Raw genomic sequence first — 144,179 nt, 5'->3', positions numbered from 1 at the left:
TTCAGAGAGAAAAAGGGCAGCCCGGGGAAAGGCCTTTGGGCTCTGACTGGTGTGATAATGCCGCCTTCATGGCAGGGCTGGGCGCCGGCTGCCTCTCTCTCTACCAGTTCTTTCTGCCGAGGGGGCGGCTGGCAGGGGACCAGGGCCACACTCCCAGCTGGCCTGGGCAGAGCGGGCTGCCCAGCCTCGTGGCCACTGACCAGCCGGGAGTACCTGGAGCCTGGACCGGAGCCGTCCTATCTGCCCAGCGCTCTGGTGACTGCCCCTCACCCCTGCTCTGTGAAGACCACAGGGATTATTTGCGGGGGGGTGGGGGGAAGGGGGAGGGCAGGGAAATGACTTGTCAAGGTCTGGCAGCCCCTGAGCAGCAGATCCAGAATCCAGGTGTTTGACCGCTGGCTCTGAGCTCAGGTGACCGCCGCCGACCCTGTGGCCAAGGGCACTTCTGGTACCAACCTGGGCTTGATGGGAAGTCCTTGCAAAAGCCTCCTAGACAGGGTCCATCCTCAGTCAAGGCGCTTTGGGGAGGGGATGAGTAGCGGAAATCCACTAAAATGCACTCAGGCCATAGGGGATGGAGGGGCATTTACCGGACCCTAGGCAGGAAATGGGGGACTCGACCCCTGTTTCCACCTGCCTGGGTGTCGGGGCTCTGCCTCCTGCTTTCTTCTCCCGAGGCTGCCTCTGCTGCTCCTGCCCCTGGAGGAGGACGGCCACCCACACACCAGCAGGTGTGATGACAAGCAGGGCTGAGGTCTTGGCGGGGTCACACCCCACATTGCTGGCCCACCCGTCACCTGCTCGCCCGGACCCTGGGGTATTTCTGGGAGTGTCTGGGGTCCCACAAGGGGTGAGCGCAGGCAGCAGAGGTCGGTGTCTCAGTGGGTGTCACAGTGTTGGGGACAGCGCAGGGGAGGATGTGGGAGGGTGTGGGGGTGTGGCAGCCCAGCCCTCCCTCCTGGCCTGCTGGGTCCCGCCCTGTCACACTGGCGATCCTCAGGCTTCTGGCCCCTCTGCCGGCTCTGGAGGCCGCGTGGCTGCGAGGTAGGGCGAGGGGAGGACTCGGGCGGGAGGCGGCGGGGACACAGCCACCCCCAGCTGCGCTGCAGCAGCCCCACAAGCCAGAGGATGTCTGGGCAGTGGTGGGTGGGCACAGCCTGTGAGGGGGGAGACCGGGTCTGGTGTGGCACCACCCAGGGGGCCCAGGCGGGCCCGGGGAGGGACAGGCGCCCCCTCCGCAATGAGAGCGAATGCAGCAGGAGTCCCCAGAGGTCCTTCCGACCTGTGGGCTCCCTGCAGCCGGTGTCTGTGGGGAGCAGGCTTCAGCCCCCCCGGGGGACTGATGGAGACAGGCTGAGGCTGCCCCTCGGAGAGCAAGGCAGCATCTCGAAGCCAGAAAGGCAGGGGCAGGGGCTGGACAGGCCAAACTTTCCAACCAGGTTGGGGGCGGTGATGAGGGTCTTTCCTGCTGGGGCTGATGGGGGCAGGTGGGGGGAGGGGAGATGGGCAGGAAGCCAGGGGGCTGACAAGGAGGCCTCTGCCTTTGACAAGTGTGAAACCCCAGCCTTGCGCCTCTCTGTCTGCCTGGGGCCCTGAAGTGCCTTGAGGGCTTTGGCCACGGCTACTGACCAGGGATGTGGCGGCTGGGACTTTTGCAGAGCGTCAGAGTAACAGGAACGGAAGCCTGATTTCTTGCCGGGGTGCAGGGCCTCTCTCTAGTCATGGGGGGGGCCTTGGTGTGGGGCCGCCTGACTGTGACTACCTGGCCAGGCAGGTGCCTGTCGCCGGGAGTGGCAGCCCCTCGGGGGAGGAGGTGCCTGCACAGGGACCTGCCCTTCCTCAGTCTTCGGAGGAAGAAGAGGCAAGCAGAGGGGGAGGGCGCCCCAGAGGCAGGGGAAGCCGGCTGGGCTGGGGATTCTGGCGGGGTATTGACAGCAGCAGGGCAGAAACGCCATTGCTTTTTAGGGAGGTGACGTCCCACCCTCTGTTCCCCGTTAGAATGTCTCTGCTTCTGGAACACCCTCAGCTTGCTAAGAGTTGGGGTTCCAGCGTGAGGCATGGCTTTGAGACCAGGCCCCACCACCTACCAGCTGTGTAACTGTGGCCACGCCAGTTAATGTCCCTGAGCCTCAGTTTCCCCGTCTGAAACATGGGGACCATGGTGCACCTGCAGCCCCACAAGGTCATGAGGCTTGAATGATTCGGGCAGAGCATCAGGCCGCAAGCAGGCATTGATGTGTGTCAGCAGCTGTCATGGCATCATGATCAGGTTGGTGCAAAAGTAATTGCAGTTTCGGACCGTGAATTTTAAATCATTATAACTAGGCTCAAGCACATCTTTATTAATCCAAATAGGAACCATTAGAATCGACACACGTTTTTGCCAACAAGAAATAAGTTTGTTTATTCCTGTAATGTAAACATCTGTGCTTTGGGATTCCAAGGACTCCTGGAAAGCATTTTCTGCATCCTGCTGGGTGTGGAAGCGTTTTCCCGACAAAAAGTTGTCGAGATGCTTGAAGAAGCGGCAGTCGGTCGGCGAGAGGTCAGGTGATACAGGGGATGAGGCAAAACTTCGTAGCCCAATTCGTTCAACTTTCGAAGTGTTGGTTGTGCAATGTGCGGTCGGGCGTTGTCATGGAAAAGAATCGGGCCCTTTCTGTTGACCGATGCCGGCTGCAGGCGCTGCAGTTGTCGGTGCATCTCATTGATTTGCTGAGCATAATTCTCAGATACGATGGTTTCACTGGGATTCAGAAAGCTGTAGTGGGTCAGACCACCCAACAGTTGCCATGACCTTTTTTTGGTGCAAGTTTGGCTTTGGAAAGTTCTTTGGAGCTGCTTCTCGGTCCAACCACTGAGCTGGTCGTCCCTGGTTGTCGAATGCCATCCACTTTCTGTTGCACGTCACAATCCGATCGAGAAACGGTTTGTTGTTGTGTCGTACAAGAGAAGATGACACTTCAAAATGATGATTTTTTTGATTTTCGGTTAGCTCATGAGGCACCAATTTATTGAATTTTTTCACTGTTCCAATTTGTTTCAAATGCCGAATGACTGTAGAACGGTTGATGTTGAGTTCTTCAGCAACTTCTTGTGTAGTTCTAAGAGGATCAGCTTCGATGATGGCTCTCAATTAGTCATTGTCAACTTCCGATGGCTGGCCTCTGCGCTCCTCATCTTCAAGGATCTCGTCTCTTTTGCAAAACTTCTTGAGCCGGGCGTGGTGACTCTGGGAGGCCGAGGTGGGAGGATCACTTGAGCTCAGGAGTTTGAGACCAGCCTGAGCAAGAACGAGACCCTGTCTCTACTAAAAATAGAAAGAAATTAGCTGGACAACTAAAAATATATATAGAAAAAATTAGCCGGGCATGGTGGCGCATGCCTGTAGTCCCAGCTACTCGGGAGGCTGAGGCAGGAGGATCGCTTGAGCCCAGGAGTTTGAGGTTGCTGTGAGCTAGGCTGACGCCACGGCACTCTAGCCCAGGCAGCAGAGTGAGACTCTGTCTCAAAAAAAACCCAAAACAAAACAAAAAAACTTCTTGAACCACCACTGCACTGCGTGTTCGTGAGCAGTTCCTGGGCCAGATATGTTGTTGATGTTGCGAGTTGTCTCCTCTGCTTTACGACCCATTTTGAACTCCAAGAAGAAAATTGCTCAAATTTGCTTTTTGTTTAACATCATTTCCATAGTCTAAAATAAATATAAAATAAGCAGCAAGTAATAAGTCATTAGCAAAAAACCAAAGTGAGAAATGCGCATTAAAATGTTGTATACCATAACCACATTTATTTAAGAATATATTCCAATATCAAATGGCAAATGTCAACAATGCTAAAACCTCAATTCCTTTTGCACCAACCTAATAGCAGGTAGGGGGATAGACCCTGGTGGGGCCCAGAGGACAGCAAGGAGCCCCCATTTGGAGGTGTCCCTGCTGGAGCCCTCACTGCTGCCCTCACCGAGGTGGACAGGTTGGCACAGGCACTAATGTCAGCCCCCTTCCCACGGCACCCCTCCCTGGCCCCCGCTGCTGCCAAGGACACATGTCAGCCTCTGCCCACCCCCAGCTTCTGCGTGAACGTGGTCTTGTGCAGAAATGACTGGCAGGACGGAAGCACTCGGGCAGCTGACGGTGGGGCGGGGATTTCCCTTAGTGACTCAGGAAGACGGATGTGGCCACACGCGGCTTCTTGAGAGGAAATGCTGTCCAGGCAGATATCCATGTCCCAAACCCCAGGGAGCCAGACTTGCGTGGAGGGACAGGGACTCATGCACCCTGTGCCCAGCCCAGAGCCTGCCAAGGCGTCCCCCAGCCTGCGCTGGGAGGTGGCTGTTTTGGGGCCTTGCCTCTCCTGTCCCGTTGACCCTCCACGCACTGGGCGTCTTGGGTTGGCGGGGCCCTGGTGGGCGCCGTGGTGGGGTGCGGGTGCTGTTTCTCTGGCTCTGGTTCCCACGTGGATGCCCGAGCACACATGTGCCCACCGCTGTGCCTGTGACGGGCACACAGCTGCCCCGGGGAGGAGGATGCAGAGAGGAAACAGCCGTTCTCAAAGTGTGTTCCGGGGACGCTCCAGACCTCTATAGGGGACCCGTGAAGTCAAAACTGTTTTCACAATACTGAGCTATGATCCGCCCTTTCTTCTCTTTCTCTCATGAGTATGTGTTTCTCAGTGTCCAGCTGAGGCACAGTAAATATGGGTAGATATAACACACATACACAGAAGCTCTTTGGGTCCTCGGTAGTTTTTATTTTTATTTTTTTTTGTAAGAGAGTTTCACTCTGTTGCCTGGGCTAGAGTGAGTGCCGTGGCGTCAGCCTAGCTCACAGCAACCTCAGACTCCTGGGCTCAAGCGATCCTCCTGCCTCAGCCTCCCTAGTAGCTGGGACTACAGGCATGCGCCACCATGCCCGGCTAATTTTTCTATATATATTTTTAGCTGTCCATATAATTTCTTTCTATTTTTAGTAGAGACAGGGTCTCGCTCTTGCTCAGGCTGGTCTCGAACTCCTGAGCTCAAACGATCCACCCGCCTCGGCCTCCCAGAGTGTTAGGATTACAGGCGTGAGCCACCGCGCCCGGCTGGTAGTTTTTAAGTGTGTGCAGAGGCCCCAAGACCAAAATACGGAGAAAGCGGGACCCAGCTGGCTTCCTTTGGACACGTGGAATGAGTGTCTCTGCCGCTCCGGCTGACCTGGGTGTGTCCTCGCGGCTTCCTCCCTGCACACCCTCTGGTCCTCTCTGAATGACTGAGATGAGCCTGAGGTTTATTTATTTGTTTTATATTTGGAGGACAGAGTCTCACTCTGTCGCCCTGGGTAGAGTGCTGTGGCGTCAGCCTAGCTCACTGCAACCTCAAACTCCTGGGCTCAAGCGATACTCCTGCCTCAGCCTCCCGAGTAGCTGGGACTACAGGCATGCGCCACCAGGCTCAGCTAATTTTTTCTATATATACTTAGTTGTCCAGCTAATTTCTTTCTATTTTTAGTAGAGACGGGGTCTCTTGCTAAGGCTGGTCTTGAACTCCTGAGCTCAGGTGAGCCTCCCGCCTCAGCCTCCTGGAGGGCGAGGATTACAGGCGTGAGCCGCGGAGCCTGAGGTTTACTCACACCTGGGACAAATGGGGCAGGGCCCGTGAACTTTTGGTTAAAAGCAGGTGTTTCTCCCCTCCTGAGGCTTTGCGTGGGGTGTGGGAGCTTTGCTGGAAGCGAAGCCCCTGACCAGGGTCTTCGGGTGGTGTAAGGGGGGTGGTGCTGGCCCAAAAGCCCCTACGCAGGTGGGTCTGCAAATGAGGACCAGAATGAGGGGCGTTGGACTGGGAGTCAGGATCCTAGCGAGCTGTGCAAACCCTGGGCAAGTGGCTTTCCCTCTCTGAGGCTCAGTTTCCTCGGCTGTAAGGTGGGTGTGACTACTGATCACTACATCTCAGGGTCGTCGGGGAGGTCAACTGGGGTATTGGATCAAAAAGTGATCTTGGGAGCTTTAGGGGTGGCCGATGTAAGGATAGATGGCGGGTGGTCAGGGCCAGGTCAGGATACCCTGGAATGTTGGTGCCTGTCCCATTTTCACGTCCTCTGGACGGCTGTGACACAGACCCTCCTGGGCTGCTCCATGCTCAATGACAAAAAGGGAATAACGTGGAGGTGACTGAGCGGTGAGGCCTCTTGCTGGGTGACGAGTTTGTGAGCGGAAGGTCTCGGGGGGGGAGACGACACTGTGAGCAGCCCGTGTGACCAGCATCCAGAACAGAAATAGGCTGGTGAGACACACGTGGTGGCTCCACATGCCAGCTGAGCTCCTCCACCTCCTGCCTGGGCCAACCGTGCTCCGGGCCAGGAAGGCAGGTGGTGTCACGCCCCTTTCATCTGGGAGGAAACTGAGGCCCAGGAGGTTAAAGGTCAGAATGCCAAGTTCATGCTAGAGCCCCAGCTGGCGCTGAGGGCTTTCAGGCTGCAAGGGTTTCCTGGGTGCCTCTTCTGTGCCCAGCCCTGGGGGGCCCTGGTGGCCAGGGGCTTGCAGCCCACTGACCGCTCTGAAAGCTTGTGGGGGGGGGGTTCCCACCTCCACACCCTGATGCCTGGGCCACCCCGGGAGCAGCTGGGCTTCCTGGAGACCTGCTTGCAGCCTCCGCACCTCCCTGCCCGCCCCCCGCTGGAAGCAGCGGTTCTCCACCTTGCTCCGAGCGGGGCCTCCCGAGTCCTGCACCCCCACCCTTTCCCCCTCCCTCATGCCGGCCACACTGGCCTCCTCGTCATCCCCGGAGCCCACCGACATGTCTGCCTCCGGTCTGTGCTCGCCTTCCCTCTGCCTGGGCCGCTGGGGCCCTCCCCTGCCTTCCTCCCACCCTGAGTCTCTGCTTAGCTCTCACCTCCCCACGGAGCCCTCTCTGATCCCCTCCTGCAACTGGCAACGCCAGACCCCCAGCCCACTCTGCCCGGGTGATGGGGGGGGTCCTAGGGGCTGGGGGGGCTGGGTGATGGGGGTCCTGGGCGATGGGCCAGGTGATGGGGGGGTCCCAGTGCTAGGGGCCTGGGTGAGGATGTGCGCTCTGACCACAAAGGAGAGGGGCCGCCTCTGGCATTGCAGGGACCCAGCACAAAGTGGGGGGTCTCTCAAATGCCCCCTCTTTCTGAGACTCGAGACAGAGCGGGGTGGGTGAATGGGGGAGAGGACATCGGGGTCCCTGCCCTCTGTGGGTGTCCCATGGAACCATCCTGCTGAGGGGAGAACACTCCCCCACGCTCAGTTCTGGATGAAGAACCCAGCCTGCTAGAGGAGGAGGAAACACAATAGTGTAACCCTGAGCCCACTGGGTGGCAGTGCCCGTCCTGGGGGTGGACCAGGTGCCCTCTCACGCACCGTCCTGTGTGGCTTCTCCGGGATGCGCAGTGACACCCATGCGAGGTCCCAGAGGAAACCGCCCTTCCTCTCTCGCATGAGACAATGGCCCGTGTGTGCCCAGCAGTGAGAGGGCATCTCTGTATGTCCCCTGCAGGGTCCTGGCGGGCCTGGAGGTGTCCATGCCTCCCCTTGCTGTCGCTGAGGAGGTGCAGTGCCAGGCAGAGCTGGGCCACACGGGCCCTTGGCCGGGTGCCCCAGGCAGCCACTCTGATCAGCCCGAGGGAACGTTCTGGAAGAGATTGGGACCGTCCCCCGGGTGGTCCATGGGCAGCAGCAGGGGCTCCCAGGAGTGGCCAGAGCCTGCCCGCCCACCATGCTGCAGTGCAGACCGGCCCAGGAGTTCAGCTTTGGCCCCCGGGCCCTGAAGGACGCCCTGGTCTCCACGGACCCGGCCCTGCAGCGGCTCTACGTCTCCGCCTTCTCCCCCGCCGAGAGGCTCTTCCTGTCCGAGGCCTACAACCCCCAGAGGACCCTGTTCAGCACGCTGCTCATCCACACGGCCTTCGACTGGCTCCTGAGCCACCCCGAGGCCCCCGAGGACTTCCAGACCTTCCACGCCTCCCTGCAGCTCAGGAAGCAGAGCCTGGCTCGGAAGCACATTTACCTGCAGCCGATTGGTATGGGGGGGGCGGGGCCATAGGGACCCTCCTGGAGAGACCAGGCCCGTAGGTAGTACAAGGGGGTCTCTGTATTTAGGGGGTGCTCTGTGCAAGGGCCTCCAGGCAGGGAAGAGGGCGCTGGACGTGTTCAGGACTCGGGGCTGGAGCTGGGAGGCCGTGGGACCGTTCCGCATGCAGGTGCTGCCCTGTCCAGATGTGTGTGGCCCCGGCCACATCTGCGGAAACCAGTGCTGTGTCGGGCACTGTGGCGTGTGCTTACAAGCTCACTTCCCCTTTGGGGGCTGAGAGTAGGATCAGCCTGTTGTGTAGGTGAGGACACTGAGGCTGGGAGAGGTCACTGGTAGAGGCAGCACTGGGTGCAGGCCTGTGTGACCCTGAGGCTGTGCTGGGAGATGCTGGGCTGGGCACGGTGGGGACCCGAGGGCCCCAGTATTGTCACCGTCCTCCAGAACTCTTTGTCTGGCAGAGACTGGGGGATGCAGGGTGGGCCGAGGGCTGAGGCCCCGCAGGGAAGGGCTCCGCCAGGTGCAGGGAGCAGGAGTGGCTGGGCCGGCCACTGTGCCTCTCAGCGTGCCAAGGGCAGGGTGGCAGTGAGTGGTCCAGCAGAAAGGGCACGCAGGACATGTGGCACTCGGCTGGAGAGGAGGAAAGGGCTGGTATTAAGCTTGAGACACCGGCGCACCACACCACTCCCCTGGGGCCACGTCTCACAGCGAGCAAGAGGAGGGCAGGACCTTGGCCTCGCCCCCCAAAGGCTTGTCGCCAGCCTCGAGGGCCACTCAGCCCCCTTCCTGCCCCTTGGGACAGAGTCCCGCAGGTATCCGTTGGTCTCACTCTCCGTCACCCTGCAGCCCATCTGCCGTCTCTGCCTGTAGATTCTGCCTCCTAAATTGCTCTGGAACTGTCCACTTCCCTCCGCCTCCCTGCTGACAGCTCGGAGCTGCGCAGACACGTGGCATCTTGTTGAAACGCAGGTCTGGGCTCCGAGGCCCGACTGTGTGCCTAAGCAGCTCCCGGCGAGGCCAGCGCTGCTGCAACCACTTCCACCCGTCTCCTGGCCCCCACCCTTGGTCTGTGTCCATCTGTCCTCCCAGCACGTGCTCTGGCGGGTCCCTCCTTCGGTGGCTCCTCCCAGCCCTGAGAGGCTACGCCAGCTGCACCTGCATCCCGTGTCCTCTCTGCTCCAGCCGGGCTGGTGTTGGCAGACACTGACTGACCTGCCCGCTCTGCCAGCCGTGCTCACCTGGGCTGGAGTCCCTGCCTCGGGATCATCCGGCCCTGCCCTGGGCCCCTCCGCCCACTCCCTCCCTGAGCGCATGGGCCATTGCGACTAATGTCCTTTCACCTGGGCATTGGCCTTTCTTCCTTTTTTGCCCTTCTGGAAAAGCCATGCTTGCTGTCTCTCTGCCCGGGAGGGCAGGTCTGCGTTGGTGTCCTTCAGCCCCTGGCCATGCCGGCAGGGGTCCCTGGGGGTGGGCCCCGGGAGTGTGGGGGCCCAGTGGGGCTGACGGTGCTGCTCTGCCCCCAGATCTGAGCGAGGGGCTGGTGGGGGGCTCCCTGCTGGACAGCCTGCGCAGCTGCACAGAGGCCTTCTTCCTGGGCCTGCGGGTCAAGTGCCTGCCCTCGGTGGCAGCCGCGTCCATCCACTGCTCCTCGCGCCCCAGCCGGGACTCTGACAGGCTCCAGCTCCACACGGGTGAGTAGGATGGGGCACAGCTCAGGCCAAGGGAGGCCGGGCCCCCACCACTAAGGCCCTTTCCAGAGCCTGGGGAGGAAAGGAAACTTTTTTGGGGGGGTGGGAAACATCTACTTCCTGATCTTTTGGAAAGGAGGACTGGAACAAGGAGTTCCTTTCCCACCCAGAATAGTGTCTGGGACTTGACTAGCATCCACTGGAAAATTCCAGAGCATTCAGGGCAGGTGAAGCAAGCCCTTCTATGGCCACTCAGTGTCTCTCCTGCCTTTTGTCTCTGTAAACCAATTTACGTGTGTCTAGAAGGCCTCTACCCCCAAACTCCTGCCCCTTCCCTGCGGGTTACTGGCAGCTAGAGAGGGTAAGGCTGGGCTAAGAGGTGTCGATGGATTGAAGGTTCTCAGACGGAAAGGAGACGCAGGCTCAAGTTTAGGGTGGTCCCGAAGAAGGGGCCGGGGCTCTGCCTTTGTTTGGCTGACATCGGATAGGGAGTGACTGGATGGACATCTTTCATCAGGTCTGGGGCATTCTCAGCCATTGCCTCTTTCGTTCAAATATCACCTCTGCCCCATTGTCTTTCTCCTCTCCTGGGACTCCGATTGGATGTATATTAATCCATCTTTCTTTTCTGTACCTTTTTTCCCCTCTGTATTTCTTTTTTGCATATTCATGTTTTAGTCTTAGTTTATTCTCATCCTCTAGTTTACTAATTCTCTCTGTAGCTGTATCTACGGTGCCCTTGAGTTCCTATCTCAGTTGTCATGTTTTTAAGTCCTACAGTTTCTAGTGGACTCTTTTTCAAATTAGCAGTGTCACTTTTTTTATAGTTCCCAGTTCCTTGCTAAATTTTTTTTAAGTTCAGCATTGAGGTCCGCAAACATAGTTGCTTAACAGTTTGTGTCCGATGACTCCTCTATTTGGAGTGCCCATGTGGCTGTATTTGTTGTTTCTGCTCATTCTGCCTGTTATCTTGCCTCATTGTGTGCCTTGTTATTTTTTATTGTTAGCTGCACGTCCTATTTGAAAAATTAGGGTTCAACTTGTAGAAGAATTTGTGGCCTGGGTGATAATTTTGTTTAGAAGGTATTTTCTTTTCCCTCTGCCAGGCACCTGAGGGCTGACTATCTGGGACAAAGACATGAAACTTTCATGCCATTCTGATGACCCTCAGGAGTACATCCCTGCATCCCTCCCAGGGTGTGACACTTTGGGGAGGCAGCCAGAGTCGGAGGCATGTCATTAGGGTCACCCAGACCACTCCCCCATCTCAGAAACAGCACAGCGTAATCTCTTTGAGCTCTAATCTCATTAGGTCTCTGATTTACTTAAAGTCATGTTTATTGAAGTATAATTTAGACAGTAAAATTCTTCCCTTTAGTGTATAGTTCTTGAGTCTTGACCAATGCATTGGCCACAGAGCCATTGCCATTGTCACATATAGGGCAGCTCACCACCCCCACCCAGCTTGTTGGGTTATCCTTTAGTGGAGGGTTGGTTTAAATTCCCTAGTGTACCGTTATGGGGAGCAGCTGGTGTTAAGTTTTCAGGGTTGACAGTGACCCCCCTGGCTGGGTTTGGCTGCCATCCCATGGTGGCACATTCCGTTTCTATGTCCCAGTCTTCAGGTTTGGTCACTCTGAGAACCAGCGGCTCGCTGGGCCACAGCCGACACTTCTGCGGGCTTCCCCAACCCCTGAGGGTCTGGCTGGGGCCCCGGGAGCATGACCTGCCTTGGCCATAGCCCCAAAACAGCCTGGGACCCCCTGCCTTACCGAGGGCTAGGCCCCGCTGCCTCAGCCCGCCTCACCCCCTCCCTGCTGTAGGCGGTGCTGTCGTAGGTAGTATCGCTTCTCCCTGACCGGTTCTCCTGAGAGATGCAGGGACATCATGCCTCTGTCCCTTCCACGCTGAGGACTGTGGTACCTCAGAGACTCCCAGCACCGAGTCCCACAGGGATCTCTCCTGGGCTTTCCACCCCCACTGCTCAGCAAGTAACTGCTAAGCCCACGCTTCGGAGGCACGGTTTGGAAAGTTGGAGACCCTGAGAAGTGACCCATCCTGGCGGCCCAGGCCCATGGCCCTCCCTCCACCTGGCGCAGCTTTGAGTTCTTGGCCTCAGATCAGACCTTGCTGGCTCGAGACTGACTTGGGAAGGGGCTGGTCCCGATGGAGGAGGAAGATGACAGGGGTTGCCTGCTGGGAGCCAGGGCTGGAAGCTGGAGGTCCCCGGCTGCCTCCTGACTGTCCCCTGGCCCTTTCCCCTCAGACGGCATCCTGTCCTTCTTGAAGAACAACAAGCCGGGTGACGCGCTGTGCGTGCTGGGCCTCACCCTGTCCGACCTGTACCCCCGAGAGACCTGGAGCTACACCTTCGGCAAGTTCCTTCCAGGGCACGGTGAGCCTCCTGCCTGGGAGGGAAGCTGGCGCGGCTCCTCAGCCTCTGCGGCCCCCACGGGGCAGGGCACCCTCCCGGGGAAGGGTATGTGTGTGTCTGGACACAGCCGGGGGCCATGCCTCAGGCCTGCCCTCTGCCCCAGGCCTGCCCTCACGTGGACACGCTGGCAGGGCAGGGCCTCCTGGGCCTTGCGGGTCCTCAGGCTGTGGCCGGGTGGCAGGAGAGGAGGAGGTGGGTTTGGCGGTGGGCTCCCCAGAGCCAAGGCTGCCCCCTGAGCCCCCTTGTCTCTGCTTCTCCCCAGAAGTGGGCATCTGCAGCTTTGCCCGGTTCTCGGGGGGATTCCTGCAGTCGGGGCCCAGCGCCCCTGACCGGGCCCTGGTGGAGGCGGCAGCAGATGGCCCTGAGACCCCCCTGCAGGACAGGGGCTGGACCCTGTGCTTCAGTGCCCTGGGGATGGTCCAGTGCTGCAAGGTGGGCTTGGTGGCTGGGGGCTGAGGGCACTGCCCAGGGGCCCGGGAAGATGGCACGGGGGCAGGGGGAAGGGCGGGGAATACGGAGGACGTGCAGTCGAAGGATGAGTGTGGACGCTGGTTGAGCGTGCCTGTGTCTGGCCACGTGCACTGTCCAGTCCTCACTGTGAAGACGGAGATCCCCTAATGTGACAGAATGAGGAACCAGGGCTCAGAGATGCCATGTGTTTTGCCCATGGCCACATAGCTATGAAGTGACAGAGTTGGGATTAGAACCCGAGTCTGTCTGGCTTCCCCAGAGCCAACCATTCCAGTTCACCTTTTTCCCTGTGGCCCTACGTGGGCCCCTGGGTGAGGCTGGGCCAGAGCCGCCAGCGCGCCCCGCGCAGCCTGGGGCAGGGGCAGTGGGCAGTGGGGGGCTTGGACATCAGGGCGTCAGGCTCCTGGGGGTGCTTCTGAGGCTCCCCCGGGCTTGGACTGCAAGGCAAGGGTGGTGGTGACTTACCCCTCAGGTCACGTGCCATGAGCTCTGCCACCTCCTCGGCCTGGGGAACTGCCGCTGGCTCCGCTGCCTCATGCAGGGCGCGCTCAGCCTGGACGAGGTGCTGCGGCGGCCCCTGGACCTCTGCCCCATCTGCCTGCGGAAGCTGCAGCACGTCCTGGGCTTCAGGCTCCTGCAGAGGTACAAGGTGAGTGCGCCGTCCGCGGCGGCCCGACCACTGCAGCAGCTGCGAGCATAAGCCCGCCAGCGCCACCTGGAGACCACCAGGCAGAAGGACGGTCCCAGGGCAAGGGGCTTGTCCTCATTTCTGGGGGAAGATTTGTTTACAAACCCAGAAACTCTTGAGTTCAGAGTGCAAAGTCCAGTGGTTTTTCTTTAAACCTACCTTTGGATGAAAACAAGTTAGTTAAAAGTTTTCCTTGAATGAAGGCATGAGAGCTATCAATGAAATAGCTTCAGCTTAATTTTAAAACTGAAAGTTTTAAAGGAAGCTCATTGTATGCAGTTCATTGTATGCAATGCATCGTGTGTATTGAGGCTGGACTGCAGAGGGCTGGTTTCTGGGGTTAGACAGGGGTGTGGCTCCCAGGCCAGCCGGTCGGATGCCCTGGAGGGCTGGGCCCTACTTTCATTCCCGCCTCTGGGCCAGAGCGTCTGCACTTTGCACAGGCTCACAGGTCTGGCCCCCCAGCTGAGGACCCTGAAATGGAGGCCAGGGCATCTCCAGGTCACAGAACTGCCCCGTGTGGATCTTCCCTGAATGACCCTGGGGGTAAGGAGACTACCAGAGACGTACCATGGAGATGGCCCCCCGAGTTGGAAGGCCAGAGGCAGCCTGGGCTGGGGGGTGGAGCACGTGTCTCCGGGGCTCATCTGCCAGGCAGGGAGCGGGGCCTTCCTCACCCACAAAGGCCCCGCTGCCTGCCGTTACCCTTGTGCCCGGTCAAGGGCGGCTCTTGCTATCTGCACGAGGCTGTGTGGATGGCTTGGTCTGCAAAATGGGTTGAGATTTCTCACTTTTTGTCCTTCCCTTGGGGTCTTGTTCAACTGTCTGACATGAGCTGGTGTAACTTTCCTATGCCCCCTTGCACACCCCAGCCAGTACTGTGCCTTCCCCAGACTCCTAACCTGGTGACCAGTCCCTGGATCTGAGGGGGAGGCAGCTCCTCTTCCTCGAGCGCCACCTTACATGGCCACGGAGGGCTCTTTGGGGAGGAGAGCTGGGATGAGGCACCCCAGGGTGGCCAAGCCCGTCCGAAAGGAGGGGTCTGGAGACCCAAGAGCACCCTGGGCCTTCCTGGCTGTTGTGGGAGGTGCAGATGTGGGGTCACCTGCTGTCCCTGGCTGTTGGGGCAGCCCGAGGACTCTGGTAGGCACTGGACAACTGACAGAAAGCCTGGCCGGAAAAGGTCTCTGCTGCCGTTTACAGCAGTCAGTGACATGTCCTCTCAGAGAGCGAGTCCTGTCTGTGGTGTCCGCCCATTGCCGTGGTGTAAACCGCGTGTCACCAAGCACCCAGTTGGGAGGAGGTGTGCGGTGGCCATGGTCATGCAGCATGTCCACCACACAGATCCAGGAGATGAGAGTAACCTTAAAGCAGAGTAGAAGGTAGAAAATATCTAGGAAGTGAGGAGTTTTGAGCACCTTTGCTTTAAAAATTTTTAATTATGAGCTTTATACAATTTAAGTTTGAAGGGTGGTTAACAGCTAGCTTTTGAAGTTCCTGAAAGGTTAACAGGGGCCCTTGGGAGCGGGTACACCTGGCTCCGGCACAGTCCGCACCCCAGTCCCCAGGGGCTGCTGGCCGGAAGAGCCTTCACACCACTCCCCTGACCCGGGCTCCGGGGTGGCTGACAACCCAACCGTGGGTCCCCTTCGGGAAGGAGCCGGGTTTCCTGGCAGCTCCCTGACTAGACAAGTACCTCAGCCTGTGTTTCTTCCTCTTAGCGACTCCACGCCTGGACTCGGCTGGTGGCAGGGACGTGGCCCAGCCAGGAGGCGGGGGAGCCGTCTGTGTCGGAGGACACCCTGCCCGTCAGCGCCGACTCCGGCATGTGCTGCGAGAGCGACTCGGAGCCCGGCAGCAGCCTGTCGGAGCCCCTCACGCCCGACGCCTGGAGCCACGCCTGCTCCCTGGGGCCGGAGCTGGAGCCCGAGGATGGGCTGAGCTCCCTGGTGGCCTCCGAGGCTCCACCGCCGCTCGGGGGCCCTGCAGAAGTCATCAAGGAGCATGAAGGGTGGCTGGCCACGTGCATCCAGGCCCTGGAGAGGGAAGGGGCCGAGGAGGAGCTGGCGCGGGTGGACCAAGCCGTGGACGCCCTTGACCGGTGGGAGATGTTCACAGGGCGACTCCCAGCCACCAGGCAGGACCTGCCCCGGGGCCGAGACAGCGTGGGGCTGCGCAGGGTGCTGGGGGGCACGTTCTCCTCCCTGAGGAGGAGGCTGAGTGCTCGCAAACTCTCCAGGGCGGAGTCTTCCCCCGGTCGCCGGGAGGGAGAGGAGGACTAGCACAGCATGGGCAGTCCCGTGGCTGTCACTGTCCAGGGTCCGAGGGTGCTGCGGACACACCAGGGATTAATAGGAAAGGTCCTCTCCAGGAGCTGCAGCAGATCTGTCTTCAGCTGGCTCTTTCAGCCTGTGTCCCACCTGCAGCCCCCCGACAGCGCCTCTCATCGAGCACTTGGACGTGGCCGTGAGTGGACGGAGCCTCCTCGCCTGGCGCCGGGGCAGGAGTGAGCAGGGTGCTCCCTCCCTCCTTCCGGGGGGCGAGGCTGTCCCTGCTGCAGGCTGGGGGTGGCCTGGGGGCAGTGGGCTCTGCTACTGCCACCCCGGCTGCCAAGGCTGCTACGGGTTGGTCTCCACTCAAAGGGGATGCGACAGGGTTGTTTCTCTCTAAAGTGTCAAACAGACACGTACCCAGGGCCACTTGCTGTGGCACTAAGGGCTCTGGTCCATGTGTTCTCTGAGAAAGTTCTGGAGAATTTGCCCACTGGGCTTCGCCTTCTCTTCTGACAAACGCGGCAGGAAAGGCGGGTGTCGAACTCACAGCCTTGCGGTGTACGTGACACAGGGCCACCTTATTCCCAGGCTGCTGTTGTCACTGGCAGCGGCGAAGATAAACGGCAGGGTGTTCTTGGGACAGTTTCCGGACAAAGGCGGCTGGTAACAGTGCTGCTCAGACGATCCGTGTCTTACCGGCTTTGTCTCGTTCTGTCACCGGCTGAGAGAGGGGTGGTGAGATATCCGACCATGGCTGTGGAATTGTCTGTTTCCCTTTAATTCTGACCAACTTTGCTTCATGTATTTCAAAGCTCCTTCATGTCATACACAGTTGATGTGTTTCCTGGTGACTCGACCTGTTTATCATCGTGAAATGTCCCTGTCAGCCTGCAGTGCGAGAGTCCTAGGGAGAGAAACTTCCGGCTCTGACGGCAGAAGCCCTTCAGAGTCGGGGGGTGGGCCACCACGAGTCTTTCCCCCTCGGGGAAGAGGCAAGAACTGGGCAGTTGGTAGGTTTTGTGGGGGCGTAGCTTATACGGTTTTAGAGGCCTTCTGAGAAAAACAATCTAAAATACAAATTTAAAAGGGCACCAGTCCCAGAAAATGCAAAGGGATGAATACATGCTGGATTTTAAAAAAGGTCTTGCTTCGTCCCTCAGGCTGGCGGGCAGTGGTGCGATCACAGCCCACGGCAGCCTTGAACTCCTTGGCTCAAGCGAGTCTCCTGCCTCAGCCTCCCAAAGCGCTGGGATTACAGGCGTGAGCCACCGCGCCCGGCCCTTACTGAACTTAGAGAAGCAAAGATGCAGCTCAGAAATAGTACTGTACCTCTTCAGTGCCCCGTTCTCCTTCCTGGGACCGGGGTGGTGACTGTGATGGAAGGCGGAGGAGAGCCAGGCCTTTCCGAGAGTGACCGTGGAAGGTGCCAGCAGACTGCAATAGAGTAACAGAAAGACGAAGGCCAGTGCTGGTGTCTATTATTGCAAACGGGCTCCCCCCAAACTTGGTGGCTTAAAGCGACAACAATCTGTTTACAGCTTATGGATCTGTAATTTGGGCAAAGCCTGGTGGGGAAGGTCTGCCTCGATGATGGTTCGCTCTCGTGGCTGCTGGTGGAAGTTGACTAGGGGCTCAGCCAGGGCCTCAGGCCTCGGTTCCTGCCCACGCCAGCCCCTCCGTGGGGCCTGGGCTTCCTCACAATATGGTGGCTGCCGTCCCAATGCAGGCATCCCGAGCGTCAGACGGAAGCTCTGGGGCCTTTCATAACTAGGCCTCAGAGGTTGTAGAGCATCACTTCTGTCACGCTCTATCAAGGCCGTCACAAAAGGCCACCCAGGTTCATGGTGGGGAGGGACACAGAGATTCCATCTCAGAATGGGGATGTGGCAAGAACATGTTCGGGAAGACAATGAGGAAAATACTGTTGTGGCCATTTATGAAAAATCTGCCCCTGTGTTTGCTGCTTGGCTTTGGCTCCCACACCTGCTACATAAACTTACCTGTCTTCCAATTTCCTTCTGTCTTCTGCAGAAGGTTAATCACCGAATGCCGTAAGATTAAACAGATGTAACCACAACCCGAACAGCCTGGCTCGGCCTGAGGGTGGTGGCTCATCCGGGTCCCGCACCGGCCAGGGGGTTGTTACCAAGTCCTTAGCACCGTCTCGCTGTGCCCGTGGCCTCTGGCTCCCGACTGTGATGAATGCCCCCAAAAAGCATTTTGAAGTGAAAGGAAACAAACCACTAAAAATAGAACTTTTATCCACAGCCTCGACCAGTTGCAGATGGGGGGGGGAGTGAAATTTTTTAAGATAGCTGCTGGGAGGCACATTTTAAAAATAAAACTTTTAGGAACAGAGATCAAAGTTTCCTTTCTCTGCTCAGATCTTAGCCCCAGGTCCTATCCATGAGGAAGGGGAAGAGTAATGTGGGACAGTCACCTAGGGAGACGGCCACGGCGGGGGTGGGGGTGGATAACGAGTGCTACCTCTCCTAGTGACATCACGGTTCGGCGGTCTCTACACTCTGAGCTGAGACAGGGCGTAGCTGAACACTGTGAGAGTTGAACTGAGCTAGAGATAATGGTTTCCAAGAAACAAGGAGCCTTTTTTCTTTTTAATTTTAAGAAATGTGCAAAGTCAACTTACTTCTTATCTCCTTGTCTGTCAAAAGTCCGAGGTTCGGCCGGGTGCGGTGGCTCATGCCTGTAATCCTAGCACTCTGGGAGGCCGAGGCAGGCAGCTTGTTTGAGCTCAGGAGGTCGAGACCAGCCTGAGCAAAAGCGAGACCCCATCTCTACTAAAAAAAAAAAAAAAAAAATAGAAATTAGCTGGACAACTCAAAACATACAGAAAAAAATTAGCTGGGCATGGTGGCACATGCCTGTAGTCCCAGCTCTTCAGAAGGCTGAGGCAGGAGGATTGCTTGAGCCCAGGAGTTTGAGGTTGCTGTGAGCTGGCCTGACGCCATGGCACTGTAGCCAGGGTGACAGAGCGGGACTCTGCCTCAAAAAAAAAAAAAAAAAAAAACCCACAGAAGTCCGAGGGTCGTGAGGACAGGTCTAGCTGGACGATGGCCCCTCTTCTGAGAGCCTCACACATCTCAGTAGGTCAAGTCAGAGGAGCTCGAATGGAGCTAAAAATATTTTAGGGTCATGACGTGTATCATCTGTGTAACTGCTAGCGCATGAGATGGGGCTAGGGAAGATGCCACACTCGCCCGTCACAGCCGCAGTCTGAGGAGGGACTGAGAAGCGAGGCCCCCGCAGCCCTGACACCCCTCTCCTGGCCTCCCATTCATGCCCCTCCTCCTCCCTAAAGTGCAAAGCCATCAGACTCCCGCCGCAGTGTGAGCCGACAGGACAGGAAGGTGAGGCAGCTCTACCCCACCCGTTTCAGAAGGGAGAGATGTGGGCCTGTTAACGCCACCCCACGGGACATCTGAGTCAGACCCTCCCTGATGACACAACGCTCCAAAGGGCTTAAAAAAAATAAACATGCAACGGCTTAGTCAAGCAGCTAATGGTCAAGCTAAGAGTCCAAATTTAGATCCCACCAAGTTCAAAGGGGATGCTAGAACACTCCGGGGACACACCCACACATAGAAGTTCTACGTGTGGTGCCAAGAGGAGCCGCTGTCCAGACCCAATGGGCAGGGGCAGCCAGGCCTCAGAGGGAGGGACTGGCTGCTGTCCCCAAACCCGCTCGAGAAAGACAGGCAAAGCTTCCCTCACAAATAAACTGCACCTCCTAATGAGTCCCTCCTATGTACCGTCCACCATCCTCCACTGTCCAAATAGCCATGCAAGACAGATGTCATCGTGCCCCTGGTGTGGCTGCAGACGCTGAGACCCAGGCAGGTTTGGTCACATGCCCGAGCCTCGGTCAAGGTGGAGCTGAAATTCAGACATCATCTGCTCTCACTCGAGCCCTCTGTGTTCCTCCCTGGCTCTGTGACTTTCTCAGGGACGGTGCCAGGATCTTGAAGGCCTGCACCCCGACTCCCGGGCAGCCCCCACCTAGCGCCTGCCCCGCGGTGTCTGACGACCAGGAAGCGTTCTGGCCGCTGCAGCACTTTTGGGCTCTCCGAGGAGGGGCCTGGGTGGGTGGCCGGCGCTCTTGGGTGCAGATGCCAACTCAAACAAACCTGGCGTTGCTGGGGCTTCACTGGTTTGTTTGCGTAAGAAGGGTGAGTCCCCAACAGGAATATTTTTATCCTCATGAAGACGGGAGAACCAGGGCTTCAGGAGGAGGCTCGCAGACCTGCCCTGGGGCCTGCCTGTGCTGTGAGGGGACAAGGGCCATCCTTCTGTGCCCACTGGGGCGAGGGCCACACAGCTCCTGAAGCCCAGTGCCTTCCGGGGGAGGCCGGGGGGCAGCTCAGCCCGGATCCGGGCGCCTGGCACTCTCCCCGCGGCTGCGTGTCAGGCTGGTCGGTCTGATCCCTGTGGGGCCAACTACATGCAGAGGAGCCTGGTTTCAAAGAAACCCAAGGAAATCGCAAATTTATGGCCCTTAGAACAACAGGCTGCCAGAGATAAACACTGCCGAGTAACCGAGGAAGTATCTCCCGCTTTACTGTAAAGAACCGTGGCTTGTGAAAGCTGTTCCAATAAATGCAAATAACTGGTGGAAACGGCTAACACAGTCTTTCCTTTTCCAACATCATACAGCATCGCCTTGATTAATGAGAACCCGAAATAACTGAGGTTTATTTTTGAACTCAGCTTCTTGGGTAAAGAGGCAAAGGAAAACAGGCTCATGTCAGGGGTTTATTTTAAAACAGCAATTTCCAAGAAACGTCCTGGGGTCACCAGGCGTTCAGTCCAGCTCTCCCCCTGCAGTGCTCCCCGTGAAGAATGGGGGCCATCCGAGGTGTGCACCGTGTCACTGAACACAACCGCCCCGCTCCCTAGGGCCGCACGGGGACCACTCCCACCAGGTGCTGACTGACGGCAGCTCCTGTCCAATCTCGCACCCTGACACGACCCCACGTGCTCACAAAATTAACCAGAAACTAAATCAACCAGGTGCCACGAGCGAGGCCACTCCAAATGCCCACCACCGGGCACTGTCACAAACACACTTTTGTTGTGGAAACTGGGCCAGGCCCGGGGTCACTGGCTCCACCAAACTCCCGCATCCTGTCCCCGCCACACTGGCTACTGTGCTCCCCACTCCACTCCGGCCCTCTGCATCCGCCTCTCTCGGGGTGGGTGCTCCGCCCTCCACGGTTGCCTGCTGTTCTTTATGGCTTTTAGCACACGCACGTGTCTGTACGGGGCCTCCCGCATCAGTCTGTGGCCAGCGGGAAGGAACGAGGATGCCATGTTTTGTTCATCCCCGACTCACCTGTCACAACGACAAAGGTGACTGAGCACAGTGAAGGCTCCTAGGGCAGCGTCTGGTCAGGCTGAAGCCGACTCCCCTCCTCAGTCGGGCTTTCAGTGACAAAAGGCGATTTACTCCTCACTGTTGCTTCCGACACCTGTCTAAAGTCAGGGCTCAATTTCAAATGCAGCGGAACTGTCCGTCGTTAGTGGGCTGGCCTCTTTCACCCTGAGGGACTGTGCTAGCTGGCTGGGGACAGCTGGGCAGGCTGCGCAGGGCTGAGCTGCCACCCAGCTCCCGGGGGTCCCTCTCCCTGTGTTCTGCCCAGCCACGGCCACGCCCCAAGACAGCTTAGCCTCAGGGACAGGCCTGTCACCCTCCTTCCCTTAGAGACGGGCGGCACAGGAACCGGGGGACAGAGCTGCTTGGCCAGAGGCCCCGGGAAGGAGGCAAGGAGGTCTATGCAGAGAACGCACAGGGCAGGGCGCAGAGTGTCCAAGTAGGAAGTGGGAAGGGACGAACATGCAAAGGCGACTGGGCCGCCTTCCACCCTCGCCCCTTTGGATGGCCTGTGGGGGGTCCCAGGGGCGTCCCGTGAGGGTTAGTGAGGGCAGGGCCCCTTTCCTGGATGGGCAGGGCGGGGGCAGCAACTGTGCTGGGTGCCCCCCGCCGCCTCTGACGGGACAACGGAGGCCCAGCTGCCCCTCAACTCCTCCAATAGAGCCGAGGCCCGCGGGGCCCTGCGTGGGAGGCACCGACCCGGACATGGACCGTCTCCTCTCCATCCCTGCTGCTCTTCCAGCCTGTCTGTCACCTGGAAGCAGTTGTTTTACGTGGGGCTCTGGATGGCACAACCCAACACTTGTCCTGGACTACGAGCAGGAGCTATCCCTAAAAGAGACAACGGAGAGCCCCCCGGGCAGACCCCCTCCTCTGTCCTGGTGGCAGAGCCCAGAGCCCAGGTCCCCAAAGCGTTAGCCCCACAACAGGCCTCCCCTGAGGTTAATAACTCTGTCCTAATCAAGTGAGCTTTAATCATGTGATTGTACAGCATTGTTCTTATTTTTAAAAGTCCAGTCCAAGTGGAAATACACCTAAATGTAGGCGTCTCAGCCCTGAGGTTATAGATGACTTTGATACACAGAATAAATTCTGTGTTATTCAGATTTTCTATAATGCTTACCTATTACATTTTCATTCTTACAATTAATGCTATATAAACCCAAATTAAGGAAAAAATCTTTTTTTTTTTTTTTTTTGGAGACAGAGTCTCACTCCGTTGCCCGGGCTAGAGTGCCGTGGCATCAGCCTAGCTCACAGCAACCTCAAACTCCTGGGCTCAAGCAATCCTCCTGCCTCAGCCTCCCGAGTAGCTGGGACTACAGGCATGTGCCACTATGTCCGGCTAATTTTTTCTATATATTTTTAGTTGTCATGCTAATTTCTATTTTTTTTTTTTTTAATAGAAATGGGGTCTCACTCTTACTCAGGCTGGTCTCCTGACCTTGAGCTATCCTCCTGCCTCGGCCTCCCAGAGTGCTAAGATTACAGGTGTGAGCCACCACGCCCGGCCAGGAAAGTCTTAAACAGATGAAATTCTAGAAGTCTAAGTGAAAACAGGAGTATTTATCATTTGCATTTAATAAGCAACTCCTTCCTGATTAGCATCTGTACGACTGTCATTCGTTGTGTGACAGTTTTTCATGTGAGGAACAGCTTCTGGAGATGGACTGTTCTCCCCTCTGAGACTCTGCTGCAGTGGACAGGTGTCATTTATCCACAAGTATGTCACTCAGGGACACTCCCTGGACACCTCCTATGCTCCACTGCTCTACTGGAGGTCTCTACAAGCCTCGTCCATCAAACCGCACTACTTCCTAAATGTTCACTGCCCGTTCCACGTTTCCTAGGGTCGCGGCTGATGGTTTTGATGTGCAGCAGAACACAAAAAGGCAAGGCTAGCGCTTGCTTGTCTACAGGGTGTCATTATTTCTACTTACAGCATTTTTCTCCCTTTGCTCTGTGGGTGTAGCGTTGCCGCCGGCTGCTTGCGTGCGTCTCCCCTGTACCGACAGGCCCGTGCTTGTGTTGGTTCTTAGTTTAGAGAACCAACTGACTACAGCTGTATAAACGCTGGACAGCAGAGAGTCCCACCACGGGCGTGAAGAAGAACCCGGGAGGCCAACACCAGGAGTGCAAAGGCAGGGGAGGCAGAGCCGAGGGGACAGGAAAGGGTCTAAGGTTCATAGCAACGCACTGCAATGCCACTTACCTCGTGTTCCTGCCTGGTGGCCGAACCTGACCCGCATACTCCACACACAGCGGGGGAGGCCAGCGGGGAGCCCTCTGCTTCTGGAAAGGCGGCTGCCCTAAAGGTGTTATTTCACCCAGGAAGCCTGAGCGTGCGCCATGCAGGCCAGGATCCAGGGCTGACACTCTTCATCCAGAGGTGGCAGGTGGGTGGCCATGCTCAGAGGCTTCGACACACGCTGCGTGGGGGCTGGCACTTTGACAGGACACAACACACCGGGAGGAGGGATGTGATTGAAGGCAAATTTTAATAGATTTATAAAAATCATATATACAAAACATGTTAAACTAACCACCGTGGCTACAAAATACATCCTGTACACTTTTGTTGTGTATTTTAATCTAGTACACGGTATTCATAAACCGAGACCGATCACAGCACAACAGGCCCTGCCCCCGGTGGTTCCGGCGCGTGGCGACACTTCCGTGGGAGGTGTCTGTGCCAGAACTCCCCCTTCCTTTCCGTATTTCCGACCCTGGAGGAGTTGAGGCTGTTTCTGTCACGGATGCTCAGGTGCCACCTCAACCATGTCCCTGCGGCAGCGTCCCCCAAGTTGCCTCGGCAGCCTGGGCCCCTGCGCTACGTGGACGCCGAGTGAAAGTGCGGGAACGGTGAGTTCAGGACAGCGGTGATGGGCGCGGCCTGAGCGTGCAAACACTGAACTCCCTGGCTGCACTTACAGCAACAGACAGTACCTTGCCAATCGACTGTAGTTGGTTCGAATGGAGTTAAGGAAAAGGGCACTTTGAATATTTTAGATCAATTTGCATAACAGGTCCAAAACTAATTCTTCAAGATTCTAGAGACTGACAGACTCGATAGAGATCAATTTAAAATGTTTCACACATAGGCTTGTTAAACAATCTAACAGGGCCAGGCATGGTGGTTCACACCCGTAATCCTAGCGTTTGGGAGGCCGAAGCAGGAGGATTGCTTGAGTCTAGAAGTTCAAGACTAGCCTGGGCAACATAGCGAGACTTTATCTTTACAAAAATAAAATAAAAAAAAAAATTAGCTGGGCATGGTGGTGCGCGCCTGTAGTCCTACCTACTTGGGAGGCTGAGATGGGAGAACCGCTGGAGCCCAGGTGTTCCAGGTTACAATAAGCTACGATGATGCCACTGCACTCCAGCCTGGGTGACAGAGAGAGAGACCCCATCTCTTAAAAAAAAAAAAAAAAAAAAGAAAAGAAAAAAGACACTAACAGGTTGACTCACAGCAGGAAAGTGTGACGGAGCAATGGCCCGGGTGTCCCGGGCTGCGTGTGGGCTCTTCTGCAGACGCTATCAAGTGGGCAAGAGGGTCAGTCCACCCACGTGCAGGTGAATGTGGAAAACGTACCCAGGTTGTCCACACAGCTTGGGTGAGTAGGAGAGCTGCAAAGAAATGACTTTATTTGTTTCATTTTCAGACCCAAGTCTGGTTCGGTTTTCGACATCTGAGTTCCAAAGTCTCTTACGAGACTGAGTTTCCTATGCTCAAAGTTCGTACTGACCTTGTGAGGACACATGGGACAGACGCAGGTGCTGAAGCCCTCCTGCATCCCCCCCCAAGGCTTTGGAGGGCCCACTACAGGAGCCAGCTGTTGGATGGAAAAGGGGACCCCACGGTCTGGGTGGACTGGCACTGCCCACGGCGTGACATCCAGCAACCTGCATGCCATCTCGAAGCTCCCCCAGACTCTGGGGGATGGTTCAGATCAGCTTCAACCTCACTTCGGGGTAGAGACGCAAGTTTCAGACAGCGACAACGGGGCCCGCAGGCCGGGCACTGGGGCTGTTCCTAGCAACCCTGCTCTCAGCTCCTCCTCCCCGACTGGAGCTGGTACCAGAGAACACCGGAACCGGGTCTGGAGGACGTGTTTATGTCCCACCCAGAGAGGGTTGTGCTCTTGACGGCCTGCGAGTCTGGCCCTATGGAGAAAAACTTTTCCTTGTCTGGACTTCTGGTCACATTTAACAGGTGAGATTTGGGGTCCAAGCCGGCCCAGGCTGACAAAGCTGGGCAAGGCTGGACTCTGAAACCCATCAGGAAAATGTGGTTCCGCACGGAAACTCTACCTTGACTATGAATAGCTGGGGTCACGCTCACTTGGGGGAAATACATCAGCTTTTAGAAACACAAAATGAAGTGAATTCACTGTTAATAAAAGGGCGCCCACGTGACAGGCTGGAACGATAGCCCTTCATTGTCAAGGCAGGAGCAGGCTGGGGACGGGCAGCCCTTCTCCCACCCACCCTGCCCGCCCTGCTCACCCGAGGCCAGGCTGTCCCAGGCCGGTAAGAAACTCAGGCTCTCCAGGACCCCAGAGTGGCTGCTCTCGTGTTCCGCTTTGGTTTGCGTTACATACATGTAAAAAGAAAACCACCTGAAGAGAAAAACTACCTTGCACAGCCAGCTCAAGAACAGAGCACCTCATTTTCAGAGCACCTCACTTTACTGTGGAGTGAGCAACAGGGCCACTCTCCAGTGTGACTCCTAGAACACACCTGATCAACCAGATGCCAAGTCTGTGGGTCTCTCAAAGCAAGGGCCTCGCAACGATGGCATGTTCAGAGGAATGAGTTTCCAAAGGCCAGGGTTACAGACAAGAGCAATTGTCACCCTGTTCTTAGCCACACCATACCCCAGTCAGCCAGCGGAGAGACGCAGTGGCCCTAATGTGTAGTCGGCTTTGCCGGGTAGGAGCCGTGGTCTGAGTTGTCTCCCGCTTCCTACCCCCACTACACATGGACACCAATCCCCAGGAATATCCACCTTGCTAGGACATTTGAGCACTCACTTATTTCTAGTAACATCCCGCTTCTTGTTGTGTTGTGGGATTGCATCCTTTGAATAGGAAATTCAAATGCTGAGAAACGCTCAACTCTCCAAGGGACTGGTTCAGAGAGATGTGGGTTAAACGATGCCCCATGCACGCCAAGCACAGGTCTTCCTGCAGCCCTGAGCTCAGGGCCTGGAGGTGTGGTCACAACCTTCCGTCAGCGGACCTACCCATCACGGGAGTCCACTCGAGCATCAGACACAGCTGGAGAACGTGTCAGACAGACCCCGAAAAGTGGGACCCCAGAAGCAGGACTGGCACATCCGCACCCCATAGCCTTTGCTCCACATGAAGCTACTCGAACTTCAGACAGTACCTTTCTCTGCGCACAAGGGCAAACCAGCCTGTCATCTGCTGCTAAGGCCTGTTCGCGTGGCAGTTTTAGCTTCTGAACGGCGGAACTGAACCAAATGGGTCCTTTCTTGGGGAACCCAACACCTTCCTCTTCAAGGCCCAACATGATGCCTCACAAAAGGAGCACGAGAGTCAAAGGCCAAAGTCCCTACAACCATCCCCTTCCTGTCCATGTTGTGTGACTCTCCTCTGGTGCCATCTGTTCACGGGCATCCAGCCCTCCAAGCGGCAGACCCAGTGACGGCTCTCAGACCAGGGCCAGCTCCCCTAAATGCCAAGACATCAGGGACACACAAGGATCACATATTTAAGGACCATCTCTCCCTCGACCTGGCATGCAAATTAAATAAGCCTTAAAATAGTCTTTTTCTTCAAAGCTTCCTAAATTTCAGGGAATCACTTCAGGATGATCCTGCTAAGCACATCTGATGTACCTTACAGAGAAAATGGCACCAAAAGATGTGAAAGGGCTACATGCACACTGTGAAAGGCTTTTTAGCAAGGACTTCCTCTTAAGTAGCCAAAGAAAGCTACAGTCACTACATTTCCTCGAGGCAGGTGGCTGGTCACAGTGAGGGGGAGAGCTGGTGGCTCATTACATGGAAGGATAGATATAGTTCTCCCCGTGCTGAACACAGAACCCCTCCAAGCTGGCAGGCACCTCCAAGAATGTCTGCTTCAGTGGCTTGCAACCTGGGCTGTACATGGGAATCACCTGGGACATCAGGAGATCTGGGTGTATGCGGTTCATATCTGCTGGGTCCTGGGCAGCTCAGCACAGCACCTGGATAAAAGCCCCCCAGGTGATCTGTGTCCCCAGGGCTGAGAATCGCCATGCTGTCCAACTGTGACAAATGAAGAAACTGAAACTCAAAGAGCTCGGTCCACAGCCACGTGGACGGCTGAGACACAGTGTGCTCATGGCTGGCATTTTTCTGGAGAGGTTTCTGCCTTTCCTACCTGTGGGCAGTTCAAGCCCCCACCAGCCACACACAGGCAATGGCACTGAACAATATCCACACTCCTCTTTCTAGAAACCTGCTCATTTGGGAAAGAGAAGAGATGCCCAGTTGTGCAGAAGACCCAGTTACGGCGGAATCCTGAGCACGAGAAAGCTCTGACCACAGGCCATGCTGATGACTGGAAGGCGTTCATGCTTCGTGCGAGTGGTCTCCTCATGTTCTGGCTGGACCAATAATCCCCGGGGGTGGCAACGACAGAACTCCCCACCCCACCATTCCCCCGGGCTCCTCTGGTCTCTGGACCATGTCAAGTGTCAACAACCAGGTCCTTTCGCTCGGGGCTTCCCGGTTTGGGGCAGCAGGGCTTCTCACTCTCACACACACACACATACACACACACACGCGTGTCTTCATGTGTATGTGCTGCTATTACATGCTTTGAAGATGTGTTCCTGAAGCTTTCACTCACAACCCATTTATCCTGGTTCTCCTGATGCAGGCTTTGTTTGATATGTGGGAATAAAAACTGATTAACATTATAATGAACCACTTTCAAATAAAATTAGGATTAGAGTTATTTGCTCTGAATTTTTGGGAATGAAAAGTTAATTTAGTGTTGGTTTTGAATGCCTAGTGGTATTTTATATTAAGAAAAACTAAGGATTTATTTTAATAAACATAAAGAGACTGAAGGTGGTCACATCTTCAAAGCAGACCCCCCCAGTCCATGCTAACGCTGTGTGCAAAGGTCAGCCACGTGCAACTGACCCGGACAACTCTCGTTCTAACGGGAGGCTTTACCTTAAACGACACCGAGTCCATGCGTTGTCTGTTCCCAGGACCCCAAGTCAGTCATAACTCATAATCTTGTTTCAAGATTATTTTTTTGATCTTGGAGGTAAAATAGTTTCACTTTTCTTTTACCAAAGTAGAAAAACTACAAGAATAAGAACTCTAGAGATCTCTATAAATTACAGAGCTATGACTCAAAATCTTTGAAACAATTTCTCTACAAAGAAAAGAGTTAAAAATATATTTCAGTAAAAAACCTACATGTGTTCCTTATGTGTAAACAGTATAAGTAGGAGGAAAATATCTTATTTTGAGGAAGTTTATTGTTACATTTTTGCAATAATAGATGAGGCACAACTACCTCCTGCTTCTCCAACATCTCAATAAAAAAAAGACAACAATCAAGGATTAACAGTGAAATTAAAATAAAAAAATACAAAAGCCTAAGGTTTTGGAGAAAAAAATGACTATAATCTTCGTGTAGAAAAGTTGTAAATGATTTCGGTTTCGCCTTGCAAGTAGTTATGGTCTCCAATTACAACACAGTACCCAATTTACAGTGGGGTGTCGTTAAAGGCGTTCTGATTCGCCCTGGTCCCGGGGAAGGGGCGGCAGTCCAGGCTCAGCAAAGCCAAGTGTGCGACCAGGCGGGGGGGCAGGGGCTGAGCTGGTCCTGGGCCCCGGCCTCCGGGCCATCCCACCCCGCTTCCTGCTGACACAGAAGTCCCGGTGTCTCATTACTCTCATGCTTCTGGGTTTGCAAGTGACTAGAAAATATGCCCAACTGTTTAAGGGAGAAAAGCCCTGGCTGACAAGGCTGCCCTGCACTCTGGGAGAGTGTTTCAAATGATTCCCCCAGTTACGCCAGTCACGGCGGCAGTGATCTCCAACAGAACCACGAAGAGGATTTCCAAGTTGGTGGGGAACAGTGGCTGCCCTTCCTCTGGGCCAAGGAGCCTGACAAATATGATACAGAAAACTGACCGGGGCAAGCGAAGCCCACCTCACTGTGGACCAGGGGGCTCTCACTGTTGCAATCTGAAAATGTGATCTGAGACCAGCCTGGTGAACCCTGCCAAGAGCAAGCTTTTTCCTTCAAAACATGGTCATCGGCACTGATCCCGGTCACATCCTTTCAGTTTGTGAAGAGCCACAGGAAGCAGTACAAAAACAGCAACTTTTTTTTTCCAGCCAAAGAAAGAGCCCAAAGCCCAGCAAACACTGACACAAACCCCCAAGCACCAAAAGAGAAGGAGAATTCCATGTTGTCTCCTAATTAAAATGCTGTGATAACAAGGATGACTCAGAAGCAGGTTTTTGTCCTCCCTCTTCTGGTTCCGCATCTGCCCCAAGATTCATGTTTATCTGGCTTGCTGGAAACAAGCTAAGAGTGAGACAAAAGGGGCGCAGGGTCGGCACAGTGTGGCCTCAGGACAAGGCCCCGGGTGTGTTATTAAGCCACAGCAACACGTGGGTGCCGGTTAAGAGGAAGCTTTTCCTTCTCTTTTGAATGCTAGGAGAAGTCCCCAAACGTACTAGACAGGCTTTTCTAGTAGAGTAATGCACAGAGGGGACCAGTTTGGAATGCAATGTATTTTTAAACACAGCGAAAGACACCTGGCAGGTAACTGGACGAGTCAACTGAGCTTCAGATTGACCAGCTCACGCCAACATGCACAGCCCTCTGCGGGTTCCGCCCACGAGAGCTGTGTCTGGTAGTTTACTGTTCTGCGTGCACAGTAATAGAAGCAAGAGCCCTTGATAAAAATCAGACTTAAAGGGGAGCCGAGAACAGGGACTGGCTGTCCAAAGGCACTGGTGTAGTGGCAGTTTGGAGAAACTCAGATTTCTCCAGTTGGTGGGTTTCCAGAAAGGTCAGCTGTTAGGAACTCGCCAAGCAGCTGTGGCGTTAACAAAAGCTCTGCTAGTAGTCTTGCCAGCTTTTACAAGCCCCAGAAGAGAAGATGAAATTCTTGACTATTTCCAAAAGGAGGAAAAGCTACATGCTCTCAACTGTAGCGTCAGAAGATGACTTGCAAGTAAGACAGCAAAGGCATCTGCAAGGCTACTTGGTTTGTGTGTCTTTGCACTGGGTGGGGCGAGGGGAGGGGAGGTAAGAGGTGAAAAGCACCGCTGTGTGCACACAGATAGAGCCACATTCACTGCCAGCATCCCGCGTCCACTCCTCGCTGTGCTGCTGGGCAATCTGGCAGGGCAGGAGGAGCTGTGCGTGCTATCGGGGCATTAAAGCCAGTTCACACCTGCAAAGCTCCCAATCCCGTCCTCAAAGCTGGGAGGGGGATCCTTGGCACGGCTCCTCGGCTCAATCTGATAGGCTCGGATTAGGGTCTCTTAGGAAATTGGCACGAGAGTTTTAAAAGGCAACGTGTTCACTTTGGGAAGTGGCATTCGGACGCTGGGGCTGCAGGGCCAGGCCCGGGCACTCTGAGTTTAGCAGCATCGGCGTGCATTTGATCTCCACAAGCTACAATTAGGCAAAGCTTTCAGGTTAGTTTGTCTCAGCGAAAAAATGCAAGTTAGAGAGAAAAGCCATCTGCAAGGCTGGCTGGTTTCTGTGTTTCTGTCATTAAAGAGAGCATGTGCGTGCACATACACACACACACTCTTCAGTTAAATTGTGTCAGAAAGAATGACATTTCTGTAAAAAGAAAGAAAGCTGTGTTATTAGGTATTCCACATTAATACCAAAGTGAGCACTTGGATTTTCAGTAGTTTCACTCGTCCCCAGGATTCAGTAGCTAACATCAAAGTTTCCGTGTCTGTTTGCCTAGAGGTTGTCGGCCTGGCTGGTTTTACAGCATTCTCGAGCCAGGTGGCATGGATCCGAGAACCCACTCCAGAACCATGCAGGTAAGACACACCAAAGGGATCTGACCAACAGCCGTGGAGGCTGCTCAAGGACGGCGACAGAGGGCTTTCCCTTCACTGCAACATGATATCTTTCAGGTTCTCCTGCAAGATGGTGTCCTTCACAGCATGAAACACGAAGCGGATGTTCTCAGTGTCTATGGCGGTGGTGAAGTGATGGAACAGCGGCTTACTGCGATTCCGTCTCTTCCTGTCAAAACACTGGACCAAGTAGCGCTGGACGTCCTCCAGCCTGTGCGGGTCGCCTCTGAAATCTGGGAAGTGCTTCTGGATGCTGACGGTCTTCACCTTCTCCACCAGGAGGTCCGTCTTGTTGAGGAACAGGATTATGGAGACGTTGAAGAAGAGCTTGTTGTTGACTATTGTCTCAAAGATGTTCATCGACTCCACCAGCCGGTTGGTGCGCCTGTCCTCCATGAGGACCTGGTCGTACTCACTGGAGGACACCATGAATAGGATCGATGTGATCCCATCAAAGCACTGGAACCACTTTTGGCGCTGAGACCGCTGGCCACCCACATCCACCATCTTAAAAGGGATTTTTTTAATGACGAAGTCATGTTCCACAATTCCCTTGGTGGCTTTCCTTGCCAGCAGGATGTCTTGCTTACTAGGAAAGTAATTCTGTAAAATATAAGGTAAGGGAGAAAGAACACGAGAAAATAAGAACAAAAAGATGGTGAAAAGATAGGGTGGAGGGAAGGGGTTAGACTTTTGTAAGAAGTTGAACCAAACACCAAAAGCAAAGTTCATTTATAAAATTATAAATTTACCATGAAACAATACTTCATTTCAAAATGAATGGAGGCTCCCTTGTCTGAGGAAGAATGATCAGAATGGTCACTATCAGTCCCCAATGTAAAACCGCATCAATTTTTTTCTCCAGAGGAAATTTATCATCTTTTTGTTTTAATACCACAGACACATACCTTTTCATTTTTCTAGCTTCCAGAGCATATACATTTTAAAACCCTACTATGAACTAATTTAGGTTTTGCAATGGTATTTAAATTTAGTCTGCAATATATTTAATATGTTATTCTTGGAAAACTCTTAAAGTCTTTAGCAACACACAGGCAACTGCAGTAACTCCTATACCACTCTGATTTTGCACTATTACAAACCCCCAGCGACTAGTGCACACGGCCACTCAGGTGGCAATCTCACCGAGAACCAAGCAGGGATATGACCAGGCCTCAGTCTGCAGGGCTATCTACCAATACAGGGTGTGCTGGGTGTGTAGGGACATAGAAACATCTTCAGTAACACTGCAGGGGCAGAGTAGCAAAATCCAGACTGTAGGAAACCCCACAGGATACATGATTCAGTTACTCCAATAAATAAATTGAAAGAAAATACAAGATGGAGGGAGAAAGCTATAGCTTAAAAGAAATATGAGTGACACAGACCAATGCGATGTGTGGATCGTATTAGGACCTTACGTGGCTTCAAATGGCTAAAATGAACCAACATCAACAAGAAGACATTAATGAGACAATTGGGAAAAACCTCAAAACTAATTTGCTAATTTTTTAGGAGCGATATGGTGTCATGGTTATGATGTTTACAGTCTTATCTTTTAGAGATATACTCTACAATATTACTGATGAAATGACATGATGGCTTTGCTGCTGGAGGTGGGGGTAGGGTTGATGAAGCAAGATTGGTCATGAGTGATATGGTAACTGTTCATGAACTGGTCATGAGTGACAACTGTTGTACCTGGGGTTTCATTATACTATTTATTTTGTATACACTTGAATTTGCTATATGAAAAAGTTAAAGGAAACAAAACCCTGCTTTCACTAAAGAACTCCACTGTCTCCTCCGTGGTGATCTGGGCGAAGGCATTCCTATGGACCAATTTCTTCCCCCTCCACCCTAAGACAAAATCCAGGTCTAAGGAAGAGCACGCCATTACAACACTGTTCATGTTGATCTCAAATAAGGCCCTTAAGTACAGCCAAAGCCCTTACTACTTGGATTGCTTTGGTCTCAACACAAATGTTTTCTAACGCTGGAGCACAGATTCTCAGGGTGGAGGTCTTTACTCACCAGCTGACCAATCCGGTCCAAGTTATCCAGGAAGTACTTCACTGATTCACCCTGTCAGGAAGAAGAAATTGTCACAACTCAGTCTTGACTGAGGAAATAGAAGAATTTAACAGGGTAACAGGAGTGTTATTTTGCCTCTGTGTAAACAGGAAAGCTAAGTGAAAAGACTAAGAATGCACATGTATTTTTAAAATTAAAAACACAATTTAAAAAAATTTTAAAAATGCAATTTCTTTAGTTCCAACCCCAAGTTTCAAATTCAGGTGGTATTTTTCAAAGTTCCCCTGCTGGATTCTGGTGCTTGGCGGGACGCTACCCCCCCCCCCCCCCCCCCCCCCCCCGCAACACCCCTGGCAAGGCTAACCTCTTCCTGTCCAGAGATGGAGACTGGCCGGCCCACTTCCGGCCACGCCGCCAGGGAGGGACGGGACAAGAACTGGGATTTTAAATTTCAGTTCCTGTGCATAGTATTGCTTCTGACAAAGACAGTCTGATGGACCCAAGACATTATCTTTAAAGACAGTAAATCTTGCAGGGAAGGAGCATACAACATTTCAGTTTCTAGAAATACTCCATTATTACTTCACACATTCTTAGGACTTGATTTATGGTACAGAACGAAGGAGAATCTTTCATTTGGATGTCTGTGGTGCAATGACAAATGCTGCTTCTGGACTGAACGTCAATACAAACTGAGACGTGTCCTGTAGCTAGACGTGCACCTTTAGAATCACTCACGATCCTGCTTTAGGAAGTGTCAAATGCAATGGCACACACAGGACGCGAGAGGAGCTTCGAGGGCATTAAACATTAACTCAAATGAAGCAACACAGAGGAAGCAGTCAGTGAACAGGCACGCACAAGATTCCCTTAGAAAGCAGCATGTTGAAAATTAATTCTACCATGTATACACAAAGGATGTGGCTTTCTGAAAGATTTCACTGTGAACCTTGCTCTGGAAGACAGCTACCACCCAGGCCGTCCCAGGTTCACGTGCTGCCTCACATCAGGGTCTGTGGGAAGGGCTGTCTGGGCACAGCTCCCATGGCTTTCTACCTTCTCACACAAGTGTGCACTGTGCGAGGTCACACAGACACGTGGCAAGTTCACATTCTAGATTTTTAGGAGGAAAGACCACTGGAACGGCACTTGGTTACAGCTTGAGCTGTGACTTCACAAAAAAGGTTGAACAGTGACAGGGGCAGCCAGCTCCTGCGTAGGTCATCCTCCTCCCCACCTCTCCCCAGACAGGTCCAGGGAAGAAACCAAAGAGTAAATTTCCTTTAGTGAAGAATCAACTTTCCGGTTTTAGACTGAAGGACTTTTGGATAATTCAAGAGAGAGGATTTTGTTTAAGGGAGAGAAACACACATTTCCCCCATCGTACACAGCACCGATTCTAACTAGCAAGTACACTTCTCTCTCTCAGCACCAGCGCACCAGCGAGCACAGGCCGACTTCCCGACAGTCCGCTTTGCAGAGGCCGCAGGCGGCCGGGGCCTAGCTCTGGAGCAGGGAGACGCATCAGAGCTGTGAGATGAAAACCTCACTTCCGCAGCACCCCGAGCTCCCTGCACGACTGGCTGGCTATTGTGCCTCTCTCTCTCTCTTCCAGACAAATCTCTTGGCTGTGGGAAAGCCAGCGTCAGGACGGCGTGTGGCCACTGGCCCTTCTGCCAGCTGTGTTGGGAGCGCCTGCTCTGTCCGCATGTCCTGCCTCCTCCCACGCTGGGACAGGAAACAGCTGGGCAGGGGGAGAGCTGCTGGCGTGACAGCACCCTCACCTGATTTACGACGCGTTCTTTCCCTCTTCTCCCTCCTACGTGCTCCTCCTGCCTCTCACGCAGGGCTTGGGAGGTGCATTGTCCCTGTGTCGCCCCTGCCACGTCTGAACCACAGTGGCACCCCCCTTAGTCCTCCAAAGGCTGGGCAGTGGCGGCAGCTTGCAGCCACGGCCACTCTTGCCCATTTCTACTCGTGGTGGCCCCAGGCACAGAGAAGGCAGAATAAGCTCTCCTACTGGGGTTTTAACTTGGTTGGGCATAAAAAGTCATAGCAATGCCAATGCCACAGCCAATGTTCTTGTTGCCACAAGCCACTGAGATTTGGATTTACCCAAACAGTGCTGGCATGAAATGCAGAGTGCCTCAGAGGACAGCTAAACAGAAAGTACTTAAAAAGTAAGGAGATTTCCCCCCAGTTTGAATTTAAATCTCTCTTGAGTTTGAAATTAGGGTCATCCCAATTGTACTTTAAAACATAACAAATGCTAAGAATGTAAAAAGATCTTTATCATTTCTTTCTCTACCAGGATGGTTCATTTATCTCCACAGTTTGTTTCCCTGCATTGAATGTACTTAACTTATCTATGATTCTCAGTCATTTTGCATGGTTGGGGGCCTCCGCTGTCTAGCAAGGACCACAGAAAGGAGAAAAATCATAGCCAGTTTCACGCCAGGCTGGCCTCCTCTCACTAAAAGCCTCAGGGGCCCGTGTTAAAGCTGCCTCTGACCTGCACACAAAGCTCTCTACTGACAGCGTGGAGGAAAAGAGGGAAGTGGGGACACAGCAGCCTGTGCAAACCAGAAGCCATCACTGATGTTCGTGCTCTTGGCTATCCTACTAGGCTGGGCTGCAACTACAGTTCAGTGCACTGTGGCTTAGCTTCAGACACTGAACGACGCACCCCTTGATGTGGCATATAGCCTATGGGACAGTCATTTGCAACGGACTCCTCAATTCCCAAGGCATCAGCTCATTGAAAAGTGTAGGTTTACAATTGTAATATATTTTCAACACTAGGAGAATTCAGCCATTTCTTCAAAAAAATAGCATGTGGCAGAAACTGAGATGTCAACATGAAATTAGCTGCTTAGTAGAATTACAAAAACAGAGTATCATGATGCCAAAACAATCCTAGGGTCCTCTCTTGACAGCTGCTGAAGGAACATGGTCCAATAAAAAAGAGTAAATCCAAAATGGGCTTTTGATAACCTTCCTTGATTTGAAAAATCTAAATCACTTAAGATTAGTAAGAACATGGGCCAGGCATTACATGCCTGTAATCCTCGCACTCTGGGAGGCCAAGGCAGGAGGATCGCTCGAGGTCAGGAGTTCGAGACCAGCCTGAGCAAGAGTGAGACCCTCATCTCTATTAAAAAAAAATAGAAAGAGATTAGCTGGACAACTAAAAATATATGTATATAAAAAATTAGCTGGGCATGGTGGTGCATGCCTGTAGTCCCAGCTACTTGAGAGGTTGAGGCAGTAGGATCGCTTGAGCCCAGGAGTTTGAGATTGCTGTGAGCTAGTGATGTCACGGCATTGTTGCCCAGACAACAGCCTCTGTCTCCAAAAAAAAAAAAAAAAAAAAAAAAAAAAAAGATTAGTAAGAACATGGACTTGTGGATTAAACAAAACAAAGAGAATTCATTAGGGTGGGATGGGAGCCCACTGAGCACATGCCTGACTCGGGTCTGCTCCCTGCCTCGACGCTCCCAAGACAGCACTGTCCTCTTGTTTGGAGCAGAAGGGATGAGTCTGAGGCAGGGCTGATGGGTGGGGAAAAGGGGGTTGTTTGTTTCAAGAAACAGCAGCAGGTTAATTTGGGGGCCTGTGCAGCTGTGCTAGGCACAGACAGGTGGATGTGATGTTAAGAGAGTGGCAGGGCCTAGCCAACACAGACCAGTAAAGAGACCTGCATTTTGGCAAACCAGCCACATCCTTCACCAAATCTTCTTTGGAAGCACCTGCTACCCACAACTCCAGTGAGAGAATGACACACACTATGCTTGCTGCTGCCAGGGCTGCCCTGCTGCAGACCCATCCGTCCACGCTCTGACGTCTCTGCATTAGTGAGGCTGCCCCTTCACAGACATCTGCTGGCCTCAGGCAGCTCCTTCTGCTAATTTAGGACCACGAGGAAAGAGCCCCAAATCTTTCAATATGGTACAAGACCAGGCTCTTGACGTCAACATGCTAGGGGTTGGCTTGGTTCCACTGTGCTCTCTGCTAGTCTTCTGAGCCCTTGTACCCAAGTGGTTCCACTCAGGGTCCTCTGTCAATGTCACAGGCTGATGGGTTTGTGCAGTGGAGGGTGTGCATCAAAGAGAGCCCCTCTGCTTCAAGAACCACTGGTCTAGGTACCCCTGAGGGTGAGAAAGGACAAAGTGAGTGTGGTCTGGTCTAAGGCATCAGGCGAGGTGGGGTGAGATCAAGGACCACAGAATGGTCCTAAGGAAAACACACACTAACTTCCAGCTCTGGCCAGGTGGCCTTTCAGTTTCAAATCCTGTCTACCCATCATGAGCTGTCTTACAATTTCTGCACTTAGAGAGGTTAGCTCTAAAAAATTCTAAAACAGGGTCACTCGCACGCACTGTGACTGAGAACCAATGGTGAGCTGGAGGATGCTAAAATTTAGTTTGCTCGCTTCAACATAAATTACAAAGGCAGATTTTAAAAGTATCGTATACTAAAAATAACAAACTACTCCACACACACACACTCAGTATCTTGTGGTGACAAGAACATTGGCTATGGCATTTGTGTTGCTGGGACTTTATGCTCAATCAAGCTAACACCCCTGCAGGAGAGTTTATTCCGTTTTCGCTGACTGAATCATATCATCCCTGAACTGTGGTCACGGTGGTGTGTGGCGACAACGGACGTTCCAGGGGAAAGCCTACCATCTTTCTGGCCAGAAGAACAAGATGAAGGAGCTGCTGGAGGTGAGGAAGGAACCTAAAGGGAAGACAGACAAGGGACGGAAACCTCAAATTCTGTGTGTAAACTCCACCCAAGACTCTGGTTGGCCCCTTAATCACACAAGCGTGGGGCAAACCAAAAGCAGTTCAACTAAGATCTGAGCTCCCGCCAATGCAGGTGTGACCAAGTTGGTAGTGTTGGTCTTACCAAGTTAACTGTCTGCCAAAGCAAAATAATCAACATTAGCTGGATGAATATAATGGAATATGGAGTCCTAAAACAACATTTATAATGTCCAGGACTGAATCTAAAATTACTCAATATATGGGGAGCATTCATCCTCAGGGGAAAAAAATTAATAGTTACCAACTCAGATAACCCAGATACTGGAATTACTGGACAAAGACTTCAAAGCAGCTATTATAATTATACTCAATTAGGTTAAAAATGTTTATAATGAATAAAGACATAGAAAAGCTTAGCAGACAAGCATAAAATATAAAGAGAACCAAATGGAAATTATAGAGCTAAGACATACATTATCTGAAATAAAAAATTTAGTGGATGAACTTACTAACAGTCTTGGGATGACAGAGGAAAGAATTAGTGAACTTTGAAATCAGACTAACACAAATGATCTAATCTCGAAAAGAGAAAAAAGGTAAAAGGAATGAGAAGGAGACGCAGGCCTCTGTGGGGCGATTTCCCAAGGCCTAGCAGGTAAGCAGCTGGACTCCCACAGGAAAGAACATGGAGAATGGGGCAGAGAATTTTTTTAAAAAGCAGAAAGCTTTCCAAATTTGGTGACGGACCTAAATTTACAGATTTCATGAAGCTCCACAAACTCCAAACATCATAAATATGAAGAAAATCATGCCAAGGATATTAAACAACACACTTCTGAATAATCCACGGATCCAAGAAGAAATCACACTATTCTAGTCTGACATGTAAACAGCTTGGAAGTCATCACTCTCTTCCTTACAAGAAAAAAAAAAAAAAAAAAAAAAACAACCCTGAAAATCAAAAACTCTTCTTAGATCCATTGGAGAAATGCGGTCATAGGGCAAACTGCTGCCCCCAAACTGGAGAGACAGACAGGCAAATACAGACAGTCACAGCTTAGCAGGAACAGAAGATGCCGTTAGAGCCTGCAACTGACGTAATATGTCCCCCTTTTAAGAAAAATTACAGGAATCCTCCCTTATGGAGGGAGTACTTCTAAGACCCCCCAGTGGATGACTGAAACCTTGAACAATACCAAATCCTCTCTCTCTCTCTCTCTCTCTCTCTATACACATACACACACACACACACACACACACACACACTGTTTCCCTATTACACACACATCTATTTATAAATTAGGGATAGTAAGATATTAACAATAAAATAGAACAATTATAACAATATACTGTAATAAAAGTTATGTGAATGTGGTCTCTCTCTCTCTCGAAATATCTTACTGTACTGTACTCACCTATTTTTGGTTGGCAGTCAGCTGTGGGTAACTGAGACCACAGAAAATGAAACCACAGATAAGGGGGGACCACTGTACAGACATGTTAAAAGACCTAAAAACCACAGTCGGAAGAGACAAAGCAAGCATCATAACCAGAATCAGATATGGCAGAGGTTTTGGAAAGATCAGATTGGAAATTTAAAATAATTATGACTAATTTGCTAGGAGTGATAATGGAAAAAGTGGACAACATGCAAGAACAGATGGGTAATGCAAACAAGAAAGATGTAAATTCCAAGAGAGAATACTCAGAAATGCTAGAAATCAAGAAGAATTCATTCATAAAGTAAATTAGAAAATATTTTGGATTTAAAGATAATGAAAAGAAAAACATCAAAATTTGTGAGATGTGGCTACTACAATACTTATGGGAGAAATCTGTAGCTTTACATGCTTATATTAGAAAAGAAAAATGATCCAAAATCACTGGACAAAGTAAAACTCAAGATAAGTAGAAGTTAGAAAATAATAATAAGACCGGCTGTCAATCAAACAGAAAATTAACAAGCAATGGAAAAAGTTAACAAGGCCAAATGTTGGTTCTTCCAAAAGGTCAACAAAATCGATAACCTCTTTGTTGGAGGAATCAAGCAAGCAAAAGAACAACTGCGCAGTGTCAGGAATGAAAGAACTGTCCTACAGATCCTACAAACCTTAGAAGCGAACGCTATGAACTCTGTGCTAACAGACTGATATCTTCGATGAAATGGACAAATTGCTTTAAAAATTCAATTTACCATAAGTCACACAATATAAAACAGAAAATCAGAATAGACCTTTAAAAAATCAAATTTATTAAAAAATCTTCCCCGAAGGAAAACTCCAGTCTTGGATGGTTTCACTGGAAAATTCAATCAACCATTCAAAGAATAACACTAACCTTATGCAAACTTTTTCATAAAATCAAAGAGGAAGAAATAACTTGCAACTCCTTTTATGAGGCCAGCATAACCCTGATACCAAAACTGACAAGGACATTACCAAAAAATTACAGACCAATATTCCTCTTGAAAATAGACACAGTATCCTTAACAAAACCTTAGCAAATCAAACCCGACAACAACATATGAACGCTGAATACTTCTCACCCTAACATTTGGGATAAGGCAAGGATACCCACTTTTACCGCTTCTGGTCGACACTGTTGGAAGGCCTACCAGTTCAAGAAAGCAAACAAGTGCAAGGGATAGGGATTGTTAAGTAAGAAATACAACAGGATTTGCAGCTCACATAACTGTTCAAATGCAAAATCCTAAGGAAATCTTTAAAAAAGCTAACAATGGAATCAATAAGTGAGTTTAGCAAATTCATAAGATACAAGGTCAATGTACAAAAATCAAGTGTATTTTAAGTGTATTTTTATATACTAGTGTAAACAACTGGAATATAAACTTTTAAAAAAGCAATTCCATTACAATAGTACCAAGAAACAAAAATTTAGGAATAAATCTTTTTGCTATAAATTTTATATCTTGAAATACTTATAGATGAACAGGAAATTGCAAAGAGAGGTCTAGTGTACCTGTCACTTATCTTCCCAATAGTTGCATCTTACACACTTATAGAACAATATCAAAACTAGGGAGCTGACACTGGTACAATGTGTATGCGTAGTTCTGCGCCCTTTATCACTTGTGTAGATTCACGTAACCACCACTGCAATCGAGAGTCAGAGCTGTCCACCATCACAGAAGTCTCCGCCATGCTACCAATTTATAGTTACACCCACCTTCCTTCCTCCACCATCCCTAATTCCTGGCAACCACTAATCCGATTTCCATCTTAATAGTTTATAGTCACTGATCTGTTTTCTATCCCTATAAGTTTTTATAAGTTTTCCCTTTTCTATTAATAGTATGTATTTTGAATGGAATCATATATAGTACGTGGCCTTTTGAAATTGGCTTTTTTCCCCACACGGCATAATGCCCCTGAGATCCACCAAGTTGCTGCCTGTGTCAACAGTTCCTTCAATAGTTCCTTTTTACTGCTGAGTAGTATTTCATCAGAGTTTATTTAAGCATTCACTAATCTAGAGACATTTTGGTTATGTCCATATTTTAGCTATTACAAATAAAGCTGCAATCATCATTCCTGTATGGGTTTTGTGTGGATATAAGTTTTCATTTCTCTGGGATAAATGACCAGGAGTGTGACTGTCAGGTCACAAGGTAAGTGTATGTTCGGGTTTTTAAAAGAAACTGCCAAACTTTTCTAGAATGGTTGTACCATCTTACATTCCCATCAGTGATGTATCAGAGATCCAGTTTCTCAGAATCCTCACCAGCATTTAGTATTTTTACTATTCTCTATTTTATCTGTTCTAATAGGTATGCTGTGATATTGCACAATGGTCTAAATTTGCATTTCCCTTAATCTGCAATGACTCAATGGCGAGTGATGCTGAACATCTTTTCATGTGCTTATCTGCCATCTGTACATCCTCTTCATATCTTTTGCTTATTTTCTGCTTGTCTTATTTTAGTACTGTTGAGTACTGTTTTTGTACTATTTTGAGAGTTCTTTACATATTCTAGATGTGAGTCCTTTTTCAGATATGTGGTTAGCAAATACTTTCTCTCAATCTGTAGCTTGTCTTTTAAAACTCTTAAGAGAATCTTTTGTAGAGCAAAAGTTTCACATTTTGATGAAACTGGAATAACCTTTTTTTCAAAATTGATTTTTTTTTATGGGTCATACTTTAGGTGTCGTGTCTAAGAATTCTTCACCAAGTTCTAGGTCCTAGGGAAGTTTCTACTGTTATCTTCTCTAAGTTTTAGCATTCCGCATTTTGCATTTAAATCTGTAATTCCATTTGAATTAATTTTTGCATAAGGTGTGAGATTCATGTCAAGATTCAGTTTTTCTTTCCTATGGTTTATGAGGTTGCTCCAGCACCATTTGTTGAAAAGGTTATCTTTCCTTCATTGAATTGCTTTTGCCTTTTGTCAAAAATCAGTCAGGCATACTTGTGTAGAGCTATCTACGGGTCTGTTCCATTGACCTATGTGTCTATTCCTTCACCAACACCACACAGCTTGAACACTGTAGGTATATAATAAGTCTTGGAGCTAGATAAAGTGATTCCTTCTACTTTATTCTTCTTTTTCAAAAATGTTTGGCTATCCCAGTATCTTTCCAGATATATTTTAAAATGATATTTATATCTACAAAAGATCTTAATAACATTTTTCAAGAGGTGAGCCTTCACTATGTTGTTCAGGCTGGCTTCAAACTCTTGGGGTAAAGGGATTCTCCTACCTCAGCCTCTCTAGTAGCTGGAACTACAGGCATGTACCACCACATACAGCTTTGCTGAGATTTTGATAGGAATTGTGTTAAACCTATATTTCAATTTGGGGAGAAATGCTACCTTTATGATGTTGAGATTTCCAATGCATGAACATACTATGTTTCTCCATTTGTTTCCATCTTCTGATTTCTTTAATGAGTGTTTTATAGTTTTTGTCACACAAGTTCTATATATGTTTTGTTACACCAAATTATTTCATTTTTTTAGCAACTGTTAATGGTATTACATTTCAAATTTGTTTCCATGTGTTCATTATTAGTATAAAGAAATAAAATTTATTTTTTGTATATTAATCTTGTATACTGTAACCTTGCTAAAGAGATTTACTAGTCTATGACTTTTTGGGTGGATTTCTTGGGATTTTCTATGTCACCTGCCAACAGGAACAGTCTTATTTCTTCTTGTGTGATCTGTATGCTTTATATTTCCTTTTCTTACCTTATTGCATTGGCTAAAACAAAAATTTTTAATGTGAAAAACCTTTACACTGAAAACTGTAGAAGACTTGTGTAAAAAATCCAAAACCAAAGTAAGAAATATGTCATGTTCATGAATTGAAAGATTCAATATTGTTAAGATGTCTATTCTGCCCGAATTGATCTACTGACTCAATACAATCCCAATCAAAATCCCAGCAGGTATTTTTTGGGTAGAAATTAACAAGTTCATTTTAAAATTGATTTTTTTAAACAATACAGGATAACTTAAACAATTTTATAAAAGAAGAAAGTTTTTATAATGCAAGACTTGCTATAAAGTAATAGTAAAAGACTATGGTATTGGCAAAAGAAAAGACATATAGAGAAAATGAATAGAAATGAGCCCAGAAATATAAGGCCAATTCATTTTTGAAGAGTTGTCAAGGCAACTCAATGGGGAAAGAAAAGACTTTAAACAAATGGTGCTTGAAAAACTGGTATCTGTATGGATGGAAAAAAAAAAAAAAAAAGGAGAGCTCTGATCCTAACCATATCATATACAAAACCAACTGAAAATGGATCACAGATCTAAATGTAAAAACTAAAACTAAGGACTTTTAAAAATAGGAGAAAATCTCTTAGGTTAGGAAAGGGTTTCTGTGCTGTCAGAACTCTAAGGTAAGCCTCAATGACATGTGCCCTGAACAGTTTCTTCCTTTGAAGTGTGAGGAGAACCTGTGATGAGGGGACATCGTTCCTGCAATTAGGTTACTTTGAGCTAATCAAAAGGGCAGTGATCTTGGTGGGCCTCAACTAATCAGGCGAGCCTTTAAAAGAAGTACACTCCGCGGCCGGGCGCAGTGGCTCACACCTGTAATCCTAGCACTCTGGGAGGCTGAGGTGGGAGGACTGTTTGAGCTCAGGAGTTTGAGACCACCCTGAGCAAGAGCGAGACTCCATCTCTACTAAAAATAGAAAGAAATTAGCTGAACAACTAAAAATATACAGAAAAAAATTAGCCAGGCATGGTGGTGCATGCCTGTAGGCCCAGCTACTCGGGAGGCTGAGGCAGGAGAATCGCTTGAGCCCAAGAGTTTGAGGTTGCTGTGAGCTAGGCTGACGCCACGGCACTCTAGCCCGGGCAACAGAGTGAGACTGTCTCAAAAAAAAAAAAAAAAAAAAAAAAGAAGTACACTCCTGCTGGCCTGGAAGAAAGCAAACAAGTGTGGGGAAGGGGCTCCATGGCAAGGAACTGAGGGCACCCCCTGGGAGCTGAGAGTGGGCCCTGGCTGGCAGTTGGCAAGAAAATGGGGACATTGGTCATACAATTGCAAGGAAATAAATCCTGCCCAAACCCAGTGACCTTGGAAAGGGAAGCAAGTCTTGGATGAGAATGCAGCTCCAGGTGACACCTTGCTTTCAGCCTTGCAAGACCCTGAGCAGAGGACCCAGGCTTCCGGCCCAAGCACACAGAGATAATTACATCTGTGTTGTTTCAAAGTGCTCCATTGTGATAATTTGTTATCCAACAACAGAAAACATTTAGAACTTCTTAGGACAAAACCATGAACCATAAAGGAACACCGATCTTCCCTTGTATATGCTTAGCCCCAGCAGTCTCTTGCCCTTAGTAGGTACTGAAGGCTTGCCGAGTAAATGAAGATATGTATTTTTTCAAACCTGACTCTTTTACTGCTAGCGTAAACATTTTTCCTTTAATAGCTTAGTGATTTCCTGACTTCTGTTCACTGTCTAGGACCTGTCTAGAAAAGCTTGCCCAACTCAGAATAGCAATAATAAGGAATGATTCTCCCCTCCCCCTTACAAATGGAGCTGCATGGTTAACACAGAATACAAGCTCTAAAAACCTAATAAATGTCTGAAAAATCTCTTGCTCAGGCATTAGTCATTAGTTAACTCAAAACAAATGGGATGAGTCAGCATCTGGTATCTTCAGGCTCTTTGTGGAAAGCCCCTCTATTTTTACTACCCTATCCTCAAATAAAACAAAGACAAAACCCTCCAAAACTCATTATCTCCCAAACTATCAATAATTATTGCATTAGAAATGAAATTGAGAGCATTTAACAAAATAAGAATATACAAGCATGTATCTAGTTATCCATCTGAGTGATAACATCGTCATACGTCATGTGGTTTCTGGAAAGCTCTGCTGTACTCTTGGCAAGTGAAAGAGGGTGAAAAAGGCAAATAACATCTCAGTATTATTACAAAAATAGCTTTTTGTGCTGTCAAATTCTAAGACGAGCCTGACACGTGCGCCTGTACGATTTCTTTCCCTGGAGTGTGGGAAGGACCAGAGATGATGGGACATCACTCCTGCAATTAGGTTACTTCAAGCTCATGAAAAGAGAGGTGATCTTGGTGGGCCTCATCTAATCAGGCGAGCCTTCCAAGGAAGCTTGGGGAGCCCTTGAGAGAGTCTCGGGGACCCCCAAACCACACTTAGGGAACCATGCCCTAGAGAGACTGCTACGTGTACAACAGAATGCCCCAGCAGCAGGACAACAGCCTGACGCTGGAAGTGACCACTGTCTACCTCTAGTTCAATGGATAATAAACTGTAGTTTATTCATATAACACAACACCAAAGAATGGATATGAGAGGATTATAACTACATGTAACAATATGATGAATCTCAAAATACAATGTTGAACTAAAGAAATAAGTCATAGTAAAATTTTTACACTGTTCTTTATTTACATGAAGTTAAAAAGCAAGCAGAAGGAAAATGATAGTTATAAAAACTAATGCATAATATTTACTAAACGCCTTTCACATATTTACTCAACTCTCACAGAAACACTGTAGGTATGACTGCTATCCCCATTTTACAGATGATAAAACCGAGACACATGGTTAAGTACCTTGCCCAAGTGTGAAATTATATGGTTCCAAGTTATATTACTGTTTAGGAATATATAGGTGGTAGAAATACAGTAAAAGGAAAGGAGTAATTAGCCAAAACTCAGTGTTTTCGTGGTTATGCTAGGGTGGTGGGAGAGGTGCACAGGGGGTTATAAGTTTCCGCTGATGTTCTTAATCTGAATGGCAGGTATAGATCTGTTTGGTTCATTATTTTTTTAACTGTGCATATATATTTTCAGACCCTCTTCTGTAGTCATACAGGATATGAGAAATATTTATATATTCCATAATTTTAAAATAGACTAAGTGAGAGAGAAAAATACACAGTGAAGGGTATTTAAAACACAGTCCTTAAGGCCAGGCCGCTCTTTCTGGGCAGTTTTTCAGAAATGTGTGCAGATGTCATCAAATGCAAAAACCCTTGCCCCTTTCCTCAAAGCTCCACAACCAGCTTAGGTCCCTTAAAAGGCTCTGCTCCTTGTTCTGCCACCCCTCCCCTCCCCCACCAAGCAGGCTGCTCGCTGGAACAAACGGTGGCTTTGCCACGTGACCATGAATGCAGAAAAGTGACAAAAGCACTTAATTTTAAAAGTATTTTTAAAAAGTAGAAAAACACCTGGTACCTCAAGGTTGAGGAACTAAAAGGTTAAAAGATCAAAGACCTCTGCTATTGGTCAAAGACCCCTGCTATATAAATTGGGTACGTGGATGAAGAAAGGGCCTCGTGTGGCTGCCCGTGTGTGGCTGACACGTGTGTCCCGACAGTCTGCTGCCCGCTCTTCCCTGTCGCTCGTGTCTCTGCCTCAGGGAAGACAGCACGCGGCACCCCAAGCAGGAGGGCACCTGCCAGGACAGACCGCTCAGGCTTCCGAGTGGTGCTGCCTCTCCCAAGTCCACACGCCTGTGCTCTACACAGCCTTCGGGTCAGCTGCACGTTTCTCCAGCACCCCCGGGGGATGCCAAGTCAGAGGATCGGAGCAAGCTATCGCCAAGCACGCGGGAGCTCAGCGTGCCCTCCCACCTGCCAAGGCCACAGTGAGGTTTCACTTTCTTCTGGCACAGCATATTCTTTATTCCAAGTCCCCTTACAGCTATGGCATCATGTCACATCAGGGACGTCCCTGATGGGCACCACACGAGAGCTTGTGGACGCATGTCACACTGCCCCCACCCCCCAAGGAGGCCAAACCTGCTGCTGTCCCTTTAAGACTTTCCAATCCCTCCCTCCAAATCCTTCTTCATTTCCTTCTACAGGCAGCTTATCCAGGGAGCTAAGTTTAGCTACTACCATTTCTAATCTTTCCTCCAGGGACATGGCCGAGTTCTCCACTGCTGGGGACCATCGCAGCCACATGGCTTTACAGAGTCACCAGACACCTGCTGAAGAACAGTTGTCAAATCCTTCAGCAGTTTGGCTTCATGGGGGCAGGGGGGGTCTCCTGACCAGAATCTTCCCAATTCCAGCTCGCTCTATCCTTTCCAGTTTAACAAAGCTGGTCTGGTACCAGTCTTCACCGCTCCTGACTCATTTTGGGACAGCTTATCGTTTCAGACCCCAAACAATAAAATTTAAACGGAGCCACAAATGCAGCACATACCTCATAAAAACCAGTTTCCTGCATCACCTGGGTCTCAATTGTGGGGATCCTTTCAGAGTTATATTTACAGCAGAAAAAAATGACCACCTCACTTAAGTCACTCTGAGCAACGAGTAGCACAAAAGTTCACGGGAAGTTCAAGCTGCAGAGCTGCTACTTCACGGCGTGGGAGGCAGACCACCTCTCTGAGCCTCAGTTTCCTCTTCTGCAAAGTCTGAACGACTCCCAGAGTTGTCTTCAGGCTGAGCACGTGCATGACACAGGGCAGCACTCCAATCGCAGCGATTGCTTTACTGAACCTAGATATCTTTGCCACACATGCATCCAAGGATGGCTGACGTGATGATAGAACTTGAGATATTTCAGAAGGAAAGTAAAAATAAAGAAGAAAACCCAGAAACTTTTTTTAACCTGATGCTACTCAGGTCAAATGGAAAGAGAAAGTTTAAAGAGCCGCATCCTCCTTCCCAGCTACTGAAACTCACTGCTTTGGCCTCCAGAATAATAGCATCTAATCTACTTAATTTCTAAGTAGAAACAGCCCCCACTTTACAAAGGCCATGCTTCCAGAACCAACCTCTCAGTCCTAAATGCAAATAAAATCTCATCCAATTTATAATTTGCAGCTATTGGTTCTTCCTGGACCGAATATTTGAATTTGCTTAAAAAAAAAAAAAAAATGGTTGCCAAACTGGACTACTGGAAAATGATAAGGCCATCAGCATGGTTTGTAATAAAAAAGTGAAGAGAAAGCAGCCAAACATACTGCATGCATGCTTTCAGCAGTGGTTAGTACCAAATTTAAATCACAACTTAAAATTCAGCTCCCAACTAGCTCACGTTTTCCCACCTGTCACAAGGACCCACCAGTCTAACCAGTGCCCCAGCCTCACGAGCACTCGGAACACCACACTCCCACAGCTGCGGTGGCCAGGTGCTCCTTCCTCACCGCAATTACCATCTCCACCTCCAGGCTTTCAATACAAAAGTGAAAGCAGCGAAGAAACTTGTGAAAACAAGACATGCCAAAAATATTGATTGAAAACACCAAAAAGCTCTGCCTCCGAGGTTGAGGAGGTTAACACAGGTTTCATTTCTAGGAGAAGTTCTAAGGGCTTAGCATTATGCCCTGCTAATAAAGGCCCAACAGATATCTGATTTATGAAAGGTCACAGAAAGGGCATGTAGCCGAATCAGCATAAATTGATCACTCAGCTGGATGATAAAACCAGTAATAATCACCAGGTGTCAGGCAAGGTGTGACTGCACTGGACATTCATCATTTCACTTAATCCAAACGTGGTACAATGATTCCCATTTTCCTAGTTGAAGAAACCACAGCTTAGAAGTTAATTTGGCCAAGGTCAAAAAAGCCACTCAATCCAAAGTCCAAACTGTTACCCACTCTGTGTGCAGGGCTTGAGAGATGACCAGTGAAACTGTTGACTACAAACGACCATATCCCAAGCTTTCTATTTAGGAGTTAAGTCCCTTTGCATTTCCTAAAAATTAAAGTAAAAAATCTGTAGTAATCCCATTCCTGGTAAGACCTGACATGGAGGTGGCGCATAGAGCTGCAAGACGAGAGGAGAAATCACCTGGAAATCACCCCACTCATGGTGGAGGAGTGCCCAGAGGAAGGAGCCGTGGTGCCCTCTGGCTGTTTGCCAGGCCTCACCCTCCCCTGGCACAGGCTGAACAAAAGGGAAAGAAAAGTGCCCAGGCAGCCTTCCTCTGAGTCATCCGGATACACGGCAGTTGGCTCTCTGAAGCGAGAAAAGGCAAGCTCTGTCTGCATCATGGAACCACTTGCGCTGTGGCTGGCAGGAGAAGAGGCCAAGGGCAGGGATGCCCCAGATACTGGCGCCAGGGCCCTCCTGCTCCTCTTAGGGAAACCTGTGCCATCTCTTCTGCTGATCAATCACTGACAGGCCTGCAGGCCACAGGACCACTGACTCAGCACGCCCACCCCTCCACCAACCCTCAGAACCAGTGCCGCAAGAGGCCGGAGGGCTCTCTCCTGGCCTCGGGTGAGAGGCCCACAAGCAGCCTCCGGGTTGTCTTCCTCTCAGAATCACTTCTTGAATCTTCTGTGGACAAAAAGTCAGCAGGATTTCAAATGACACCCCCTACCCCCAACACACACACACGCACACAAAATGGTATAAACACCAAAGATAATTCAGAGGAGAAACTCGTGTCCCCATGATCTACGAGAGGGTTGGTGTGAGGTCTAGACACAGCATGACTTGCTCACGGCATGAATGCCAGTAAGCACTCGCCAGTATGTTTGCTTCATCTGGCAGAGAACGCTCAGAGTTCCAGCACAGGTAGCCCACAAAGGAGTTCTTCCTTTGGCCTTGCCAACTGTCTGAGTAAATGCCTTGTCTGAAAAAGCTACCCAAACCCCTTCAAGCCCAGCAACAGTAATGTTCTGTGCATGAGGACGAAGCTCTGATACATGTGAACTAAGTAGCGTTTCAACTCTAAATGCACCTCCATCTAAGGCAAGCTCAAAACAAAAAAGAATTAAGGTCTGAAATATTTGGAAAGAGCGTCAATGAAAACATTTGCATTTCCAAATGATAGGTATCAAAAAGAAGATTCTGGATGCAGGCATCTCCTAGAACCTGTGTGTGTTGTTTATTATTTATTATTATTGTTTATCACTGGATCATGCTATCATACTTCAAAATTTGGCACTTTCGCTAACTACTCTTAATTAGCCTAAAAACAAATCACGGTAGTTAACTTTAGTCTTTAAAAAAAATTACCTTACCAAACAAATCAGGCTGAACAAAATGATCTTTATTTAGGTCTTGTCATCAAAGGAGACAACTTCAATACAAGAGCCTGGCAAAATCATCTGTGGAAGTAACGTGCAGTTCAAGGCAGAAAATGGAAAGTCTTAATGAAGTTACTTTTGTGAAACTGATTTGCCAAGCCATTTAGAGATCAAACCTCGATTGGTAACCAAATTTCTTGATCAATTCCCTGTCTGTTTTCTCTGCATTAGAAAATGGCATGTGAAATAAATGTCCAATCAGCTTTCTTCCTTCAAGAACTGGTGCCAGCCATGCAAGAACTTGGAACGCGAACCTTTGTGAGTGAAGTGCCACCTACAGCAGTGTGCTCCACATGGAACAGCCCATGAATGTGTGGAATCCAAATTCGGGCTACTTTTGGGGTGCCTCCTTAGAGCAACATTAGGGATTTGTTCAGGAGCTGAGCCAATGAAACGTAAGCCACCCACAGCATGAGCAGCAGGAACCTCTCAGACAAAGGGGACATTTGAAAGGTGTCAATAAATTGCTTCTCAAAGCAACATGTTTTCCACTTTCTCAGAGGATTTTGCTTGTATTTCTGAGCTTGATATTTAAGCTCAGTAAATAGTAAGGGTTATTTCACAAATTTTTGCTTCTTAAAGCTCAGTTATTAGCTGGCCCGGGAAGATATAATATTTTATCACACAGTATACTAAAATTGGTGGATGAAGAAGTTCCCTTTTAAAAGAACACATTCATTGAGAAGCCAAAGTATAAATTAAAAATAAAGTGAACCAAAAAGCAGTTCCTGGTGATCAGCCCCAGCTGAGTCTGCAGTGAGGACTACGGGAAAGAGGAGGAAACAGCAACAACGCAGAGGAAACTTCGCTCTCTGGCCCACCCTTCACTGACTTCGTAATGCTGTGTACTAAGTTCACCTGGGAAGATACACCCCCTCCTCTCCAAAAAGTAACTCTTACCAAAACGATCATCGAACTCACCATCATTAAGAGATCCAGATTCTTATACAAGGTTGGATAAGAAGGAAAGAGGGGGAAAAAAATCAAGTATTACTTATTGCAAAATTCACCCCTCAAAGAGCAAAACTTTATCTAATAAGTGCCATTAACATAGTTATCTGTTCTTTTAAAAACCTGCATAAGAATTAGCTGAGCATCATGTCATGTGCCTATAGTCCCAGCTACTTGGGAGGCTGAGGCAAGAGGATCGCTTGAACCCAGGACTTTGAGGTTGCAGTGAGCTATGATGATGCCATTGCACTCTAGCCAGGGCGACAAAGCGAGACTCTATCTCAAAAAAAAAAAAAAAAAAAAAAAAAAAGTTGCCCAAGAATGTTCACGGCAGCATTATTTTTAATGACCATAAGGTGGAAACAACCGAAATGTCCATTATACAACTGGTGACCAAATAAAACGTGGTTTATCCGTACAATGGAATAAAAATGAATGAAATCCTGATATACGGTGAATGCCACAATATGAATGAACCTCAAACACATCACACTTAGTGAAAGAGGCCAGACACAAAAGGCCACATAGAGTATGAGTCCATTTATAAGAAATATCCAGAAAATCTACAGAGACAGAAAGTAGATGAGAGGTAGCCTGGGGTTTAGGAACGGGGGTTAGTGACAATGGGCAGGAGGGACCTTCATGGGATGTTGGGAATGTTTTAAACTGGTTTTAGTGATGGCTGTACAACTTGGTAAATTTACTAAAAGTCATTGAATTGTACACTATAAAAAAAAAAACCCAACGTATTTACTTAAGAATACTCCTGTTTTGCTCATACAGAGATTTTTATTTTTTATTAAATACAATTTTTATTCATTTTTTGAGAGAGTGTGTCACTCCATCACCCCAGGTAGAGTACAGTGGTGTCATCACAGCTCACTGCAGCCTCCAACTCCTGGGCTCAAGCGATATTCCTGCCTCAGCACCTGGGACTACAGGCATTAGCCACTGCGCCTGGCTAAGGTTTTCTCTTTTTGGTAGAGATGGATTCTCACTCTTGCTCAGGCTGGTCTTGAACTCCTGACCTCAAGCAATCCTCCCACCTTGGTCTCCCACAGTGCTAAGATTACAGGCGTGAGCCACTGCGCCCAGCCTCACACTGAGAATTAATCATCTCCCATTTAATAACTTCTAAGTAGCTCAACATTGGTTCAGGTCTAAGAACTATTTCAGAGGCTCAAAATTTGCAGGGCAGGTAAAGCTCCAATTATAAAGTCTGCTACAGGGCTGTTTTCATCTTTATTAAACCACAGTTATTTAACATAACAGCAGCAGGAAGTTAAACAGACCCTGAATGTCAATTAAGCAACCAAGACACATCCCTAAGTGGAGCTACCGGCTCCTGCGTGTTCTCCTCAAAGGCCCACGCTTGTGCTCCCACAGTAAATGCAGGAACACAAACGACCCTGCGAGCTCCAGCACGCTGGCGGGCTGAGCTCACCTTCCTTCCTGTGCTCACACAGAGTTTTGGTCTCTGAGAACCCCCAGGAAGAAAGGCAGAAGCAAACTCTTGGCCTGGTATAGCCTGGGAATTCCCGAAGTCATCCCTGACGGATTTCCTGAATGAGGGTCTGCAGGGTGGAAATGTCACCTCCCTCCTGGAGGAGCCTCATGCCCAGCACAGGCCCAGAGACATTCTGCCAGAGAAGGCTGTTTAGCTTGGTTTTACACATTTTTATCAAATTTATTTACTGTCAAAATCCTTTTTCATGTAAGATTAAAACTCCTCTACTTCCTCTTAAGAGTTAGAAAAAAGCCCCCTTGGCCGGGCGCGGTGGCTCACGCCTGTAATCCTAGCACTCTGGGAGGCCAAGGCGGGAGAATTGCTTGAGCTCAGGAGTTTGAGACCAGCCTGGGCAAGAGTGAGATCTTGTCTCTACTAAAAATACAAAGAAATTAGCTAAACAACTAAAAATAGAAAAAATTAGCCGGGCATGGTGGCACGTGCCTGTAAGTCCCAGCTATCCAGGAGGCTGAGGCAGGAGGATCACTTGAGCCCAGGAGTGTGAGGTTGCTGTGAGCTAGGCTGACGCCACAGCACTCTAGCCCAGGCAAGAGAGTGAGACTCTGTCTCAAAAAAAATAAAAATAAAAATAAAGAAAAAAGCTCTCTTTATAATGTGCCCTTATAAAAAAGGGGGAAAATAATTATCTGCATAATTTATTAAAACATTTTGGCGCCTGACTGAAGTATATCAGGATGTGCGTATCTTACAACTCTGAGGTGGAGAGGTGGCCAGGAGTAAGGGACACCATTCAGAAAAAAATTATCTACCCAAGAAGGGGAGGGGTGGGAGGAGAGAGAGGAAGCTATGAGTCAGGTGAGGGGCAGGCTGAAGTTCTCAGAACTACTCGGGCAACTTTTCTATAAATTTGAAATTATCTCAAGACAAAAAGTTTAAAAAATTTAAAAATTATCATTGGAGACATTTTGTATTCATGAAATTGAGCATAAATTCTACCAGGAAGGTAGAATTTCAAAAAAAGCAGCCTTATGCCAATTCAGTTTCTTTCATGAAATTCTGTTTCACTAGATAAGAATGAATTTAAAAAAATTAGCTGGGTGTGGTGGCGCCTGTGGTCCCAGCTACCTGGGAGGCTGAGGCAGGAGGATGGGTGAGCCCAGGAGATGGAGGCTGCAGGGAACTAAGATGATACCACCGCTCTCCAGCCCGGGTGACAGAGCAAGACCCTGTCTCTAAAATAAAAACAACAAAAGAATGAGAAAGCCAGGGAATATCCAGGGAAATCCAAGTTTCTCCTAAGAAAGTTTTCCTACACCAAATTTCTCTCACACAGTCTCTGCTTCCCCCTCAGAGGCCTGGAGCAATAAAGTCCCTGGGCCACCCGGCAGGGCCTCTGCAGTGAGATGACCACACGGCGGTGCCTTCTCTGCTGAACCGCTGCTTTAGGGCTCACAGACAAACCAAAGCATGTCCGCCTGGCCACCTACCCGACTTTCCTTAAGGATATGGTGGGAGAACAGCACAGGGCACTGCCCTGAAGGGACACTTGTCTGCATTCTCAGAGTCCCTCAGGCTACTGCACTGTGGCCTCTGCCTGGCTTATTACTCACTGAGACGTGCATCTATGTTCCTGGGATTTTGCTGAGCAGATTACAGTCGAGATTCACTATGTTTATTTGTTCAATTATTTGAATCCTCCAAGCCACCCCAATAACAAATAGTTTTCAAAATTATCATGGTGGAGCTCAGTTTTCATGTCATAATCCAGACTCTTCTCTGTTGGCATCCAGGCAGCAGGTTTGCCTTTAGTTTCTAATGTATGTAGGAACTGTTTTCTCTACTGTGGTTTAGGGATCCCGTGCCCATCTGCTAGTTTAATCAAAGCCAAGGCCTGCCCTCTGAGCTGGGGTTCCATGTGAACGCATTTGAGTTTTCCTTTGGTTCTCTGAAAACTGGAGGGGAGCTGAGTAAACCCTCGTAGTTTTAGCCACAGTTGGGAACTGGGGCAGCATCTGAAGTCTCCTCTCTCATTTCTCACAGCATGTGCCAATGGATCCTGAAGGGAATGCAGAGATTAATGACAGCTGGACTTACTTTGGCCCAATCCTCTTAGCGAATGAAATCCTTAGAGACCTAAGGAAGCATTCATTATTTAAAATGCTTCTGTTCAGGCTGAATGCACAAAGTGTTGAGGTAGGTAGATTGCATTTTAATGGTGGAAAAGTAATCTGGTTGCTCTCTGTATCGTGAAGAAAATGAAAACCTTTTCTTAAAGCAAACATAATCCCAAAAATCTGGATACTAGGAACCTCCAAAATCTTAACTCTTGACATTTATAATCACTTACGTTAAAACTTAAGGAAAAAATAACTTCGCAGTTTTGCCAGGCTGATAGCAAAAGTCAATACAGTAACAGTGTGTTAAACGAATGAACGGGCAAAGAATAATGGGTGCTCTGTAAACTTGAGAACTCCAAGTTTTGTGACTCAAATATTCAATTAAAGGTAAAAAAAATCAATGCCACCAAGCAGAGAGTTCTGTATCCTGTTTTTAGCACAACGTATCCTGTATGTTCTGTTCCATATTACCACAATACACATCTGCTTTTTGTGGTAAAAACACATCAAAATAAAATTTACCATCTTCACCATTTTTAAGTGTATAGTTCAGTAGTGTTAAGCATATTATTAATAACATTGTTGTGAAATACATCTCCAGAACTTTTTCATCTTGCAAATCTGAAACTTTATACCTTCTCCCCATCCCCTAGTAACCACCATCCTACTTTCTGTTTCTATGAATTTGACTACTTTAGATATCATATATGAGTAGAATTAGACAGTATTTGTCCTTCTGTGATTGGCTTATTTCAGTTAGCATAATGTCCTCAAGGTTCATCCCTGCTGTAGCATATGTCAGAATTTCCTTCCTTTTTAAGGCTGAAAAATATTCCTCGTGTGTGTGTGTGTGTGTGTGTACACACACACACGACATTGTGTTTATCCATTCATCTGTCAGCGAACACTTGGGTTGCTTCCAACTTCTGGCTACTGTGAATGATGCTGCTATGCTATGAACATGGGTGTGCAAATATCTCTGAGATCCTTCTTTCGATTCTTTTGGGTGTATCCCCAGAAGTGGAATTGCTGGATCATATGGTAGTTCTATTTTTAATTTTTTAAGAAACCTTCACATGGTTGCACCACTTTACATTCCCACCAACAGTGTACAAGGGTTAATCTCCCCACATCCTTGCCAATACTTGCTATATTGTTTGTTCTCTTTTGATAGCAGCCATCTTAATGGGTGTGAGGTGATACCTCACTGTGGTTTTGATTTGGATTTCTCTGATGATTAGTGATGTCCAGCATCTTTTCATAGGTTTGTTGGCTGTTTGTATATCATCTCTGGAGAAATGTCTGTTCAAGTACTTTGCCTGTTTTTACACATATCTTAGTCAAAAGGCTGAGAAGTGATATTTTGCCCATTTTTAAATCGGGTTGATTTTTTCTTGTTGCATTAGAGTCTTTATATATTCTGGATAGATGTTAACCTCTTGTCAGATATATGATTTGCAAATACTTTCTCCCATTCCACAGGTTGCCTTTTCACTGTGTTGATTGTCTCCTTTGATACACAAAAGTTTTTAAGTTTGATGTAGTCCCATTGGTCTATTTTTCTTTTTGCCCGTGCTTCTGGTGTTACGGCCAAGAAATCAGCCAAGTCCAGTATCATGAAGCTTTTCTCCCATGTTTTCTTCTAGGAGTTTTACAGTTTTAGTTCTTATGTTTAGGTTTTTAATCCATTTTGAGTTAATTTTTATATATAGTACAACGATTGATACTTTTTAAGAAATAGCTATAAAACATTCCACTGAATAAATGTACAAAAATTTATTTGATCCTTTTGATAGCTATTTGGGCTATATCCAGTGTTTTGCTATTATGAACAATGATGACACGAATACTCTTTATACAGGCCTATCACACACCTAAGAGCAACCATTTTCCGGTCTCTTTAGCAGTTAAAATCAAATCTTGGCTGGCCGGTTTCAAATTTAATTTTTAATTCTTCACTTCTTCTTTTGTATTATCATCCCTTACCTTAAAACCCTTAGTACCAGATGTATTGTGGAATTCAGAATTTTTCAGATTTTGGAAAGATAATATGGTACATTTGCTATACATTACAAAATATCACCAGTTGGGGGCTGGGGTAGCACCTCATCAAAATGCTAATATTTCTACAGTAACATATATTTGTGTGTCTCTCTCTCACACACAAACACACGCATACACACGCACACATACAGTTATACTAATGGAGACTATAAATGCCCAAAAGTAAGTGAGGCCAGTTTTGCTACCGAACAAGTCCCGTTTGTGTCAGATCAGGTTTTGCCACCAAATAAGTCATCAGAAATGTTTCCATTTTCAAAGTTCTCTCTGCTTCGGGGAACTCAGTGAAGCACTAACTGCATTAGAGGGCTGCTTGAAATGAAATCCTAGAGTCCTCTGAGATTAGTCCTTAAAATTATGGATACCCAGATACTCGTGAGGCCAATGTGGGAGGATCACTTCAGTGAGCCCAGGAGTTCTAATCCAGCCTGGACAACACTCTGACACCCTGCCTTAAAAATAGTAATTTAAAAATTATGACTATAACATACAGGGAAAGAAAGAGTAGAATAAAACCAAATGCTAATAGTGATTATTTCTTTTCCAAAATTGTTACAATGCAGTTATGTACATTAAAAAATGAATTCATTTATAAAATTAGATAACAGGTGAATACATTCTCAAGGTAAAGAAAACTTAAACTATGGATAGAAGAGAGTTCATATTCATCCCTACAACTAAGTACTATTATCAACTGGGTATACATTCTGCCACCTTTGTGTCTGTATTTAATGTGTGTATATGTATGTGTAGAAATTTATAGTTTTATATGTTTAGTTTTACATAAGTGGGATCAAATACTACAGGTTGTTTTGCAACTTGGTTTTTACACTTTCCATGTCTTGGACATACTTCCACATGGATCTTCATTCCTTCTAACAGCCATCCTGCCAGTATTCTCTAGTAAATAGGACCATTGTGGGCATTTACATAGTTTCAATCTCTGCTACTACCTTCAGTGCTGCAGTAACCACCTGCATGCAGACCACTTCTGTGACATGTGTAACTATGTCTCTAAGCTAGATGCCTGTAAATAGAACTGCTGGGTCAAAGAGTACGCACATTAAAACATTTTTTTCCATAGCTCCGGCCAAATTCTCTCCCTTAAAAAGCTTGTATCAATTTATATCCCAATGAACAAAGGTTTAAAATATCTATTTCTTTATACCCTCACCACACTGGATATTATCAATCTAATTTTTTCCCAATTTGATGAGTGAAAAGTGTTATTTCATTACAGTTTAAGTCTAGGGTTTTTTTGATCACAGGGGAGTAGGGAGGGGGTCAAGTACTTTTTCATGTTTACCTTCATAAATAAAAAACTTATAATAAAAAGTCACGATAAAAATAAATCATGTTGACATATAGAGATTAAGATTCAAGATCTAGATTAGTCTAGTATTGTGATGAAAATAAAATATGTTCAATATTATTAACTGCACAGATAGTAACAAATCTAAAATTCACAACTTTACTGAAGTTCATTGCCATAATATATTATAAAAAGGATAACCATATGCCCCGAGTTTGCTCTGGAGAGTCCCAGTTTAAGCCTATTGTCTTGGCAAAATTATGTAGTAGGGTCCCTTTTTACCCACAAACATGCCATGAATTGAATATCAAATTATATGGTCATGTAAATTTTAAATTTAGATACACTGTGGCTCAATAGCCTCTAGAACCACATCAAGCACAAACAGACCAAGTTTGACACAGTTCAACTGGGCCTATTATAGGGCAATGCTGGTCTACTGGAACTGGCATTAAATCTTAGATTTAGCCAGGCGTGGTGGTATGTGCCTGTAGTCCCAGCCATTTGGCAGGGTGAGGTAGGGGAATCTCCTGAGGCTAGGAGTTCAAGGCAGTAGCACACTATGATGATTGCGCCTGTGAATAGTCACTGCACTCCAGCTGGGGCAACATGGCAAGAACCCATCTGAGAAAAACAAAACAAAACAAAACAACCCCAACCAAACAAAATATTAGACTTAGACTTCACTAAGTACCAGAGCTAATGAGATCATACACTTGTAACTTTCTTTCTCATGCAGGATCATTAATAAACCAGAATTATCAAAGCCATTTGCTCCTTCACTGTATATCAAAGGAATAATGGCACTGCCTAAGCAGGCCAAGCTAACTTGTAGGATTTCAGCAATGGTTTAAGATCATATGAACGTGGACCTGGTGGTACAACAAGCATCAAGCTCCGATGACTTCTTGCCACAGCAAATGGACAGGGAGTAGAATTAGTGAACAAAATTATTAAAATGAAAGAAAGGAACCTGAGATACAGAACTCAGGAAACTTCAGCAAGCAAACTGCATTCTCTCAGCCTTCTAGAAAATACAAAACAACATTCCGTGTGCAATAAGTTGCAAAACAACTAAGCCTACTGTTTAGTGTGGTTAAACTAAATTGCAACGAGATGGGGATGCTGGGTTATAACCTATTGTTTCTCTCATCTCTTTCCCTTCATCTCCTCCCAATAAAATATCCCTGCCTTCCACATATATAGTTTGTCCTTTTTCATAAAAGGCAAAAAAGGAAAGAATGAAGAGAGGAAGGGAGGGAGGGAGGAAGGGAGGGAGGGTTTAGACTAGCAGTCCACAAGCTTTTTTGCACCAGAGACTGGTTTCAGGGAAGAAATTTTTCCACGGACAGGGGCAGGGGGGATGGTTTTGGGATGATTCAAGCCCAATACATCTATTGTGCAGTCAAACCTCCCTGCTAATGATAATCTGTATTTGCAAGCCGCTCCCCAGCGCTAGCATCACCACCTCAGATCATCAGGCATTAGATTCTCATAGGGAGCACACAACCTAGATTCCTCACATGCAGAGTTTACAGTAGGGTTCAGGCTCCTATGAGAATCTAATGCCTCCGCAGATCTGACAGGAGGTGGAGCTTTTATGCAAGTGATGGGGAGTGGCTGTAAATATAGTTGAAGCTTCACCCCCTAGCCCACCGCTCACCTCTTGCTGTGTGGCCCAGTACTGGTCCATGCCCAAGGGTTGGGGACCTCAGGTCTAGATAATTAAATTTTTCTAATAGGTGCTAAAAGTTTCAAATCCTGTATCACAATTTCTACAAATTCTGTGGCACCTGTCATGAAAGCACTTTAAAGCAGCTTGCTCGAATCCCTCCACATGCTCATACACTTGCTTGATAAAACATCTCCAGCAGACTGCTCTTACTGACAGGAAAGAACAGGTGTAAACCTGAAAAGGAATATATCAATCAGTCTTCAGACTATTACACTGAAATGCCCTATTTAAATCAAGAAGGACAACGCAGTTGCTTTTCAGGGCTGGGCAGTCATGGGACCAACTGGCCTAGGGAGGAGGGGCTGATGGAGCAGGGCCTACAGGGCCTGCTGTGCGAAGGGAAGACCCTCAGGAGGATCCAGCTCTACCTAAGGGAGATGCTTCGTTCTGGGAGCTCTTTGAGAAAGGCAGTCTTTCCCTTCCCTTCCCCTCCCCAACCATTGTCAAGTCAAATCCCAAGGCTTATAGGGCTGAATAAATTAATATAAAACAACATAGCGACATTCAGAGAAGCCCCTTTCAATGAGTTACTTTCACATGGCACCAGGAAAATACTCCATTTAAAATCTGACTCAGTAAGTACACACAGTGAATTAAGAGCATTAAAAAAAAAAAAAAAAAGCTTTACTGAGGTTTAACTGCAACAAACTACACATATTCAAAATGCACAATTTGATGACTTTTAACATCTGCATTCACCTGTGGAACCATCACTACAATTGAGATTGTGAACAAATAGCCATCTCCCCAAACGGTCCCACCTGTCCCCGCATATGCCCCTGCACTCCCTTCCTACCCAGACAACTGCTGATCTGCTGCTCTGTTCTCCACACTGGTTTGCATTTTCTAGAATCCTACGGAAATAAAATATGTACCCTTTTCTGTTTGGCTTCTTTCATTCAGCATGATTATTTTGAAATTCACCCCTAAGGCTGCATGTCTCAGCAGTCCTTCCCTTTCTTGCTCAGTAGTATTCCAGTGGAGGGATGGACCTCCACTTGTTTATCCACCCACTTGTTGATGAACAAGTTCCCACTTTTTGGCTGCTATGAACATTTGTGTGCAAGTCTTTATATAGACATATATTTTCATTTCTCTTTAGTAAATATCTAGTTCATGTGATAACTACATGTTTAACTTTTAGGAAAGTGCCATGCACTTTTCTGAAACAGTGGTTCCAATTTACATTTCCACCTGGAGCAGATGAGAGCTCGAATCCCTCCACAAGCTCATACACTTTGTATGGCCAGCCTTCTAAATTTTAGCCCTACTAAGAGAGTACAGTGGTATCTCACCATGGTTTTAATTTGCATTTACATCATGACTAATGATGCTAATCTTTTTGTTCAAATCTTCTGTCAGTTAGAAAAAATTTGGTTCTTATTAATATTATGAGTTTTAAGAGTTCTTTATATATTCTGGACAAAAATCCTTTATCAGATATACAACTGCAAGTATTTTATTTTCACTCTTTTAACAGTGTCTTTTGAAGGCAGAACATTTAAAAATTTGGACTCATTAATTTAATTTCAGTTAAATTAAATTAAGTAAAAAAATAATTAAACAAAATTTAATTTTGGACTCTTTATTCTATCCCATGGATCCAATTGTCCATCATTATGCCAATACCACACTGTCTTGATTACTGTGGTGGCTTTATAATAAGTCTTGAAATCAGGTAGTGTTAAGACTCTAACTTTGTTATTCTTTTTCAAAGTCGTAGCTATTCTAGGTTCTTTGCATTTCCATATGTATTTTAGAACCAAACTGTCAATTTCTATAAAAAATCCTGCTGGGATTTTGATCAGGATTGTGTTGAATCTGGAGACCAATTGGGAAGAAGAGACATAGCAGACTGTCTCTTCTGGGTTGTTCAGAAATTCTGTATCTCTATCTGAGGGATATCGGCCTGTAGTTTTCTTCTCTTGTGATGTCTTTGTCTGGTTTTGGTATCAGGCTAACGCTGGCCTCATAAAGTGAGTCGGGAAGCATTCCTTCCTCTTCAAACTTCCAGAAGAATTTGTGTAGAATTGCTACAATTTCTTCCTTAAATTTGTGGTAGAATTTGCCAGTAAATCCATCTGGGCCTGGTGTTTCTTTGGGGGAAGGTTTTAAGCATATTTAATGTATTTAATTTCTTTGTTATAATACTATTCAAATTATCTTTTTCTTCTTGAGTGTTGGTAATTTGTATCTATTAAGAAATTTGTGTCTATTATTTAAGTTGAATTATATTGGCATAAAATTGTTCATAATCTTCCCTGATTCTATCAGTAACTGTAGGGTCTGCAGTGACATCACCTCTCTCCTTGACATTGGTAATTTTTTTATCATTCTTTTTTCTGATCCGTCTAGCTAAAAGTTGATCAATTTTACTGATTTTCTTAAAGAATTAGTTTTGGTTTCATCAATCATCTAATTTTTCTATTTCCATTTCATTGATTTCTGCTCTGATCTTTCATATTTCTTTTCCTCTGCTTATTTTAGGTTTTGTTTTCCTTCTTTTTCTAGTTTCTTAAGGTAGAATCTAAGATCAAAGAAGTCTGAGGCTTTTCTTCTTTTATAATATGTTCATTTAGTGCCATAAAGGTTTTCCTAAGTACTGCGTTAGTAGCATCCCACCAATGTTGAGGTGTTGTATGTTTATTCTCATCCACATCAAAGTATTTTCTAATTTCCCTTTTGCTTTCTTCTCTGACCCATGAGTTACGTATAAATGTGCTACTTTGTTTCCAGATATTTGGGAGTTTTCCAGAAATTCTGCTATTGATTTCTAATTTAATCAAATTGTGGTCAGAGAGAATCCTTTTAAATTTATTGAGTTTTTTTTTAATGGCCTCAGAAAATAGTCTCTTAGGAAATATTCTGTGTAACTTAAAAATGAATTTGTGTTCTGTTGTTTTTGGGTCAATTAGGTCAAGTTGGTTGATAATGTTCAAATCTTCTATAGGCTTACTGATTTTTGGCTTATTTGTTCTATCACTTATTTGAAATCTCCAACTATAATACGGATTTGCCCGTTTTTCCTTATAATTCCATTTTTGGTTTCCATTTTCTAGTTCTATTTTTTATTGTGGTAAAATATACGTAAGAGAAGTTTACCATTCTAGCCATTTTGAGTGTATATTTCAGTGGCATTAAGTACATTCACACTGCTGTGCAGCCACCACCATGATCCAGGACCCCACTCTGCACTTAGTGCTCATGTCTCTGTGCTGTGTTCTGTGACAGTGTCTATCTTCCCTTCTTTTTCATGATCTTGACAGTTTTGAAAAGTACTGGTCAGATACTTTGCAGAGTGGCCCTCAATTTGGGTTTGTCTAACTTTTTTCTCATGATTACACTGGGGTTTATGTGTTTTCTGGGAAGAACACCACAGAGATGAAGTGCTACTCACATCATATCCTCAGGGGGTGTGGAATATCATAAAGCTACTATCACGTGGTTGAGGCAGCCTTTGCCAGGTTTTGCTACTATAAAGTTACTACTTTCCCCTTTCCATTCTTGGAAGTAATTCAGCCTGTATCCAAGGGGGTTGGAGGGAATTAATCTATACCTCCTGGAGTGGGGATTATCTACATATATTATTTGGAATTCTTTTATAAGTAAGTTTTATAAGTAAGATGTATCCCCATTCTCCACCCCAACTTTTTATTTATTCAATCATTTACTTTTATCAGTATGGACTCATGTATATTTATTTTATACTTGAGTTATAATCCAATACTATAGTATTTATTTTGGTGCTTAAGTATTTCCAGCTTTGGCTATTGGGAACTCTTTTCAGGTTGCCTCTTCTGTCCTTCTGACATGTTCCCATCCTTTTGGTTTTGGAGCATTTCCTTATGTTCTGACACTTCAAGATATCAGATATCAGACGGGTTGCATTTTCCCTGCTCTGGTTCTATCAGTTTTTGCTTCATGTATTTTGAAGCTTTGTTATGAGCCACATAAATGTGCAGAACTGTTAATGTCTTCTTGATAACTGACCCCTTTATCATTACGAAATGACCCTCATTATCTCTGGTAATAATCTACTTTGTCTGATATTAACATAGTCATTCCACTTTCTTTTGGTTAGTGTTAGCCTGATGATCTTTTCCCACCCATTACACTGAATCCATTTGTGTCTTTATACCTAAAGTGCATTTTTCACAAGTAGTACATAGTTGGGTCTTGCTTTTGTATCTAGTTTGAGAATCTCTGCTTTTTAATTGGGGTGTAAAGATCATGTAATGTGTTTTGGTATGATTAAAGTCTATCCTCTCAGTGTTTGTTTTTTATTTGTCTCATCTATTCTTTGTCTTTTCCTACCTTCTTTTAGATTGAGGATTTTTTTTATGATTCCACTTTATTTCCTTTGTTGGCTTATTGGCTATGTATTTTTGTTTTCTAATCCTAGTTGTTGCTTTAGGGTTTATAGTATACCTCTTTAACTTATCACCACAGTATTCTTTTAAGTAATATTATACCATTTCACGTTAATATAGGACCTTTATAATAGTATATTTCCATTTTTCCCCTCCCAGCTTTTGTGCCACTGTCATTACACATTTTACTTTTACGTTGTTATTTTGTTTAGTCTTTTAAGATATTTAAATAAGAAAAAATTGTATACTTACCCATGTATTTGATAGTTACCATTTCTGATGCTCTGTATTCCTTTGTATAGGTCCGTATTTTGATCTGGTATCATAGTCCTTTCTGCTTGAAGGACTTCCTTTAGCATTTCTTACAAGGCAGTGATAAACTCATTCACTTTTTGTATGTCTAAAATAAAAGGTCTTTATTTCACCTTCATTTTTGAAAAATATTTTTTAGATTTTTTTAGATTTCTAGGTTGAAAGGGTTTTTTCCCTTTCGGTCCTGAAAGATGTTGCTCCACTGGCCACTGTCTCCTCACTTGTAAGAAATCTGCTGATAATGTCTTTGCTCCTCTTTTTTTTTTTTTTTTTTTCCTGGCTGCTTTTAAGATTTTCTTTTCATTAGTGGTTTCAAACAATTTAATTATTATGTGCCATAGTGTAATTTTCTTCAATGTTCCTTGTGCTTGGGGTTTGTTGAGTTTCTTGGACCTGCTGTCTTATAGTTTTCAGTACATTTAGACAAATTTTGGCCAAAATGTTTCAAATATTTTTTCTGTGTATTAGGCATTATTCCCAACCCTGTATGGCACTGGGTACTGTTCCCACTAGTCTTGGCCTTGGGTGTCTTTCTCATTGAATGCTACAATTAGTACTGTACAATTATTGGAGGAAGGTCTCTGCAAATCTCCAGAGTCCTCTACGGGCAGCAGTCTCTTCTCTGATATCTGTCCTGCAAATTCCGGCTGCTGAGATCTCCCTGCACCTCAGCAGTTCCATCTCTCAACTCAGGAGTCTGCTGGGGTCCATCTGGGGTCCTCTTCTTTGTACGACCCCTTGGTAACTCTCTCAAGGAGCAAGTGGGGCAACTGTGTGGGTCACTTGCTTGTTCCCACTCTCAGGAATGGCTGTCTTTCACTGCCTGAGGCTGTTTCATATATTTTGTCCAGTTTTTTGGTTGTTTCAGGCAAAGTGGGTAAATCCAGTCCCTTGTAATCCATCTTGGCCGGAGGCCAAGAGAAACCTTTTGAGTACAGACTGAACAGCAAGGAGAAAGCTAGGGAAATGCCTCTGCTGGCTCTATTTGGGCTTCTACTTTTCTCTCATCAGTTAGCAATATCTGAGGCCATGGTTGACAACTCTGTATTGTGATGGTTACACAACTTTGTAAAGTTACCAAAAACCACTGAACTGTATACTTAAAACAAGTGAATTTTATGGTATATAAATTACACCTCAATAATGCTATTAAAAAGAAAAAGGCAATCCAGCATAGGTGAAAATATTCTCACAATGTGACAGGACTCATACCAAGAATTCCCAAGAAAATGACACACAAGTCAATAGAAAAAAGGGCAAATGATTTGCACAAACCTGTTACAGGATACTCCACTGGTCAATAGATGTATGAAAAGGTGTCGAAATTATTTAGTATGCAAAGTACTTAGAAATGCAAAGTAAAATATCAATGGGATACCCACCAGAATGCTTAAAACTAGGACAATGCCAAATATTAGCTAGAGCATGGAGTAACTGACACACATTGCTGTAGAGAGTATAAACTAGTACGGCTAGTTTGGAGAAGCAATTGGCAGCATTTCCCTACAAACCCAGCAATCCCACTCCTAGGTATATTCCCAAGAGAAATGAGTGCATATACCCATTAAAACATATGTACAAAGATGTTCAAGGCAGCTTTATTCACAATAGCCAAAAACTAAAACAAAATGTCCATCAACAGAAGGAATAAATAAGTTATGGTGTACTCATTTAATAGAAGGCTACACAGAAAAAAGAACAAACTACCAATATACGTAGCAACACAGATGAATTTCGCAGGCGTCATGTTGAGCAAAGAAGCCAGACATAAGGGCACATACTAAATTATTCCATTTAAAGTAACCTCAGAAACAGGCAAAACACTAATCTACAGTGATGAAAGTCAAAATAGCTTTATCACTGGAGGACTGGTATCAGTTGGGAAGAAGCAGGAAGGACTTTCTGGGATGCTGAAAATGTCCTTTATCTCGATATGGGTGGTGGTTATATTAGCATACATACACAAGTAAAAATTCACTGTGCTGTACACACTGAAGATTTCTGCATTTTACACATGTCCTGGAAGATAAAGAGTGGTAAAAAATAACAGAGAGGAGAAAAATAATCTGAAAATAAAGACCTGATTCCCAATCCTTTCTGTCTTAGTCACCAGAGCTCAGGAGCACCATGGTGCCCAGTGAGTGTCTCAACAGAAGCGGGGGCCGCAGCTCTCTGCCAGCTCTACTCACAAACGCAGCAGGAAAACAGAACTACCTATGAGCATTGGGAGAACCCTGGACACTAACAGGCTGTGTCACATAGCCAAACAGCCTGTTCTAAAGTGGTGGGTTTTCTTAGGAAAGTATGTCTACCATCAGACTTTGCCTATGCAGGGTAAAGCAGAAGGAACCAGGCTCCAAATGACATCAGGAGTGGAAGAGACATCAGAGATGTGTCAATGCCTCTCCATACTAACTGCACCACAACCCCCTACGGAGCTTCCCAGACACACAGCTGAGCACCCCACCCCCACCCCCACCACCTCCCCGGGACTAGCTGGATCAGATTGTTCAGGGGTAGAAGTACCAGATCTGAATTGTGAAAAGAGTCTGTACAGCTAAGCCTGATGGCAACTGTTCTTTCTGGCAGCAGAGAGACAGAGACTGCCGATGACTGTGGGCAGACTCCCTGGTGCAAAGTCCTGTTTATCAAATGGTAAATTACAACTGCATCCACATTCACCAGGAATCCCTTACAGGAAATGCTCACACACAAACTTAGCTATGCCACCTTAACCTGAACTCTTCCAAAGGCTTGCTGGGATACACTTGTTCAATTGTTGATACTGGTCTGCTAGAAAGGTTTAGTGACAAGAGTCTTAAAGAAAAAAAGCATGTTTCATCACAATTTTTTTAAAAAGGAAGAAAGAAAAAGGTCATAACAAGTTAATAAATCAGCCATTTCATTTTGGCTTAAGTGCAAAATTCTCAGAAAAGCTTTCCTTGAGACAGACTTTGCTTTTTCTAGCTGCCACTGAGTAGCTGGGACTACAGGCATGTGCCACCCCACCTGGCTAATTTTTCTATTTTTTATGGAGACGAGGTCTTGCTATGTTGCTCAGGCTGGTCTTGAACTCCTGGCTGTAAGTGATCCTCTTGCCTCAGCCTCCCAAAGTGCTAGGATAATAGGCATGGGCCACCGTGCCTGGCCCTGTTCTATATTCTTAATACTTTCTTCCATTGTTTCTTCTAGTTTACTAATACTCTGCTGCCTAACATACTCACTGAATTTTTAGTTTTATATTGTTCAATTCTAAAAGTTTTAGTTTATTGCTTTAAAATATGCTATGTCAGCTGCACACAGTGGCTCACGCCTATAGTCCTAGCTACTCAGGAGGCTGAGCATTGCTTGAGCCCAGGAGTTCAAGACTGCAGTGAGCTACGATCATACCACTGCACTTCAGCCTCAGTGACAGAACCCACCTCTTAAAAAAAAAATAATAAAATATGCCATGTCATTTTAAATAGTGTCCAGTTTTTCCCCTGCAAATATTTTCTAACTTTTATTTCTTTAAACACATTAAGTGCAGTTGTTTTAAAATCTGTGCCTGATAAGTCCAATATCTGAAGACTGCGGATGGATCTGACTCAGCTGTCTGTTGTATTTTCTGATTCTAGGCATTGTACCTTGTTTACTTATGAGTTTGGTCATCTCTGTGATGCCTTTGCCTTAAAAACAAACAAACAAAAAAAAAAAACCAACACCATCTGTGGGGAATCTCCAAGGTATAGGATGAAAGCGTCTTTTTCAGAGAGGATTTGTTTGCTTCTAACAGGCACTTGGGTACATTACCTATTTGCTGTCACTTTAAATCCACAGTGTAACGGTTGCCAGACTGCTCTGGTGCAGTGAGTTGGGATGAGAATCCCTGGGGAGCCAGCCCATAGGTGGTTCTGTCTTCTCTTTTCCCCCTTCCCTGCTGCTTTACCACCCCTTTGTGGGCAACTTTCCGTTCACCCTTACCCTCTGAAGTCCCAGCTCATTACAGGGGAATCTCCTATCAGATCCCCCAACTCTGACAAGAACTAAATTTCCACCCGCCCTTTTGAGACCCCCAGAAGATGTCTGAAGCCACAGCTCAGGTTCGGAGTTTGGAACTCAGGGAAACCAGCCGCGAGGGCTCTGCTTCTCCCTCAAGGTTCTCTCTCTCTCTCTCTCTTAGGGTTTGGCCTGGCAATCCTTTATAATCTTGTCAGCACTTAGAGGCTTTTGTAAAGTTATTTTTAACATTTTATCTAGCATTTTAAATTATTTTCAGCAGGTCTTGGATAACTAGTCCACTGTAACTACAAGCCAGATATCTTACATTTATTGCTTTAGGATAACTTCCTTGGATGAGTTACTGCCAAAAATATAGTACTTTGTGTTTTGACAACTGTGAAACTTCGTCACTTTATATTTCTACCATTATGGATGATAGTACCTATTGTCTGTGACTCAATTAGCCTAGAGTATCACTCTTTAAAATCACTACCAATCGAATGGACAAAAAGTTATCTCATTATTGCTTTAATTTGTACTTCCATGATTAGTAGCAAGGTTGGTGATATTTGTTCCTTCACTATTTTCTACTGAGGATAAATCCCTCATTCACTGATTCATAAGAGCTCTTTCATGCAGCCTGTAGTTGTTTTATGTACCTTTTAATGTATAAAAAACACTGTTTTTTAATATGTTGTAATTTTTTTCCTAATTTGTCATTTGCCTCCTAATTTTCTTCACACTGACTTTTGCCACACAAGAGTTAAAAATGTTTATGTAATCAAACCCATTGTTTTCCTTTAGGGTTTCCTTAGGGCCTTGCTATCATATAAAAATATTTCATTATTAATTCTATTATATATCACATTTCTACCCTGGGCCTCCCTGTCACCAGCTTAAGGAACTATGTTAAAATACATAACCCTTCATTTTTTCCCTAAGGGGGTAGATTTTTAGAGCTTTATACGTGTACAATACTATTCATGATTAATGAAATGAAGGGGAAAGGCCACCACCATAAGCAGGAACGCGAAAGTTTCTCACCAGTACATGATCCAAGAATAGCAAATACCTCAGCTTCCTGCTTCTGTGTCCTCAGGCAAGAACCATCCCGGAGGAAAACTAAGTGTCCCACCCCCTCCAGAGTTGGGATCAGGACCCAGATAAGCATTAAACTACTTAGGCTACTCTAGTTCTCTGCACTCTACTTTTGGCCAGGCCGCTCATTAGCTTTGTCATGTCAGGCATCAGGTGGTCTCAATATCAAGTAGGGTTTGGTTAGAGAATTTCTAAAGGCCTTCTGGCGTTAGGTTTTACGGAAGCTATGAATCAACCTATGAAAGTTAATTTAGTTTGAAAGGTTAAAAACTGACACACATATACACAGTACCAAACCAAAACTAAGAAAGTAATGTCAGATATTTTAGTATCTGAAATAATATAACTCTATTTTCTCTAGAAATTATTCACTAATTTCGGACATTTTGACTTATCCTATCACATAAAAATTGATGCATTCTTCATATATATGTGTATATATATATGTGTGTTGTGGGTGAGACTGTGTGTGTATAATTTTTTTTTTTTTTTTAACTAACTATGGTACCTCTGTACCATGGAATGCTACTCAGAAATAAAATGGTGCACTATAAAAGGGCAGTAATCAGGGAGGCTGTGGTGACGGACAGTTCTGTATTTTGACTGAGGTGCTGGTATGTCAATCTATACATGCAATAGAATGACACAGAACCCCCCCACACACGGTAACCAATGCCAACCTCGTTGTTTCCATACTATACTGTAGTCACGTAATTGTAAGATGTCACCATGGGCAGAGACTGGGGGAAGGATACAAGGGACTGTCCTTGCAACTTCCTAGGAATCTATAATTACTTCAAAATAAAAAGTTCAAAAAAAGAAAAAGGAGTTAGAAAAAATGAGCATCTAGTCATAGACTAGTACAAATGAAAAGAAACTTGCTCCCAACAGAAAAAAGAAGCAAAGAATGTTAATAGCCAACTCACAAAAGAATAAACATGAATGGCCAATAAACACATGACAAGAACCAATAATCATGGTAAGCTTTACTTACCAGGCTGGCAAAGATTTAAGGATAAAACCACATGGTTGGGGGCCGGGCGCAGTGGCTCACGCCTGTAATCCTAGCACTCTGGGAGGCCGAGGTGGGCGGATCGTTTGAGCTCAGGAGTTCGAGACCAGCCTGAGCAAGAGTGAGACCCCATCTCTACTAAAAATAGAAAGAAATTATATGCACAGCTAAAAATATATATAGAAAAAATTAGCCGGGCATGGTGGTGCATGCCTGTAGTCCCAGCTACTCGGGAGGCTGAGACAGGAGGATCGCTTGAGCTCAGGAGTTTGAGGTTGCTGTGAGCTAGGCTAATGCCACGGCACTCACTCTAGCCTGGGCAATAGAGTGAGACTCTGTCAAAAAAAAAAAACAACAAAAAAAAAACACATGGTTGGGGCATGGAGGAAAATCCTCCCATACGCTGTGTGACAGGGTACACCTGGTAGCGGTATAAACTGGTACTATTTGCTGACTTCAATCAATTTTTACTAATTAAACTCTAATTAAATACAAATCCAACCCTGACCAGCACAGACTGGGACTGACGCTTTACCTGGTGGGTGGGGGTCTCTAGGCTGCTGTAACCTTTCCCTCCTCCCCTCCATCTTTACTCTGAGCACTGTTAACTCAACACGTCCATCCTGAGACCTGAAGGAAATGAAGGGTAATGGGCCTTCCCAGAGACGCTGGGTCTTCTGGCAGAGCAAGGCCCTCAGGAGGTAGGACACGAGACGCACTTATGGGTGACACCGTGAGCACAGGGTTTGGGACCATGTACGCTCTGCACTCCAGGGGCAGGTTCCAGACACACAGAGACAGCCTGGGAGCTGCTCGCAAAGACAAGCAGTGGACTCTGCATCAAGTGTCCCAAATCTAAACACCAAAACACTGAGGGGAGGGGGGGCTCAGTCTCCAGCAGAGCTGATTGATGCACAGGGAGCCCATAAGCCAGATGAGCAGCTAGACTGTTCCCCAAATTCCTCTCCAGTTCTAAGGTGTCCAGACCCTGATGGCATCTTGTCGTCTCTATCATCTGTCACCTGGATTACCGCAAGAACCTCCAAACAGGTCTTGTTTTTATTATCTATACAGCTGCCAGAGCAATCCCATCAAAATGTAAACCAAACCATATCATGCCTCCTCTGCCCAAATGCACGTCCTCCTAGCAGCCCTCACGGGCCCCCTCACAAGCAATGCTCACCCCATCTGCTCCCTCGGCTCCATGTCACATCAGCCTCCTGCTGCCCAGCCCACCTCAGGGCCTTTGTACTCGTTATTCTTCTGGCTAGAACACTCTTCTCCCTTACCCCAGACACCCACCTCCTTCCCTGCTTTCCAGGAAATGCCACTCCAGGAAGCTACTGTAGTTAAGGCTATAAGCCAAGACACGGAGGCTTAAACAAGACAGGCTGGGTGCCTCTGCGGCACTGTGTGTGCAACTTCCAATTGTGGGTTCACGCTGACCAGATTCATGACGCTGATCAGCCATAGGGAGGAGGGAGAGAGGCTGGGGGCAAATGTCATTACAAGAGCAAGATCCAGAACTTAGTCCCATGGCTACTCTAAACCACAGAGAAAGTGAACAATGAAATCTGGATTTGCAGCCATATTCTCAAGTCTGTTAATCATGAAAGAGAGAAAACAAATGCGGAGAACACTGGAGTTAGTTAGAATCTGTAGAAGAAACCTCCCATGGTCACCCTATGTACCTGGCCAGGCTCTCCTAGGCTGCTCGAGGCTTCTTCCCATCCCATCCTGCCCCTCCTCCTTTGAACAATTTTGCCAACCAAGAGCCTGCACTGTGAGCCTCCCACATTGGTGTGGTCATGTGACTAAATTCCAGCCAATGAGATTTCCTAACTGCTAGGAAGTCATCCTAAATGGAAGAGGGTACACTCTTCTTCCACACCCTCCATCTGTCTGGCTGCACTGCAGTCTGGTGGCCCAGCTTGGGAGCAGGAGCCACGCAGCAGGACCCTGGACAAGTCTGGACACAGCCCTACCACAGCATCCCTGGACTGGCTGTCTCTGAATTTCTTTCACGTTAGCGGGGAAAAAATGTACCACTTTAAGTTCCACTGCTATTTTGGGTTTTCTATCACATGCAGTAGAGATACCCAGGAACATCTGCCATCTGCTATAACATAGTTCCAAAGTAGAAAGAGACTTTGAAATGTCCGAACTTTACCACAAGAAACATGAGAGGCTAAGAGCACTGTCCTCATCAGCATTTCCTGGGGATTTTCCTTTTTCCCTCTCGTCTAAAACCTTGGATTACAGCTTTTAAAAAATCAAGTCTATTGGATATCTTAATACCAGAGAAGAGGAAAGAATAAGGAAAAGGCAAAGAAGCATACTTGCAAAAGGATCATTATCTAATCCTGGGTGGGCCTAGTTACAACTCAGATGGGCAAAGAGATGACTAATAACAGAGTCTGCAGGGACACATGGAAAACACTTAAATATGCTGTCCCCAAACAACCCAGGAACATAACCTGTCATTTAGGCACTGCTGCTACTTCAGGTCTTATTCGGAATCAACCAGCTACGATGAAACTGTTCCCTGAGTATCTGACAGTAACCACCAATAACTACATAGATTTCTTTCCTAGAAGGACACGGTATTCACAGAAAATGTGCAGCACTGTTCATAGTTCATATAAGACATTTTGCTTCTCATGGTCTCAGAGATTACAAAAAGCTACTGTAGCTACAAATCTCCTCCTCTTCCATGCAGTCCAGCCCTCTAGTGTCTCAAAAGCTTACTAAGAAAGCCCGGGGAAAACATTTTGAAAGTCAATTAAAATAATATCAGCAAAAGCACAGGCAAGTTTCCAGAGAAAGGTTAACCTGTGGTGTCAAGTTATTGGTTTATTCTTTCCTAAAAAGACACAACTATCACACAGCATAAACTGACAGTTGTTCCAGGAATGCAAAGGAGAATTTTGGGCACTACTTTATCCCAGAGCTTTACCAAAAAAGCATTCCGAGCCTGAGAACTTGTAAACCATGTTTCCATAGCCCTTGGCCCTTAAAGAGCCCATACATCTGGATGAGGGGCAGGAGGGGCAGGAGAGAAGGCCATGCTGACAACCAGCTCGTGGCTGTGTGTGCTACACAATTAACCTGAGGGCCAGACGCTCCCAGAATTAAGTGCAACATATGTGGATTTTAGGGTAGGAACGAGGCTGGTGATTTCAGTGATTCTTTTCATACTTAGCATGTTACTCGCTAAGCTGCAGGATAATCTCCTCTTAAAACTTCACACTCATTTGGTTTTACAGCAGCAGCAGCTACACACACAACCACCATGGATATTTTTCCTCTTTTCTCTCTACATCTAAAATCCATTCTATACATCCGATCTTTTCTAGCAATCTCTAGTAACGTTACAAAGATTTGATTCTTTTAAATATGACAGAGAAAACAATCTCTGCAATATGCACCATCATCTGATTTCCAGAAGAAACCAAGAAGTGCTATGCAATCAGCATAAAACGATTCTTCCATGCTGAGTCCCTAACTCCATCTTCCTAGGCCAAAGAGTGAATGAAGACATTTTCAGGAAAGGACAATGCTCTGCCACTTTGAAATAAGTGAAAGGATGTAAAAAATGATTCATAATTCAGTGAATTTTCTTAACATCCACGAAGTGTGAGGCATGAAGTATCAGACGACAGAAAAAGAGATCAGCCTCTGCGAGCAGCAGACCCATCTGTGTAGCAAGCACATGTTTGGCTCATAACCAGACAACAAGAAGTCATGTAAGGACTCTAAGGAATGCATCAAACTCCCAGCACAGTTATCCAATGCTTTGAGGAAGAAAAGACACACCAAACCTATACTGACAATTCAGTTGTCACATTCAGTTGGTGGGCCACAATTTCAAGAGTATGTGATGAAAACAAAAGCTGGTTCATTTATTCAGGCAATTCTGTACCTAGTGCTAGAGATTCCCCAGCTTGCTCACATGGCATGTCTGGAGGTAAGATGATGATGAAGATTACAATGAACTAGATGGGAAGCAAAGTGCCAAAGATTAGCAAGGAAACAACCCTAAGACATCCAAACCACCTCTGCCCCGGCTCAGATCTCACTGCCTCTTGACAGGAGTCTAAGCGAGCCCAGGTGGACTCGTCTTACGTAAGACTCACAGCAATTTGTGGAAAAACTGCGACTCGGATCTGTTATTCTCTGTTTTAAACACCTCAATGGTGCCTCACTGCCTACAGGTAAGTCCGAACTGCTCGGTGCAGCACATGTGGACTTCATGAGCATGTCATTACCTCCTGAAAGCCACCTCCTGCCACTGAGCAGTGGGCTGGGTGGGACCACCCACCACCACTCCGGGCAGGCTGCTCCCTTTTCCTCAGTGCTGAGTACAGGGACGGAGGGTTCCATCCCACGCACAGTATGTCCCGGCCACGTGCCTGGGCTGCTGCTGGATGTGCGCATGTGAGGCCTCCTGCTGCTGCTGCCATTTTGCACACACACAGCAGGCCAGGCCCAAGACAAGCCAGCACAGAGAAGCACAGCAGAGCCGAGGAAAGAGCAGAGAAACAGCTGAAACGCACAGGGGGCCCCTATCTCACCCTCCATCCCCCACACCCTGTCAGTTTTGAGCCAACAAAGTCTCTTTACGGTTTACGCCAGTTTGGGCTGGGATTTCTGAACTTGTATCCATAAGCACGACAACTGGGACACGCTCCTGCCTGACTGCAGGGCCAGCCCCTGCCGCTTTTGGGTCAAGGGAACTTCTGCAGCTGCTGGGTGCTTCCTGGGCCCCATCTCTGCCGCTCCTCTGCCACCTCATCCCAACCCACCCCAGCTCATCCCTACCTACCTTTAGAAAAACCTCCAAAAACGTCTCCCTGACCTCTTCCTGCCAGGTAGAGCTGCCTACTTTTTTACCTTTAAGCCTAATGCAGCCTGTATGTTCCTCAACTATACTTCTTATCACATTTTATCGCAATTACTTGCTTCTGTGTCTGTCTTTGAGGAAATGAGATGTCCCTTAGCACAGTACCTGGCACACAGAAAGGACTCACTGGAAAAACCCCCACACATGGCATGGCAGGAGGACTGTGATGTACAAATTCAGGTCGCTCTCAGTGTAGGAATTACACACCAAAGACACCGATATACCCATGTTGTGCCATTATAATTAACTAGATCCCCATATTAAAAGGTGTCATAGAAAACAGATAATTCATAGCAATATCGTTTGTATGCATATTATAAGCACATCAGTTAATGATAATTTTCAAGTTATGTTTAAAAAATTCTAACATCTTTTTTATTAAAAAAGAGGGTCACAGCCTGGTCAACAAATGAGACTCCACCTCTATAAAAAATTAAAAACTAGCTGGGCGTGGTGGTGCATGCCTGTAGTTCCAGCTACTTGGGAGGTTGAGGTGGGAGAATCGCTTGAGCCAAGGAGTTTGAGGTTACAATGAGCTACGACTGCTTCACTGCACTCCACTCCGGCCTAGGTGACAGAGTAAGACCCTGTCTCAAGAAAAAAAAGGCATACAAGAAGATAATGTTTGTGTTAGTTATACTTATGACAAAAACCTCTCTGATGAGTGTCTTACTTAACTGTGTTTTAAAACTTAAGGTCTAACAGGGCAAGGTCCTCTTCTTTTCTCTTCTGTTGAGCCACAGAAATGATGTCCAGACGGTACCCAAAGTGAGTAAATGGCAGTGGACGGCAGGGAACACACACAACAAGGGATCAGTAGGAAGAAGGCCAGGCTGTCTCCTCTTTGGAAAGGGAAGACCCCTTCCCACCGCACTACTCCCCTCAGAGGAGAAAGGGCCATCACAAGGTAATCGCCAGACACAGCCGTTTTTCTTCCTCTTTTTGCTTCTATCTGACTGGAATGGCGAGAAAAACTGAGAGGACAGAGGGAACAGGGAGAAGCCTAACACCTGGCAGACAGCGATGACCGAAGCAGCTGGGTCTCTGCGCGAGACTGTCAAAGGCTGTAAGAGGTCAGCCAGGAAGGGGAAAGAAAAGCAAAAACAAGTCACCAAAACATCACTCTGGGAAGGTTTCTGACACTAAGAAAAGGAGTCAAGAAGAGAAACAAGTGCCTCCTGAAGGGGCAGGGCAGGGGCCCTAATGACAACGAATTAAGACAATTACGTTCTTTGAATTTTGCTGTAAATGTACATCTTGACAATGATGACTATTAAGGACCTACTATCTAGCTATTTTAATAAAATGCTCTGTAAATATTTTTTGAAAAAGAAAAAATACAGAAATGTACAACATATAGGCATAACAAACACCCATCTTACCCACTACCCAATAAACAAGAATTTAACACTGTCATACTTGCATTTGGTTATTATAGTCTTTAAAAATACATAATTGACTTGAACAATAAGTTTTCCAGGTAGTCATATCTTCAAAAAGTCTTGTTGTTGGAAGCACCAAGATCAAAACAAAAGGATGACTACTAACTCACCTTGCAGCCACCTTTCCCTAATCACATGCTAAGTCTATGTCTAGATTACAAGCTCTCTGGCACACACGTAGGTACTACCTTAAGTGTTGAGTGAATGAATGACTATAGGGAGAAATACGCAGACTGGACTTCCGGGCCCAAATTTCTCACAGTGATTACCAAGAAGATATACCCTTGGGCAAGTCATAGCCTCTCTGGGCTCATTTCCATGTCTGTGCCAAGACAAGGGCCTGACTTACCAAGCTTCCAGCTCTGAAACATTGTATCCAATGGAATAAGGCAAAGGACAAAAGCCTGGCAAAGTCATCCCACCACACTGATATCCTAGATGCAATACTTACTAAACATTCCTTGTAAATAATCAGCTCTGGTGTTTACATTTCCTTCTTTTGTAAATCCTCAATTGATAGCAGCAATTTCTATTCAAGTTCTGAATAGACTAGAATCTCATCTCCCAGACCATGTGAGTTTATGGGAGACAAAGACTTAACCCCTAATTCCACACTCAGATATTAACTTGCATTACCCAGTTGTTTCTTACATTCCTGCCCTTTAGGAGATTAAAATGTCCTTTCTATGGCAACCACATCATCTACTTCTTTTGACTCTTTAACTTTTAAAGTTAACTGGTGAAAGAATATGCAGATGAAAAAGGGTTAGTAAAAAGGTCATCCTAAGATCCCTTAATGGACATTAAAATTAGTAGGCAAAAACTTGAAGGCAAACAGGGCATTTGCGTAGTCTCAAAGTATCTCCTCAAGATATACATTAAAAACAGAGAAAAAATAGTAACTTCCCAGTGAAGAAAGCTGGCAAACACTGCCTTAACCAAACAACCGAGGCTCACATCACCAGTAACTGGGCATATCAATATTATGCACATCTTGATACAATGCTCTGAGCAGGGCGCAAAGTCACTTCTGTCGTTTTCTTGCCCAAAAATGAATCACCTCGTTCTAATGATGAGAAAACACCAGACAAACTCAAATAGAGAAATTCTACAAAATAACTGGCCAGTGCTCTTTATGTGTCAAGGCCACGAAAGACAAGGAAACACAAGGAGCTGTCACAGATTGCAGGAGGCTAAGGGGACGTGCCAATAAACACAGGGGATCCTAGCATACAAGGACAGGAGACAGAAAATGTTAAATTTCAGTAGGGTCTATACTTTAATTAGTAGTTTTGTACCAATGTCAGCTTTCTGGTTTTGATATTATACTACAGTTGTGTAAGATGTTAACATTGGGGAAATTCAGTAAAGAGTACGTGGAAACTGAACTGAAAGGATTATTAGTAAACTATATGCAGGACCTCTCAGATGAAATGAGAAAAATAAAAATAACTCAGTAGGAAAAAATGGGCAAAAGACATGAATAGGCATTTGCTAGAAGAGAAAACACTTACAGTCAATAAATATACTTAGGGAAATTTCAATTAAACCATGAGATATAATTAAAATTTTTAAGTCCAATAACACTAAATATTGGCATGGATGCAGAACAACAGGAATGCTTTTCCACTGCTGGCAGACGCACAATTGGTACAACCATTTTGGAAAGTAATTTGGCATCACCTCATCTATTTGAAGATATATATGCCCTATGACCCGGAAATTCTATTCCAAGGTATACATCCTAGAGAAACCCTTGAACACGCGAATCTGGAGACAACCAAGAAAGACCACAGCAGTATGTTTGTAATAGCAAAATATGAAAACAATTGAAAAGTGCACTTATGACAGAAGGGATGAATCCTAGTGTCTTTGTGCGATGGAGTATCAGACAGCAGTAAAAATGAAAGAACCACTGCTACATGTATCATGTGAATAAATTTCAATGCGCTGAGTGAAAAGGTAAGTCATAGAAGAGTATATACACTAAGAAACCATATACATGAAGTTTGAAAACCAGTAAAACTCAAGACTATATTGTTTAAAAATAAATACATAACCATAACAAAAACATAAAGAAAGATAAAGGACCAGTGACTTAAAATTCAGGATTCTGGGTACTCAGTGGGCACAGGGATGTGAAAGTCAGTATATTTCTGGATATCGTGGGTGTGCATTAGTATTAGCTGTGCACATCTATTCTGGTTATGGGAGAAATCGGATATTTTTCTTTTTTTTTTTTTTTTTTTTTTTTTTGTTGAGACAGAGTCTCACTTTGTTGCCCAGGCTAGGGTGAGTGCCGTGGCGTCAGCTTAGCTCACAGCAACCTCAGACTCCTCGGCCTAAGCGATCCTACTGCCTCAGCCTCCCAAGTAGCTGGGACTACAGGCATGCGCCACTATGCCCGGCTAATTTTTTCTATATAGATTTTTAGTTGTTCATATAATGTCTTTCTATTTTTAGTAGAGACGGGGTCTCGCTCTTGCTCAGGCTGGTCTCGAACTCCTGACCTCGAGCGATCCACCCGCCTCGGCCTCCCAGAGTGCTAGGATTACAGGCGTGAGCCACCGCGCCCGGCCAGGATATTTTTCTTTACATACAGTTAAAGCTGAAAGGTTATCAGGAAAAAACCAAAATACCAACAGGTAAAATACCCACAATTTTCTGGTTACAGACCCATATCCTAAATGAGTCTAAATGACTAAAATGACTAGCCTTTTTGAAACTTTCAGACCTTAAAGTGAAAGGACAAATCTGAAGGGAACTCCTGGCGGGGGTCAGATTAGTTTCCAAGGCGCTGATCTGAAAACATTCGTGATTTGCCTGTATCCACACATCTCGGGCTGGAAAGTTGTTTTAAGGGGGCATTTATTTCCTACTATGCACAAGATCTTCTAAAAAACTTCAGTTCCTTGACTTGCACCCATCTTTAATAAAAAAAATCCTTCTTAATCCTTGAACAAAAACATTTATCTAGCCTGAGTGAATTCTGCTCCCTCTTAAACAATTTAGGGAGCTTAATTTGTCTCCATTGTGTGTTTTAGTCATTGAATATTAGGATTTATGGCAATTTACAGCTTGTCTGTACTGTCATATAGTTTTTAAAGAAATTCTACTAACGGTCAAAAACAGTCCTGTAAAAACCCACAATCACGTAGCCCAGAAGGAGGGCCCACTCACCAGCTGAAACTCACTCCTCCGGCTGAAAGCTTCCCTGATGCCAGAATCCCTCCAGAGTGCGCTCAGAGCGGGGACATACAGCTGAAAGGTGGCAGGCTCCACAGGCAGCCCCGCCTTGTTCTCAAAGGCCATCAAGAACATCCCATGCTTTTCATTCTCAGAATACTGCCAAGGAATGCCAAGCTTGTCTCGCGCGTCGACAAGAACCCTTGAGCCCTAGGAAATAAAAGAAATAGAAGAAGATTTAATTGTATTTCAAATACTAAATCATAATAGAAAACCACAATATGGGCATCAATTGTCACAAAACAGAAAACTCACAAGCTATCAATTTGCAAGAATTTGTCTCTTGGTTTGTTTTGGTGTGGCATGAAGTGTCTTAACTCCTAAGAACATAACCTTATCAAGACAGATGTACATTTGTACCACACAAACAGGTCTGCCTTTTGCTGTCACTCATTTGAAAAGCTACTGGAAAGGAGACAACTGACAAGGGGAAACAAGTGGCAACAAATTCAGCAAGTCTCATTGGAAAATGAACCACATCAGCAAAAAAGACAAGGTTTTAAAAACAACTACATACAACAACAACCACAGTAGTCCCCTCTTATCCACAGGATATGTTCCAAGATGCCAGTGTGAAACCATGGATAGTACTGAATCCAACATATGCTACGTTTTTTCCTATATATTCATACCCATGATAAAGTTTAATTTACAAGTTAGTAAGAGATTAACAAAAACAATATGGAACAATTATAACAATACATTGTAATAAAAGTTATGTATATATGGTCTCTCTCTCTCTAAATACCTTATTTTACTGTACTCACCTATTTTAGGATCTCGGTGGGTAAGTGAAACTGTGGAAGCAAATCGTGGATGGGGGGACTACGTACTACTATTAGGACTCCTGGTGTTACTACTTTTCATCATCACTGAAATCTGGCAGCTCCTTGATGCCAGAAGGATACAACTACTTGTTCTAACTCAAAACGGGTGGGAAAACATACAAATCAGGCAGTCAGCAGTCATGAGACAGGAAAAGACTAAAATATAACACAAGCCAAGAAGACCGCCCACTCAAACAGAAGCCAGGGGATCATTTCTAGATTTAACGCCACCATTGTTTGTGATGATGAGAAACTATTTTTCATTCTTTTGCTTATTTCCTCACTGTTAAAAATAAAGTTAGTAATTCTGCCCTTTTCTTACCTCACAGACAGGGTCAAGGGGATGGAGAAATAGTCCAAACTAAAATAGTATTAGGGAAAGCGTCCAGCTCCGGGAAAAATGCTCCATCTCAGCAGAAGCTGCCTCACTGTGCAGTGAATAGGTGGTAGCTCACCACTCTTAGATTAATGCTTCAAAATTAGCAACACAGGATCCACACAAGTTTCTGAGTTCTGAGGGGACACACCAAATACTCTCGCGTGATCAATACCAAGTGTGTACAGAGTAGCAGAGGGCACTGACAAGGCTGTCAAGTGCGTGACTTTCTGTCTGGGGGACTCAGAACCGACTGAGAGCAGCACCCTATCCTTCAGGACAGAGAATACCGGGGCCAGCTGCCCACCTGGCACTGACCTTTTATTTCTTTTTAACATAATAACTGACATGTGAGTTGTATTTAACTCACACTAGTATTGAGCCTGGGGCCTTGTGAAGCATATGTTAACTCACACGTCTTTTCACCTAGGGAGCCTCGCGAACTATTTTTCAAGTTGCATATAACTCATGCACAGAAAACAATAAAATATAACAAAATTTTCATTAAATTAGAAAGGATCATTTTGTAAGTTTTTTTTTCCTATTTTTGTAATAAAATACCATGGCCCCAAGGAAAAAGAATTTTTTTCTAGTGTGGCAGTCAATGTGTTAAATAACAGCTTTATCGTGATATAACTCACATACCATGCAATTCACCCACTTGGAGTATAAAACTCAATGGTTTTTAGTTAGCACTTATCCTAGAAAGTTTCATTTTCAACAAAGCAGAGGAGATGAATCAATGCTGCCTTTTTCACATCTCTGCTGCAGCATCAGTTTGGTGCTATAACTTCTGCTTCTGCCTTGAACCACTGAGTCAAACATTAACGATGACCAAAAAGAGCAGTTACAAACTCTCTTCCACACCTAGCTGACCAGGACTGTCTGGCTAGAAATGTTGCTATGAATTCCCTCCTCAGAACTGTGTCTATCTGCCACCGGTGACCATGACTAGTTCTACCAATCCACAAACATCTGTTTGATGCTGACTTAGGGCAAAACACTGAGCTAGGCATTGTGGAGAAAACAAACTGTCTTAACAGACACTTAAGAAGTACTGTCTAATCTCCAGAAACTCAGAATCTGGCTAGAGAGACAGATATATGGGTTAAAAAAAAGTTAATATCCATTCATAATAAAAACTCTCAGCAAACTAGGAATAGAGAGAGAGAACTTCTTCAACTTAAAAAAGAACACTGACACAAATGTACAGCTAACCTCATAATTAATGACGAAAGACTGAATGCTTTCCCTCTAAGACCAGGAACAAGATAAGGGTGCCTACTTTTGTCACTGCTATTCAACATGGTATTGACAGTTCTAGACAGTGTGATAAGGCAAGAAAAAGAAATAAAAGACCAGATAGAAAAAAAAAGTAAACCTATTTGCAGAAGAAATGATGATCTATGTAGAAAATCCCAAGAAATCTACCAAAAAACAAATGAATCCACCAAGGATGCAGTATATAAAATCCACACATAAAAGTCAATTTAAAAAAATTTTTTTAAAGGCTAGTCAAGTGAAGCAGTGAGAATTTTTTTTTTTTTTTTTAGATACTAGCAATGAACATGTGGAAACCGAAATTAAAAATGCAATATTATCAATGGTCACTAAAAAATAGATATAATTCTAACAAAATATGTACAGCACTTGTATGCTGAAAACTATAAAATGTTGATGAGAGATATACTACATTCATGGATTGAAAGATTCAACATAGTAACAATATCCCTAAATTGACATTTAACACAATTTCTATAAAATCTCAGCAAGATCTTTTGTGGATAGAGACATGATTATTCCAAAGTTTATATGGAAAAGCACTAGATTAGCTAAAGCAAATCTGAAAAGGAAAAATTAAGTTGGAAGAATCACTGTCTCTGATTTAGTATATAGCTAAAGTATCAAGACTGTGTGGTACTGGCAAAGAGAGAAACACAGATGAATGGAACATAACAGAGAACCCAGAGATAGCCCCACACAAATGCAGCCAACTAATTTTTGTAAAGGTGCAAAAGCAATTAAATAGAGGAAGAAGAGCCTTTTCAACAAATGGTGTTGGAGCAACTGGACATCCATGGACAAAGAAAATAAAAAAGAACCTTGACATAAACCTCACAGCTTATACAAAACTAACTCAAAATGTAAAACTGTAACATAGAAGAATATCATCAGGACCCAGGGCTTGGTAAAAGTTCTTAGATGTGACTCTAATTTATGATTCATAAGAGAAAAATACCAATAAATTAGACTTTATCAAAACTAAGAACTTTTGCTCAGCAAAATACCCTCTTTAAAAGGCAGGAAAGACAAGCTATGGACTGGGAGAAAATATATGCCAACCACATATCTGACAAAGGACTCATTTAGAATATGCCAAGAACACTCAAAACTCAACAGTTAAAAAGCAAACAATGCAGTTAGAAAATGGGCAAAGACATGAAGAGATATTTCAGCAGAGAACATATATCGATAGCAAATAAGCAGGTGAAAATGTTCAAGATCACTTGGACATAAGGGAAAAGCAGATCAAGACCTTGATGAGTTATCACTATATACCCACTAAATCAGCTAAAATAAAAAATACTGACAATACCAAGTGGTGGTAAGGATACAGAGAAACTGGATCTCTTGTGCATTTCTGGTAGGAATGTAAAATGGTACTGCCACTCTGAAAAATATTTGTCAGTTTCTTAAAAAAACTAAATAAACACTTATCATACAACCCAGCAATCTTACTCTCAGGCATTTATCCCAGAGAAATGAAAACTGATGTCCACACAAAAACCTGTACAGTGATGTTCATATCAGCTTTATTTGTTACAGCCAAAAATTGGCAAAAAACTGTGGTACAGCCATACCATGGAATATCATTCAGCAATAAAAAGAAATGGATTAATGACACACAACAACCTGGACGGACCTTAAGGACATGATGCTAACTGGAAAAAGCCAATCTCAAGCAGTCACATACTATGTGATTCTCTTTATATAACATTCTTGAAATGACAAAATTATAGAGATGGACAAGAGATTAGTGGTTGCCAGAAGTTAGAGATAGCAAGGAAAGGGAGGGGTAACTAGAAAGGGGCAGCACAAGGAGATCTGTGTGGCCGTGATCATGGTGCTGGTTATACAAATCTACAGGTGATAAAAAGGGCACAGGCCCAAGTGCACATAATGCCAATGTCAATTTCCTGGTAGGATGGTGTAATTATGTAAGTCATAACTATTGGGGAAAACTGGGTAATACTGCTCTGTACTATCTTTGCAGCTCTCTGTGAACCTATAATTATTTCAAAATAAAAAGTTTTTAAAGTTAACTAGCAATCATGGCAATGTATGTTCCAACTATGTGGACTGGAAATGGAAGGTTACCAGAGACCAAAGGAAAAGAGATTATTAGTAGGAAAAGGTGTGGCATGGTAAAATCCTAACTGGAGACGGGTCCCAAACTGAGCTTTTTGAAAAGTGGGTTCATTTAAACATGTGACAACAGCGGATCAGAACGTAGCTAGAAGGCAAATGTGATTTAAATAAATCCTCCCTGTTCTCTTCTGATTCCTGCCTCTGGGTCCTTCCCATCTCCCTACTTTCTTTGACTGTATCACATCAAACTCCTGCCTTTCTAAAGGGAGAAAACCAAAGAGGTTCAAGGACCCAAGGAAACAAAGATGATTCCTATTTTCCACATTACACACAGCAAAAATTATCTGAGCACATAGAAGGCAGCACAGATTTCTCTTGACAGGTCTCTGGCAAAGGGTCTCAGCACCTTTGTACAAATCAAACAAAGGCTTCCGTGGTCAAGGCAGATGCAGTCCCCAGCCTGGCAACGGGGCTTGGACAGGATTTCAGCCTCCCACCCCTTACCCTCCCAGTCAGGTCACCACCCCACCCATCATCTGCAAAGGCCCTGCTCATACAATTCAAGGACAGCAAATTGGGTCTGACCCACCAGACATCTTTTCAGGTGCTATTTTTACACATTAATAAGTTTGGCTTCACAAAGAGTATGACCTCACTCACAAGTTAAATCAAATCTATAACCCCTGGAAAGCTTCATTGTTATCTATCGGAGATGAAGGCAGGGGGCCAAATGGACTCAGAAACCTGAAGGTCATTTACAAAGACTGTTTCTAACGCTGCACACATAGGCCTTTCTCGATTATTGGGGTGAACGCAGGTTTGCTTTAAAAAACACACAAAACTGGCCCGTCCAACAGCAATCTGTCTTCCCACTGCACAATGCCACCCAAGCAAGCTGGAACTGGTCCAAATTAACTGCACCCAACCACAAAGAGAACATTCCTTATTTCTCTTTTCAACATCCAAGGAAGATGGCAAAACTGCTGACAAACTTTGAATTAAAACAGTTAACTCCAGCCCGTTTTTTGATATCTTTTTCACTTCATGTGGAGGAAGAAAAAGGCACCAAGAAAAAAAATGTCTCTCTTTTGCCTTTTTAAATTATTCTACTCAAAAACTGCTCTCTGCCAACTTTGTTCTGAAAAAATCCAAAACTGAGCTCTAGAGAAGTTTTCTACTTACTTTAGGACATCTGCTTAAATTCTGAGTTCACTTTTTTTTTTTTCCCTCGTTTTAGAGAGAGATGTAAGCTCTCATTTGAGCTTAAGGTATGTGGCAACACTGTATTTACTGTACTTTTGCAGAACTGAGAGTTATACATTTTGCCATCATTATATAGAGTTGCTAATGTCTTAAAATACCAGCATAGGAGGCATACTATAAAAATAAAACATCTTGCCCCTATCCTTTTCCAATAAAAGACCAATTTCTTAAAACACAAATGCCAAGAAAATCCTAAAACTCACATACACTTAAGAAAAAAAAAAATAGAAGACAATTTACTTAAGTCGCTTTAATGACTCTGAGGAAAGTCCTTCTTTCAGTAAATGATGTTACTGAAATATTAATTTTTTTACTAACCGTATGTTGTCTAGTTACTCAAATATAAACAGTTAAAGTCTCAAGCAATTTGATGACTTCATCTCAATACAATGTAACACTTCGAACTGTTCAAAGATCACATTTTTAAGACAACTTATAAATCCAGCAATTTAAACTTCTAGTCAAAGAATAGATTCCCTGTCTGCTGGGGATGTAGATTTGGGGGGTTTTAGGTTTTACTGGATGAAGACCAAAAATTGCAAATCCTGTTATCTCATTTCAAAATAGATTTTGTTAGTTTAGCCCCTAATCAAACCAAATCTATTTAGATTAGTCATTCCTTACTAAAATCTTCCCACAATAAATACTAAACCTAAGACAGACATAAAATGCTAGTAGATAATATGAGCTTTTTGTCTAGGATAAAACAGTTGCGTTAAGAAAATTTTAAGGTTTGGGATGTTCACTCAGTTAGACAACAACAGCATGTGTACTTGGAAAGCTCTGTTTTTTAAAAACCCACTAGGCTGAGTTGTTTGCCTTTGGCCATCATCCAAATAAAAGAAATGCTGCCAGAAATGTAAACAGGATGCATGTCTTTAAGTTGATGAATCTAGAGAGCAAACAGCGCCTCTTCATTTCCCTCTAAAACTGAAGTGCAGGATAGCTTCTAATTTAAAGGTCAGAGGAAAAGTGACAAAGGGCAGCAGTGTGCAGACATGTCAGTCACCAGAGCTTCTACTATTTTCCAGTGCAGAGCTGGTCGGCCTCCTCGTCCAGCCCATCCCCACCATGACTCTTCGTGTTTGCTTTCTGGAACAAACGCGCTGTTCCAGTGGGACAAGCACACTATCTCTCTAGGAAAGCCACCACCACCACAGACCTACCAGCAACTCTATGGAGGGCTCGCCTCATGTAAGGAAAAGTGCCAGGCAATGGGGAAAAGATGTGAATGGTGGTAAACGTGGCTCCTGCTCTGAGAGCTTTCAGAACAGTCCAGCAGGACACAGCATGGGCAGAGAAGCAACAAGAGCATCAGACACGGAGTACACAGATAAACCCCACGGTGGAGGTAGGAGGCACATGTAGGCACAACCAGAAGCATCACTGTTGGTGAGAGGTGCAGCCTAAAGACAGACTGTGGCAAGCTAAAGAATTTGGAATTTATTCTGTAAGAAACAGGAGACAATCAAAAGTTTTGGAAAAGAAGCACGACCAGGCCGCAGCCTGCCTAAAGCCCCCGTGATGAGTGGAGCAGGCAGCAGGCAAGCAGCCGCTGAAGGCAAGAGAGCCAGCGGAAGGTGACTCCAAGTGCCCTCACCAGAGGAGCCCACCACAAGATGATGAGATCTAAAACCAGGAGACTTGGGTTCACTCAGATGTGCAGAGCAGGGAAAGCAGTGAGAGAGGCCAGTTTGTGCAAGCAGAACACCAACCAGGTTCTCCCAAGTTAAATCCAGAGGGGACAATGGCTTGGGAAGGGTGACATTTGGGTAAGTTTTTGGCAAATTTAATTGCATGGGCCAATGGGAAAAGACTTTTCTGGGAATAGATGGAACTATAGGAAAAACTCTAGGTGTAAGAAGTGCACAGGAGAAACAAACTCTCATCAGCTTTTTGTGGTTGCCTAGAAAAGGTTTTCCCAAAAGTCAAAAGAAAAAAAAAAAAAGCAATATGACATCAGACCAGATTTCCTCAGAGCTCCTAAACTGGAATATAAAAACACATGCTACATTTCACAACTCAAGGGCCAGCAGGCTGGAGACTTCTGAAATCACCTCCTGGAGCCATGTATGAACCAACTCTTTTCTATTCTATGCTTCCAGGTGTCAGGCTGTCAGCCTCAGAATATTCTTTTTTTTTTTTTTTTTTGAGACAGAGGCTCGCTCTGTTGCCCAGGCTAGAGTGCCGTGGCGTCAGCCTAGCTCACAGCAACCTCAAACTCCTGGGCTTAAGCGATCCTACTGCCTCAACCTCTCAAGTAGCTGGGACTACAGGCATGCACCATCATGCCCGGCTAATTTTTTCTATATATTTTTAGTTGTCCAGTTAATTTCGTTCTATTTTTTAGAGACGGGGGTCTCGCTCTTGCTCAGGCTGGTCTCGAACTCCTGACCTTGAGTGATCCTCCTGCCTTGGCCTCCCAGAGTGCTAGGATTACAGGCGTGAGCCACCGCACCCAGCCGGAATCTTCTTTCCCTAAACATTTCACTAAATGGCCAACACTGATATGCGAGGAAATGAAATCTTCCTCTTAAGTACAGAAAGTTTTAAATACTAAATATTATTCCAAGGTGGAAAAAGCCTACAAACAATACAAACAGGTAACATGGCTTAACGTGCTAATTCAGTATTTTCAAAATTCAAGTTAGGATCCACACTGTGAAATAATTTAGTGGGCATTTTTTTAAAAAGGAAATAAAATAAGATGGTAAACATCTGGATAAATTATAAATAATAAAGGTAAGTGTTTCATGGAATTGTTGTTTTAGGTAAAATAGACTCATCTACATAGAGAGATATACATGGATGGATATGTATATGTGTGTGCATGTACACTCACACACATGTATGTAGACTGGGTTCCAATGGTAAAACATATTTTTTCTCTGGACTGCTGTCTGAGTGCCACATCGCAGATGAGCCCCTGTGAGGCTGGCCCTTTCTCATGTCTCACTACTCCAAACCTAACAGAACTGGGCTGACGGTCAGAGTCCAAATAGTTGTCAGCTGGGTTTTGTAAAGAACTGATAACACAGTGGAAAGAAGCTGGTGAGGAGGTGTGAGAACATCTTTGTGAAATCTTTGTCCTTTGGGGGCAGTGTCACTTGGTTGGTTTTGATGAAACACATTCTCGGCCCATTTGTCAGGGCCACCTTGGATTGCAAGGTGTGGTCTGGGAACCACAGAGTGACCACACAATATTTATCTACCACTAAAGACTGAAGAAGACACACAGTTAACATTCACTTTAGAAAGACTGCCTTCTGACTTACCCCAACATGATGTGTGTAGTTTGTGGTGGCAGTTGTTCATTAAAATCCTCTCCTGAATAACTGCTATTGCTTTCAACCTGATCAAGCTTGGAGTCTCAGCATATTGTGGTAAATAAAGGCTGAGAGGTCACAAAAGTGACCCTCTGCTTTTCCACAAAGCCTTTAAATACTGACTGAGGTGTCGAATGAATGAGCAGATGTAGACATGCTTCAACGTCAAGCAGGTCCACGAACCACAAGGCTGCTTCAGAGAAGCTGTAACCATAGGCATCATGCATCATACTAAGCGCTTGCCATATGAACAATACTGTGTTAAATGCTTACCATCATTAGCTCGTAATCTTTCTAACTCTGTGGGGTGAATATTATTGTGCCCATTTTACAGATGAGAAAACAAGCTCAAAGTTACACAGCTATCAAGTGTGATTTAGTGATTCTAAAGTGAGAAATTTTTAAACCGTCTCTACTGCTACGGGTATGTCTGGGGAGATAAGGACACAGAAAGAGGCAGGAAGCAGATGTCTTGTCTGCTGTCTGCTTGCACATAGCGAGCAACAAGCACAGAGACTAGAACCAGATCTGAGTTGACCTTTGAGGACCCAACATTTCTGGTATTCTCTAAAATATTTTTTAAAAATAGTAACTAAAATCTAGGAGTATAGGACATGCTTTAAGTCTGGCTAAACTAGAAGAAATTTCATGTGTTCAGATTCTACTTTAATTTCCGAAGAGTTAAAAAAACTTAATTCATCTACACTATCTCAGCACCCTGGAATTAGAACATCCAAAGCTACTGCTCTGTCCTGGCCACAAGCAGCTCCCAAGCGGTGGGAATGTGGTCCATCTGAAGTGAGATGTATTATAAATATGTACTGGAGTTCAAAGGCCGAGTATGAAAAGAAGATGTAAACTTCTTTTCATTTTTTTATATTGATTACATGTTGGAATTATATTTTGGATATGGGTTAAATAAAATATATTATTAAAATCAATTTTACCTCCTTTGTACTTTTCTTAATGTGGCTACTAGCAACTGTAAAGTGCACACGTGGCTCACATTATATTTCTACTGGACAGCAATGTTGCACAGTAGGGAACATTTCTAAACGTGGAATTTGTCTTTCTGATTGCAAAAAGAATATATTTTTAGTGTAGAAAATAGAGGAAATATAGAAATACATAAAGAAGAAAATTAAATCCTAAAAAAATCACTATCTAGAAATAACTGTTATTAATGTCTTAGAATGTTATCTGTCTCATTCTTTTTATCTTCATGTGGGTTTGAAACCAGTTCTAGCAATATTTCCCATGTCATTAAATATTACACAATTCCAAGATTTGTAATAGCAGTAGTACCACATATGGGATATGCTATAATTAAACTAATCCCCTATTGCTGACCATCTGAAATATTTGCAATGCATGGAAAGTATAAACAACGATGTAAGGAACTCCTTGATACATACAGATTTTCACATATATGACTACTTTCTTGTGATAAATTCCTACATGTTGAATTAGGAAACTTCCAGGTCAAAAAGCATGCACACATTTTTGAGACTTCCAATAAATATTACTAAACTGCTCTCCAGAAAGGTTTACCAATTTACACATCTATACTTGGTAACTTTTTATTTACCTTTCATTTCTCCCAAATTATTTTTTTATTGATCTATTTGTTTCACAAAAATTGTTTTCCAATAATATTTACACAGTCCTATTCTTAAACCATACCTCAAACAGAAATCACAATAATTAGCAATGGAAAATGAAGCAAATTTAGTATATGTATACTGATAACCCAAAATTAGATAAAACAGAAAATTAATAGACATTGGGCTTATTTGAAGTATAGAAGCCAACAAGTTAAATTTCCCAACCATGTCTGAATTTCTGAAGTCTCTTTTTTCCAACTAGAAAACTAGGCTCAGTCAACACTTCCAGTAAAACTTTCCATATCAAGGCATAAAGAACAATTTCAAACACTTAGCCTGAGTTCTTAGAAGTTTCAAAATCAGGAGAGCTTTGAATTTGGGGGGAGAGTTTATGTCAATTACTGTCTATATAAACAGAAATCCCCTTGAATTAATTAGGCATTAAAATAAGGTATAAGAGAAAGGTAATAGCCAGGATAACACACCAGCTTGCTCACTGTTCTCACTCCTCGCCTCAGCAACTGTCTGGTGGAAAGTTCGAAGCTGGTGATAAGACTGACTGGAGGAAAGTTTAAAGATAAAATTACTACTGTAGAAAATTATCTCAATGGTAACATAAGCAGCACCAAAAATGCACTAGGACATGGCAATAAATTAAATATCAGCATTAGGCAGACTCACTAAACTGTAAAGACACCATAGCATCTCAAAATAAGTGGCCAGTCTTACACATAAACAGAACTAGGAGAGAGCAGCAACTCAGCTTGCTAAAAAGAACTCTCGGGAACATAAACTCTGTTCCTTGCCCCATGGAGGAGCTATGGTAAATTATTAGGTGAAATTACCTAAAAACTTAATTATTATTTTAGGTGCTTCTGTCATCTTAGGACTTGGGCTACATGAGGAAGGCCTGCTCTCCAGCTGTCTTTCTTCTGCGGACTGGATGGGTAATAGTTTACATAGCTAAAACCAAAAATCTTAATTCATGTTTTATTAGCACTTACAAAAGAGCAAAGAGTTGGTCTCTGCAATTTTCAATATCTCTTTCAAGAGTCTGTTAATATGTTTCCTTCTCACTCATACCCAACTCCCTTCTTGAAATAGTGAGCATCACGAACAGTGACTTCCAACACTCCACCTATAGCAGGACGCTTCAGTAGCCAACAGCCTGAGCTAAGGATAAGCTATAACTGGCAGTACATGGGCCCTGCTACCATTGTATCACTAGAAAAGTTACTTCAGTACCCTCTGCAGATCACCAACTGTCCTTGGAGCCTGTGCCTCCCCTGCAGGCTGGCAGCTGGCCCAAGGAGGAAAGTGCCCAGGTACTCTGAGTCAGCCACGCCTGCAAGCCTGAATTCAGATGGGGTCGAGAGAGGGCCTATACTGCACAGGAGGACCCTAGTCCCCTCAGGCCTCCACCAGCTGGGAGTAATGCATCTCACTCCTCCCTCGTCACTAGCCTGTCAGCAAATGCTGTGGCTCTATCTTCGAGCTATCTTTAGAATTTGATGACTTCTGCCACTCCCACAGCTATCGCTTTGGTCCAGTCACCACTATCTCTCACCTGGATTATTGCAAGTCTTCTAACCAGTTTCTTCTGTCTACATTTACTCCCTTCAGTCCATTCTCACAACCAGCAGCCAAGTCAGCCGGTTAAACTTAAGTTCTCACCCCCACTTTGCTCAAAACCCTACAAGGCCCCCCATCTCATTCAGAGCAAAGCCCAGGTCCTCAGAAAGGCCCAGAACCGGCCTCCTTGTTTCTGCCTCAGGCCTTTGCACTTCTGGTTCCTGACAAATGAAACCCTTTTGCCCCAGATAGCTACAGGCTTACTCCCTCAACCTCCCTCCAGTCTTCACCCAAAGTCAGCTTCTCAGTGAGCCCCCCCCCGCCCCCCCCCCCCCCCCCCCCCCGCTTCGGCCATCTCTTGCAAAGTCACTACCTTCCTGCACTGCAAGGCCCATCCTTCCCGAGCTCCCTCCTTCACTTTTCTCTCTACCACTTACTGCTGACATGCTTTACAGCCCACCCATCGTCTTCTTTATCATCTCTCCCCCCACCGGAAGGCAAGCCTCACGAGGACGGGGTCTCTGTTTTATCCACTCCCGTGTTCCCAGGGCCTGGCACACAGATCTCTCCTTGCTGACTGGATGAATGAAAGAACCTCAGGTCCCCTATCTGCAAAATAAGGGCAACAAGCCTTTCTACTTCATAGACTGCAGTGAGCAATATTTGAAGTAATAGATATTTTATATTAGATATTTATATTAGTTAGACTTGCCTTATACCAAAATCGGTCAAAAAGTACACCAAACAAACACAGTTAGTATTTCAATTTATTTTTTATTGGAAATCTCACCATATGACTACTGCTCATCATTGAGGCTAACAAATATTGGCCCACACTTTATTTGAAAAAAAGATTAGTTGTATAATGGGTCTGGAAATTTCTTTTAAAACAATCCCCTTTTCATATGTCAAAGATAAAAGAAAAAAGTCTGTGGGCAGGAAAAGTTCAACCAGAAAGAAGAAAGTTTAATTTACTGTTGTGGGTAAATTAAAACTGAAAATTGACCGACAGAGTTTACCTAAAAAAGGCAATTTTCACAGTAGTACCTCTGTCAGTGACTTTTTCCAAAGTATGTAGATACTACTACGATTAATAAAATACAAATAATCTTTGAAAAGCATTGATGAATTCAGAGCAGCCTTCCGTTATCATACCTTCTCCCAGTCAACAGATGCTATAAACATAATCACTGTTTTGTATGGAAATGTTTTGACATTAGAAAAGGTCAACCCCAAGAGGAGAGAGGATCTCTTATGAAGTATCTGGCTTAACTTTCAGGGTTTGCTGTGCATGTCTTAATCTGGTTGGGCTGCTATAACAAAATACTATAGATTGGGTAGCTTACAAGCAACAGAAGTTTATCTCTCACAGTTCTGGAGGCTGGAAGTCCAAGGCCAAAGCACCAGTAGATTCGGTGTCTGGTGAGGGCCACTTCCTGGTTCATAGATGGTACCTTCCATCTGTGTCCTCACATGGCAGAAAGGGTGATGGAGCTCTCTGGGATCCCTTTTTTAAGGGCACTAATTCCATTCTTGAGAGATCTGCCCGCATACCTAATCACCCCCCAAAGGCCCCACCTCCTAATACCATCACCTAAGGGGTTAGGATTTCAACATATGAATTTCAAAGGGACACAAACTTTCAGACCATAGCACTACAAATGGATAAAATAATAGTAGTATTAGTAATACTCCTAATAATAACCATGTCATATCCTTTAGGAGGAACGTAGCTCTAGATCCTATTAGAAATATTTAAAAAAAAAAAAAGTGGGGTCTCAAATGACGGATCCCAGTAGTCACCAGCAAGATAACGAGAAAAGATGTGGAAGTAGGGCCCAGAATGCTCTAATTCAACAGGGACACCCAGACCAGCAGCCTGGCCTTTAGAGACAGCAGGTCCAGAGAATCAGAAGAAACAGATGCTCCTAGAGTAGTCAAGTGAGGGGATTTCATCTTCCAATAGCATAAGGAGATCAGAATTTGAAAGCAGATACAGACTTATAGGAAACCAGGCCCAAAGCCCCTGGGCTGGGCAAGATGGGGTCCAGGGGAGGAAACTGAGGTCCAAAAAGGTTGGCTCAGCTCCTAAACTGGGTAGGGCTGACATCTCTTTATCACATTTACGACACCTGGCTCTCTGCATATAACCAGCGCTTTCCTTTCTACCAGTCCTCAGGGCACAGTGACTACCTCATACTCAGAAGTGAACTGGCTGATGTTATGCCAACTTACATGCAAGATGAAAGAGCAACAAAGCTGTAAGAACTCTGGTTAGCACTCTGTGAGGCTGAGGCAAGAGGATCGCTTGAGCTCAGGAATTCAAGACCAGCCTGAGCAAGAATGAGACCCCATCTCTACTAAAAATAGAAAAACTAGCCGGGTGTCATGGTGTGTGCCTATAGTCCCAGCTACTCAGGAGGATGAGGCAGGAGGATCCCTTGAGTCCACGAGTTTGAGGTTGCTGTGAGCTACGATGACACCACTGCACTCTACCCTGAGCGACAGGGTGAGACTCTGTCTCGGAAAAAAAAAAAGTACTCTGGTTTCTCAACTGTGGCAGAGCCCAGAACAACTAGAAGTGTTAACATGTTTCAAAGGTGTAGAAGAATAAGTTTGCCTCTTATTATTACTCAGATAAATTTTATGTCATGACCACTGAAATAACTTTTATCAAGTTTGTTAACTATGTAGACTTCTTAAAAAATCATTTGAGAAGAGACAGCAAAATAAAATCAATTTTCCTGAATGTGCACTGCTCATATTTAACAAGGTTATAAAGTAGTAAAGGATTGTAAAACAAGAATTATTTTTTATAGGCTCCCAATCAGCAACACTCCATTAAATGCTATCAGGCAACATGGATCAACACTGTTGTGCCAGCCTAGCAGCCATGCTGATTTCTCATTGTCAACCAAGTCCTTCCAGCAGCGCACACCCTGCTGAAATACAGGATCCCTTCGGATGGATTCTGCTATTGAAACAGTCCCTCAGGCCATGCTGGACACCAGTGCCCACTTCTCAAAAAACATCTTCCATTAAGAACCAGGCAAAAAGTCCCATTTCACTTCCATATGAAAAGGAAAGAAATCTGTTTTTAATACACAAAACATTAGTTATTTGAGTGTACAGGGAAGTTTCCAGAAAGTTCCCCTAGTAAGGCAGCACTACAACTTCCTAAGGGTCAGTCAGAAAGGATTCTAAGTGCTAAACAGAACCAGCATTTGAACCTACTCTTTATCAGAAACCTGAAAACTGAGTGAATGAATCTTTTTATTACTAATTCTATGAAAAAACTAATTTCAGTTTTCAAGAAAGTAAGAATTCTACCTTTAAGGATTCACATTTGCTTTTCCTCAAAATTATGATAAATCATTCAATGTTTTTCTTGGCTTACTTTCTTTTTCTTCTAAAGCTGCTAAGACACTTGCAGAATCATTAGACCTTAGTGCTTTTGCTAAAATCAGGGGACTTTGTGCCCCTGTTCAGTCATGGCCACTTTCTGTGACTGTGCTCTCCCAGAGCCGTTTGAACGCAGACATTTATCACAAACCTCAAGTCTGTCTACGTGTCTAGAAAACTCTACCTCTAACTAATGATAAAGCTGATAAACAAAGTACAGTCATTTGGCCTTTTTTGATGGGTTTAAGGATAAATACATACATAACATCAAAAGAACTTAGTGACCTTTAAAATGTAACTGCTTCACCTCCAATAGCAAGAGGTTATGGTTTGTTTTCTAGCTCTAAGATAAAACAAAGTTTCAAAATTGTAAATATTTATAAACTTTGATGAAACAGAATGCTCTTTCTCAGTAGAGGGATGCTTTTATTTTTTATATTATTTAAAAAAATAGATGAATACATGCCTATAGTACAAATTTGATTGGGTACAAAAGGGTATGTAGGAAACAGTTTCCCTCCTACCCCATTCTCCTGACTCCTCATCCCCAGAAGAAACAGAAGTTCCCAGGCAGTGGAGTCTGCATAAGGGGTTAGACACCAAGGAGTCACTGTCTGACTCAAGCAAAGCACATCTTGTAGGAAGCAATGTCAATATCCACTACACCTCAGGAGGAAGAAGCTGGGGACAAAATGACAGTCATTCCAGGAGAGTTCTAAGATGGGAAAATCCACACATGCCCAATGGTGAGCAAACCAATCTGTTAAGGAAATAAAAGATGGAAACGGAGCTATCAGCACGTGAGGTGTTACACTGGAACTGGAGAAGCAGGAAACATTCCCATTAGTTATAAGGTTTTGGAACTAGAGGCCATGCCTATGTCTGCCAGTCTGCAAGGACTTCTTGTCTACAAGATGGGGAACAGAGAGATTGTGATCATTTATTTCATGTGTGAATAGGACTGAGCCATGAGATGCCCTGATTAAACATTGTTTCTTGGTGTGTCTGTGAGGGTGTTCCCAATGACATTAGCATTGGGATTAGTGGGCTTACTGAAGTGGACTGTGAGTGGGCATCTTCCAGCCCCTTGGGGGCCTGAATAGAACAAAAGGCAGAGGAAGGAGGAATCCACAGCTCCTTTCCTGGCCCTCTGCTTGAGCTGGGACATCTCATCTTCTCTCCTGAGGACTGGGATTTTTTACCATTGGTAGAACCACCCCTGCTCTCAGGCCTTTGGACTCAAACTGAATGATACCACTGGCTTCCCTGTGCCTCCAGCGTGCGGACACACATTGCGGGACTTCTCAGCCTCCATAATCACATGAGCCAATTCCCAAAATAAATGTCCTTTTATAAATCTTATGCCCTGTTGGTTCTGTTTCTCTGGAGAGCCCTGACTGATACAGAGATCAAGGCGACTCCGCCTTGCTCCAAGCAAGACTCACCCTGGACCCAGGGTTTGCAATCAGTGAGTGCTCAACACGGCAGCACTTTCAGTTTCCATCCCGTATGGTTCCAGAACCATGCAAGTCAACCATGCAAGTTATCCTTAAGAATTCCAATAACCTGATTTAAAGACAATTAAAGACATCAGAATAAAACCCCCTCTCAACTTCATCTAAACTCACAAATAAAATCAAAGTCACAAACCAAGACTTTCAGCAAATTTCTTTTGCAACCATCAAGTCTTTATGTAAAATGCTTTTCTCAGTGAGGCCTTCCCTGACCATCCTATTTAAAACCTCAACCCCTACCGCAAAATTCCTTATTTCCTTTTCCTGCTTCATTTTTTTTTTCACGGCACAGAATCTCAGAGTTGGAAGGAGCTCTAAAAGGCACTGTGTCAGTCACCCTCCAGAAGTAAATTCCTTGTATATAACAGCCTTCTGCAAAAGTTTATCAGCCTACGTCTGACACATGCTCTAGAAAGGATTCCCTGACTTACCCATGAAACCTCTTAAGCACCGTTCCTGTGCTCTGCTACAGCACCCATCTATACCTTTCCTTCCCCACAGCATGCTGAAATGATTTCTAGGCATTCCTGCTCGGCCACACGCTGTGAGTATGGTGCCAGTGACACACTCACCATTTCACTTCTAGTGCCTAACAGACAGCAGGCACTCCACACTCAACCCTTTCAGTCCAGTTCCGTTCATCCACCAGAGTCACCATGGAATCAGTGCTGTGGCAGGCACCGAGGACACACAGTGAACGAGACAGGCCTGGCCCCCGCCCACACGGAGCTTACAAGTTAGGGGAGGTGCAACACAAAAAGCAAGTCAACAGAAAAATAAGCCCGGTAACTGCAATCCAGCACCTGTGATTGTGTGCTAAAGGAAAAAGCAATCAGCAGACAGAAAGAACAGCAAAGGCAGCTGCTATAAGTAAACAGCGTTGTCGGGAAGGCTGCTAAGGTGACATGCGAGCTGACCTTAAGATAAGGAGGCGGCGGCCTGCAAGCAGCAGGAGGAGTCTTCCTAGTGGAAGGAATCTGTGAGCAAAGGCCTTGAGCTTAGCATTTTTGAAAAACTAAACAAAACATCAGAGAGGCTGGAGTGTGTGGGAGAGAAGATTCTAAAAGGAGTGGTAAGCACAGGGCTATCATGGTGGCCCAGGCCCCACGTGGGTCTTATGGATTTTTCCTTGACTACTGTTTAAAATTATTATAAAGCATAATTTAGGAATAGGAGAGATTTAATGTCAAAGTATTATTTTATCAAAAAATCTTTGAAAGTCTGCCAAAGTAGACTCAGAAACTGCCCATTTGGGAGCTTGGCATTTCGGGTTATTCATTTACCAAGCTATGAAAGGTAAAGGCATGTTCAGATTTTTCCACAATCGGTCAGGATGACAATAAAACTTAGGATTCTACTTATATACTCCCTCATCACACAGCACCAGAATTAGGGGAGAACAGAGCCTCTAAAAAATTGTTTTTATGTGTACTAGCAAATTCAAAGCTCTGGCATTCACTGTTATTCTGAGGTCATCTGAGACTCATATTCTTCAGAGCTGAGCTTTGTTAAGCAGCCCACAATCCAGTCTGAATTGTTTCTCCCCAGACTGCCCCAGTCCAAGGAGCTGGAGGGAATGCTGTTCTGCCTGGTGCACAGAAACAAGACAGAGAGGCTGGGACTCGCGACCCCAGTTCAGAACAGGACAGACGCTTCTGCCTGCTCATCTCCAGCAGGGCAGGTGGGCCAAATCTGTGCCTTCTGTTTTTGTCTGGTGTGTTAGCTAGGAATAGTTTTTACAGATGTTTATTTGTAATTGATTTGATGGTAAGTAACACTAACTTTGAATCCCAATTAAGTGAAATGTTATGCCCCCCGCCGAAAGAATTCCATGCTTCTCATTAGTATTCCTGTATTACAAAAAATTGTACTCTATTATCAATACTATATTTTGAATTTCATCAATAAAAAAATTTGTGGGAATTTGTTTTCTCTCCTATCGTATGGGTCCCCACATGACGCCCTTGATATTGCCCCTTGGCAATATCCACCACTGGTCTTTTCAGAAAGTGTCTGGCAATGCCTAGGGCTTTGGCAGCCTCCTCCCCAGGTCAGTCTATTTCACGTTAACATCTGAATCCTCTTCCCAGATCAGTGCTTCTCAGCCTGAGCTGCACCTGAGAACCGCCTGGGGAGTTTTACAGCTCCCGACACCAGGCTGCACCCCAGACCAATTAAATTGAGGTCCCTGGGGATGGAGCCCAAGCTGAGCACCTCCAAGAGCCCCTCAAGTAATTCTACTGTTCCAACTGCTGTAAGGCGAAACCAGATGGGGAACAGGCTTGATGAGAAAAAAATAAGGGATTTCATATTTCTCAGCATTAAGGCTCAATCTAGCTACACAAACACAGTGGAGTTTTCATTTGCCTAAAATAAGGAATACAGTCGTCAAGTTCATTTAAGAGCTTTGTTAACTAAGACTTTCCATAAGAAGCAACAGTTGACAGGACCCAGACAGGCGGGAACTGCACATACCTCTGACCCAGCAATTCCTCAGCTAAGCGGACGTCCCGGGGAAACCCTGGCCACAGTGCCCTGGGAGACGTGGACACAGACACAGAGGGCAGCACTGTTGGTAGCTGAGAAAATGGTAAACAATCTAAATATGCTTTAGTAGGGGAATGGATTATAAATTATGGTAAGTAATGTGATGGCTAAAATGAACAAACTAGATCTGTATGTACCAACAGGGACAGAATGCAAACATAATGCTGAGCAAATCAATATTTTAAATTACATATACAAAATGGTATCATTTATATAAATTCTTAAAAACAAAAAATTTGATTATGGATTTGCATATAGGTAATACAAATATAAAACTATGACTATTGAATAGATATCCAATTCATGACAGTGTCTCCTCTGGGGAGAAGGCGGCAGCAGCAGCAGCAGCAGCAGCAGCAAGAACAACGAAGCTGACATTATTGAACACTTACTATGTCTAGGCACAAGTCTAGCAAGTCTTAACTTGTTCAACTCCTAAAGCAGCCATGAGATAGCTACAATTATTATCCCCATTTCACAGAAGCTGAGGCCAGTGAAATGACGAAAGATGTGAAACGCATTCCCATGACCTCTTACCATTCGCCGCTCCCACCTAATTGAACAGTCTGGATAACAGCAGCGCTCCAGGCAATGTCCCTGCCTTCCTTCTTGCCCACCACTCACCTCCCACCCGTCTACATTCCCCACTGAGCACACAGAGGGGTCCTTATGAAAACATAGTCGGATCATTTCACTTCTTTACTTATACTTTCCAATGGCTTCCCCTCCGTACTCCATCTTAAATGAAAACTCCTTGCCATGGCCTTCAGGACTGGATGCTCTTCCTCCATCCCCCTATTCCATGCCCACTTCTCTCCCCCTTGCCCAGGCTCTGGGCCTTTGCGGGCACTGTTTACTCTGCCCGGAGCGCGCTGTCCCCGGACATCAGCATGGCTTGCCTCCTCTGCAAGTCTTTGCTCCCACGTTACCTAACCAGAGAGGCCATCCCTCTCAAACTGCACAGCCACCACTCACCCCAGGCAGTTTTCACCTCCCTTACCCTGCCTTAGTTTTCTGCAGACCACGTGTCACCGGACATTATATATGTCTTTACTTATTCATTACTTGTCCCTAACCTGCCCACCTCCCGGAATGTAAGTTCCACAGCAGCAAGGACTCTGTTTTGGCCACTGCTGTGTTCCTAAGCTGAAAACAGCACCTGGCACTCAGACATTTGTGGAATAAATGACTGAAAGCAACTTATTCAAGGTCACAGAGCTGGAGAAGGGTGAATTCAGGATTCCAGCCCAAGCAGTCTATTCCAGTATCAACTGGGAAGGAGGGGAATATAAGAGAAATACTGGAAGCAAATAAAGGGGGAGAAATACCTACAGTAAATATGACAAAGGTTACCACCTCTTAATTGTGGGTAATGAATACTTGGGTGTTTATTATTGTCCCTCCTTCCTTCTTTTTTCTTTCTCTCCTTTTCCCTCCTTCTCTCCTTTTTTTAGTTTTATTTTCAAGTCTCATAAGTACACTATACATGAATCACTATCAAATAGTTTAAAATGGACTAAAACACTCCTAATATTTCAAATGGGACTAAAATTCAATGCAACATGTTAAAATCAATTCAACAAATATATGTAACAGTGTAATTCTGCCACTAAAAAACTGGTCACTTGTCATAGAACAGGATTTCTCAACCTTGGCACTACTGATGTTTTGGGCTCAAATTGTTTGGAGGGCTGTCTTGTGCACTGTAGGACGTTTAGCAGCATCTCTACTCACTAGATGACAGCAGCACCCACCACTAGTGACAACAAAAAATGTCCCCCCTAGGGAGAAAAACCACCCCAACTGAGAACCACTGACCTAGAAGGTAGACAAACTAACCATAGCTTGTAATAAGGAAAATATTAATTTATAATAAAAACAAAGAAAAAACCAGGGAGGTGGATCAAACTAGCCTTTCTTGTAGGTTTTATTTTCTGTTTCTGTTCTCCCAGACGGGCCGTACAACCCTCACAACCCATTTCTGGCCTCCTCACCATATGGCCTCAGGGCCACGGGGCAGCGGAGAGCTGTCCAGGTAGACAGAATTCTACAGATGTCTCTGGTTATTCAATCAATCACTAATCTGCTGTGAAAGAACTTTGCAGATGTAATCAGGTTACCAGCTAACCTTAAAATGAGCTTATCCTAGATTATCTCGTGGGCCTAATGTAATCACATGAAGTCCTCACAAACAGAAAGGGAAGACAGAAAAGCCAGGCAGATTCCAAGTGTGCACGGGATCCCTCCACATGCTGCTGCCAGCTCTGAGATGTGGGGCCACGTGCAGGACCAGAGGGAGGCCCCTAGGAGCTGAGGGAGGCTCTTCGCTGGCAGCCAGGAAGGAAATGGAACCTCAGTCCTGCAACCATAAGGAATTGAATTCTGCCACAACCTAAATGAGCTTGGCAGCCAATTTGTCCCCACAGTCTCCAGAAGAGAAAGCAATCTGGCTGTCACTTTCACCTCAGCCTCATGAGACCAGAGCAACCAACTCCCTACACTTCTGGCCCAAGAAACTGTGAGCTAACAGCTGCTTTAAGTCTCTCAGTATGCGGTAATTTGTTACAGCAGCAATAAAAAACTAAAACAGCTGTGGAGGTGTATGTGCGATTACTAAAAAGTGAGATTATAAGTGAGAAACACTAATCAAAAACAGTCTCCATAATAAAAAGATGAATAATTCAAATAAAAAGCAGACAAAGGATCTATACAGATATTTCTCCGAAGAAGATATCCAAATGCCCAAAAAGCCCATGAAAAGCTCCTCCACCACATTAGCCATCAGGGAAATGGAAATCAAACCACAATGAGATACCACCTCAAATCACTAGGACGGCCAGAATCAAAGGGAGAGATAAAAATAAGTGTTATTAGAACCCTCATACATTACTGCACCATCAATGAGGCAGCCAATTTGGAAAACAGTCTGGTAGCTCCTCAAAATGTTAAACCTAGTGTGACCATTTGACACAGCAATTCCACTCCTAACTAGGTATATACCCAAGAGAAAAGAAAAGATGTTCACACAAAAACTTGTACACAATGTTTATGGCAACATCATTCATAATAGCCAAAAGATGGAAACAACACAAAAGTCCACTGACTAAAGAATGGAGAAACAAAATGCGGTATATCAAAATGAAATACTATTCAGCCATATAGAGGAACGATGATACCATGCTATAACATGGATGAACTTTGAGAAAATCATGCTAAGCGAAAGAAGTCACAAAAGACAACATATTGTATGATTCTATTTATATGAAATGTTCAGAAAAGGCAAAACAAGGGAGACAGAAAATAGAGTGGTGGGTCCCTGGGGCTGAGGAAAGGAAATGGGGAGTGACTGCCAATGGGTATAGGTTTCTTTCTGGGGCGATGAAAATGTTCTAAACTTGATTGTGGTGATGTTGCACAACTCTGTGAATATACTAAAAACCACTCAATTGTAGATTTTAAATGGGTAAATAGTATGATATGCTGTGGGTTATATCTCAATAAAGTGATATATATACATATATATATATATCTATATATATATCTCAAGTTGAAAATTCTCCAGTGCTGTAAAGCACAGAGTGTGGGAATGACACCCGAGCTGCCAGCAGCCTGTTTTCCAGGCCTGCTCCCTCCAACCAGCAAGCCCCTCCTGGATAACCGGCCACCATTGCCCCTGCCCTAGAATCTTCTAAAAATGAAACTGCAACCACATTTCATCAACACAGACAACTCCACAGGAATCACTCTCATTATACAAAAAAAAAAAAATGTTGTCTAAGTGAAAGATGCTAATAATCAATGATTTTCTGATTAACGCTTTGCTTATTCTAGGGTTAAAAATTTTTGTGATGATGCTTATAGATGTTCTAAGACGGCTGAGAAACACAATCAGTCCAATCACGGCAGCTATATCCTGAGAAGAGACTCCCTCTCCTTTAACAGAGGGACAGGCTACTTCCTGCAGCTAGCTGACTGCCTTGGTGCTGACCCATGCAGAAAGACCATGGGAATGAACTAACCAACCAGCGTTCCCTTCGGTAGTATACAGAGACAGTGTGAGAAAATGGATGTCAGTCTCCAGCTGAGGCAGAGAAATTATACCCACATGTTGTCAGTTACAGAGAATAATGAATAGAGAATTGCGTTTATTGTCTACTCATGAAACTCCCAAATTGTATGAATGACTCTATATAAGGAAACGAGGCTTGTAACTCCAGACTGACTGGGTGGCCCCAAGCAAAATAATTCACCCCTGAACAATTTCCCCAGCAGACGATAGAAACTTCTCCAGCTATTCTGTTTTCTGAGCTCCCTGCTCTACTTTGCCCTCTACCTTAGCAAGAGAGCTGGAAATACCAGGTGAGAGATTTTTCTTCCTGGCTGGCAAGTGTACCAGCAAAGGGCTAGTTGCCAGGAAACATGAAGTTACACTATACTCCTGCTCAGTAGAATCCTGACCTCGTGTTACTAAACATGAAAACTATTGTGTTTACAAGATCATCAATATTAAAATTTGGTTTTCAAATAATTCAGACTTTATTCCTCTGAAAGTATTTATTCATATATCCAACAAGTATTTGAATGCCTACTAGGTGCTGGCACTGTGCCAGGCCCCAGGGACAAGGGGAACTAGAGCAGGTCCCTGAATGTCTGCTCAGGACACATATTCCAGGATACACCAACTAGAACTATGTAAAACGTAACATGCACATAAACAAAGATGATTCAGATTAACACCAAAATTTATTGATAAACCTAGCTAAAAAATGTTCCTATGTATTTACTCAGCCTTCTCATTCTGTTTTATAACTCTTTACTTAAACTTGCAAATTCTGAACTACAATAAAAAGCTACCTTCCTTTGAGATGTTCTCCTCTGTAGGTTTTTCCATTCCTTTGTTTCACATCTAAGGCTGCACTGGGGCAATTTGTTCAGAATTCAAAGATCCACCTATTGGAACTAGTATCTGTAGACTGTCCAGTAACCAAGAATGATAATTCTGAATTATGTGGGCCTGAGATTGGGTACACTCTTACCTCCCAAATATAAGATATATCTTAAACGAGTCCGTTTCTCAAAACCTAATAAAGATTCAAAGACAGTGACTTACAAAGGAGTCGAACAAGACAAACATTCTCAACCCCCCAATCCCTAAGACAGTCTGCTTAAGCGCACTCTTAAGAACACTAGCTAAAAGTTGCCACATGAATTTATCATCAGAGTCCCTGTGCCCATTCCCTGATCTCACATTTACTAGAATTCAATACAGTTTAAGAGATTAAAGACAGTAAGTCTTTCAGGAACATTATTTACCAACCACTACCATGGCCTTGAAAAAAGTAATTTTAATTTGCAATTACTATTCACACATTATTTGTAACCAAAAAAGTTGGGTCTGTGGCATCTATGGCAGGCTTTGTTGGAGAGGCCACTTCCTGGTGCAGTCCAGAGAAAGCCCTATTCCCTGGGAGCATCCTCCCCACTTCGTATCATACACAAATAAACCCAAGGGACCCATTTCCCACACCTACACATAGACAAGAGGAAACTATTTCTATAAAAAGGTTTTAATTGAAGAACTGATAGCAGTAAGGGCAAAAGCGTGCTCTGACACCGCAACTCTACTGTGGCTCCAATTAAGAACTTTTTGATGGAATGTAGGGAGAGCACTTGGAAGGAAACAGGAACAGAGAACATGAGGAAGAAGGAATGAGAACCTGAAAGAATCAATCATTCTTGGGTCTTTTCAAGCATGCTAATAATAGACCTCTGGAGATTTAGAAAAATAAAACTGTTTTGGATGAGGCCAGTCATTGGTCAAAAGAATTAGAATAATTCATTCAATAAGGAAGAATCTTTACAAGCTGGAATACAGAGAAAATCAAAATGCAATCCTGAACTTCAAAAGACCTTAAATTCTAGTTGGCTAGACAAACAAAACTAAAATAAATAAAATTTAAGAAAGCATGTTGTAGACATAATAAAGTAGAAACTGTACGTCAATATCTACAAAATGGGGGGGCAGATGGGTATATAAAAACAAAAAATATCTACAATATTTGATGCAAGTGAGTAATCTCGATGGAATAATGGACAGCCAGTAAAATTCTGTACAGAAAGAAGCAAAATCTTTTGTAAGTTTTTATTTTCTATAAAAGTAATGTGTATTCTAGAAAACAGAGGTAAGAAAAAATAAAAATGAATCCCTTTTAATTATAAACACTCATTACATTTGGTGAACGTCATTTCCTATACTCTACCACCATCATTTATTTTTTTGCATTCAAAAAATACTTCATTCCTTTTCCCAGACATAGCACAACCATGTTTCCACATCTCAAAAATGTTATTTTCAACATCAGCACCTTTATAACATTTCCAGAATCTGATCCCTTCCCAGCATCTCCACTCAGTACGCTGGCATCACCCTCATCTCCCTCAGTGATGGCAGCCAGAGTGACCCTGTGAGTGTCCAGGTCAGATCCTGTCACTCCTCTGCAGAAACCCTCAAAAGGAGCCCTGTGCCACTCAGCGTTGAAGCCACATCCTAACAATGGCCTGCACCTGCCTCTGCTCTGTGCCAGGGTTTCCTCTCTCACTCCACACCTGCCACACAGTCTGCCACACAGGCTCCCTAGGTCCACGCTCTCCTGGGTGGCTCCCCTCAAACTCCCTCGCCCTGCCCTTGCTTTTGCCCACAGCACTTGTTGCCTTCTAACATTTTATAAGATGTATCGTTTATTGTGTTGATCATCTGTTTCCCACACTAGAACATAAGCTCTATGAGGCAAGGATTTTTTTTTTTTTTTCCAATAATGTACCTGAAGCACCTAACACTTAGAAGATGCTCAATAAATATCAATTGGTTAGATTTGCAGTCCCCAACCCCTGGGCCATGGACTGGTACCGGTCTGTGGCCTGTTAGGAACTGGGCCACACAGCAGGAGGTGAGCAGCAGGAGAGCGAAGCTTCATCTGTATTTACAGCTGCTCCCCATCCCTCACATCACCACCTGAGCTCCTCCTCCTGTCAGATCAGCAGCAGCATTATGTTCTCATAGGAGTGCAAACCCTACTGTAAACTGCACATGTGAGGGATCTAGGTTGCCTGCTCCTTATGAGAATCTAATGTCTGATGATCTGAGGTGGAACTGAGGCAGTGATGCTAGTGCTAGGGAGCGGCTGCAAATACAGATTAGATTATCGTTAGCAGAGACGTCTGACCGCACAATAAATGTAATGCACTTGAATCATCCCAAAACCATCTCCCACCCTTGGTCTGTGGAAAAGTTGTCTTCCAAGAAACTGGTCCCTGCTGCCAAAAAGGTTGGGGACCACTAGGTTAGATGACTTACCAATGGCTGTGTGGTACCATTACATGTTAAAATTATCCCCAACTGTTGGCAGTTAGGTTGTTCCAGGTTTTTAATACTGTGAACTATACTGCAATGAATATCTTTGCTACTCAAAGCATAGCTGAGGACCAGCAGCAGCACCAATGTCACCTAGGAGCTTACAGAAATGCAGAATCCCAGGCCCTACCCCAGGCTTATTAGAACCTGCACTTTAACAGAATTGCCAGGCGATTACATGCATATGAAAGTTTAAGAAGCACTGTCAGACTAAGGAGGCTCCTCTCCTTCTCAGGCCACACAAGGGTGGCATCTATGCCTGAGAATGGACAGATACCTGACTTGTCTTACCAGAGACCTGGCCCTGGGTAGTACACAAATCTTCATGACCATTTGTAATCATCAAAATGCCCTCAAAAGAGAGGCTGTGCCAATTTGCACCCTAAATCAATCTGGGCACCCAGCAGAAACAAGTGCACACTCAAATTAGTGATTAATTACAAAGGTGTGGGGATACCACAAAAAACAGTACAGGAAGGAAACTCAGGGGGCAATAAGTACCCTGATCTCACTGTTTCCTCCCTCCCTCTGATCTCTTGCCAGCATGCCCCACTGGCCCCCCACAAGCTAGAAAGCACACAACTTTGAAATCTACACAGGTAAGACCTCCATGGGGACTGACCCACATAGATTATTGGGGGGGGGGGGGGCGCGGAATGGAAGCTCCCAGCATGTGCTCCTCCCCAGCAGTACATGAGGAAGCTTTTTCCCTTTCCCCCAAATGGGAGTGTTTTCACTTGATGTGATAACATTAAGAAGCCACCTCACGAAGAAAGTACGAAGTAGGGAAGAAGGCAGACATCTCTGTAAGCGGCGAGCACATTTGTGCTGATGCACAGCTATTGTGGGCGTCTCTGGCTTGGAAATTATTTGATCTGATGGGAAGTTAAGGGCCGCTATAATTTCTGAAAGCAGGAAAACAGCCTCATGAAAAATATCTGAGAAAGCTTGCTCTGGCAGTCATGTACAGGACACCAAGGAAAGCAGGAGCAGAGAAACCAGCAAGAGGGCTGTTGTGGAAATGCCGGCCTAAAGCAATCAGACAGCTGGGAAGAACAAGTCTTTGAAGTGCTTTCATTCCAATTCTACATTCCCAACATTCTCTTCAAACTAATAATAATAATAAAGCTCTTTTAAATTACTGGATATTTCCTATTCTTTGGTATCTGAGTGCCCAAAATAGCCATTAGCTCTCAAATATATATGATCATCATAAAAATATAATGAATCAAACAGAGGTTTTATTAAGTAAGAAGAAGTAAAAGTCAAGAAGTCAAAAAGAAGCGTCAGTCAAAAACAGAAGGAAAGAAATAAGCATATGAAAGTACTGTCAACATCATCAGGGAAATGCTAATCAAAACCACAATGGCTGTAACAATATAAAGAGACAATAGCAAGTGTTGGTGAGCTGTGGAGAAATTAGAACCCTCAATTCATCACTGGAGTTAATGTAAAATGGTGCAGCTGCTTTGGAAAACAGATTGGCAGTTCCTCGAAATGTTTAACACAGGGTTACCATATGTTTCAGTGATTCCACTCCTAGGTATATATCCAAGGGAATGAAAACATCTGTTCGCACAAAACACATGTCCTTGTATAAATGTTCACAGCAGCATTAGTCATAATAGTCAAAAAGTGGAAATGACCTAAATGCCCATCAACTGATAAATGGACAAGTAAAATATGGTATACATATACAATGGAATATTATTCCACCATAAAAAGAAATGAAGCACTGATAGATGCTACAACACAGATGAACCCTGAAAACACTATGCTTAAGAGAGTAAGATAAGCCAAAGACTGGGAGAAAATATTTGCAAAACACATATCTAATGAAGAATTTCTCATAGAGCTGGGGGGAAAAAAAAGAACTTGTGACCAAAATATACAAAGAACTCTTAAAATTCAACAATAAGAAAACCAACAACTCAAATAATGGGCAAAAGATCTGCACAGACACCTCACCAAAAGAACATATACAAGTGGCAAATAAACATAAGAAAAGATGTTCAGCACCATATATCAGTAGGGAATTGCAAATTAAAACAATGAGATACCACTACATACCTACTAGGATGGCTAAACTCCAAAACACTGACAATGCCAAATGCTGACAAGGGTAGGGAGCAAGAGGAAGTCTCATTTATTGCTGCTGGGAATGCACAATTTGGAAAACAGTTCGACAGTTTCTTACAAAACTAAACATACTCTTACTATATGATCCAGTAATCGTGCTTCACATGAGTTGAAAATGTACGTCTGCACAAAAACCTGCACACAAGTGTTTAAGTGTTTATTCATAATTGCCCAAACTTGGAAGCAACCAAGATGTCCTTCAACAGGTAAATGAATAAACGAATCATGAATCGTGGTACATCCATACAAAGGTATATGATTCCTCATTAAAAAGAAATAAAAAGACACTGAGGAAGCTTACATATTGGTAAGTGAAAGAAACCAATCTGAAATATCTACATATTGTGTGATTCCAACTATATGACATTCTGGAAAAGGCCAAACTATGGACACAGTAAAAGATCAGGGGTTGGGGGGAGGGAGGGAAGGAGGGATGAATAGGTAGAACACAAGGGATTTTTAGGGCAGTGAAACTAACCTGTATAAACACTGTGATAGTGGATACATCTGTCGAAATCTACCATAGAACTATGTAACACAAAAAGGTTCAGAACCCTAATGTAAAGTATGGACTTTAGTTAATAATAATATATCAATATTGGTTCATCAATTACAACAAATGTACCACACTAAGGCAAGCTGTTAGCAACAGGGGAAACTTGGGGTGGGGGAGACAAGGGGTATGTGGGAACTCTCTGTATGTTCTGCTCAGTTTTTCTGTAAACCTAAAATTGCTCTAAAAGATAAAGATTACTCATAAAAAAAAAAGTGAAAGAAGCCAGACACGAGAGGTTACATGTTGTACGAGTCTATTTATATGAAATATCCAGAATAGGTAAATTCATAGAGACAGAAAACAGAGTAGTGGTTGCCAGGGGCTGGGGGAAGGGCCCTGGGGAGTGACTGCTCAATGAGTCTAGGTCTCCTTTTGGGGAGATGAGAATGTTTTGGAACTTGATAGAAGTAGTGGTTGAACAACACAGTGAATCTACTAAATGCCATTAAATGTATACTTAAAATGATTAATTTTATGTTATGTGAGTTTTACTCCAATTATTTATAATAACAGAGTAAAACCAAAAAGGTCCTGTTAAAGCAACTTTAGCTGGTTAGGTAACGTTCTTTGATGTCCCATAGAAATTCAAATATTGTTGTCCCACTTTAAGGCAACCAAACCCTAAACTGGGAGAACCACCACCAACCAGCTCCCACCAGGGGCTGACTGGGGGCTACTGCACAAGGTGTCAGTTGCAGAATGTGGAGTCACCAGGACTTTATGTAAAACAGGGTAGATGACAGGATCAATGACAAAACTACCCAGAAAAAGAAGTCATATGCAATGAAAGAATCATCTGAGTATTAATTATAAAAACATACCAAAGAAAATAAATATACATGTTTATCTATTATAATGTATTGCTAATTAACTATTAATATAAAAACATTGGACAAAATATTTTAGAAGGCTCATTTCAAGATTTAAGTCTTTTAATCTACTTCAAAAACACCTACATTTAAAACATTCTCCTTATCCCCTGTATTTCATTTTTAATAATGTTATTTTTTTTAAATTAATGAAAGGCTAGAAAAGGGCATCTTATTTTAACGGAAGAGTTTTAATTTGTACCAGATAGTAGGCAAGAGAGTTCAAGTTGGTGGCTCTTTTACTGAAGTTACCAAAAATTAAGAAACAAGACAAGTTTCCAATTAAAAAAAAATGCTAAAGATTCTGTGGTCTCCTCGGCAAATATTTACACATTCTGAAAATATTCAAGATTACAAAAATTCTAAAGCAAGATTCAAGCCAGAAATTAAGTTAAAACACCTACATTTCAAAATGAAAACTTCCTGAAAACTGCAGAGGAATTAAACACAGGGAGAAAAGGCTTTAAATAATCACTACTGGACAGTTAACTTGTGGCCCTAAGGATCCATATTATAAAATTGCTACTACCAACGAAGTTTCTAAAATAATATTTAGTCTAGAAAATATATTAACAAGAAACAAGTCCATAATTGCATCACAGAAATAAATAATATTTTGTTATTCTTGTGATATTTCTTCTAGGTATGGTTACATACATATATATATATATATTTTTTTTTTTTTTAATTTTTTTTGAGACAGAGTCTCGCTCTGTTGCCCAGGCTAGAGTGAATGCCGTGGCATCAGCCTAGCTCACAGCAACCTCAAACTCCTGGGCTCAAGCAATCCTTCTGCCTCAGCCTCCCGAGTAGCTGGGACTACAGGCATGCGCCACCATGCCCAGCTAATTTTTTCTATATATATTTTTAGTTGGCCAGATAATTTCTTTCTATTTTTAGTAGAGACGGGGTCTCGCTCTTGCTCAGGCTGGTCTCAAACTCCTGACCTCGAGCGATCCACCCGCCTCGGCCTCCCAGAATGCTAGGATTACAGGCGTGAGCCAGTGTGGCCGGCGGGTTACATATATTTTTACAACAGGATCATAGGACATGAACTATCTTGTAGTACGTGTGTGTGTGAGTGTGCAAGTGTGTGAGTGTAAGTGTGGTCAGGTGTGCGTTTCCAAGTTTTACACTGCATCCTACATGAGATTCAGTCATGGTTACATTCACTTGTGGCAATTATTACAATGTGCTAGAGTTCCCAAATCTACTATTCACCTCAGAGTACAGAAAAATCTATAAACTACTGCTGGAAACATTATCACCATTTATGCAATATTTCCATTTTTAAAGAAGACTGAACCTAACTAAATGAACATCGTCCATCGTCACCAACTTCCCAATAGGCAAAGTCAAATGTCACAAAGGGTCAACCATCTCAGTTTCTTATCTGAAATAGAACCCCAGTGTCTTTTTCCAGTTATTGTGAAGCTACCACAGTTAACAAAAAGATAATTTTGTGAAAGGACGTTTGGAAACTGTAAAGCTACACACATGGGAAAGTTTTCAATGTTGTTATGTGGTACCAATGAGGCAGCCGTGAGAAAAACCCAAGAGTTGCTTAACAAACTTGTCGTAGGTGCCTGCCTCCAATCTTCTACCCTATTATGTGTAGGCACAACATTATACACCAGCAACAACAAACAAACAAAGAAACTATTCCTGCTCTTGAGGACCTCAGTTTAGCAGGTGGCCAAAGATAAAACTTTCCCTCTACTCAAATAGACCCTTCTTTAGTGCATAAACCCACTAAAATGGCCTGTTCCTTTTAATGAAGTATGAAGGACACACAGCAGTGAGAACAGAGAGAGGCGAATGCAGTCCCTGATAAACAATCCTGCCCTAAGCAGTTTAAAATCAGAGAGATGAGAGGAGAAAGCAGCCTTGGAATTGGCAAATACACACGTTTACTTCCTTCTGTGGGGATAGATAAGAAAACCTAAGACTTCCTTGGATATTGAGGTTTTAGGTATATCTTACAGGCAAACACCTGACGGAATTCTGTCGTCTCTCCGACGCCTCACTACAGCTATGGGGGATGTGGTGGTGAGCTGGATTTGGGCACATCCCCCCACTTCATTACCAATTTACTATTCATTTATGTCTATTCAGTTCCTGCCTGCCTCTGACTTCTCTATGAGATCTATAATGGTACTCTGGGTTTTCAATTTATCTCATTAACTCTGCAATTTCCCTTTTTATCTCATGTTATTGTTTTCTTATATCCTTGAGCTCCTGCTTTATATAATCAATATGCTTATTATTCTTATACAATATAAAGCACTCTTGGGCAGTCTACTTCTGATTCATAGTTTACCTTTTTATCCAGTCTTGATTTTTTAAAATTTATTTATTTATTGCCCCAGCTGCGACAACTAACATCTTGATTTTTTCATCTGTCTTTTACATGCTATCTTTCCCCTCACCTTTCTTTCCTTCTTTCTCTTTTTGGATACAGTAGTCAAGAGTTGCCAGGTCATTTCCTTTAAGCTTTCCTATGCTTCACTCTCTACCCAACGACTCTTCTCAGAAGGGCTCCAGGCTGATTGCCCTGATCCCATTTGTACCTTGTTTGTCTTCTCAGATCAGAGAAGGAGTTTGACAGATGGATGTTCCTTTCAACCCATATATGAGGACATGAAGTGAAGAAAGCCGAAAACCTGTCTGGGGCTGCGAGGATGAGTGTCCCAGATCTCAAGCTCACTTCTGTCCCGGGAGCTCTGGGTCCGCACAATGCTCTGGACAGTGCCGTGACTTCTGCCTCTGCGAAGGTCTGCTTTGGAGTGTTTTTACCCTAACTTTTTCTTGGGTCTGCTGCTCTCCAAATTGGAGGGTATTAGTGAGAGTGTTCAGGACTGCACTGACTCACCTTCTTTCCCCAGTACTACTTTCAGGGGCTGGGGCTGAGGTCAGAAGAGGCACTACACGGCCCCAAAAGAGAAGACTATTAGCCCTTGGCTGCAGTGTTCACACTCGCGTAACACTCAATTTTTCTTTTTCCACTCCCAAGTCATGAATCAATTTGGAAATCAAAACAGGAGTCAGACTGATGGAGATCAAAATATTGGCTTTCTTTCTTTTTTTTTTTTTTTTTTGAGACAGCATCTCGGTTTGTTGCTCAGGCTAGAGTGAGTGCCGTGGCATCAGCCTAGCTCACAGCAACCTCAAACTCCTGGGCTTAAGCGATCCTACCGCCTCAGCCTCCCGAGTAGCTGGGACTACAGGCATGTGCCACCATGCCTGGCTATTTTTTTCTATATATCTTTTAGTTGGCCAGATAATTTCTTTTTATATTTAGTAGAGACGGGGTCTCGCTCTTGCTCAGGCTGGTCTCGAACTCCTGACCTTGAGCAATCCACCCGCCTCGGCCTCCCGGAGTGCTAGGATTACAGGCGTGAGCCACCGCGCCCGGCCAAAATATTGGCTTTCTTATTAAAGAATTAGGTTTCAGATCTCAGCCAAGTAGGCCTGCCCACTGGCACTGCTGGACAAACGCAGGCAAGGTGGCCCCCTTCAGCTTGTGGCAGGAAGAAGTGAGAAACATGCTCCCTGCAGGCAGGGTGGCTCCTGAAGGAAGAACCTGGAGGGCACTGGGCCCAGCCTTCTCCAAAACTCACCAGTCAGGCAAGTCACTCCTCCTCCTCTGAACAAAGGGGGACGAGGTATGGCAAGAGAAGGCAAGAGAATCACAGTAGCTGGAATCTCACCACAGAGAAACATGGGGCTAGAAAAATGGAAATCCCTCCCATCAGGGTAAAACCCCAACCTAAGCTTACAGGGTTACTTAAGGATCAAATGAGATAACAGACACGGTGCTCCCATCACACAGAGAAGGTATTTATCACTCCTTCTAGGCTGGCTGTCTGCGCCATCTTTGCAGCTTCTGCAGTGTGTAGCACATAAACAAACATTTATTAAGTTCACAAATAGGTATTTGTTGACTTGGCTTCCCAAGATGATTACTTTTAATGAGACATCTGCATTAAATAGCATGTTCTGGTAGTTCTGGTATGTTTGTTTAAAAACAGTCTCATTACTTTATAGCCGTACCAACTATGTACTGATAAGAAGGTAAATGACCAGTTTTCTATTTCTCAATTCTGACCAGCTAATCTCCCGGGGAGTTTCTCTTCCTGTTCCACATCACTCCACACTTTTAACAGAGTTTTCAACCTACATTTATTCAATCAAGTCATCAGAACCCGAGGGACAAACATTTCCTTTCCCCAGCCTCAAACGGAAATACGGAACTTCATTTTCTTGAAAAATATAAATAATAACAATAGTTATTGGTCATCTTGTATGTGCCAAGAATTGTAGACATAAAACTGAATATGAGTGGATAACAGATTTAAAATCCTGTTAATAAGTATATAAAAATTGTAAAAACAAGCATCTGAATTAGCTATTTCCTCTTACCTATAATGGAAACCAGAAGTAAGGTGAAGACTTTAAATAATTACTCCCTTTCCTTGCTTGGTTAATGTCAAGTCTTTCTCTTGGAACACTGTGTATTTTGTCTACGAAGATGAACAAAATTTCACCTTGACAAATAATGCAATTTGCATCCCATGGTGTTTTGGCAATGACTATGGAGGTATGCTCACCTTGACCAATACTGAGCATTGAACTGTTTTGTTACAAATTCCTCAGCAGTCTGAATCATTGATTTTGGCCTCAGGATATTGCTACACTAGTCTGGATGAATGCCTTCACACATCCTACAGACGGTCTAATGGCCTCCTTCAGCTAGGCAAGGGCTTCCCTGTCCTCCAAGTGACTTAAGCAGTGATGTTCTGTCTCATGCCCTGTCCTCCTGTGTTTCCTGTCCCCTGAGAAGCCAACTAAGGAATAAACTCCATGAGGCCAGGACTGTGTCTCTTCCACTCACCACTGTGTACACAGCGCAGCACAAAGTGCCTGGCTCTGAACAACACAGGTCTTCCTGTGGACTCAGCATCTAGCCTGGCCTCTCCCAGGCAATAGCAGGGAAACTCCATTTGACTGCCACAAACAGGCACTTGAGGGCTTGGTGGAAACCATACCATAGACCGTCACTGGAACACTCCACCAAGGCAATGACAGTATTAACACAAATTCTTTGAGCCTGAGCGTGCGCCCATGGCGAATAGTTTCTGCTCAGCTCAGTGTAAGTAGTTATTTGACTACCTAAGGCCTAGTGCACTGGCGAACACCAGTGAATACCCATTATTGTTAGCCTTTGCTGCTGTGGTCTGATGTAACAGGGCCAACTCGACAAAGCTGGTGTCGTGGCTTTTAGACTAGACAGTAAAAAGGATGCCAAAGCTCAGGAAGAGCTGCCATCTACCTGGCCTCTGCTTCAGAGGTCAGGGACATTTTCCTCTCCTTGACATCCAGAACAACTAGATGAACTGCTCTCTAGTGACTTTCTATCCACTTGCAAACACTCCCAAGAGTAACTACTGTTTCTTTTTGGTCCTACAGATGCTGCACTTCCAGAGCTCAAATTCTAAACAAATCCAGTTCAATGAACCAATGTATAAAGTGCTGGCTTCTCATACTAACAGAGAATGCAAATAACATAATGTTTTCCACTCTGTAAAACCAATGTACCTGGACATACCTGAACATTGACCCTAATGTAGAGACAAATATTAATATCTTAATTTGCAAAAGAAACATAAAAACTAACCTATCACATGGTCAGCAACTACTATTCATACTCTGCTCACCCTCAAAGGAGAATCAGTTTATAATAAGCAGCTGCTTTGTCCAGTCCACTTGACAAAAGATGCAAAGAAGACTCCATCTGTTTTGTTTAAACACAAACTGTAATAGTTACAGCATGAAATGAGTCCACCTGTCTTTATGGAATGACACGGCCCTTCAGGTGATGCAAGTTAAGCACCAGATCCATTACACAATGTTGGCTTCTTTGGTTTGAAGATCACCCTATAATTACATCTCTAGATAAGCCTTAAGTTTAAATCTTCAGTTCCATTTAAAACTGATACGATCCATGCAGGGCCACTCTTAGCTTATAATTTCTCTTATTACACAGTTGTCAACAGAACACTATCTAGCATCAAGCACAGCTATACTCCAAATATCACATGACAATGACTGAAGGTCAAATACTGCTCCCCTTAAATGATTTGGTTAAAGTAATCAACATGTCAACTTGAAAGCTACAAGTCAAAGCAACTAGTAGATTCAAGTAACTAATCGCAGAGAATAGCAGGTAATGAAGTCACAAAAATCCTATGTTCAAATTCAGGCATCACTGTGATCATGAAGGAAGAGCCCTGAACATGGATCCAAAAGACCAGGACGACAGAGACTTCCAAGCTGGAGGAGCTACATTCCTCCCAGGTCTGCCTCCTTAAAGCTAAAAAACACTCTGGAAATAACCCAACAAGCAAGCATAGGAAAGAAGGTAGAAAGGAGGAGGCAGGCTGCCTGGGGATCTCAGGACTTGAGCAATGACATAGCAGTGGGCTCCCTAGGTGTCCTTATTGCCTCCTACCATCCAGGACAGGGTACTGCAGAAGCCTCCAAACTGGAACAGCCAAAAGGCACAGAGGAAAAGAGCTCCAAGAAGAGCCTGTTCCCATAGCCAAAGGACCCAGAAAAGGGTGGTCTTACAACAGAAGACCTTTTGGCAATGTCCACCCTAGTCCAGCCAAATACCAACAGAAAAACCATATAAACCACCCACTGAGGTTTCAGTGGGGTTGACAGGGAAGTGTTAACCTCTTACTGCCCCAAGGAATCAGGAGGCATGATGCAAGTAGCCCACCAGGTAGTGGGATCTAACCTTGGTCCACCAGGGCCAAGCAGGGATCTAACCTCCCATCCTCTGCCTGGAAAAAGCAGGAGGTGCTCTACTTCCCACACCAGCAGGGCCTAGTTGGGGAACTGAGCCTCCAGCCTCACCCAGGACCAATGAGGCAGAAGGTGGTGCTGGGAGGATGGGCTGGTTGTCACTCTGCTACCCCTCTCCCCTTCCCTGGTATCGGGCAGGCCCAGAGGGGAGCTGATGTCACAACCCCACTCAATAAGGCAATAGCGTCTCAGGGACCTGGAGGTCAATAACAAAAGTGCTAACAGACCTATCATCAGAGTCCCAGAAGAGGAGAGAGAGAGTAGGACTGAGAGAATATTTGAAGAAATAATGGCTGAAAACTTTCAAATTTGGCAAAAGACATAAATGTACAGATTCAAGAAGCTAAGTAAACCCCAAATATAATAAACTGAAAGAAATCTATGCCAAGACAAATCATAATGAAACTTTTGGAAACTAAAGACAAAAGACTATAAAAGCAGCCAGAGAAATAAAACATTTAACTTACAAAGGAAGACCAATTTAAATGACAGTAGATTTCTCTTCTGAAACTATGGAGGACAGAAGAATGTGGTACATTTTTTAAGTACTAAAAGAATTGTCAGTGTGAATTCTACAGGTGGTGAAGATATTCTTCAACAATGAAAGGAAATAAAGACATTCTTGGACAAAGGAAAGCTGAGAGAATTTGTTGCAAGCAAACTTATCCTTAAAAAATGGCTAAAGGAGGTTCTCTAAATAGAAAGGAAATGACAATGGAGGAAGGCTTAGAACTTCAGAAAGGAAAGATGACCATCAGAATAGGTAAAAAGAGGGATAAATATAAAACATAAAAAGAGGGCAAAAAGGACATATTATCCTACTTCTTATGAGTTTTAAAAATCATATTTGATGAAGTAAAACCACCTGATGTAGTGCTCAAAGTCTAATAGGAAATACTAAGATGTTTATATTTTATAAGTGGGAAGGATAAGGGACCTAAATAAAAGTAAAGTTTCTACACTTAAAGTTGTAAAACACCAATGCTAGTAGACTGGGATAAATTACATATACATATATTGTAAACCTAGAGCAACTACCAAGAAAATGATACAAAGTAGGCCTGGCACAGAGGTTTGTGCCCCTAATCCCAGCACTTTGGGAGGCCGAGGTGGGAGGATTTCTTGTGATCACGGGTTCAAGAAAATGATATAAAATGTTATACTAAAAAATGAATGAATCAATCAAGATAGAATCCTAAAACATGTTTAAATAACTCACAAGAAAGAACAGAACAAAAACCAAAAATATAAAATGGGTATATTATTCCCTCACATACAATGACCTTACTTTAAGTGTAAATAACCTAAATATACCAGCTAATTAATAGAAAAAGTGTGATGCAACAATATGCGGTCTATATAAAACTTCAAAACAACACCATAGATAGGTTGAAAATAAAAGGATGGAAAAATATATCATGAAAGCATTAATAAAAATAGGAGTGGCTATATTAAAGTAGCTGGTAAAGCAAATTTCAGAGCAAAGAAAATTATTGGAAAAGAGTTAATCTACCAGGAAGACCTAACAATCCTAAATGTTTATGTACCACACAGTAGAACCTCAAAATACATGAAGCAACAACAGATAGAACCAAAGGAAAAATAGACAAATCCGCAATTATAGTTGGGGACTTCAACACCCCACTCTCAGCAACTGACAGAACTGATGGTTTTACTGTTCTATTTAGAACTACTAAACATAAAATCAGCAAGGATACAGAACTCAGTATCACTATCAACAGGATCTAACTGATATATAGAACACTACACCAAACAACAGAATACACATTTTTTTCAAGTGGCTCTGGAACATTCCCCAACACAGGACCACAGAACATATGCCAAATGGACCATGGAGCAAACCTTAACAAATTTAAAAGAATTGAAATGATATAAAGTATGTTCTCTGACTATAATGGAGTCAAACTAGTACTCAAAACCAGGTAACAGGAAAATCTTTAAACACTTGGGAACTACAACATACTTCTAAATAAATAATCCATGGGTCATAGAAGACATCTTGAAGGAAATAAAATACACATGAAAGTGAATAAAAATCAAGGCAGAACATACCAAAATATGTGGACACAGATAAAGTAATGCCAAGAGGGAAATTAATAGCACTTAAAAAGTTTATATTAGAAAAAAGGAAAGGTCTCAGAAAGTAAGATTCTACCTCAAGAAACTAGGAAAAAAAAAAAAAAAAAGACCAAAATAAACCCAAAGCAAGAAGGAAGGAAGGAATAATAATAAAGAACAAAAATAAATGAAACTGAAAACAGGAAAACCACATAGAAAAATTAATGGACTAAAAGGCTGGTTCTTTTAGGAAAAAAAAAAAAGTCAATAAAACTGATAAACCTTATGAAGACTGAAAAAAATAGAGAAGACACAAATCACCAATATCAGGAAAGAAACAGATATCACTGTGTTTACCACTATTCAACAATGAAAATTCTAGCCATCACAATAAAGCAAGAAAAAGAAATAAAACATCTATCTATTGGAAAAGAAGAAAAAAACCTCCTTATTTGCAGATAACATGATGATCTGGGTAGAAAATTCCAAGAAATCCACAGGGAAGCTCTTAGAACCACTGTGTTCAGCAATGTCATGGGACACAAGATCAAGATATGAAAATCAATCACATTGTTATACACTAACAACAAGCATACGTAAACTGAAAATAAAAGCAAATATCATCTATAATTGCTTTAAAGAAAATGAAATACTTAGGTATAGATTTAATAAAACATGAATAGGATATAATGCTGAAAAATACGAAATGCTGATGGAAGAAAATCAAAGAAGACCTAAATAAATGACATTCTGTGTTCATAAATTGGAAGACTCAACATAGTAAAGATGTCAATTCTCCCCAAACTGATCTATAGGTTGAATGCAATTGCTATCAAAATCCCAACAAGTTCTTTTTGCTGTTGTTGCAGACACAGACAAGTTTATTCTAAAACTTATATTGAAAAAAGACACAGGCCCTAGAATAGCTAAAACAATCTTAAAAAAGTGGGAAAAATCACTCTGATATTAAAGCCCATTATATAGCTATAGTAATCAACACAGTGTGATACTGGCAGAAAGACAAGAGATCAATGACACAGAACAAAGAACCCAGAAATAGAAGTACACAAATACGCTCAAATGATTTTCAACAAAGGTACAAAAGCAATTCAATGGAAGAAGGATGGTCTTTTCAACGAATGGTATTAGAACACCAGAAGGCAGAAAAATGAACTTTCAGCTAACACTCATACTTTATACAAAAATTAACTCAAAATATATCATGAATTTATATGTCAAACTATAAAATTTTCAAGAAAAAAAATAAAACTTTCAGGATCTTGGGCTAAGCAAAGAGTTCTTAAACTTGGTATCAAAACTATGATGCCTAAAAGGAAAAACTGATAAACTGGACCTCATTGAAATTAAAGATCCTATTAAGAGGATAAGAAGACAAGCTATAGACTGGGAGAAAACATTTGCAAACTACACATTTGACAAAGGACTGGTAACTAGAATATATAAAGAACCCTTGAAACTCAACAATTTTTTTTTAAAAAAGCAACCATAGCTGGGCATGGTGGCTCACACCTGTAATCCCAGCTACTTAGGAGGCTGAGGCAGAAGGTCCACTTGAAGCCAGGAGTTCAGCTTGGGCAACATAGTGACATCCCATCTCAAAAAAAAAAAAAAAAAAGCACCCTAATCAAAAAATGGGTAAAAAACACGAAGAGGTATTTCACTGAAGAGGATAAACAGATGGCAATTAAACACGTGAGAAGATGTTCAACATCATTAGCGATGAGGGAAATGCAAATTAAAATCACAATAAAGTGTCACTACACACCTATCAGAATGGCTAAAATAACAAATAGTGACAACACCAAATGCTGGCAAGGATGTGGAGAAACTGGATCTCTTATACATTGCTGATGGAAATGTAAAATGGTACAGCCACGTTGGAAAAATTTTTTAACTACCATACAACCCAGCAATTGCACTCTTAGGCATTTATCCCAGATACATAAAAACCTATGTATATACAAAAACGTACATACATGTTCAGAGAAGATTTCTTCATAATGGGCAGTAACTGGAAATAACCCAGATGTCCTCCAATAGGTAAATAGTTAAATGGTGTACTGTGGTAAATCCATACCATGGAATACTATTCAGCAATAAAAAGGCAGGGACTATTGATACACAGAACCACTTGGGTGAATCTCCAGGGAATTAGGCTCAGTGATAAAAGCCAATTCCAAAAGGTCACATTCTGCATGATTCCATTTATATAATATTCTTGAAATGAGAAAATTATAGAATTAGACAATAGATTAGTCATCACCAGGGTCTGGCAGGGTAAGGGGGACTGATTGGCTATAACAGGACCACATCAGGGATCCTTACAGGGATGGAAATGTTCTGCATCTTGATTGTATCGATGCCAATATCCTGGTTATAAGATTCTATTTTATAGTTTTACAAGATATTACCACTGAGGGAAAATGGGTGGAGGGTACATGGGATCTCTATTATTTCTTACAACCACATAGGATTCTACAATTATTTCGAAAACAAAAGTTTTATTAAAAAAAAAAAAATCACGTTTGGATTCCAGCTCTGCCACCTGCTAATTAGACAACTGACCTTGAGCAGATTTTAAACTCTTATCAATTTCTTCATTGGCTAAATGAGATAATACCATCTGGAGCATTCTGAAAATTAAATACTATATATGAAAGGACCTGGCACAATGTTCATAGCACACAGTGCTTAAAAATAGCCTGTTAACGCTAAATCTCTACATAGACACAAATATTATTCTGGACAGTATCACTCAAATGTCCACTACTAAAGCACAAAGCAATTTAAACTCTCTTTCTGAGGGGATCTGTCCAAATAAAAAGGGTGAGGGGTTGGGGGGAAGGGAAGGATTTTTGGTTTTAAATTGAAAGATGAATTTCTAACTAGTGAGTTTAGTGTGGAACTATAATTAATAAAAAAAAATACTAACTAGTTAACTCATCTTGTTTCTGTTGATAAGTGAGTAAAAGTTAATGTTTATATGCATCAGGAAAAGGTTAAGACTGAGTTTTATAAAACACACTAACACACTGATTTAGATTTAAGATTCTATGTTCTGAATCTTTTCCCCACCTCCTGAGTTGAAAGAAACTGCAGATAGCCAAATCTCTGCTTTTACTTAAATGTGAGGTCCAGGAAAGCAGCAAAAATAAAATCAGGATCTTTGACAGGGAAGTTAGAGGGTAGGTCCTGAGAGACAATCAAATGCACTTCACCCCAGAAAATGAGGGGAATTTTAAACACACGATCCATCCCCAGTGACTGACACTGGGCACCTAGTCTTTAAAGTTTATGAAATATTTGGCCAGAGCTCTAATTCACTGAGAGGCTTTTGAAAGAGGTGAAACGAAAAGGGATGTTTTATCATTCAAATTATTTTTTTTCCCCTCACAATCCTAAAAGAGCTATGTCTAAATGAAACATTTTTTTTTTTTTTTTAGACAGAGTCTCGCTCTGTTGCCGGGGCTAGAGTGAGTGCCGTGGCGTCAGTCTAGCTCACAGCAACCTCAAACTCCTGGGCTTAAGCGATCCTACCGCCTCAGCCTCCCGAGTAGCTGGGACTACAGGCATACGCCACCATGCCTGGCTAATTTTTTGTATATATATATATATATATTTTAGTTGTCCATACAATTTCTTTCTATTTTTAGCAGAGACGGGGTATCACTCTTGCTCAGGCTAGTCTCGAACTCCTGACCTTGAGCGATCCACCCGCCTCGGCCTCCCAGAGTGCTAGGATTACAGGCGTGAGCCACTGCACCCAGCCATAAATTTGTTTTTAAGCCACCCAGTCTATGGTGCTTAATGTTATGAAACATTTTAATAACAAATACGTAGAGTGGGAATACTGGCCCGGAAGTCTGGAGCCCAGGGTTCCAGCACAGAGATCCCAGTAAGGACTCTCTTCATCTCCAGGGCTCAGCTGGAGCGTCCTTGTGGTTGAAGTGGAAGAAATGTACCAGATGGGTTTCTACAGCCCTTTGCTAAATTTAAAATCCCTCTGGCACCATAAAATCTAGTCTCTAGGCAGGTTTTCTGGTATGACAAACTTCTCTCCACCTCTGCTTTGAGACAAACTTTTCTCATACCTGTAACTTGGTTTCCCCAAAACAGGCTTGGAAAAAAGTGGTGAGGGGACAAGAAAAGGGTAGAGATAAAACTAAAAAGCAAAACAAAACAAAATGGTATCTAGGTGCAGGACACTCTGCTTTCCCCTCATCATCAGTTTTCTCCAGATTTCCTTTCTTTGGGGCCCTTAGCACAGGCTCGAAGTGGTGAGACCGGAACCCAGACTTTGTTGATGTTACAGTTTCTCTCACAAACATGGCCAGAGACAGAGGGAGAACCTGAAGACGAATCACACTGCAAGGATTTTAGTTGTATCTGGATTCAAACAAACAAAACAATTATGCCACAACAGAGGACATCTGAACACAGACTGGATATTTGGTGATATTAAGGAGGCATTACTAATTTTTCAGTTTGCTAACGGTACTGTGGTTATGTTTTTACAAGAAGGCCTTATCTTTCAGCGACACATACTGCAACGTTGTCTAATGCAACCACACGAAGTCTGGGATCTGCCAAGAGATCTTGTGGGGAGGGCATAGGTGCACGGGATTGGCACGGAACATGATCATGGTTGAGACTGGGGATGGGGTACGTTACAGCTCCTTCAATTTTCTCTACTTTTGTACATGTTTGAAATTTTCCTACTAAAAGTTTAAAAAGAGAGACTCGTGGCCGGTTTTCCTCCAGGCTACATTGTTCGTCGGAGCTTGCGGGATGGCAGGGCGATTTGGGCTCCCCATCCCACCAAGCTGCAAGTGGGCAACGGGCAGATGCCACCCTGCGAGAAGGGGGCTTTCTCCAGTACCAGGATTCGCCCGTCCCCCAATCCCCAGAAGTCAGCCAGCTTTCCCACTCCCACCGGCCCACCAGGCCCGGGATGCGCAGGCGGCCCAGAGCTGAGCATCCCGGGTGCGCTGCGCTAAAGTCGCCCCCAAGACCGCCTGGGGGCACCGGGCCGCCCAGGTGGGGCTGGGGAAACGGCCGGCCGGGGGTCCAGGGCCCGGGGAGCGGACAATGAAGGGAGCCGGGCCAGCGCCGCAGACCCGCCACAAAAAGGCCGCGGGCACGGCCGGCCCGGGCGCCCCACCTGGGCGCAGGTGTGTGGGCGGGCGGGGCGAGCTCACCTTGAGGATGTTGTCGAAGATGGTGTCTCGGAACTCGAGCAGCGCCTTCTGGTCGAACTCTCGGCCGTGGATGATGCGCATCTGCTTGAGGAAGGTGGACTTGCCGCTCTCGCCCGCGCCCAGCAGCAGGATCTTCACCAGGCGTCGCACGGCGCGCCGCTCGCGGGCCAGCAGCGCGTCGATGTCGCGGCTGCGCCTTCGGGCCTCGCGCTCCGCGTCGCGCGCCCCGCCCGCCCTGCGCTCGCGGGCCCCGCCGGCCTCGGCCGGCAGCAGGCAGCGGCTGAGGGTCCGCACCACCCCGGACATGGCCCCTCAGGCCGCGGCCGCGCCCCGCCCGGGCCCGGGGGCCATGGACGCGCCCGCCGGCGAGCGCGAGCCGGGCCGAGGCGCCGCCCCACGCCCCGCGCCGCTAGCCCGCCGCTCCCCTCAGACCGCGTCCGCCGCCGCCGCCAACGCCGCTGCGAGGCCCGCACCCGCCCGGCCGCCGCTCGGGCCCGGCTAAGGGGCGGGGGAGGGGCGCGGCGGGGCGGGGCGGCGCCGGCGAGGCCTGTCGGATTGGGCTGGCTGCTGTCCGTCTGGCCGAGCGAGCTCTTCGATTGGTCTGCCCCGCCTCGGGAGGCGGGCATCCCTCCCGCCCTCGGGGCGGGGTCGGCGCCGAAAGAGGCGGGATCTTTGGGGTGGGGGCGCTTCTCATTGGACTCCCAGGCCGAGATTCTTTCTTTCAGAATGAAAGGGAGGCGGGGTCGTCGAGGAGGCGGAGCGACCGTCCGCCATGGCCAATTGTAATTGCTCTGAGGTTACATCAATCATGGAGAACGAGCTTGGGATTGGGGCTTCACGGAACGGGGCGTGACCAGAAGTGCCAGGTGTACAGAAAGAGTCTGCCTTGGTTCCCAGGTCCAGTTAGCCTGTGAGACTAGGGACCTCGCGAAGTGTACGAGGACGTTGGCCCAAAGCTGCGAAATGCCGATGAGGGTCTAGCTGCTCGTCTTATTTCTTCTGATGGTCCTGTTCCAAAACCATTTTCCTTCCAGAAACACTGCAGAGGGACGGGTTGTCAATTTCAAACACATGCACTCTCGTTTGAGAGTTGCGTGGGCCTCTGGGGGGCTTAATCATCAAAATCACCAGAAGCTGCCCGAAAAGCTCTTCTATAGCATAGCGATTGAGAGAGAATGGGGTCTGGAGTTCCTGGGGCTGAGCTGGAATCTCCGCTTTACCAGTTACTAGTTGTACTAGTTGCATAACCTTTTAAGCAGTTTTTCTTTTTCTTTTTGCTGTTCTTAGCTTCAATTTCTTCATCTGCAAAATAGGAGTGATAATAGAAACTACCTCCAATTGTGAAGATATAAACTGAGAACATGAACTTGCAAAACAGCGCAGTGCCTAGCTCAAAATAAGTTCTTGATAAGCATCAGCTGGTCTTATTACAGATTCTTGCCTGTAAGATCTACCGAATCAGAAGCTCCTAGAAGGAGCTCAGTTATCCCTTAAGATCTTCACGTGATTGGCCAGATTTGAGAACCATGGTCTTAAAGATTATCCTCTCCAAACCTCCCTTTCCACCAGGTACAGATGGATGCAATTAGCAAAAAGATTAGCAAAAAAGCGACCAACCCAAGTCCCACAAGGGCCAATTAGAACTGTTACTATGTCATTCTGCTGCTACCTAGAGACAGGTGTACTCAATAGAAAAAATGATTACTGAATGATTCCATTTCATTCTATAAATAATTTTTGCATAATGAAAATGACAGGCACTGGGGATTTCTGGAGAGGAATCTGAAGATGGAAAAGATACAACCTTTGCATCAAGAAACTTATATACATTAGTTAGGGAGCCAGACTGCTCAAATTATTGGGTAAAGTGGAGACTAAATTCATTTTTCCCTACATTCTTCCCTACATAAATACTTCCCTACATTTTGCCACAGAACCATGATATTCAAGGATTTAACTCAGAGATCTAAATTTCCCTAAGGATCTGGAATGCATATGATATATGTCATTTTCCATTTGCTACAAATGTTACAAATCATGGTATGAATTTGTTATCGCTCATGAATCAACATCTTATCCAGTACTTTGTAATCCTTGAAAAATGATTAAAAAGAAAGTCTTGTTTCTTTGTGAAAATGGCCTCCTAATGAAAGCCAAGCACAGGTATTAAGATAGAAGTGAAGAGAAATGAGAGAGGCCTAAGAAAGTAGTGTTTCTGAGACAGAACTAAGGAATTTTGAACCAATAAAGAGTGGACTGGAATGCAGAACCAGGGTTCACTCCTCATTCACTTAAAAGAAACCATGAGAAGGTGATTCACAAAACAGTTTCAGCACGTGCTCCAGACAACATTCACAAATAATTTTAAATCTTTATAAATAGCTTTTATGCCTTGTTTATATAATCATTAAATGTTTTAAAGGGTCTCGTACTTTTTTAGGGACATGTCATGGCATTTTATGGGAAGAATTATATGCTGTTAGCGGTATCCAATTGGAACATTTGATGAGGTCTCTGGATATATCCTTCACATTTGCCAATGGGCTAAAGTGCTTGAAGCTTATTTGCATACCCAATACATTTGCATGGCATACTATAATTTTTAAAGTCCTTCCACATGCATTATCTCAATTGTCCTCTCCTCACTGCTGGGAGGGCAGCAAGGCAGAGATGATTATAATAGAAGAATTTGGGTCCCAGGCAGCTAACATCGCTTGTCAAGGGAAGTATGACTAGTAAATTGCAGAGCCTGGACTGGAAGTCTGACAGTTCCTTCTCCATGTATAATATAGGATTGTGAAAAGCATGAGACCTTTAAAGTTTGGCTCCACCATCTGTTAATACTAGCTGTGTGACCTTGAATGAGTCACTTAACATCTCTGAGACTTAGTTTCCTTATCTGTAAAATCAGGATAAAAATAGGGCCATGACAAGTATTAAATAAGTTAACACATACAAGGTCCAACACATATTAGGCACTCAGTACGTTGTAACATTATCATCATCAGGGAGATTTGGGAATCAGGTACTGCAAATTGAGCACAATAATAATGGCATGATGATGAAGAATCTATAAGGACAGTATATTGTATGATATTAAAATTAAAAACTTGGGAAATGGTCTGGTTAAATAAATTTAGTACATCCATATAAATGTAATAGCTTACAATTCCTGAAAAGAATACACAAGACTGAAATTTGTAAACAGATGGCCCACAGACATGCTTCCCTGGGCTACCACTTGTTTAAAAATCATTATAGAGGCAGGAGGGGTGGACTGAATGCTCCTCCCAACTAGTTAGTGTTCAATTCTACCTCCTGAGCTAAGGAGCAGCCAGGAGGGAGGGTCTGATGGGAGGGTCTGATGGCAGGGCCTGGAATGTAGGTGTGAAACAGGGAGCTCACCTAGAATCTCCAGAAAAGGGAGCAGCCGTGTGAGACTTTCTCCCTCTCCAGCTAGGTGGGAACGAAGGGATCAGCAGCTCAAAGGCCTGGGAGGGGGCCCAGGATCCCAAGAGAACAGGATCCCTTTGGGTCCCACACATGCGATCTCCTTGTGTGGTCCTAGTAAGGCTCCTCTGGCCTGGGAGAATGTTGGAGAGCTGCATGCGGGGAGGGAACTGGGATTTCCCCCACCCCAGAACATGGGAGCTTGCCAACAGCAGCACTGCTGAGACCTGGGAGCTTCTTTTGGCCCTTACAAAAGGAGCGACATCTTGCACAAGGGACCCTAAAGGCGGTCCCTGAAAGTCAATGAGCTATGAGTAAGAAAAAGAAAATTTAAATAGACTTAAGGAGATCAAGGAGCCAGAGAGAAGAAGATAAAGTAGAATATCTCAAATAGTGGTAAATAGATGGAAACTTTATATCATCATCACCACTACCCACCATCATCATCCCACCTTAGGAGAATTGTTCATGGCATGCAAACACATTGTGCCACAACAGTAAATCATGATTTTTTAAAAAGTGAATAGAACAGAGAATGGTAACAATTAAGAAGTCTTGAAAACAAAATGAGAGACCTAGAGGATGAAAGAAACATCTCAAAACCCAGAGGAAAAGTATAAAGAGTTGGAAATTGTAAGAGGAAGAATCGGAGAGTTAGAGGAGAGATCCAGGAGCTGTAACCCATGACTGATAACAGTTCCAGAAAGAAGAGGGGGAAAGAGATAGAGAGGAAACATTTAAAGAAATAATAAATCAACTCCCTTTTCTGACAGTATAGTGGGCCAAATACCCAGACAATCCTCCTGCAGCAACAATTAAAAATGTGCAAACAACTCAAAACATTTTTTTTTTTTAGTGTCACTGACCTAAGAAAGTTTCAGAGGCCAAAATCAAAGTGAAAGCAGAAATTCAGAGTTAAACTGGTAAGTAGTAAAGTCTCCAGCTGCCCCGAAGATATCTGCTGAACCCTTGTAAATCTGACCTTCTGTTTTCCTCCTGCAGAGATGGGAAACAGAGCTCATCCCAGGTGGGAGTCTGATAGGAGACCCCCTGCCTAAACCCCGGCCCACAAAGGGGTCTGCATTCAGTGAAAGGATGACCCAGTAAAACCAACAGCATGGATATCAATCATTTATCAGATAAAGTTCCAAGGAAAGTGAGTGCATATTAAAAAAAAAAAAACAAACAAAATAAAAACACCCTAACACAAGAAAATAAGGCATAACAAGAAAGCCAGCCCAAACCAGACAGCAGAATCACACCCACAAAGATCTGCGATATTGAAGTCATCAAATATAGATCATCAAATAAACGTATCTAATATTTCTAAAGAAATGAGGATATTAAATGTATTGGTAAGAAATAAGAGAATATAAAAAATGGGGAAAAGAACTAAATAATACATCTAAAAATGAAAAATATTTGAACTAGAGACTTAACAGTTATGTTACATTGCAGGTTAAAACGCAGGTGAAAAAGAATGAACTGGAATATAGGTCTGAAAAAATGACACTGAACCCAACACAGACACAGGTATGGAAAAGATGAATGGAAGAAAAAGAGACAGGAAAGAGAGGAAAAGATCTAACATGTATCTAAACAGAGTACCAGAAGGGACAGAAATGAGGAAGAGGTAATAGTTGAAGAGATAATAGCTGGGAATTTTAAATTGAGAAATGACATGAAATGCTTAGCTTAATAGATAAAAAGAAATCTAACCCCAGATCTACCATAGTGAAATTGAAGGGCATCAAAGACAAAGATATCGTAAAAGCACCCAGAGAGAAAATAATAATAACTACTACTTATATAATAGTTACTAGGTGTCAGGCACAGTTCTGAGCACTTGCATTCACTAATTCATGTAATCCTCAAGGAACCACATAAACTGAGCTGACATCTCAATGACAAAAGTGAAAGCCGGATGGATAATGATATCTTAAAAGCATCATGAGAAAACAATACATTAACCTAGAATTGTAAACTCAGTAAAAATATCTCCCAAGAAAACTGGGAAAATAAAGATATTTTTAATAAGCAAAAACAGATGATCATTTTATACTAATAGTGTGTGTTATGGGCTGAATTGTGTCTCCTCCTCCACCCCTCACCCCAAAATTCCTATGTTGGAATCCTAACCTCTCAGTACCTCAGAGGTGACTATATTTGGAGATGGAGGTCTTTAAAGAGGTGATTAAGTTAAAATGAGGTCATGAGGGAGGGCCCTAATTCAATATGACTGGTGTCCTTAATAAGACAAGGAAATTTGGACACAGACGCCATGCACAGAAGGTAGACCACGTTTGAAGACACAGGGAGAAGACGCCATCTACAAGCCAAGGAGGGAGGCCTCAGGAGGAACCAACCATGCTGACACCTTAAGTTTGGATTTTTAGCCTCCAGAACTGTGAGAAAATAAATTTCTTTCTTTCTTTCTTTTTTTTTTTTTTTTTGAGACAGAGTCTCTCACTCTGTTGCCTAGGCGAGTGCCATGGTGTCGGCCTAGCTCACAGCAACCTCAAACTCCTGGCCTCAAGTGATCTTCCTGCCTCAGCTCCCCAGTGGCTAGGACTACAGGTGATTACCACCATGCCCAGCTAATTTTATTTTCTATTTTTAGTAGAGATGGGGTCTCACATTTGCTCAGGCTGGTCTCAAACTCCTGAGCTCAAGCGATCCTCCCACCTCGGCCTCCCAGAGTGCTAGGATTACAGGCGTGAGCCACTGCGCCCAGCCATAAATTTGTTTTTAAGCCACCCAGTCTATGGTGCTTGGTTACAGCAGCCCTAGAAAACCAATACAACGTGTTTCAGGAAGAGGGAAAAATAATCTCAAAAGGAAATTCTTAAAAGGAATGGCAGACGTTTTGTGAACATGGAGGTAATTCATGTCATTGACCGTATTAATGACAATAACTCTAATTTGCTAAGGAGAAAAAAAACTGAAATACTGGACACTGAAGGCGTATATGTAGGGAAGGAAGTCATCACAAAGTGTTCTGAGATCTTTGAACAATTTGAGAAGAGAATAAATGTTTTTATTAATGTTAAACTTTGTTAAGTTAAATATTCATGGTAAAATTTCTAGGGTAAACACAAAAGGAGAAAAATAGAGTGTGTAAATTCCACATTAACAGAAGGGAAAAGTAAAATGAGAAAACAAAAGTCAGTCGATTACAAAAGAATGGGAGAAATGAAGAAAAAAGCATACGGATTAAAATCAGTACAAATAGGGCAAAACAATAAGGTGTAAATATATCCAAATACAAAACTCACCAAAACAAATGTAAATAGACTAAAATAGTTAAAAGACAAAGACTGTCAGGCTGAATAAAATAAAAGCAAGGTCCAGCTACATGCTTGCTTATAAAGGACACATCTAAGGACCCAGAAAAGACCAAAGCAAAAGAATGGGGAAAGATCTACCAGGCGAATTCTTTTTTTTTTTTATTCATTCCCCTAGGGACTGCCAAAAATTGCCAATGCCGACTATATTGCAAGTCGTCATGGCCGGGTATTGGGAAAAGTTTTCAATTAGCAATAATCGCGCCTCAGATAAACCTCATTGGCTACGATACTGCCACTACGCAAAGCTAAAGCTTACCAGGCAAATTCTAACCCAAAGGAATGTGGCATATCAATACTAATAGCAGACAAAATAGATTTTAAGTCTAAAAGAATTACTACTGATAAAGAGGGTCATTTTATACAATAAAATCTTTAATTCATAGGTAAGATATAATGATTCTAAACTGGAATCCACCTATTAACATAGCCTCAAATATTTAAGGCAAAAAATTGACAGAACATCAAGGAGAAACTGAGAAATCCATCATCACTTCTAGGGTGTGGTGTGGATTTAGCATAACTCTTCTGGTAATTGATAGTTCAAGCAGTTGAAAAATACAATTGTGGTAGTCTATTGTATTACATTAAATAACCATTTCTCCCATATTCATGCCTTTGTGTAGCCTCTTCACTTAAATCTGGATTGGGCTGAAACTTATTTTGACAAATAGAATGTGGCAGAGGTGACATTCTGCCAGTTCAGCTCTAAGCCTTAAGAATGCCTGATAGCTCCTGCTTTTGTGTTCTTGGAGCCCTGGAAGCCATGTAAGAAGTTCAGCTGCCATGCTGGAAAGACCATGGGGCAAGGTACAGGCCCTGAGAGTACTCGGGGAGAGGGAAAGTTCCTTTCATCCCAGTGTCCCAGCTGAGCCCAGACCTCAGTGACTCTGCCAGCTGAATACTGTCACACAAAGGACTAGCAGAACCACCCAGCTCAGCCCAGCCCTCAATCTGCCAGTTGAATACAATCACATGAAGGACTAGCAGAACCACCCAGCTGAGCCCAGCCCAGGGTGTAGAATCAGGACCAAATAAAATGTTTTAAGCCACTAAATTTTGGAGTGTTTTGTTATGCACCAATAGATAACTGAAGCAACAATAAACAAGTTTGACCTAATAGATACATTGAACTGTGTGTTCAAGAATTAGAGAATACATGTTCTGTTCAAATACAGGGAACATTTTTCAAAACAGACTAAATACTAGGCCATAAAGCAAGTTTCAACACATTTTAAAGGATTGTATCATCCAGACTACATTCTCTAACCATGTTGCAATTAAATGTGAAATCATTAACATAAGGATATCTTCTGAAAACTCCAGTTATAGAAATTAAAATACACTTCTAAATAATCTCATCAAGCAAAGATGAAATTTAAAGGAAATTTAAAATAAATAACAATGAAATTACTACATATCAAAACAAACATGATGCAACTGAAGCTGAATTTAGTGGGACATTCACAATCTTAAATATTTATATTACAGGGCATGCATGGTGGCTCATGCCTGTAATCACAGCACTTTGGGAGGCCAAGGCTGGAGGATCACTTGAGGCTAGGAATTCTAGACTAGTCTGGGCAACAAGTGAGACTGTCTCTACCAAAAGAAAAAAAATTATATTACAAAAGAAACATTGACTATTACTGAACTAAGCATCTGAAATAAAGAGTTAGAAAAAAATAACAGCAAAATAAACTTTAAGAAGGAAGAAAGAAGGCAATAATAGGATACGAGAGGCTCGAGAGTGCCCAAAGGGAGACAGGTGTGAGAGCTTGGATGACATCAGCACCAGGAAGTTGCAAAACAAACCCTCTGCAAGGTGTTTGCCAGAGCTGGGACTAACCTGGGGCAGGCAGAATAACGCAGAGAAACCAAGCTGTGTCTCCCACCTGCCACTCTGTGAATGGAGTGGCACTTCTCAATGAGCAGGACTCCCCTGGCCCTCTTCTTGCTGGGCTATCCTAGCTGCAGTATCACTCTTCTTCCCAGCCAAGTACTAACCAGGCACAATGCTGCTTAGCTTCCGAGATCAGAGGACATTGGTTGTGTTCAGGGTTGAACGTATTTCTTTCTTCCTGGGGCAGGTTGCTATGGGACTATACAGTACTTCTGATGGTCTTCCCTTTATATCATCCAAAGAGGTCAGTAGTCTTCAAAAACTGTAGATTGCTTTACTTGTCCCAATTCTTTACTTTCTTGTAGTTAGAATATATAACCACACCTTTGGCATGGACTCCCAGTGGGTAGAAGTGGTCTTCCCTTCCCATGGTCTTTGGGCTTGGCCTTGTAATTTACCTTGGCCAGGGGTTATTAGCAGATCGGATGCAAGCAGAGGCTGGAACTGTGCCTGTATTGTTGGTTCAGGTTGGCCTCTTATGCGTAGGTCCACGGAGGAGGAGAGACATATGCAGCACACCTGGACCCAGGAGAGCCCAGCTGAGCCCAGTCTAGATCAGCTGATTCTCAGACAAACCAAAGACATGTTAGTGAGATGAAGGGATTATTGTTTTAAGCCATTGAGTTTACGATGGTTTGTTATGCGGCATTACTATGGCAATAGCTGACTAATACCAAATCTATTAGCTGATTAATTGATTTCTTTGCAACTGTAATTGTAGGATTGTAGGGCTTTCACTCCATTAAAAGTGGTAGTCCAGGAGCCACTTTATGATGTAGCCTGCTTGCAGAATGGAATGTTGTTTTCAATCAGATATGCTGGTGTAGCCTAAGTTCCCCCTGGCTTCACAGGTTGCAGGAATAAACAAGGTCATGTTGACTTTAATGTCCTGATTTCTGTTGCCATGGTAACCAGCACCTGGCTAATTGCAGGTCTTAGCCCCTACAAGCTGCCCTCAGGATAGCTAAGTGTCTTCGGGAGACACTGCCCTGTTGTGAGATCCCTTGTTGAGATCTGCTGTGTTCCATGGATACCTGCAGCGTCCGCTGGTCGTCTGTGCCTCCTGTGTGTTTGCTTCTGTGGCTCCTCCCTCTCTGAGAGCTGCCTCTGTCTGGTTCATCCTGAAGCTACAAAACCTCCAAAGAGTGGATGCTGTACCCCTTCAGCCCTCTGAAAGCCCCATGTGGAAAACAGAGCCCCAGTTTCCTCATCTGCAATATGCAGATTCCAGATTGTGCTCAGTCCCATGTGTTAGTGCGAGGTGTGGGGATGGGACAGGAACACCCAGGGTCACCTCACTCTCCTCCTTGCTAGACTCTTACCTGCAAATGCCTGTCGTCAAGCGTCTGTGGCAGCCATTATGGAAGGAAGCTCATGGTCAGCGTCTTAGTCCGTTTGTGCTGCTGTAACAGAATACCTAAGACTGGGTAATTATAATGAACAGAAATGTATTTCCTCACAGTTCTGCTAAGTGCAAGATTAAGATGCTGGCATCCGTCAAGGACCTTGCTGCATCCTCCCCTGGTGAAAAGGCAAAGAAACACAAAGAGGAATTGAAGGTGCCCTTTTATAATTAACCCCACCTATGAGGCAGAGCCCTCATGGCCTAATCACCTCTTAAAGGTCCCACCTCTTAATACTGTTACATGGCAATTAAATTTCAACATGAGTTTTGGAGGGGACACACATTCAAACCATCGCAGTCAGGCTCTGATGTCACTGTGACACCACTAACATGAGTTGTCTTAGGTCTATCCTATCTAGGATGAATTTTCAGAGTCAGAGCACAATGCAACACCTTCAACAGCAGCACATGGCACAGCGGTGACATCTTCTTTTGATGCCCGAAGCTCACACAGACCCAGATGCTCTGGCAGCCCAGATGGGAGTCACCTGCTCAGACCATCCACTGCTGACCTGAAGAAACACCTGCCAGCAGTGGCTGGGACCTCACGCAAATGCTCGTGCCATTTAACAGGACCTGGTGCAGGTCTGGGACTTGAGAGGGGCTAGTGTTTAGAATTAGCACACTGGAGTTGAAGGGGCCCCCAGAAATCCACTCCACGTCACTGTGCAGTTGGGGAAATGGAAATCTAGAGGCTCTGAGCATTCAGCTGAAGGTTATGCACCCACGTGGGAGCAGAGCGGGACAATCATGCCACATTTCCAGGCTCCCAGGCAGGCATGCTGTCCACTACAGGAAATAAGCTGTGGGAAAGTAAGGATGTTGGAGAAGAAGAGGGACAACTGGGTGCCTTGGCCCTCCTGTCTGCCAGACTGGAGAATCTTCAAAGCAGCTGGGTCCTTGGGGGCAAACTGTGTTTCTGCCTCCCCTGATCCTTGTTAGCCAAAGTCTGACTTCACTGGGTTGACAAATTGTCCGAGGAAACACTTCCATCCCAGCCTCCCTTGCTGCATGGGGTAGCTGATGACATGTAGGTGGAAGTCATTGGGAGGGGCTTCCAGAAAACTCTATGAAAGGGGCTGGCCCATCTGGCAGGAGCACACTGTCTGCCCCCTGCCCTTCCCCTCTCCCTGTCTCATTCTGGGGAGCTAGAAACAGAACAAATCGTGCACGTGCATGTGTGCATATGTGTGTGTGTGTGTGGGTGTGTGTGTGTGTATGAAGAGATTTATTTTAAGGAATTGGCTCATGCAATTATGGAGGCTGGCAAGTCCAAAATCCACAGGGTGGGCCGGCAGGGTGGAGACTCAGGAAGAGCCGACGTTGTAGTTCAAGTCCGAAGGCCGTCCGCTGCAGAATTCTCTCTTGCTGGGAGGAGGTCAGTCTTTGTTCTAGTAAGGCCTTCAGCTGATTAGATGAGGCCCACCTGCATTAGGGAGGAGCGTCCAAGTCTACCAATTTAAATGTTAATCTCATCTCATCCAAAAACATCTTCACAGAAACATACGGAATAATGATTAACAGCATTTTTGGGCACCGTGGTCCAGCCAAGTTGACACATAAAATTAACGATGATAATACACATCTGATCTCCAGACAAGCCCCTCAGAGCCCCTGCCCCAGTCTCCCCTCCCCCAAAGCAGACCATGAAATGAGGACTCAAGCACGGTAGTTTATTTTTGAGATGTAGGGAAGGGAGGAGAAGGCAGCTCATAAAGAGCATTTTATTATGTGAATTACACTGTGGGTGACTGGAGCTTCATCCTGCCAGAAGAGTTCTGGGGCAGAGTACAGAACACACGTCTGAAGTACCCACCTGCAGAGCAAGGGAGCTGGGGCATTTATCCACCGAGTCCCTGGTGGTAGGAGGCCTGCTCTTAGGCCGTGCTAATTCCCTGGTATGTCTTCCCTTCTGTGGCTCTGGGGAAAGCCCCCAGGCAGAGCGCTGTGCATTCCAGCCTCCAGGATCGGGCAGGTGGCCGTGAAGCGGTAAGCTCAGGGGACACAGATTCACTGTGTCTGCTGCAACTCCCAACTTGAATTTGGTTGCCCTTGGCTGGTCTGCAGGAAACTCCAGGGGAAGTGTGTTCTCCAAACACAGTCCCAGGTGACAGCCAGAAGGGCCTTTGGGGCTCTGGACCAGCTCCTCGTTTCACAGCTGGGGAGACTGAGGCCCAGAATGAGGGTCACGGGGCAAGTCCGTGGGCGAGCTGGGGACTGGACTTCATGCAGAGTTCTCACAGATGAGATTTCTGCTCAATGGAAAGCATTGAGAAAATTAATAATAAATCATCCCAGAGGTACGGAGATCTGTTGTGTTTGGGGAAACACTGGACAGCCCGGCTTCCACACCACATTCCCCTGGTAACGGTCCGAGTGTCTACTGTAGAGGCCTGCCTCGCTCTGTCCACGATGGCAGGGGTGGGGCTCCAGTCCTAGCGTTCAGAGTAGGGCACGGACCCACGACTGGCCAATCAGAACTTTGGGTACCTTTGCCACAGTGATTGGTTCAGGGCGGAGCACATGACTCAGGTTGGTCCAATCCGAACACTGTTCCTTGTCTGCCTCCACGAGGGCAGAAATCTTGAATGAAAGGGTGAGAGTCACTCCCCGGGCTTTTGGCTGGGATTGTTCAACTCACAGGATGTGAGTTTGTCCCAGAGCAGCAAGACTTAAAGATTCTTCTTATGCTCAGCTTGAACCTGGGAGGATACAGGCTGCTGCTGGAGACCTGGAGACACAATGAAGCCTGTGTGTAAAAGTAGAACTGAGAGAGGAGGACAGGCTGGGACCTGGGGATGTCCTCTAAGCTCCTGGATCCAGCCATGCCTGAAGCCATCAATTTGTATCAGTTACCTATTGCTATGTAACAATAGTACCACAAATTTAGTGGCTTAAAATGACAGAAATTTCTTATCTCACAGTTTCTGTGGGTCAGGAGTCTGGACCAGGCTTAGCTGGGTTCTCTGTGAGGCTGCAGCCAAAGTCTTGGTCAGGATTAGTTTCTTTTCTGAGGCTCCCCTCAGTTCCGTCTCCAAGGGGCAGCCCACGGCGAGTAGCAAGCTCACTCCCTTGTGCACAGACATCCAGGGAGTCTCTCAGCAAGAGAGATGGTACAATCTTACCTAACATAATCAGCCACCTTGATCACGTACATTCTCTCCCCTTTGCTCTATCCTGTTGGCTAGAAGCAAGTCACAGGTCCCCCCACACTCAGGGGCAGGGGATCCCACAAGGGCATAAACACCAGGAGGTGGGGACTTTGGGCCCACTTTAGAGTCTGTGCACTGCATTCTCCAGGACTTGTTAGTCACAAGAGCTCACACACTTTTTAAAAAAATTGGGCCAGATTTTTATTTCCTGTTGTTTACAAATGAAAGCGTACTTTAATACCGTGAGATACTCACATGCATTTTCAAATATAATTAAGGTATTTTCTACACGTGGGGAACAGCTTTGGCTATACACCTCCCCCCCATCACCCTGGTCACTCATTTTCTTTTATCTGTTGTCGGGGCTGCTTTCTTGCAAATATTTTAGAAACATATCTTAAATTCTATGCCACGTGGAGATTGGGCTTAGGGAGAATTTTGTGAAGCTAAACCAACTGCAAAGAAATCGGGTTCCTCTGCTTCGCCTGGCCTTTGTGCAGCCCTTAGGGACGGGCTGGCTATTTCTCGAGCATCCCCAAAGGGCATCCCCAGGCTCCAGCCTGCTGCTGTAGGTGATGTTAGGGAAGCCTCTGTGTGTTGCTACCAAGGACGAAATGACAACACGAACCAACCCAAGGTGCTTGGACCTTGATCGGCGCCTGAGATAGAAAGTCATCCAGCTGCCCCACCCTGCTGACTTGGTTCTTGAAATTGCTGATTGTTAGTTCCCACAAATGTTTTCCTTCTGGGGTTGGGGGACAAGTAAGTACAACCTAGGTTCAAATAGGGAAGTGCCTTAGAACATGAGGCCTGAGTCCCACGACCAACTCTTCCTTAAAAATGTGCTGACTTTGGGTAAAATAATCAGCCAGAAAGAGAACTAACAATCTCTTCCCAACGTGGCTGGGAGCACCCTGGAGAGTCCCCTTGTCCATTTCCAGGAGAAGTGACAAAACCCATTGTAAAGAGAGGGCCCTGTGACAATGCTTGGCCTGTCTCTGTTGACCAATCTCGGCTGCTTAATCACAAGCATCCTCATTATTTCGTCTGACTGGTTGCAGTTGACATCCACTGTCGTCGACTGACCAGGTTTGATGAAGCTGTAGTGAATAATACCAGCGCTGGACCACCAAACAAACAACATTAGCTTTTTTTTGATGAATATTTGGCTTTGGACTTTGTTTCAATATCCACCCAGTGTGCCAGACACTTGTGATTGTCAAAGAGAATCCATTTTCCCTTATGGGTAACGGTGTAGAAATGGTTCACCCTTATGTCATGACAGCAAAGAAAGGCAAGCTTCGAGATGATTTGTCTTCTGATGCTGGTACATTCATGCAGAACCCATCTATCCAGCTTCTTTGCCTTGCCCATTTCTTTCCAATGGTCCAATATTGCTGGAATAGTAACGTCAAACCTTGCTGCTAATTCACACGTAGGTTGAGATGGATTCGCTTCCACTATAGCTTTCAGCTCATCATTATCCACCTTGGTCTCAGGTCGCCCACGTGGCTCATTTTCAAGATTAAAATCACCAGAGTGGAACTTCCCAAACCATCCACATACTGTGTGTTCATTAGCCACATCCTTCCCAAACACTTCGCTGATATTTCGAGCTGTCTGTGCTGCATTGGTTCCGTGATGGAAATCATATTCGAAAATAACACAAATTTTTGACTTATTCATGGTTTCACAAAAATTGCTTTAAAAAATTTGCAAGATAATCACAAGCCAAAATGTGCGTTTGAAAGACTGAGGATGTAACCTTCACAATGAAAACAAAACAAGAAATGTCAAAGTGAAATATCAGAGATACCAACTGTGGAACTTAGTACTTAAGGAAATCGGACATTTCATAATTAATGACCTAATATAATTTCATCATTTACTCCGAGTCATTGTTCAGTACTAATCACTGCCATGGTTACTGGAAAGGTTGGAGATAATGTATGGAAAACACCCAGGTGCAAGTACATCGTGGGTATATTCTGGCTGTGCTGCGTACTAGATACATGGACTCTTGAACAAGTCACTTATCTCTGCGTGCCTCAGTTTCCTATTCAATAACATGGAGATGAGCTAGTCAAGCCTAGAACTTTTGCAAAGATAAATGGGTGAATGCGCATAAGCAACTCAGCCAGGGCGGGGCACTTAAGTGCTCACCAAGTGCTTGTGTTTGTTGTCCGGATTATGGGTCTGTCTCTCTCCTTTTGTCCCATGTGGCTGTCTGGAGAGTCTACCCAACTTCCTGCAGGTTTCTCTGCCCTCAACGACCTGCAGCAGGGCCCCCACCCTAGTACATGGACAGCGCAGTGTCCTGGCCACCCCTGTCCCGGCTCACTGAGGCCCTCTGCTGGCGGTCTGCGCGAGCCAAGGCTCGAGTGCAGCAGCAGAGCGGGCAGTGGTCCCCGGGCCTAACTCCCGGGGGAGGAGGAGGGTGGGGCACCTGGCTGGGGTCAGAGAACCCCAGAAGTTACCCGTGGGGCACAGCCTGGGGTTGGCTCCTTTTGCTGGCTGTGACCTTCGAAAGCAAGGAGTGATCCCAGGATCAGCTACCTGATCTTCGGGGCCCGGTGCAAAACGAAAATTCGAGGCCTCTTGTTCAAAAGGCATGAAGAATTTCAAGACAGCAGCAGCAGAGCATCAAACCCAGCCGGGGTCCTTCTAAGCGTGGGGCCCTGCGTCCCCTGCGAGTGCGGGCACTGGGTGGGTCTGAGGAAGAGGCTGAGGCTGCCCAGGGCCAAGGCCCTCACCAGGGACCCTGTCTGAGGTCTGCACACTCCCCAGGGAAGGCATAGCCAGTCCTCCAGCGATGCCGCACCCAGCCTCCTCTGGGCCCTGGGGACGCCTAGCTGTTTGTTGACTGCTCTGGCCTCTGTGGAACAGGAAATGGATCATTTTCTCCCCACTGCTGACTCACCCCCTCCGGCCTTGGCCTTTCCAATCTCTGCTTCCTGTCCCGTGGCTATGGCCTGGGCACTTTTGGGCAATAAAAAGGCTGGTTTCAGTGAGTCTAAAACTTCCATCTGAAATCCAATTTCACGCTCATCTTGTCCCCTCCAGTACAGCCTACTGAGCCTTGCCCTGGGGGCGGGGAGGGGGCTGCACGTCTTTCCTCTTTCTCCCTCTCTACTGGGGTGGGGAGGGGGTGGAGGTGGGGGGAGGGGAAAGGGAGGATGGGGAGAAACAAGTGTTTTTGCTTACCTCAGCCAGCATGGCCGGACTTTGGCTATCACTGCCTCTGTTCAAGGCTGCCTCTTCGTGGTTGACACCTGTGGGAGCCATGGGCAAGGTCCCCAGGCCTGCAGCATCTCTCCCCCCACCCCCGCCCCACCCCCGCTAGGCCCTGACTCCTGATCTCTCCTGGCGCCTCCTCTGCAGTCTGCTAATGACAGCTGGCCCGGGCTGGCGGGGGTGGAGGCTGGGGAGATGGTGGGGTGACATTCTGGCCACCTCCAACACCTTTGCTGCTGGCTGAGGGCACTCAACACTGCTCTGCCTCCTGCTTGGAGTCCTGGAGGCAATTCTGGGACAAGGGAAAACGCCCACAGGACAGGATTAGATACAGCCTCTCACAGCCTGCGGGGAACCCAGATAACATGCACGTGCAGGATCCGCCCAGCACTAACATCAATAACGTCGCAGCTGGTACTTACTTAAAGCATCTTCTCTGTGTCTAAGTACGTTACAGACATGGATTTCAGTTTCACAACTAGGTGACAGGTCCTATTATAAGGTCCCGTCATAATTTCCATTTTTCTCTGTCAAGAAAACAGGCCAAGAAAGGCTAAGAAATGTGCCCAAAGCCACAAAATTCAGAGGTGACAGAGTCAGGGTTGGAACCCAAGGTCTTCTTGATTCCACATCAGCCGCTCCACTCTCTGACTTGCGTAAGAGTCTGTGGAAAGTGCATGGATAATACTGAGGGACGTGCTAATTCTGCCCATGGAGTATCACGGAAGGCTTCATGGGAGAGGTGACCTTTGCGTTTAGTTGTAAGGGGCAGGTAGGCTTTGCCAGGGGCATGAGGTGGGGAGGGCACTGGAGCTAGCAGGAACAGCATGTGCAAAGGCCCCGGGGCCTGGATGGCCCCTGCAGATCAGGATTTGCTGGGAGCTCCATGACATTGGGGCCCAGGACCGGTGTCAAGGTGAGTGTTGGAAGAGGCTGAGAGGAACTTTACTGAGGTGCTGAGAAAGATATCGGTCTCTATTCCTGAACTTTGTGAATTCTCACAGCGCTTAACACAGTATGAAATTATCTTATTATTTGCACACTTGCTGTCCGCCTTCCCCATTAGGATGCAAACTCTATGAATGGCACATGGCCATTTTGTTCATCTCTCTACCTCTAATGCCCACATGCCTTCAGCACAAGCTTGGGAGAATGAATGGATGAATGAATGAAACTCCTGTCCCTGTATCCACACCTCCTTGCTGCTGTCCCGTCTCAGGTTCGCGCTGAGCCGCTGCCAGGCTCTGTGGCGGACCTGCTTTTGCCCAGAGCTCAAGGGGGTCGGGAGGGATGTCCTTGGCAGTGGAACATGACTTGACGTTCCCACCTGTGACCACCAGGTGTCGCTCACGCCACACAGGGAAACCCACGGACAGTGCTGGGCCTGGGAAATCTCGTCTGTTCTCATTAGCACCTGGATTTCCTCCCCAGAAACGGACAGATGTGATGGGCACTGTGGGCTGAGGGCCGGAGCCCCCTTCCCCAGCGATGGGCAGCCGTAGTGGTCGAGGTGGGGGTGCCCTGGAGCTGCTGCCTGGGATGACTCCCCCAAGCCGGGAGCCCTGCCCACTGCCCGCTCCTCCCGCCCACCAGCTCTGGCCCTGGCCGTCCAGCTGCCCAGACACCCCTGCCCAGGCTGCCCTCACAGGGCCCCTCAGCAGCCCCCAAGGAGCCAAGTCAGCCCCTGCCACTGCCCTGCTTCCTTTGCCAGGGTCTCAGCGTGGGGTGCATGCTTCAAGCCCCAGGGGCCCCCCAGTACCACCCCAAGGCTGAGTTGGCTGTTCTCACCTTCAGCCTACCTTACCGAGTTCTAGAAGCTTCCTGGCTGCCGTGGGAAGGACGTCATCAGTGGGAAGCATTTCTCACTCCACGTGCTCAGGTGTGTTTTTCTATGGCTCAACCTCATTGTTATTTCCAGCCCCTCTTCTAACTGATGGAAAATGTCATCTCGGCCAATTCCGGGTAAACGTGGTCATTTAAACTTAATTCTCAGTGGTCCTTTGCTCTTCTTTAAGCCCAGGTATGCTCTAGGGACTGTAAAAACTGATGGCACTGGGGTGGCACCTGTTACCACTGACACTGGCCTGCCCAGGACGGACATTGTGACACCCCACCCCCATGCAAGTTATCCCCAAGGCGCCTTTTCTCTGTGGAGGGCACTTCCTCCGTGTCAGCCTGAGCTGGCCCCGACCTGCGGGCCTTCCGTCCTCCAGCTTCTCTGGGGGCCGTGGGAGACTTGCGGACTTTCCCCCTGGTCCCTCCGTGGTAGTGCCATGTGCCCATGGCTTAGCATTTCCCTGGGTGCCCTCTGTCCCCAGCTGTCCAACCTGCGTGGGCCTCGTCTTCC

General features: G+C 45.1%; 2 protein-coding genes and 1 non-coding gene across 5 annotated transcripts; 1 reads left to right on the top strand and 2 right to left on the bottom strand.

The window, feature by feature from the left end:
- The first annotated feature begins 1,010 nt into the window (after nucleotides 1-1,010).
- On the top strand, nucleotides 1,011-15,862 carry AMZ1 (archaelysin family metallopeptidase 1). 2 transcript variants are annotated; one of them, XM_069485838.1, is made up of 7 exons: nucleotides 1,011-1,044; nucleotides 7,499-8,021; nucleotides 9,553-9,720; nucleotides 11,984-12,112; nucleotides 12,414-12,583; nucleotides 13,095-13,271; nucleotides 15,032-15,862. In XM_069485838.1, exons 2-7 carry the CDS (start codon nucleotides 7,718-7,720, stop codon nucleotides 15,590-15,592), a joined length of 1,509 nt encoding a protein of 502 aa, XP_069341939.1. In that variant the 5' UTR covers nucleotides 1,011-1,044; nucleotides 7,499-7,717; the 3' UTR covers nucleotides 15,593-15,862. The 2 variants fall into 2 exon arrangements, with proteins under 2 accessions (XP_069341939.1, XP_069341940.1); XM_069485839.1 differs by lacking the exon at nucleotides 1,011-1,044 and having other exon boundaries at nucleotides 7,718-8,021; nucleotides 13,164-13,271.
- Nucleotides 15,863-28,498: 12,636 nt separating this feature from the next.
- Nucleotides 28,499-125,661, bottom strand: GNA12 (G protein subunit alpha 12). 2 transcript variants are annotated; one of them, XM_069485833.1, is made up of 4 exons: nucleotides 125,345-125,661; nucleotides 80,336-80,551; nucleotides 33,100-33,150; nucleotides 28,499-31,668 (listed from the first exon to the last, which is right to left on the bottom strand). In XM_069485833.1, the coding sequence occupies exons 1-4, from the start codon at nucleotides 125,648-125,650 to the stop codon at nucleotides 31,099-31,101; spliced, it is 1,143 nt and encodes a 380-aa protein (XP_069341934.1). In that variant the 5' UTR covers nucleotides 125,651-125,661; the 3' UTR covers nucleotides 28,499-31,098. The 2 variants fall into 2 exon arrangements, with proteins under 2 accessions (XP_069341934.1, XP_069341935.1); XM_069485834.1 differs by lacking the exon at nucleotides 33,100-33,150.
- Nucleotides 125,662-132,248: 6,587 nt separating this feature from the next.
- Nucleotides 132,249-132,388, bottom strand: LOC138394896 (U4 spliceosomal RNA). The gene has a single exon (XR_011235415.1). It is a non-coding gene; the product is annotated as a U4 spliceosomal RNA (small nuclear RNA).
- Between the last annotated feature and the right edge of the window lie 11,791 nt (nucleotides 132,389-144,179).

Source organism: Eulemur rufifrons, chromosome 14 (assembly GCF_041146395.1).
Source record: "Eulemur rufifrons isolate Redbay chromosome 14, OSU_ERuf_1, whole genome shotgun sequence".
NCBI lineage: Eukaryota > Metazoa > Chordata > Mammalia > Primates > Lemuridae > Eulemur > Eulemur rufifrons.
Note: the sequence above shows the minus strand (reverse complement) of the source record. Positions and strands in the feature narration are given on the sequence as shown.

Bases quoted from the DNA above. Each gene is read 5' to 3' on its own strand.
- GNA12 (XM_069485833.1), bottom strand. From the start codon at position 125,650: ATGTCCGGGGTGGTGCGGACCCTCAGCCGCTGCCTGCTGCCGGCCGAG. The intron at 33,151-80,335 runs GTGAGTGGGCCC...TCTTCCTGACAG, and splicing joins GGAGGAGTGAGTTTCAGCTG to GGTGAATCAGTGAAGTACTT. The intron at 31,669-33,099 runs GTGAGTAAAGAC...TATATTTTACAG, and splicing joins TGGACCGGATTGGTCAGCTG to AATTACTTTCCTAGTAAGCA.
- AMZ1 (XM_069485838.1), top strand. From the start codon at position 7,718: ATGCTGCAGTGCAGACCGGCCCAGGAGTTCAGCTTTGGCCCCCGGGCC. The intron at 8,022-9,552 runs GTATGGGGGGGG...CTCTGCCCCCAG, and splicing joins CATTTACCTGCAGCCGATTG to ATCTGAGCGAGGGGCTGGTG. The intron at 9,721-11,983 runs GTGAGTAGGATG...CTTTCCCCTCAG, and splicing joins CAGGCTCCAGCTCCACACGG to ACGGCATCCTGTCCTTCTTG.